Source organism: Culex pipiens, chromosome 2 (assembly GCF_016801865.2).
Source record: "Culex pipiens pallens isolate TS chromosome 2, TS_CPP_V2, whole genome shotgun sequence".
Taxonomy (NCBI): Eukaryota; Metazoa; Arthropoda; class Insecta; order Diptera; family Culicidae; genus Culex; species Culex pipiens.
The window spans coordinates 179,615,273-179,746,186 of NC_068938.1; the positions used below are offsets into that span (position 1 = coordinate 179,615,273).

The 130,914-nt window shown below is 35.2% G+C and overlaps 3 protein-coding genes across 3 annotated transcripts; 2 read left to right on the forward strand and 1 right to left on the reverse strand.

Moving 5' to 3' along the window:
* Nucleotides 1–5,849: 5,849 nt before the first annotated feature.
* Nucleotides 5,850–8,398, reverse strand: LOC120426514 (cysteine--tRNA ligase, cytoplasmic). The gene is made up of 2 exons (XM_039591284.2): nucleotides 6,531–8,398; nucleotides 5,850–6,477 (listed from the first exon to the last, which is right to left on the reverse strand). The coding sequence occupies exons 1-2, from the start codon at nucleotides 8,232–8,234 to the stop codon at nucleotides 5,980–5,982; spliced, it is 2,202 nt and encodes a 733-aa protein (XP_039447218.1). The 5' UTR covers nucleotides 8,235–8,398; the 3' UTR covers nucleotides 5,850–5,979.
* A 2,082-nt stretch (nucleotides 8,399–10,480) lies between these two features.
* On the forward strand, nucleotides 10,481–12,461 carry LOC120426517 (eukaryotic translation initiation factor 3 subunit M). The gene is made up of 3 exons (XM_039591286.1): nucleotides 10,481–10,641; nucleotides 10,755–11,038; nucleotides 11,095–12,461. The coding sequence occupies exons 1-3, from the start codon at nucleotides 10,597–10,599 to the stop codon at nucleotides 11,924–11,926; spliced, it is 1,161 nt and encodes a 386-aa protein (XP_039447220.1). The 5' UTR covers nucleotides 10,481–10,596; the 3' UTR covers nucleotides 11,927–12,461.
* Nucleotides 12,462–22,779: 10,318 nt separating this feature from the next.
* LOC120426513 (serine protease inhibitor dipetalogastin-like) lies at nucleotides 22,780–93,784 on the forward strand. Its single transcript, XM_039591283.2, has 2 exons — nucleotides 22,780–22,844; nucleotides 92,905–93,784. The coding sequence occupies exons 1-2, from the start codon at nucleotides 22,780–22,782 to the stop codon at nucleotides 93,707–93,709; spliced, it is 870 nt and encodes a 289-aa protein (XP_039447217.2). The 3' UTR covers nucleotides 93,710–93,784.
* The last annotated feature ends 37,130 nt before the right edge of the window (nucleotides 93,785–130,914 follow it).

A 130,914-nucleotide genomic window follows, 5' to 3' on the forward strand; every position in this document is an offset into this window, starting at 1 on the left:
CTACACATGCTGATACTTTTTGGTAACGATTGTCCCATTCCTTGTAAAGTTATGGAAATCGTCATTAATCAATGGTTGCCAATTATTGTACCACACAATTGATTTAGATCAAAAATTCCTTCAGTGGCTTCAAAAAGGCAACAACCGGCACATGCTGATTCATTTTGGAATTCTGTACATAGTATTTTAGAGTGATGATCTTTTTTTCGAAAATGATCAACGGCTTCACCTTAAGAAAAATAATCACGAATAAATAATTCTGGAGTTTTTTTTAAAGGTCCAATAAACCAAATTTTCCTTGAAATTTTCAGTTTTTGCTTTTTGGGTGTTTTTTAATACCCCTGACTCAAGGCGGAACTGGAAATTTGGTTTATTGGACCTTTTTTAAAAAAAACTCCAGAATTTGCCTGTTTTATTTCCAACTTAAAAAAGCGTTTTAACCTAAAATGACAACAACTTTACGTGTTGATTATTACACTCGATCGTTACACTGAAAATATGCCACACTTTTTATTCAAGTGCCCAAACACTTGATCTGGCCACATCGTAGATCTAATTGGTTTGTGTTTCAACATCAATCCAAACCACTATCAAATGCAAGTGTGTGGGCGGTTGACTTTTTGGTATTTTTTAACATGTTATTTTCATTCGGGTGACTCAAGCTTTTCAATTTTTTTGCTCATGAATTTGTCCCACCGTCTTGAACTATTCAAAGTGATGATCAAAACACTTGAAAATGATCTTAAGATCTACCCAAAACAGGCACTATTCAAAGTCAACGTGATTATCCACATGAATTTAATGTGTTTCACTGATTGATTTTTGCGCGACTTTCATCGAAGGCTAGAAGCGAGGCAAGAACCAATAGCACAAAAAACTCTCCCGTCTTCAACTGGCTGGCCGGCGCAGTGGTAGCGTGCACGACTAGCAAGCGAGAACCTGTAAATCGCTTGTACGTACTTTTATTTTTCAACACCATTTAAAATTCAAGTGTTTGGTTATTGACATTATTTCATGGCCAATCACCGAAATTTCAAGTGTTTTGCGATTGATATTTGAGTGCTCTGTACAGCAGGGCCAGATCACGTGTAGAACACTTCGTTGAGCTGTGTAAGTTTTGCTCAGTGTATAGTTCGATATACACTCAACCCCCGGTGGTTGGTCACTTTTTCGTTTGACACTTTTTTAGTTTGTACCCCGTTGGTTGGTCAAAGTCAAACTAAAAAGTGACGAACTGTCACTTTTTACACAGCGCTCACGCACACTATCACAACAATCGTTTGGTAGTGTGTGTGAACTCCGTGTGAAAGGGGTGTCAAACTAAAAAGTGACCCCGTTCGTTTGACAACAGTTGGTGTCAAACCATCGGGGTTTGAGTGCTAGACTCACGATCGAGATTTCTCAAATCCAGATCTAGCTGTCATTGACAAATTACGACTTACGCTCGAAATTTTACTATCGAGAAATCTCGACCTTGGATCCAGAAATTGCAAACGAAATTAATAATAGCAATTTCTAAAACATCAAATGTATCAAAATATTAAAAACATGAAAAAATTTAAAAACTTCAAAATTAAAACAAAAATTCAAAGAAATTGAAAACTACAAAGACTGTTAAAAATTTTAAAAGTATAAAAAATTTCAAAGGAGCAGAAATTTTAAGATATCAAAGAATTTTTTTTTATTTTTAAATAAGGCTGAAATATTTTTCAAAGTTCATGTCCCTCAAAAATAATAATAAAAAAATAATAAATGAAAAATTTCAAAAGTTTTAAAAATTTCAAAACTTTTAATAGATTCAAAAATAAAAAATAAACAGAAATAAAAAAAAATTAAAATTGAGGAAATTATTTAAAAATAAAATTAAAAAATCTCCATTAGTTTCCAACACTAAAAAAATATTATTTTTAACTTAAAAAAATTATAAAATTAAAGATTTAAAAAAATATAATTAAAGTCATCTAAATTTTCTAATTTTTGAACCTAGAGTTTATAAATTTTAAAATACTTTAATTTTTAATTTTGAAATTTTCGAATTTTTATTTTTTGAATTTTTAAATTTATGTATTTGAATTAAAATTTTCGTTGTGTTTTGAAATTTTGTCAACAAATCGAGGCAAAAAAATATACCAAATCGAAATATTCATAGAAAAGCTTGTAAAATCGATGGTATTTAAACTATTCAGAATAGATTGTATAGCGCTTATAAATGCATATTCAATCAAAAAAGACTTTTAAATGTTGTAACCCTCTACAACCCAACCGCCTCTAGGCGGGCTTCGATCTAAAAATTCGCCATAAATCCATTTTCAATCAATTTTTGATCTTTAAAAATCATTGGAAAGAAGAACTTTTAAAATTTAGGAAAATTCTAAGGTTGGACTTATTTTATGTGACTGCCAATGTTTAAAAAATGACATTTTTTCAACTTTGACTGTGTTTCTTACAAACATTTCCTCTATATTATGTGAAAATAAGTAAATTTTGTAGTGCACCAGACTATGCATCTACGCATTTTTTTTTGCAATTTAAATGATTATGGAATCGTTCTATGTTAGAAAATGTGAAAAACAAGCGAAATTTTTTAAAAAGTGACTGTAAAAACATGAAAAAAAATACTAGATAGGCAAAAGGTAATGAGAGGAAATGGTAGAGCAAGAAGAATACTAACAGAAACAAACATGATTTAAACAATATAAATGCAAATTAAAATACTAAAATTAAAACAAGAAAAATATAAAACAAGAGAAGTAAAGTTTTTCATAGAACAAAAGTTGCTCAAAATAACCTCCTAAAAACGGGCAAAATAACATTTTTTTGGAAAAAATTGGGCAGAAGAGGGTTAACAAATTTTGAAATGTGGGACCTCAGATCAGAAGATAAAATCTATGGACATTTTTTAGTTTTGAAATTTCGAAAATGTGACCTAAATTTTTTTGACTGCTTGTGTTTTAAAAATTGTGTAGCATCTTTCATAAAAAGGCTTTTTCAACTGTAATCATGTAATTAATAGCTTGATGTAGAAAGTGAGCAAGCAAGTTACCATTAAAATGTCTGTAAAATGTATTGTTCATAGTGAAAACCCGTAAATTTTATTGGTCGACTTCTTAAACTGGCAGACATTTGAGAATTTTCCCAACCTTGAATTTTAGTTATTTTTTTCCGAAATTGACAACGACTTCAAAATGAATAGAATCAAACTATTTAGGACAACATAAATTTTTATTTTGGTTTAATTTAAAGGCTGATACGCAGATGGGAAGGAACGCAAAACTCCATACAAAAAAACGCCCAAGAAACGGTCAAGGAAAGGGTCACGAAAAGATTTTTCTTAAGCGGTACGCAGCTGAAAAGTAACAGAAACGGAAAGATTGCGTTTGACGTTTCTTCGCGCGGTGCTTGTTTGTAATATGTTTTGATGAAAAAATCAAAGAATTGTAATTTTTCTTTTTGAATGCGACTGATAATTACAAACGTTTTAATAATTTTGTATTGGAGATAATAATATTATTAATAATTCCCGCCGAATCTCAAAAAGCAGAATATTGAAACTAAAAGGACAGATTTAGTTTTTCGGTCGAAATGGAGTAAAAAAGAAGTTGTCTTTATAGATGTCGGCCATCGTGTCACCAACAATGTATTGCTAGTACCAACCAGCTACCTCTGGATTATAAGTCCCCTGCACTGTCCGATTTATCCACACTCGCGAAACCAAAATGAAGTAAATCAGAGTGAAATTAAACTTGACAATAATCATACAAATATCTATGTTCTTACTGAAAATACAATAATTATCTGAAATTTTGAAATCCAACCAAACAACAAATTCAAAAATGTGAAAAAATAAACATTTCAGAAATTTCAAATAACTTTTTTTTAATAATAAAGAAAATTTTAACAAAAATCTGAAATTTGGAAAATCAATATTAAAACTATGCAGAATTGAATAATAATTTTAATTTTTAACGTTTTTATAAGTTCCATAGATCAAAAATGTTAAAATTCGAAACGAATGTACAAGTCGAAATTCCAAAAAATTTAAAAATCGGAAATATAGAAATTCGTAAATAAAAATTTACGAAAACCTCGAAATTATAACAATCAAAAACTCTATTTCTTCCAAAATTAAAAAATCTAGAATGAAAATTTAAGAATAAAGAAATTAAAAAAATGAGGAAATTTAAAAATTTAAGAATTTAAGAATTTAAGAATCTAAGAATTTAAGAATTTAAGAATTTAAGAATTTAAGAATTTAAGAATTTAAGAATTTAAGAATTTAAGAATTTAAGAATTTAAGAATTTAAGAATTTAAGAATTTAAGAATTTAAGAATTTAAGAATTTAAGAATTTAAGAATTTAAGAATTTAAGAATTTAAGAATTTAAGAATTTAAGAATTTTAGAATTTTAGAATTTTAGAATTTTAGAATTTTAGAATTTTAGAATTTTAGAATTTTAGAATTTTAGAATTTTAGAATTTTAGAATTTTAGAATTTTAGAATTTTAGAATTTTAGAATTTTAGAATTTTAGAATTTTAGAATTTTAGAATTTAAGAATTTAAGAATTTAGGAATTCCAGAAAAAAATTAAACATTTGCAACAGCCTTATTTTATAATTTCAAAATTTCCTAACTTCTTAATTTCCTAGTTTCCGAATATCCCAATTTCCTTATTTCCTAATTTCCATGCTTCCAAATTTCCTGATTTCTTAACTTCCTAACTTCCTGAACTCCTAATTTCCTAGTTTCCTAATTTCCTAACTTCCTACTTTCCTGATTTCCTAATTTCCTAACTTCCTACTTTCCTGATTTCCTAATTTCCTAACTTCTTAATTTCCTAACTTCTAAATTTCCTAACTTCTTAATTTCCTAATTTCCTAGTTTCCTGATATCCTAATTTCCCAATTTCCTAACTTCCACACTTTCTAATATTCTAATTTCTTAACTTCCTAATTTCCAAATTTCCTAACTTCCTAATTTCCTAATGTACTAACATATTATTTTCCTAATTTCACGATTTTCTAATTTCTGAATTTCCTATTTTCCTTATTTCATATTTTCCTAATTTCCTAGCTTCCTAATTTCCTAACATATTAATTTCATAATTTCTTAACTTCCTAAACTCCTAATTTCCTAGTTTCCTAATTTCCTAACATATTAATTTCCTAATTTCCTAACTTCCTAATTTCCTAACCTCATATTTTCCTAACTTCCTAATTTCCTAGTTTCCTAATATCCTAATTTAATTTCCTAACTTCCTGATTTCCCAGTCTCCTAATTTTAAAAATTTCCTTATTTCCCAACTTCCTAATTTCCTAATTTCCTCATTTCCTAATTGCCTAACTTCCTAACATCCTAATTTCCTTACATATTAATTTTCTAATTTCTTACTTTCCTTGTTTCATAATTTCCTAATTTTCTTATTTTCTTTATTTTACTTATTTGCTAATATCATAATTTCCAAATTTCCTCATTCCCTTGTTTCTTAATATCCTAATTTTTTAATTTCCTTATTTCATAACTACATATTTTTTTAATTTCAGTTTTTCTTGTTTTAGAATTTTTTTTTTGTTTCTAAATTTGCTTTTATTTATTGATTTCTTAATTTTGTTTATAATTGTTGTTAAAAGTTTTTGAATAAACATTTTTAATCTATTCAATTTTAAGTTTTGAATATTTTTAATCTTTTTATTTTTTCCTCGAAGAAACCTCAAGCGCGCACACCGTCAATCGCGCTCATACCGAACTGTCAACTTTTCTTGGGGGGGGTCACGAAAAGAACACGCAACATTTCTTGACCGCGTTCCTTCCGATCAGCATACCGTACTTAAGGAAACATTTCGATAGCGTAATGATTATTTTAAGGATGTTAATTACTTTAATTTGTTCGACTCATCCAAATTAAATATTTGTTAATAAAAAGGCAATGCAAACGCGCGTTCATAACTTTCAAATGCAGCAACCAACTCCTCCATCCTTCCTTCAACCCTTCACCGACTCCAGATACTCCTGGTAGCGCTTCTCCTGCGCCTGTTGCAGCTTCTGCAGCTTCTTCTGCTGTCCCTTGCTAATCTCCTTCCCCTCGGCATCGTGCGTCGGCAGTCCACGCTCGTCCCAGGCCGAGTACTTGTCCGTTTCCGCGCGGAACATGTCCACCGGGTTGATCTTCCGCTGGGCATCCTTTGCCGCTGCGGCCGCCGCCGCTTCCGCCTTTTTGCGTTCCTTTTCCGCGGCCTTGCGTGCCTCTTCGGCGCGTTTCGCTTCGCGTTCTTTGAGGAGCAGCTCGCGATCTACGAGTTTGAGGGCGGACGGCGCTCCGTCGCGGTCTTCGAGGCGAACGCCCAGGTTGGGGAGGGTGTCGTCGCGGATTTGATCGCATAGGGCGAGGATCTCGGACGCCTTGAGGGTGCGAGCCTGCTCGCGGACTGCCGTGCGGAATTCTGAGAGGGCGGATAGGTAGGGCATGACGGTTTCCTCGAGCTGGAAAGAGAAAGGGTTATTTTGGTGGTTAACGAAGAACAATTCAAACTTACATCCGCCGTTCCGGCGCTTCCACCAACGGGGAATCCAATTCCTCCGCGCGGTCCCACGATCGCACCGAAGATGTGCAGCAGCTCCGTAATGTAGGTGGCAATGTTGCGCAGCAACAGCGCGTTCAACGCCGACTTGTGGTCCCGGATGTAAACGTTGCTGTACGAAATCAGGTCACGGATCACGTCCAGCGCGGTTCGGGTGTCAATGTTGTCGCAGAGGGCCTCGTGGACGGCGGCTTTCGAGGAGTTTAGCTTCTGCTGCAGGTCGGATTCGACCGGGGTCCACGGGTTGAAGCGGTCGCGAGGTTTCCCCGAGACAACGTGCCGAGTGAGGTCCTTCACGTTGAGGAAGAACTCGTTCAGCTGGCGCTCGTACTGGACGGCCATTTCCATGGTGTTTTCCGAGTAGTCGAGGGTGTCCTTCCAGGAGTGGAGCAGGAAGGCGAGACGGAGTTGAGTCGCGGTGTGCTTCTGCAGCGCTTGTTGGATCGTGACGAAGTTCTTGAGCGATTTGGACATTTTGCAGCCGGCGATGGTGAGATGACCGGTGTGCAGGAAGTACTTGACCCACTCGGAACTGTTGTCGTGAGCCTCACTCTGCGCGAGTTCGTTGTCGTGATGCGGGAATTTCAAATCCACGCCCCCCGTGTGAATGTCCAGAAAATCTCCGCAAATGTCCGAAGCCATGGCCGAGCACTCGATGTGCCAACCGGGACGTCCCCGACCCCAAGGACTATCCCACCAGGGTTCCCCCGCCTTGCTGCACTTCCACAGCGCAAAATCGTTCGCCGAACGCTTCTCCGACGACTGATCTCCGCTCAGATCTCCCTCGCCCTCCTGCAACGACTTGGCATCTCCGTAAGCTTCCGGAACCAGCTTCGCGTAGTGATGCTTCTCCCTCGCATCAAACCCGGCCACGTCAAAGTAAACCGACCCGTTCGCCTCGTAAGCCAACCCATTCTCGATGATCTTCTGGATGTACTCCACGATCTGCGGCACGTACTCGCTCACCCGCGTCAACACATCCGGCGGCAGCACGTTCAGCGCGTCCATATCCTTGTGGAACTCGTCCTCCCAGTACCGAGGCAACGTCTCAAAGATCGAGTTCTCACTAACCGAAGAACCCTCCTTCCGGTCCAGCAAATCCGCCAACGGATCTCTCGAATCCTCCAAGAACTGCTTCTGCGCCTCCTTCACCTTCTCCTCCGCCCCACTCTTCACCGCAATCGTCAAATTGTCCACCGACGCCGTCAACCGCTCCAACATCCGCTCCATCATCGCCTTCTTGTCCGGATCCGTCGTCCGCCCCAAATTCCCCCGGAACGACTCCATCACCTCCACATTGTCCTCCAGCAGCTTCTCCAGCGAACTCGTCCTCTCCACATACCGCTCGTACAAATAGTTCTGCCGCGCCCGCTTGATAATCTTATCGTCAATGTCCGTAATGTTCATCACGTACAGCACGTTGAACCCGAAGTAATCCGTCAACACCCGGCGCAAAATATCAAAACTGATATAAGACCGCGCATGGCCCATATGCGACGCATCGTACACCGTCGGCCCGCAGCTGTACCAGCGCACGTTCCGACCGTCCCGCGGCACAAACAGCTCCTTCTGCCGGGTCAAACTGTTGTACAGCCGCAGCCGGGGTTCGTCCCGCGCCGGAACCGGAACCTGCCACGTCGGTTGAACGCGTTTCGTCATCGTCGCGCAAACTGCTGATGCAACACTACCCGGGTTTAGAGTAACGCAAGGTGCGAATTAACTGGAAACACACGGCTTAAAAAAACTGTTTCAGCGGAATTTTATGGAACCCGGCAGCATGCAGATTAGTCACGAATTCGAACCGCAGCGCGATTTGCGTGGATTTGACAACAAAGCAAGTTATCAGGGACCGGGAACGCGACAGCGATTTGACAGAGTCGGTAAAGAAGATCTGAAATGAAAACAAAATTTGTTAGAATTTATGGGTTTCCCCAAATGACGTCAGGGAAGTAAATAGGAATTTATCAAAAATCAAATCAAATTTTCATTAAAAGACATGATTAAATTCTGATATATTTTTTTAAAAGGTCCAATAAAACAAATTTACAGTTTTTGCTTTTTGGGTGTTTTTGAAACCGCCTTGAGTCAGGGCTATTAAAAACACCCAAAAAGCAAAAACTGGAAATTTGGTTTATGGGACCTTTAAAAAAACTACAGAATTTTAGAACGAGCAAGAAAGACTGTTTTCTTATACAATAAAATCTTACAATATTTGCTTAATTACATTATTTTGTTTAATTTTAATGATTCGGTTTTTGATTTGGATTGGATTTTTTATACAAACAAACTTGTAGATTTTTAAGATTTTGAGATATTTAAACTTTTAGGCAACTTTTTGGTGTCAAGCGAAAGAAGTGAACAAAGTTTGGTGGGCGAAGTAAGCAGCCAATACAAATTAAATGTTTTCTCCAAAGATGGCTCATAACCGTGCTCATAACCCTGAATACCAGGGCTATCGGAAAGTTTCCCAACAGTCTTAAAATATTTATGGTGGGTTTCCTTTGCCGTATGTGCGCTGAACGGACACTGGGTTGACTACCGTTGTCCGGACCGTGTTTCACTGCTTGCTAGATAGAATTGTGGACCTTCAGCAAATTACGTCCAGGTGTTTTTGATATCGTCCGATTGACCCGGACACCGCAATTCACCGGACTCTTCTCCTCTTGATGGGTCTTCGCGCCAGTTTGCGCTTGTCCCCTGTCTCGGTCACCGGTTTTCCGCTCCGGAGTCAGCCTTCATTCAACTACCATTTTCAACCACCTGCATGTCTAGACCCTGAACCCTCCTAGACTGCGCGCCGTTCGGGGTAACTTTTTGGAAACCTGTTTTCTCGCATTAATATGTGACCACACCGGAGAGTAATTTGCTAGCAGAAAATGTAAACAAAGTTTCGTAAGCAGGCCTGCAAAAAGTTTCCAACCCAGCGTACACATGAAGCAAAATGTCAGTTCACTGCTAGCATGTGACTGTAAGCCTACTGTGTCGGTTCAACCACTGCCGCCTAACTCGTGCCGGTCAGCTGCTGGAGAATGAGAGACGTTAAAAAATGAGCTACACTCACTCAATTCGTGTCATATAACTGACTCGTAAAATCCTCTTTAAACACTATTTTGACTATTTTTAAACAATTGAATGGTTCTGGACGATTTACAACAAAATTTGCAATTTTTTTAAATTAGATTGTTGCAGGATTGGGTCCGTAAGTTTGTCAATTTTAGAATAAGAAGACAACAACTTCCTTGGTTGCTGTGCACCCTTAAAGTTTAAAATTTAAGCTTTTTGATTTTTAAAATATAAGATTTTTAGATCTAAGAATTACAGAAGTTTAAAATTTCGAAAAAATATAAATAGTATTATTTTTAGATTATCATATTTATAGAATTTTAGATATATTTTTTTATTTCAGATTTTTTATTTTTTCTAAATATGTATTTTTAAATTCTATTGTTTCAAGATTTTTAGATCATAAATTTCAGTATTTTTGATTTTTAGAGTAGAGATGATTAGATTCAACAGTTTTGATTTTCTAATTCTGCTGCAATTGAAATATTTTTCTTTATATTTGTAGAATTTTACTATTTTGAAATTTATTATTTAAAAAGTTTAGAATTTTATGAATTTTAAGATTTTTAAGGAATTTTAAGAATTTTAAAATTTAAGACTCTTGAACTTGGAATTTTAAAAGATAAGAAGTTTAGAGGTTTAGAATTTAGAAATTGAGAATTTTATAATTTATGAAGCTGATATCTTTAAGATTTCAGAATTTAGCATTATAACTCATAACAAATTGTGTTCTTACAACTTCTCTGCGTCATCTCCGAACAACCCCCTTCAAAGTCTACTTTACCATCTCGTTTGCTTCGATGGTGTGCGTGCGTTGCTGTCAAACTGCCGAAAACTGCCAACGCCAAACGTCAGTGCGCCTTCACCCCGACTCGATCCTTTCCAGCCAGTGGCTTTCATTTTTCGCGACGTGTTGCGGTTTTTGTGATCCAAATTCCACCGAAAAACCGGCCCCAAAATGCAAGTTGCTGCAATCTTCATCGACGCCGAGATCGAGGATCAGGTGGGTGCTTGGAATTGGGTTGAATTAGGGTTTAGGGCGGGTTCTTGTGGGCGGTTTTTGTTTACAAAGTTTGGGTGGATTTTGAGGTTATTTTTGTGGTTTTCCTCCGGCAGGCGCAAGAGCTGCGAAAGTTCTTCAAGAAGCTGGGCGCCGAAATCAGCGAGGACAAGTCGTCGAAGGGTATTGAGGATGACCTGCACAAGATCATCGGCGTGTGCGACGTGTGCTTCAAGGATCCGAGCCTGCACACGGTGGAGGAGATTGACGCGGTGCTGAACAGTGTCGTGTCGATTATCGTGTCCATTCCGCTGGAGCGCGGCGAGAACCTGATTCTGGCGTTCTGCGAGAAGATGACCAAGGCGCCGGACCAGAAGCTGGCTCAGGTGTGCCTGCAGAGGTGAGAGATTTTGTTTATTTGGGAAAAAGATTTGTCTTAAATTGTTTTCGTTTTAGTTTGTGGCGGTTGTTCAGCAACCTGGAGTTGACCTCTCCGCTGCGGTACCACGTCTACTACCATCTGGTCCAGGTGGCCAAGCAGGTTGACCAGGTTAAGGAGGTGTTCACCGGTGTGGAGCAGCTGAAGAACCAGTTTACGCAGTGTCCGCCGTCGAACGAGCAGATGCAGAAGCTGTACCGGCTGTTGCATGACGTGCTGAAGGACACCAACAGCGAGCTGGCCTCGAAGGTCATGATCGAGCTGCTGGGAACGTACACTGCGGAGAACGCTTCGTACGCCCGCGAAGACGCCATGAAGTGCATCGTGACGGCGCTGGCCGATCCGAACACCTTCCTGCTGGATCCTCTGCTGTCGCTGAAGCCGGTCCGATTCCTCGAGGGCGAGCTGATCCACGACTTGCTGTCGGTGTTCGTGTCGGAGAAGCTCCCGGCGTACCTCCAGTTCTACCAGAACCACAAGGAATTCGTCAACTCGCAAGGTCTGAACCACGAACAAAACATCAAAAAGATGCGCCTCCTCTCGTTCATGCAGCTGGCCGAAAGCAACCCGGAAATGACCTTCGCCCAGCTCCAGGACGAGCTCCAGATCGGCGAGAACGACGTCGAACCGTTCATCATCGAAGTCCTGAAGACGAAGCTGGTGCGCGCCCGCATGGACCAGAAGGCCCGCAAGGTGCACATCTCCAGCACGATGCACCGCACCTTCGGACGGCCCCAGTGGCAACAGCTGCGTGACCTGCTGCACGCGTGGAAGGCCAACCTGACGTTGGTCCAGGAGAACATGAAATCCGTCGCCGAAGCGCAAATCGAACTGACCCGCAAGCAGTAAACCCTTCTCAGGACGTTAGTTTTTCATTTTGCAAAGTGCAAGAAGAAGATAAAAGTGAATCAGAGACAACACAAAAAAACAGCAGCAAATAGACTACTAAATCAAGAAGATAAATTCAAAAGAGTGTATTCGTGACTGAATCCGAATACCGATATTCCTCCCGCCCGTGGTTGCGCCCAACTCCCCGAAAAAGTAAAGTGGTGCACCACGCAAGTGTTTAAAGTAGTGTGGGGCGGGAGCGTGTGTGCGCAAGTGACAAAAAGGACTTTTAGCTTAACAAAAACTTCCAAGAAAAAAGAAGCAGCCGCCAGAAAGGGCGCGCGCGCGGTGTTGGACTTCGGAGCGAGAGCTCCTTGGGCGTCGCTGCCCGGGGGACGAGCGCGAAGGAGTTCACACCGGAGAGAAGGAGGAGCAGGAGTGGGTTTCGTTCATTGTATCCGTAAGCGTAGGGACATTACTGATAAGCTTGTATTAAGTTACACACTTTTCATAATTAATATAATATACAAATTTTAGTACATGAACGGAACGGAAATGATGAGAGTTTGGTGTGTGGATAGGAAGTGAAAGAAACAAAATCCTTGGTTCAGAAGATTTGAGTTCATTTGGCAAGTTGATCAAAAATGACAAAATTGACCAACATTACCAAATTGACTAAAATGGCCAAAACTAACCAAATGATCAAAATTGTCAAAAAGACCAAGTTGACCAAAATAACCAAAACTAGCAAAATGACCAAATCGACTAAAATGGCCAAAATGGCAAAAACTAGCCAAATTACCAAATCGACCAAAATTACCAAATTGACCTAAACTACAAAATTTGACAAAATGTCCAAAACATCAAAAATGACCAAATCGCCCAAAATGGCCAAAACTATAAAAATAACAAAATCGGCCAAAATGGCAAAAATGACCAAAATGATTAAAATGGCCAAAACTAGCAAATTGGCCAAATGTCCAAAACTTCTAAAATTACCAAATAGACCAAAATGACCAAAACAACTAATATGATCAAAATGGCCAGAACTAGCAAAATGTTCAATTCGGCCAAAAGGCCAAAACGCCCAAATTAACCAGTATGGCCAAAACTAGCAAAGTGATCAAATCGCTCAAAATGACCAAATTAGCATATTGACCAAAAAGACCAAATCGCGTAAAATGACCCAAATTTCCAAAACTAGTATAATTACTAAAATGGCCAAAATCATTAAAATAACAAAATCGACCAAAATGAAAAAAAAAAAAATTACAAAAATTACAAAAACTATTTTTTACAAAATTTATATTTTGAGCTTCTGTATTTCGACGACAAAATTTCAAAAGGCATCAAGTACATTTTGACACTTTCTGGGTTATTGACTATTGTGGATGTGCGACAAATTGTTGAAAGACATATGGTCCAATGGACAAAAGGTCGAAAGTGGACAAAAGGTCGAATGGGTGGTCCAAAAAATTGCGTTTTTCGTCGATTTTCGCAAAAACCACATTTTTCAAAAAATCATATTTCCGGAACGGCTGAACCAATTTTGGAGCGCCACAATTGAAAAGAAAGGTTATTAGTTGGGCTTTTAAGGAAAATACGTTGAGGTTAAAAAAAACAGCTGAACATTTGAAAAGGTCCTATGAAAATTTCATTTGCCGATTTCAAGGTCTCGGGACCAAAGAGCACATGTCTGAAAATATTTTTCCCTAATCCCTTGTAATATTTTCCATAACATATAAAAAATTGCGAATATCCACTAACACGTTTCGGAGATATGATTTTTTTAACATAAAAACTGGATTTTTCGACGCGCCGCGCGCAAAAACGAGAAACTGACGAAAACGGGTAAAAATCAACTTTTTTCACTAAAACTGCCATAACTTGAAAATGTCAGCGATGACCTATACACACACTAAATCAGGGACGCAATACTCGGTAAAAAATTTACCGAAATTACCCTGTAAAAATCAAATTTTACTGAGCTGTCAGTTGAATTTAGGAAATATACTGAACTACGGTAAAAAAATCGCTGAAAGTACCGTACTTCAGTACTTATTTCACTGAGCTACTCAGTAAACCCTAGTTTCCGGTAAATTATAGGTACTCGGTAATTTAATTACCGAGTACTCAGCTAAAAACCTTGTGTTTTACTGAACGCTCAGTAAAGTTTTACCGAGTCTCTCAGTTGAAACTTATGTCATTTTGTAGCTGTCAGTTTTTTTTATTTGGTCGCTGTTGTCGGACATTTCTCTGAGTACATTCAGAAAAAAGTAGTTAAAACTATAAATTGTGACAAAATAACAGGTATGTGTCTTTTTATTTGAGAAAATTAAATTATTTACTATTTAGAATAATTTTTCTTTTAATCCGTTTTAGAAGGAGCTGGTTTATGTCGTCATTTTTGCTATTGTTTAATAATCAAGAAAAAAAAAGTTGTGATGTTATTGTGAATGTACATAGGTATTGTTAGTGAATAAATTTGGTCATCTTTTTGAATAAATAAAAGGAAAATAAATTCAATCCATAAAAAAGCATTACCGTAAGCACCGTAATAATTCAGAATATGTACCGAGCAACCGGTAATTTTTTACCGAGGTCCTCTGTAAAAGTTCAAACCAGCTGTCAGATTAGCGTTTACTGAGCTCTCGGTAGTTTAAACTTTTACCGAGCTGAGTACCGAGCACCCGGCTGTTGAGATTTCGGTAAAAATTTTACCGAGTACGGTAGAAAAATCTAAGTGTGCATGTTTGGGTACCAAAATTTTCGCAATTGAAAGACGCAACTTTTGGTGGAAACGACTCGTAAACCTTTGACCAGCGAGGGTACGAGTCGAGACGGCTAGAAGAAAGAGGCGCGTCAATGTGGGAAAGGGAAGTCATTTGTGTTTGTAGACGGTATTGTTTCGATTCGCAGTATGTTGAGACAATTGCTGTGGATGTACCTGAAACATCGCAGAACGGGGTTTCTCTTCTTTCTATTTTCAGCTACCATCTATCTCCTGTTTTTATTTTGCTCTACTGATTCGCACTTCTTCACTGATTATTCTGTTTACCATTTGATTTTGATTTCATTAACTCTTGATTCTCGTATCTTTCTATGCTTGACCGCTCATTTTTACCAATTCCCTTAATGTACTAGTAATATCAAATCTATTTATCATTGGTATATTCTTTGTTGATTTACTTCTTTATTTATTTATTTGAATAATTTTTTTATCTGCCCTATAAGTTATCATAACTAAAATCTAAGCTTGTTTGTTATCTCTATTTATGAACTATTGTCTATTTTTAAATTTACTACATCAAGCTTCTACTTTTTATTCTTTAACATACAATAATTATACTTTATACAGAATCAATAGTATAATCATTATACTATTGATTATTTATAAAGTATATACTACTTTACTGTCTATTGTTTTCAATCTTCACCATTTTCTTCAAACTAGTGAGGTTCAAGCTCTTACTCCAATTTATGGAATAATTAAATCATGAACAAAAATATAACTTTTGTACTTTTGAAAAGCTTTTATAAAAGGCTTAGGACCGAGCTCAGGACCAAATAGGGGAAATTCTCGTATGTTTGGTAGGTTTAGCACTCGCTCCTAACTCCATCCAATTTGCTGATTTTCACTAATTTTGCAAAACTTTTGATAAAAACTTGCTTGCTCACTTCTTATTGAGCTATTTATCACTTGGTTTCAGTTGAAATCGCTTTAAATTAGCTTTAATTGAATGTCAAAGTTCTGACCTGCCAACATAAGAGGCACGCTGGAATTAGATGCTGTTCCCCTATTCTAACAAAACACAGCGACAGAAGAAATAACAACAGATAAAGACGATCCAACACTAGGAAAAATTTCAGGAGAAAACAATACCCAGTAAATGATAGTTACATTTTGAATTCAAACTATAAATAACTATTTTTCGCTTAAATAAATGTTAATAGGCACACTACAAATGGTTAGGTGCTTTCACTTACATGAAGCCCAAAACACTGTACCACTCCCGGTCGAGTTTAAACCGGAAAAGAAGGTGCGAATGCCTGGCACGGACACTCAAAGAGTGTTCTAGCGTGTTGCTCGTACTGACTCAGAGCAAGGGTGAGATGTAGGTGTAAGGGCAGTGCGTGTTCATCGGGAACCTGGTGCATAAGACCGGTCAAGGCCCGTTCTTACACTGAAAATTGCGAATTGCGAATATTTTTGTATAAAATCTTTCTTCAAAATGGTTTTCAATTACAATTCAAACTGATATTTTTATGAAAAATCTTTATGTTGTGATTGTTTATCAAAGTGAAAACAAGAATTGTAGATTTTCAAATAAAATATTAAACATATTTTACTAATGATCCACTTGACTTGATATAAAATTAATTGGGCACTCTTTTAATCTAAAATTTTGTATGAAACACAGTGGAATCCAGTACAAGCCTTAGGGAGCGTTCTTTTATTACGTAACGCAGTTGGGGGGGGGGGAGGTCGGAGGCCGTGTTACGCTCCATACAAAATTTTAAAAATTTGTATGGGATTTTGTTACGAGAGGGGGGGAGGGGGTCTAAAAATCCGATTTTTGCGTTACGTAATAAAAGAACGCTCCCTTACTGGTTCAACAATATTTGAAAAATATTTTTTTTTCAGCGTCGCCCTGGTTGTTGGTTGTTGAAACATAAATTGTCTGTTTTTAAATCATACCTTTTTTCGAATTTGAAACAAAATATGCTCAAAAAGTGCCTTCATCCTGCCGAACTTTTATCTCAACAATGAACAAACAAAATCACACCCAGGAGCACTCGTCCGGATGGATTTTAAAATTTAAATTTTCATTTAAAACACCCAACACTCAAGCTCAAATCGTCCGGCAGTCATCAAACAGCGCAAACACGTGGACTTCCTCGCATCGACCTCTGTTCGAGAGTACCGTTTGATGGATTTTACTGTTCAGCGCGCACCTCAAAACTGTCCTAAATGGTTATGGAACCACCACCGTCGTCCGGGGGTTTTAAGGTGAGATTTGTTTCAAGAGGGTGGACAAGACACTCCCTTAGGCTTCGTCGTCGTCGTCGAGCGGAATGGCAAATAGACCATTACCTTCCAATCACGTCTCATTTGGATGAGCAGGAGGGAAAAAACACACACACTTTTTGATGGAAATTTTCATGGATATGGGAAAGGCACGGGAAAATTTCTTTAAATCATAATTAAAAAATTCTAAATTCTGATTTTTTTTCGACAAAAATATTTTTTGTGGTTTTATGGGTTCTATACATCATGCTTTTCAAATTTAAGCAGTTCTCTGGGACTTTGGTAAATTACGAATATTTGTATTTGTTTTATTTGCCTCAAACTGTTAATATATGTTTGGCGCTCCAAAGAACCAAATTTTCATCATCCATACAAGTTTCCAAACAACCTCATCTCATCTCCTCAGACCAACCAAACAACCGAAAGATGAAACGTTAAAAAGCAACAATTAATATCGTTAAATTTCTTAAATTACATGCACATTTCAGGTGAGTGCAGATGAGGCGAGTGCTGTTTGCCATTCCGGGCCAGGGGAAGTCGATGGTCCTCTTAAGTTGGGGTGGAGGAAGGGAAATTGTTTTCATTTTTATGGATTTTAATATCACTCTGCCTCTCTAACACGAGCGCGACTGTGTGTTTTCGGGTCCTTTATGAATACTTATTAAATTACACTCATTAATTATGTTGTTTTCCCGCGTGCTTTGCGATTGAATGGCGGCCATTTTGGTTTGTGCCTGGGGGTGGGGGCGAAGTGGCCAAAGCGTTTTGTTTCACTTTGTTTGTTTCGTTTCGGGGGGAGACCTTAATCAGTGAGTTCCTATCTTAATTCGGCTTTTTAAAAGTTTAATTTTTCATAATTTTCTTGTACTGGACTGTGAGGAGTGAAGCCGAAATGACGGTTTTTATCTCAATTCGGTTTACGAGTCCGCGGTAAATGGACCACAATGGCTGCTATTTTGTTTGAGTTGCGAATATGGTTTTGTGGGCCATTTTTAAGGTGCGTTTTATAGTGCCATTTGCAATTTTAAACAGGTTGGTCATGCAGATTAAACGAAACATTGTCTGAGTACGTGCTATAGAGCTTGTTTTAGATTAAAAAGGCGAAAAAAACTTAATATAGGCACAGAGAACAGATGGGTGTATCCCATTTGTCATAAAGCCATTTGGCATAATGCCGTTTGGCATAACGCCGTTTGGCATAATGCCGTTTGGCATAATGGACGTTTGGCATAACGGTCATTTGGCATAATGATGTTAAAATTTCAAAACAAGGTTAATATTGGAATTGCTTTAAGAAGACCATATAAGGTTGTGATAACTGCCGGCGAAAGCTGATTTTTTGTTTCTTTAAAAAAATGTTTTTTCTTGTTATGAAAACTGCTGGCTATGGGTACCCAGAACTTAAAACTTTTGTTCAAAACGTTGCTCCACTTGTTGAATATTGTTCCCAGGGCTGTTTTAAGCCATTGAGCCAAATATGTTCGACATTTTCCCATCGATATTCCAGGTTAAAGATTGTATGGAAAAATAGGGGAAAAAATATGCTAGATTTGAAAACAAGTTTTTCTACGATTTTATCAATATACTCAAAAGTTAGATTCTCATTTGAATTCTCGAGTAAATATCCGAACCAACCTACTGCTATGGGTTTCCTATGTAGTAATGACCTTTTGAAAATTTAATCTGGAATTGTAAGGCTCTTCAACATTGTCATACAAGTAGAATTTTCTTTTTTATGTTGTATTTTCCTTTCTTTAAAGAAGCAAGGGCTTGGGATCTAACCCAAAAAAGCTGCGGGTCATGCAAAACTGATGAATATTCACCAATTTATGATGTAAAATTAATATTTTTTTCTGTGTGCTGAAAAAAGTTGAATTTTTCTTCTAAAGTTGATTTTTTTTTTCATTAAACAGGGGAAAATGCGCTTCAGCTGTGGTCACAACTCAAGCGAGTTTTCCCTTCTTTTAAAAAGTATTCACCAGTCAAAGAGTTTTCCCTTCTTTAAAGAAAGGTAAATTCAACTTATGTCAGCAGTTATCACAAGTAAAGAGAATTTTCCAAGAAGGATAAAAAACCAAGAAAAAAACTCACTGACAGAAGACCTATCTTGATTGGTTGAGTTGTGCCTGAGAACCATTGAGTTGAAGTTACCGTTCCAACTTTTTTGGAGCCTTGGGCGTTGGAATGTTAAATAATGGAAAATTATCTTTACTTGTGATTACTACTAAGACGAGTTGAATTATCCCTATATGTTTGAATTTTCTCTCTAATCAAGAAGGGAAAATTCTCTGGACTTGTGATAATTGCTGACACAAGTTGAATTTACCTTTCTTTAAAGAAGTGAAAACTTTCTTTGAGTTGAGATAACTACCCAAGTAACCAAACAGCACTAAAACAAGTTAGTGTTCAGCACTACAAGCGCTTTACCAGCTGCGGATTATTGCTAACAAGTTTAGACATCTGCACTAAAAGCGCTTTTACAGCTGATTTGCGATCGGTTTTGGACTTTATATTTCTGATTTCCAGCTAGCCTCTACTGTTGTTGATCCAACCCTGTACAAAACGTCAAAAAAAAAAAAAAAATGAGAGATGCAAAAATGTGGCTCTCTCGGCTCTCTATTTCCTCTCCCCATCTTCTGATCTATTTTTGGTTTGTTTACTACCACGTTACCGACTCAGCTGTCCGTGTGGGGAAGAGCCGATTTTTTTGCGTGAAAGGTAGATGTTGGAGATGAGATGCCTTGATGCTTGAGTTGTCCGCCGATGTGTTGAATTTTCTGCGCCTTTATCCATTCGCCCAATTTGGAGTTGGCTTACCGCAGCTGTTTTTAAACCTACCAATGCTTGTACTTTGCATGATACCTAAAATAACTCTGTGGTATATGCTCCGTCAGACTCTGCTGGGGCAGGTTCCTCCATTATGACCAGTACCCCAGTACCCACGGCGAATTCTGAAGATTCTTTAGGCACCGAAGAGGCCCGAAAAATGTCAACCTTTAGGCCAACCTACATTTTTCAAAAGAAGCGATTCTCTTTCATAATAATCGCAACATTAGTCCTCATTTTGTTTATTCAGCTCTTACGAAAAATTTCGATAAGGACTGAAAAAATCGACAGCACCTGCTAAAGCATGAAATCACGGTGAATCTCAGCCACCAACTGACAGCGGAAATTTTCTCCGCAGGTTTGTGATGGTTGTTCTAGTTGAAGGGATGAGCGAGTAAGAAATGTGTTTATTTTCGTTTGCTTCATTCTCTCTCTTTCACACCTCTACTGTGTTGCCAGTTAATGGGAAAAAAATCCAGTAGTGTTGCTAGGAGCTGCATTAATTCAGCTGCATTTCAGCAAAGCCTAAAGCAATTGTTTTAGAGCTGATTTGTTTTGATCTTAGCTGTTTTATGACTAACTAGCTGGCGAATGCTGATGAACAGCTAATTTATGATTTATATTAATGCTGGATGGTTACTTGGGTATCGCTCATCCCTTCAACTAGAACAACCATCACAAACCTGCGGAGAAAATTTCCGCTGTCAGTTGGTGGCTGAGATTCACCGTGATTTTATGCTTTAGCAGGTGCTGTCGATTTTTTCAGTCCTTATCGAAATTTTTCGTAAGAGCTGAATAAACAAAATGAGGACTAATGTTGCGATTATTATGAAAGAGAATCGCTTCTTTTGAAAAATGTAGGTTGGCCTAAAGGTTGACATTTTTCGGGCCTCTTCGGTGCCTAAAGAATCTTCAGAATTCGCCGTGGGTACTGGGGTACTGGTCATAATGGAGGAACCTGCCCCAGCAGAGTCTGACGGAGCATATACCACAGAGTTATTTTAGGTATCATGCAAAGTACAAGCATTGGTAGGTTTAAAAACAGCTGCGGTAAGCCAACTCCAAATTGGGCGAATGGATAAAGGCGCAGAAAATTCAACACATCGGCGGACAACTCAAGCATCAAGGCATCACATCTCCAACATCTACCTTTCACGCAAAAAAATCGGCTCTTCCCCACACGGACAGCTGAGTCGGTAACGTGGTAGTAAACAAACCAAAAATAGATCAGAAGATGGGGAGAGGAAATAGAGAGCCGAGAGAGCCACATTTTTGCATCTCTCATTTTTTTTTTTTGACGTTTTGTACAGGGTTGGATCAACAACAGTAGAGGCTAGCTGGAAATCAGAAATATAAAGTCCAAAACCGATCGCAAATCAGCTGTAAAAGCGCTTTTAGTGCAGATGTCTAAACTTGTTAGCAATAATCCGCAGCTGGTAAAGCGCTTGTAGTGCTGAACACTAACTTGTTTTAGTGCTGTTTGGTTACTTGGGTACTAACATGAGTTGAATTTTCCCTTCTTTAAAGAAGGGAAAACTCTCTTGACTGCTGATACAAGTAGAATTTTTCCTTCTTTAAAGAAGGGAAAACTGTTTGACTGCTGATATATAGGTGAATATTTTTTTAAGAAGGGAAAACTCGCTTTAGGGACCATCCATAAACCACGTGGACACTTTAGGGGGGGGGGGGGGTTTGACGATTGTCTACGCTCCATACAAAAAAGTTTTTTTTTTGTATGGACAATTGTCCACGAAGGGGGTGGGGGGGGTTGAGATCTCCAAAAAAGTGTCCACGTGGTTTATGGATGGTCCCTTAGTTGTGACCACAGCTGAAGCGCATCATCCCCTTTTTAATGAAGAAAAATTAACTTCAGAAGGAAAATTCACCTTTTTTCAGCAGCTGTCACAAGTCTAGAAAGTTTCCCTTTCTTTAAAGGAAATATAAACCTTGAGTCAGCAGTTGAGAGTTTAGAAAAAATGGCCCGCAGCTTTTTTGGGTTAGATCCAAAGCTGAAGACGGTGAATTAATATGTTCCTACCTATGTCTTCGGTGGAATGCTCACTTTTGTGTATATTTGAATGGAAGTAGCGCCACTTACTGATAAAATCGTAGATAAACTAGTTTCTAAATCTATTATTATTTAAATTTTACCAATTAATATTCACCCTGTAATATGAAGGAGTATATGTTGGTAGGATGTAACAAAATGAGTGAATTTTGCGTACATTTCAGGGCATGATCCCCTGGATGCACTAAGCCCGAATCCCAAATATGAGCTTGATTGGTTGGCACTTTGTCTTTGAAATTTAAATGGGTTTTCTGCAGTAGCAGCAAGTGCTGCCAGAAGAGCTTAAAGAAAAAGCTGAAGTTTGTATTAAAAACTGCTGTCCACATTCAAACTGCACACAAAAAAATATTACTGTAATGACAAAAGTAACTTACTTTTGAATTAAAAAGTTGTTAAAATTTGCTACATTAAAAGTTTTTTTCTTGTTTTGAAAATGAAAACTTTTACTGCTACAGTTTTTGAAAATTTCATTGCTCACTGATTTAAAAGTTTTTACCTTTAATTCGACTGTAAAATTTCTTTCATTTTGACGTTCTCGTGTAACCGTGTACGCCTAAGTCGCAAATGTAAACAAACACTTTGGTGGGTCCGGTGGTGCTGGTGAGTTTAGGACGCAAAGCAAAGCCGGCCGCGGCAGCAGCCAGGACTCGGACGCGGAAACCTTTGTGAGCCAAACAGCAGCAGCGGAACGCCTTCGAAGGAGGGTGGTGCAGGAGCGGGACGAGGTCGAGTGCTCGAAAAGTACAAGGCCAGCTTCCTGCAGGAACTGCAGCTGTTCCACGGCCGGAATGCTTAAGAAGGAAGCTTGGGTGTTTTGTGATTGATTTTGTTTGTTTTTGTAGGATGAGAGGTAGGAATGTGGATTCGCACCGGTTGTATTGGGTGGTGGTGGCCCGGGATTGGTGGTTGAAGGCCAATTCGCGTGAGGACTGGGGCGAGATCATCGAGGAGATGGCGCTGCCGAAGCGTTGCGTGAACTACGAGATGGCGTTGAAGAAGATTAACTTCCGTATACCGTATGAAGCAGAAGCTAGTGGAGAAGCGTTAAATACAAAAAAAAGTGTTTTTCTAACATACTGTTAAATTTTTTTTAAATAAATGTATAAAACCAAGCACATTTTTCTGAAATTATCCCTGTAGTGCTAAATGTTGTGTATTCTTACCATAAAAGATTTCTTTTCCAATTAAAAGTAAAATACTTTTGCCAATACAACGATTTTGTTCCATAAATGCATGGTAGTATCAAAAACATTCCAACTTTTAAATTGAAAAGTTTGAACTTTCTACGAATATTCACCAACGCAAACTTTTAATCCAACGAACGATCTTTTTAAATTTAGAGTAATTTTTCTTTGTGTGTGTAGTCCCGATTGATCCCAAATTGAGATAATTTTGAAAATTTAATATCATTCCCAAGTAACCGCGAAGCACTAAATAGCAGCATTAAATCAGCATTATATTGGCATTTAATACCAGCAAATAATGCTTCAAAACATTTAATCAGCACTTTTCCCTTGAGAAATATTTCAAGTGGCGCACAGTGATGCCGATTTAATGCTTCGCCGAAAGCTCGAACAAAAACAAACTGCTTTATCGACGTCAAGGCTGGAGGAAAAAAAAGAACAGCTGCTCCACTCACACTTGGTGGTGGGCCTCCTTTGTTTTTTTTTCTCCTGTTGTGTTTCATGTGTGAGTGTGACACTTTGATGTTATTCTTACATTTTTCGCGCTAGCCAATTGATGTATTCGGAATTGAGTGTTTGTTTTGAAAGTTTTAATCGATGGACGGAAATTATCGATTATCACTCAGCAAATTGCGGCCAGCCAGTCAAGTGCAGTACAATTAATTACGGGTTAAAAGGGACAAGCACTGGCTAACGGCTAACGGGAACTGCTTTTTTGAGGAGTGCTTGGTCCACGGTTGGCAAAATTTCACAAAGTGTATCAGACTTCCGGAAAGCAGCTTTTTGCTTGTGAGAAAAGTCATTCAATTCACCAGAGAACTTTTGATAATGTACTTTGTGCTATGGGAATATGTTTTGAAAAATTTGACTTTATTACAGGCTGCGGTTTTGTACAAAAAAAAACAAGAAAAAACACTTTAATCAGCGGGAATTGAACCCAGTTCACACAAAAATAAAACTGATGCACACTGTGGGAACTGCGCCTTAGCCCGCACGCTTACTAGAATGGTATGACGGGAGTAGGATTAAAGTCAATAAGAGCGTGCCTGGTTGAAATGTTTCCCGTATCGATGGGTTACTTTGTTGATAAACATCAAATGCTTTGAAGCACATTTTCAAGGTCGTAAATGGTGATTTAATGCCAGTTGTAATGCTGTAAAGTTTTGGTACTTTGAAGCATTTGAAAAGCTTATTTACTACTTCAAAACATTCCAGTGCTGATTCAGAACTGAATTAATACTTCAATTTAGTGCTTGTGGTTACTTGGGTTATGCCAAATGACCATTATGCCAAATGGCCATTATGCCAAATGACCTTTATGCCAAACGTCCATTATGCCAGATGGCATTATGCCAAACGGCGTTATGCCAAACGGCATTATGCCAAATGGCTTTATGCCAAATGGGGTACACCCGAACAGATGTATATCATTGAACAAACAGCATTGAAAAACGTGTGTAAAAATTCAAACCAAAATACGTTGGAAAGAGCTAGGGTGTGTACCATCCGCCTAGATAGCGCCACTTCCAAAATCATGATGGCCTACAGTAGCAGAACGTTGGACCATCTAATCACTACATAAAACATTCCGTACGAATGACATCAGACCAATGTCTGACTGTCCTTCATCAGAGGGTTGCAATTTTACGCACCAAAGAAGGTAAACAAAACGAAATCGGACATAACATGTGTAAAGGGACTATATTAAGTTGTCGCCTGAAAAATCATTTTTGAATGAAATTTCTGTTAGGTTATCGTTAATCTTTATGCATTTTTGCATTATTTTTAGTCAACTGGAATTATACAGAAGGGAATTTTCTATTTAAACGAGGTTAACATTTATTTTCTTTCGGAATTATTGAGCCTTTTTCATTGTTAAGTCAAGTATTCTCAGCCGCGACGGTGGCGCCGCCAAGCGTATCCTGCACACTCTAATTTCTTTGATGCAAGATTGTATGCAACGCATTTTTTAGTGCAACAGTGTTTACACACAAGTTAGAGCCTAGATGTACATCTGTTCTCTGTGATATATGGGTAATTCTTCGCCAACTCACACAGCAGGTGCCCCGATCCCTCTTCGATTTGCGTGAAACTTTGTCCTGAGGGGCAACTTTTGTCCCTGATCATGAATCCGAGGTCCGTTTTTTGATTCCTCGTGACGGAGGGGTTGTACGAACCCTTCAATTTTTGAACATGCGAAAAAAGAGGTGTTTTTCAATAATTTGCAGTCTAAAACGGTGATAAAAATTTGGTGTCAAAGGGACTTTTATGTAAAATTAGACGCCCGATTTGATGACGTACTCAGAATTCCTAAAAAAAGTATTTTTCATCGAACAAAAAAAAAAAAAAAACACTAAAAAAGTTTTAAAAACTCTGCCATTTTTCGTTACTCGACTGTAATTTTTTTTAGAACATGACATTTTATGGGAAATTTAATGTTCTTTTCGAATCTACATTGACCCAGACGGGTCATTTTTTCATTTAGAACAAAATTTCTCATTTTAAAATTTCGTGTTTTTTCTAACTTTGCAGGGTTTTTTTTAGAGTGTAATAATGTTCTACAAAGTTGTAGAGTAGACAATTACAAAGATATTGATATCTAAACATTAGGGGTTTGCTTATAAACATCACGAGTTATCGCGATTTTACGAAAAAAAGTTTTGAAAAAGTTGATCGTCGTTATTTATGCCCTTTCATCGCGGGTGACGACAGACAAGGACGACGAAACAAAGAGAAACGCAAAATGTAATTTTTAAAAACTTCTTTTTCGTAGAATCGCGATAACTTGTGATGGCAAACCCCGTATGTTTGGATATCAAAATTTTTGTAATTGTCTACTCTACAACTTTGTAGAAAATTGTTACACTCTAAAAAATAACCCTAAAAAGTTAGAAAAAACACGAAATTTTAAAATGGAAAATTTTGTTCTAAATGAAAAAAATACCCTTCAGGGTCAATGTAGATTCAAAAAGTACATTAAATTTCCCATAAAATGACATGTTCCACATTTTTTTACAGTTAAGTAACGGAAAATGGCAGAGTTTGTAAAACTTTTTTAGTGTTTTTTTCGATGAAAAATACTTTTTTTTCGGAATTCTGAGTACGCCATCAAATCGGGTGTCTAATTTTACATAAAAGTCCCTTTGACACCAAATTTCTATCTCATTACCGTTTCAGGCTGCAAATTATTGAAAAACTCCTCTTTTTTCGCATGTTCAAAAATGGAAGAGGTTGTACCGCCCCTCCGTCACGAGATTTCAAAAAACGGACCTCGGATTCGTGATCAGGGACAAAGTTTCACGCAAATCAAAGAGGGGTCGGGGCAACCCATATTCTGAAAGTACTCCTAATAAGCTACCTCTCCACCAAAAATGAGCGAAAGCATCAGCAGTGCCTGTTTATATAGCCCTGTCAACCTGTCAAATAAAAGACTACATGAACCTCGTGATGAAAAAAAGCATCATGAAAAAGGCGCCATGTACATTTGCCGACGAAAAGCGAATCATATAATATTTTTAAACATTTTTTATTGTAAATTTCTGCCTATAACTTTTTCCTAATAAATTGTAAGGAACATACAACTTTTGATAAACATAAATTTTCTAGACGAAAAATTATAATAATTATAAACTTTGTTCAAATTCAAAACAAAACGGACAGTTCACATCACTTAGTTCACGATCGTCATTACTAAAACCCACTGAGAATAAAACCAGAAGGCTCGAGCCTCGAGTCGATCTGGCTTGAGATCGAGCCTGAATCGAGTCGAGGCTCGAGCCAAAATTCTCAGTGGGAAGAATGGAAGATCGTCAGTAAACGCACGCAGAAAAATGTTTTGTAGAATCAGCCTGTACGAGGTTTGAATCAACAAATTTTGTTTTGAATATAATCAACAAAAAAATTGCGTTGAAACAAACCTTGATTTTCTCAATTCTAAAAAAGTATTTTGTCGTTTTGAAAAAGCTGCTTTGAAGTATAGCGTTGATTCAACAAAAATCATGATTTTCAAATCAACAAAACGGTTTGTTGATTCAAATATGCCTTATTTTTCATGAACAATATTCACCTTGTGGAGCGAGGTTTTGAGAAAAAGTTCCATATTCTGGGCACCCTAGTGTACACCCAAAACTGGGCAAAGCTCGTCCGAGAGAATAATGGCAACGAGTCGAGAGAACTGCTATTTACTGTACTCTCCAGTAAATTTCAATGCATGACCGCCAGTATTTTTTTTTTAATACCAATCATACCCAAGTAACCATCCAGCATTAATATAAATCATAAATTAGCTGTTCATCAGCATTCGCCAGCTAGTTAGTCATAAAACAGCTAAGATCAAAACAAATCAGCTCTAAAACAATTGCTTTAGGCTTTGCTGAAATGCAGCTGAATTAATGCAGCTCCTAGCAACACTACTGGATTTTTTTCCCATTAACTGGCAACACAGTAGAGGTGTGAAAGAGAGAGAATGAAGCAAACGAAAATAAACACATTTCTTACTCGCTCATCCCTTCAACTAGAACAACCATCACAAACCTGCGGAGAAAATTTCCGCTGTCAGTTGGTGGCTGAGATTCACCGTGATTTTATGCTTTAGCAGGTGCTGTCGATTTTTTCAGTCCTTATCGAAATTTTTCGTAAGAGCTGAATAAACAAAATGAGGACTAATGTTGCGATTATTATGAAAGAGAATCGCTTCTTTTGAAAAATGTAGGTTGGCCTAAAGGTTGACATTTTTCGGGCCTCTTCGGTGCCTAAAGAATCTTCAGAATTCGCCGTGGGTACTGGGGTACTGGTCATAATGGAGGAACCTGCCCCAGCAGAGTCTGACGGAGCATATACCACAGAGTTATTTTAGGTATCATGCAAAGTACAAGCATTGGTAGGTTTAAAAACAGCTGCGGTAAGCCAACTCCAAATTGGGCGAATGGATAAAGGCGCAGAAAATTCAACACATCGGCGGACAACTCAAGCATCAAGGCATCACATCTCCAACATCTACCTTTCACGCAAAAAAATCGGCTCTTCCCCACACGGACAGCTGAGTCGGTAACGTGGTAGTAAACAAACCAAAAATAGATCAGAAGATGGGGAGAGGAAATAGAGAGCCGAGAGAGCCACATTTTTGCATCTCTCATTTTTTTTTTTTTTTTGACGTTTTGTACAGGGTTGGATCAACAACAGTAGAGGCTAGCTGGAAATCAGAAATATAAAGTCCAAAACCGATCGCAAATCAGCTGTAAAAGCGCTTTTAGTGCAGATGTCTAAACTTGTTAGCAATAATCCGCAGCTGGTAAAGCGCTTGTAGTGCTGAACACTAACTTGTTTTAGTGCTGTTTGGTTACTTGGGTAAGACAAAAAAAGTCCTGATTTCCCTGCAAAATAAAACTCTGCAGAGATTTCCTCTTTCCTTCATCCACCAAGGTAAATTTTTTTGCGATTTTTTTTATTAACGTGCAATCGTTTCTCATCCTCACTCACTTTTCAGGTGTTTGATTTACGAGCCTACGATAGGGCCATTTCGCGGTTTATCTGTCATATTTCCTCCTCCGCTGAGATCTGATTGCTTATTGATAGACCGTCAAATCTCGGCTTCTCGCCGCCCCATCACCCCAGATACGGCATTGATGTCTCTCTCTCATTCTGTTCTTTTTTTACAATTTATTCACACACGTGTGCATGGCATACTAGGGGAGGGGGTATGACATTCAAATTTGCACGTTTTCGCGCCAAATCGAGAGTGGCAGTTTGATTCCGCGCTGACATAAAAATTGGATATAACGTCATGATTCGAAATCCGGACACTTAGTAGCATATCATTTTTGTTATAGTTGGCAAAAAATCATGTAATAAGTTGAAAATATAGAAATATATTCAGGACGTAGTATAAACAGTCAGTTTCAAGAAAATGCATGCAAATTATGTCTTTTCTAACAAATTTTCATCAGAATTTTAAAATTTAAATTACTTGTTGTGCTTCGAATCCCGGACACTGATAAAAGCTGATTCGAAATCCGGACACTTTTGCTTCTAATTCCGGACACTCGATTTTTTCTTATGAATCGCACAAATTTGGACTGAAATGTTAGTGAATGGCATTCTTTGTGTCTCAAATAAGCTGTTAACATCAAAACAATCGATAGTTTATATAAAAATTTGCTAGAATTTAAGGAAATCGAAACCATAAATTTCTGCTTCGCCTTCCCGGTGCTTCGAACGCCTATGAAATATTTCAAGTGAAATGTTTCGCATTTTTGGTACACTTGTAATTTTATTGTATTTAATTGTTTTGGCATTAACTACAGCGTTCAAACAAACTTAAAAGGAAAGTTAATGTTGGAATTCATCAAATAACACAGTTTTGACATTCATAATGCGAACTTATATCCAAATAATTGTTAAAACAAGATGAAGTGTCCGGGTTTCGAAGCGTCCGGGAATTCGAATCATGACGTTATGCAAAGAAATAAGAATGTTGTTTCAAAACTTTCAGGTCAATAAAGCAACGTTGTCCGTTGGGAGCGGGAAGCAATTTTTCCCACTCTCGCAAAACCAACATAATTGCCTTTCGATGTCGGCCACGCCGCGAACATTTCCCATATCAAACTGTCACCTAATAACTAAACTGAAAAATTCACGTGAGTTGGCGCCAAAATAAAGTTGATCAGTATCGGAGCTCGCATGATTTCCCTAAAGATCCATGACGGTGGCCACAAGAAGCCCGTAAAGCATTTGCAGAAAAGAAATTGAAAGAAAGGAAAAGTTCGTTACCGAGAAACCACATTCGGCCACCCTCCTCCCCTTCCTCAGCATAATATGTATGTTGCTTTCAGCACAGAAAAGCTGTCACACACGAAGGTACGATTATGATGATGGTGTCAATAAGTCAAAATTAACGCCTCTTTATATGCGCGTATACATTTTCAAATTTCCGCTCCCCTGACGGCGATTGTTCCTGCCAAAAAAATCGGGAAATAAAATATTGAATTACAATTTGGTGACGAAACGATTCGGTTGAACTTTGCAACTGTAAAGTGGGGTCCACGGGAGCAATAATGAGCCTACCTGGTGGAATGAGCTGTCAATCAAAGTTTGCCTACAATGAACTGAATCGCAATTGTTTCAAAATCAAATCTGCTTTTTACCACTGCTGGACGTTTCTTTTGTTAGGGAAATTATTTTGACTTGGGCTGTCAGAAGCTGTACTTGTTAAAAAATGCTGAACTGACGTTTTCAAGTATGGCATTAAAATAAATTGAACACATTGCATGTAAAGTTTCCTATATACAAGTCTGAATAGGTACAGGAGATTTTAGAGCAACACATTTGGAAATCGGAGTACTGATTTTGTTGTTCTGTTCCTGTTTTAAGCGAAATCAATAAAAAAAATCTAAACTTCATGCAAAAAATTTGGCTTGAACAGCTGTCTTAATTCGTTACATTTGTCCATCACTTTATTTCATTTCGGGAATTCCCGGGACAAAATATAAAAATCCCGGAATTCGAGAATTCTCGGTTTTAGAAAAATCCCGGGAACTTTGTCCCGGGAATTCTTGGGATGGACGCACTAGAAATAAGAACTCACAGGGTGGCCACTCAAGTCGGGAAATCGGAAAAGTCGGGAAAAAGTCGGGAATTTGTGATTTTTTGTCAATAAGTCGGGAATCTGAAGTATACTTGTTTAAAAATTATTTTCTAACTCTTAAGTAATTTTCAAATTAAATTCACTCAGTTCTTCTTTAGTAACTTACTTAAAATTCAAGGATCCCTTTGCAATTTCAATCTATTTGAGAATTGAGAAAGCAATTTGAGACATTAAAAATTCTAATATATATTGGATGCATTTAACACAGATTCATATTTCTGGAGCAACATTTGAAAGGGGCGGTACGACATTGCTCTTACGGCCTTTCATTACACGCGTTTAAATGGGACGAAAGGCCGTAAGAGCAATGTCGTACCGCCCCTTTCAAATGTTGCTCTGGATTTTTTTCTTATGAATCAATAGATTGTTATTAATTTGTGTTAAACAATCAAGAGGTAAGATCTAACTTAAATCAACACAAAGTGAATGAAAAACTAATGTAAATAGAGCCTAAATTTATGATTTTGATTCATTATGTCACAATGCATTTATTGAATATTTTATGAAAGCTTTTAAAGTTTGGCAATGTGTTGTTTCGTGATAAAGAATTTTTAATTTTTTAACTAAATTTACTAAGTCATTACAAAGATTTTATTCCCAAATGTTTCCCTTGAACTTTTTGCCTTCCTCACCTCAATGAGGAAAGGCTATAAAATCACTCGAAAAATGAACTTCTTTATTCGACCTCGTAGACCCACCTTCACGTATACCTATCGACTCAGAATCAAATTCTGAACAAATGTCTGTGCGTGTGTATGTCTGTAAGTCCGTGCAATGAAAAATATGCACACGATTATCTCCGGAATGGCTGAACCGATTTCAAACGTTTTGGTCTCGTTCGATCCGTCTTGGAGTCCCACAAAACCCTAGTTAATATTATGAAGTTTTGATAAGAACTTCAAAAGTTATCCTTAAAAAACGATTTTAGCTAAGTTTCGGAAGATTGTAAAAAAGGTGGTTTTTGTAAGAAAACCCGTCATGCTATATATTGTTAGAAAAGTATTTGAAAGACCTTTCCAACGCATTCAAAAGATTGAAGATCTGACAACCCCATCAAAAGTTATGAGCACTTAAGTGTTATTTATACACTTTTTTGAGGCCGGATCTCAAATATTTTGATGAAAAAGTTGTCCGAATCTATCATTGTTGGATCAAAAAACCTTCCCAACAAGCCCAAAAGATTGAAAATCTGACAATCCTATCAAAAGTTATAAGTACTTAAGTGTTTTTAATACACTTTTTTTTTAGGCCGGATCTCAGATATTTTGATAAAAAATAAGTGTTATTTTTACATTTTTTTTGAGGCTGTGTAGTGTATTCACTTTATGAATGCGAGCAAGGCACCAACCACCTAAAGGTGGATTAAGTAACGTTTTTGTGAATATCTAGATTTTTTTTTAGATGAGCAACTCTCTACGAAATCGGCCGATTTCGACCATTTTTATTTTTTGTATTTTTTGATTTGACTTAAACTTTGTGGGGGCCTTCCCTATGACCAAATAAGCTATTTTGCGTCATTGGTTCACCCATACAAGTCTCCATACAATTTTGGCTGCTGTCCATACAAAAATGTTATGTAAATATTCAAACAGCTGTAACTTTTGAATGAATTTTCTGATCAATTTGGTGTCTTGAGGACTTTTGAAAAAAATAGGTACACGGAAAAAAAAAAATTGCAGATTTTTTTATCAACTTTTTTTTCACAAAAACTCAATTTCCCAATCCCCCCCCCCCTTTTGATGAAGGGCTCCGTTTTCAAGATATAGCCACCGAAAGTTTGATTTTAGCGAAATATTTACAGTTTTTCAATTTTTAAAAATAGTGACCATGAGTGACCATTTCTAAAAATATTTTTTTCTGAAGAGTTCAGAAAATTTGCTATAAAATTGTCTAAGAGACATTGAAGATTGGACCTCGGGTTGCTGAGATAGAGCCGCTTTAAGAAAAAGAAACACAAAAATTGAAGTTTTCTTAATCTCACCAAAATAACCCACCATTTTCTAAGACGATATCTCAGCAACTGATGGTCCGATTATGAATGTTAATTAGGGTGCCCAGAAAAAATGACCCCCTGCTCCACAAGCGGAAAACGGTTTATTGGGTTATTTTAAGCATCTGTGCAAATTTTGAGCGAAATTGGTTGAGATTAACCCATTGATACCTGAGCCTAAAGTTGGTGAAAAAAATGTTTTTCATACAAAAATGACTTTTTTAAATCGCTAATAACTTATCAGGATTAAGTTTTACAGCTTTGGTATGTTCTACAAAGTTGTAGAGCATTAAATTTCCAATGAGAATCTCACTTTTGGGAATATTTGGATGTAAGTAGCGCACCGTGTAGACCAAACCGTAAGAAAATTGGGTTTTCCATACATTTTTTCGATTTTTCCCATACAAACTTCACCCCCGAGTATCAATGGGTAAATGTTAACCGATTTTGCTCATATCTGGCCCAGAGTCCTAAAATAGCTCAAAGATCAATATTCAGCTTGTGGAGCGAGGTTTTGAGAAAAAGTCCCGTATTCTGGGCACCCTAATGTTAATACATGAAACATTCGTGAGGGCCAAACATTGAATATTACGCCCATTTAAAATGTTAGTCTTGATTTAAAAAATTTCAAAATATTCAAAATTTCTCGAATGTTTCATGTATTAACATTGATAATCGGACCATCAGTTGCTGAGATGTCGTCATTAGAAAATGGTGGGTTATTTACAACTTTGCCGAAGACACCAAATTGATCAGAAAATTCACTCAAAAGTCACAGCTGTTTGAATATTTACATACCATTTTTGTATGGACAGCAGCCAAAATTGTATGGAGACTTGTATGGATGAACCGATCACACAAAATAGCTTATTTGGTCATAGGGAAGGCCCCCACAAAGTTTGAGCCAAATAAAAAAATACAAATAAAATCCATTTTCGGTTTTGGTAGAGAATTGCTCAGATATGGGTTTATCGGATGAGTTATCGAAAAACTTGAATATCGAAAGAAAATCCAATCGTTGATTGTCTTGAATGAAAAAAAAAACTTGTTTTGCGTTTTGAAAACATGAAAAAATATTGAAATTGCAAAAAAAAAAAAATTGCAATTACAAGCCTAGGTTTCATCATTTTGATGAAAAAAGTGTTTTAAAATGCATTTTACAGGCGTACTGTTGCTTTCCAATCATTAGTTTTGAAAATATCGAGGTATTGACGGAATTTATTTATCGCAAAAAAAAAACTTTTCGTGGGACTGTGCATAGGTGTTTCATGAAAATTTAAAATGTTTTCAAAGGAGTTCAAACATGCTAAATATGATTATAAATGCGGGAAAATGCATTTTAACTGGTTTTCAGTTGATTAAACTTAAATTTTCATTAAAATTTTGAAGTTTTTTGAAATTTTTTTTTTGCACCCATAAACTTTGAAAAATATTTGCAACGGCCTTACTAGATATTGTTCTAAATTCATTGAAAGATTTTATTATCAGTAATCATTAGAGTGTAACAAAAATGACTTTTTGACGGGCATTCAAGGGTTTGTTCCGGTAGGCATACTAAGCCCAAATCCAAAATATGAGCTTGATTGAACGTAACAGGAGCTGGCGCTCCGCCCTTCAATTTTAAATGGGATTTAACCCGTAAAAAAAGATTTTTTCAAAAATGTCACTTTTTGAGGCATTTTGGCCACTGAAGCGTTTATTTTCAACATCATTGGCGTGTAGGCCAGATCCTTGCGCATCATTTGGTATACATAACATTGAAATTTGGAGCATCCTGGAGCTCGGTACAGGCCTTCAAAGTTTGGCATTTTTTCGAAAAATCGGTTCCGGCAAAAAAGATATGCGTCGCACCTCGCGACGCCCTAGACGCCATTTGATTTTGCCGGGCCGATTTTTCGAAAAAATGCCAAACTTTGAAGGCCTGTACCGAGCTCCAGGGTGCTCCAAATTTCAATGTTATATATACTAAAAGATGCGCAAAGATCTTGCCTACACGCCAATGATGTTGAAAATAAACGCTTCAGTGGCCAAAATGCCTCAAAAAGTGACATTTTTGAAAAAATCTTTTTTTACGAGTTAAATCCCATTTAAAATTGAAGGGCGGAGCGCCAGCTCCTGTTACGTCCAATCAAGCTCATATTTTAGAATTGGGCTTAGTATGCCTACCAGAACAAACCCTTGAATGCCCGCCAAAAAGTCATTTTTGTTACATCCTAGTAATCATGCTCTAATCGTTCGTTCGTTTGATTGAAAATAGAATAAATTAAGAAAAACATTTTAAATTCAGTTCTCTAAAACTTTCTGCTATTTCCAAACGATGTATCAAAAACTATACGTTTGAAAATGTTATAAATAAACATTGAAATTATATGTCTTATTGTTTATTTTTCTGTTCTGAATCATTCATTTTTAATTTGATGTAATGTTTCTTTTTCATTTGTTGATATTGACTTTTTCATAAAGAGTTTATTGTTTGAAAATTGTTTGAGACAAGAAATGCCTATTATTTGATTTTTTGGAAAAGTCGGGAAATTGAAAATGGGATTTAAGTGGTCACCCTGGAAGTTCTGAACTCTTATTTTTTTTGGGAAATCTGGGATTTGATTGTTTTACACAATAAATTCTGTGTCAATTTTTGTCGTGTTAGGCCATTGCAAATTTTTATTTAAATTTTCTGTCTCCTTCAATTCCCCTCCATAAAAAATTTCCCAACAAATTAAAGGGCAATTTTAGAAATTTTGAATTTCGGGACCACAGATCGGTAAAAAACGTAATATCCTTGTTTTATTTTTAAATGAGTTGATTGGTATTTTCTAAATTTTTGATAGAAGCATTTTGTGTTACTTTTTGTTTTATAATTTGAAAAATCGGGTTTGAAATTACCTCATTAAAAGGGGGGAAAATACAAATTCTCGATTTTTTTATAGCGATAACAAGTTGATTGATTTTGAATATATTTAATACAGGTATGAGTTTGAACATAAACCACGTGGCCTCCAAATTGTTAATTTGTAACTCATCCCATCTTTGATCGATATTATTTTATGTAAAATATATAGATTTAAATTATTTTTTTAGACCTGGGGATCCTTTTTTTTAAGCTGGATCCTGATAACAAATTAGAAATTTGATATTTCAGCTCAAAACTTCTTGAAACTCTTGAAACTGAGAGAAAGAACTTTTGCCGAGCACTTTCTTCCTACCAAACCCATAAAAAGGATGCTGACGATGCTGGAAGAAGCATCAAAACAGAAGAGGAAAAAGAAAACAACCCAACCGAAAGTAAGAGTGAAAGTCCCGACCGGAACACGCGCAGGAATCTAATTACAATTAAATTATTCAAATTTTCATAGCGTGTTATTTTTTCCAGGCTCGCCTCTTTCCCTTAAACTTTTTTTCGTTCCCCGGAAAAACGACGCACCACTTTCGCGAACCCATTTTTAGATGAAAATGGACCCCGGGAAACTCCTCCGCGGGTCGTCGGTTGAAGGAGGGAGATAGAAAAAAGAAAAGCCCGTAGAATGAGTCTCCAAGGTCCGACGACGGAAAAGGAGAGCGGGTGGGTGGTGGTGGGGGTAATAAGAAAAACTGCCCCTTTTTCCTGCCTTCAAGCCGGCTTTGGGAGGAAAAACGCGCGAAAAACAGAAAGAGTCGAAAATGGGAGGCCTAAAATACATTAAGGATTCGTTTGGCTTCGCGAGGAAATGTCGGGGAAAAGGGTCCAACCCGGTGAGGGGAAGGGAAATATGGAAAGGGGGGGGGAGAGAAAAAATTACAAAGATAAAATTAAAACGCAAAGTACATACAGCTTGGACGCTTTTGGTCGCGTCGTCGTGCTCGAAAATGAAGCCCTTTCGGAGGAGAGAAAGGAGATTTTTCTTTTCTGGGAAAAGCGCCACTCTATGTGCCACTATAATAAATGGCAGAGAAGCATCAGATGGTGGATTTTGTCCATCCACCAGTGGAACATTTAGAGTTGTTTTGGCTTGGGGATGATTCGATATACTTTTGCATTGAATTTTGTAAATAGCATTTTAGTAATTTGAAGATATCAACAAACATTTTTTTATAATCAATCAGTCACACAGAAAAGTGACGAATTTTAAATTGAACTTGATTTTGGACTTTCAAGTCATAAAGAATATTTAAGGGTGCACAGCAACCAAGGAAGTTGTTATCTTCTTATTCCAAAATGGATAAACTTACGGACCCAATCCTGCAACAATCTGAATGTAAAAATAGGCAAATTTTGTTGTAAATCGCTTAGTAGACTGTACTTTAGGGGATGAATAAAAAATTTTATCGATAGTTTACGTAGTTTCGAAAATACTAAAATATCTGTATCAAAAATCTTGGTGCAAAAGCTCTGGTTGATGTGCACCGTTAAGGATAATATTTTTATAAGACATCAGATATAATTGAAAATTCAAATTCAAAATTCAAAAATATAGACTTTAAAACTTTTTGAACATCCCTCTTTATCAAACCATCAGCAACAGCGCTAGTACATAAGGAGGCAATCTCTTCCATCGTGGTCGTTCGTCTGTGTGTCACGAATTTTAACCCTCTAAGCAAAATTTAAATAAGCCAACCACTGTTGCCTGCCATCATCAAATCGCGCGCGGTTCACGACGGAAAGCCCTTGCGGCCGGCAGCATTCCCCTCGTTGGTAAATGAGTGGAAAACGAAGAAGAGCAAAAGGACATCGCGAGGAAAAGGCTCGAGTTTCGCGCGGAAAAATTATAACCTTTTTGCTTTGTACACTTTCTTCTCGTTCATCTTTTTGGTGTTGTGTTTCTCTGCTATGTTGTTGTTTTGGTTTTCCTTTTCAACGAAGGGTGGTTGTGGGTGGTGCCGGATGAAAAGTGCTTCGCGCTAATAACGGTGGATGCTAGCGGAAAAGTGCTATGCTGCTTTTGCAAGATTTGTCTTGGAAATGTTTGATTTTCTTTCCTTTTTTCTAACTGGAAAGGGTGAATAAAGTAAAAAGGTATGTGATTCATTAAATGAAACTTTTGCCAAAAATGCATAGCACTCCATTTGTAGCTCATTTGATTGTTCAGTTTTTTCTGTATTTTTATATTTTTAATAAAGATAATTGTTTTTAAATTCTTTGAAACAGAGATTGTTTCAGAGTGAAAATCAATTTTCCTTAAAAAAAATGGGCTGCTTCGTCATAAAGCCTTCTTCCAAAGATAATATTTTGTAGCCGTGCAAAAATATATATTTTAAATTCCTTTTAGACTGTCAACTATTCCTCTGACATTTTTTTTTCGCAATTTCGCAAAGCTTTATTGGATACATTTTCGGTCTGTTTCAAAATTTCGAGAATTGTACTGCCAATTTATATGTAAATCATATTTCTGGACCTTTTTATGATATCGTCCAATACGCTAAAAGTAAAAATTTAGTCTATTTTTTTTATACTTAATGTCAACCTCGATCTAGAAGTTTTTTAATGGTTAATATATGTTTCGGATTTTCAACATGTCTTTGCAACAATTGGGTCTTAAAATCGAGTTTAAATAGCTAATTTTATTGTTCCATTCCATAAACCATTTTTTTCTAAGCGTAATGACACTTTCATCAACCGTAATTAGGGTATTTGTCTCTATTTTGGGCCTAATACTTATATTGAGCCTACCAAACTTAATTTGACGAAATTGGGCATTCCACCGTCAATTTGCAGGAAACTGCCACTTGGGAATGATACTTGCTGCCATTAGCTTCAGTTTGGTGGGCAAAAATAATTCACTATTTCCTTTTGAATAGGGAAAAACGGAATAAACGCAAAAACTTTTTTGCTGGGGCCGATTTTTCGAAAAAATGCCAAACTTTGAAGGTCTGTACCGAGCTCCTGAGTGCTACAAATTTAAATGTTATATTTGGATTTGGGCTTAGTATGCCCACCGGAACAAACCCTTGAATGCCTGCCAAAAAGTTATATTTGTTACATCCTAATATACAGTCCATTGGACACTTCTACAAACTGTGACAGTGTGTGCGCGCCTTTCACAGCTCAAAGTCCTTACTCGCGTAGTACGGGTTAATTAATTGGCTGCACAACAAATATTTAATTTTGTTTAAAGCTCATACATTAATGAAATAAATTATGGTCATTCAATTTATGCACGTAATGTAACTGTTACTGGTTAAATCCATCATTCTAACGATGATTTGTGGCTTGAAACCGCACAACGATTTAGCCTGTTTGGTGACCGTACTTTTTCGGCCCAAAATAGGGACAAATACCCTAGTTACAATCATTTTTTAATCATTAAAAAACATCGCGGTCTTTTTTGATAGCAACTTTATCCTTTAAAAGCATGTTTCAAGAAGACCATAGTTGATGCATTATTAAATTTCGTCTTGTGTGTGAAATCAACTTTTTTGTATCTAATTTAAAAAAAGAGTACATAAATAGTTTGTTAAATTTGTTGATCGTTCAAAAATTCAGAATAGAAGGCGTTATTTTTTTTAGAATGTAGCACAACATTCTTATTTGCAGAAATAATTCGATTCAATTTGAACAATATTTCGGTTAATTCACGATCTCTTCCATCAATCATTTGAATTTGAATGATGTGCATTTTTGATGAATTATCAATGGCTTTATTCATATGCTTGTCGAAAGTGAAACTTACCCATTTTTGAGTTATTTGTATCGAAATTCTTCATTTACCAATCAATCAACATGAATAAAAAGCGGAGTATTAGAATATTAACTTTTCACCTAATTTTATGTTGAGAGAGTATTAAACAAGAGTTTTGAGCTCAGAAAATGTTGTTTTTGTTTTTTAATTACTAACAAATATCAGAATTAAGAAAATGCGTCCAATCAATGTTGGAAAACAATTATATTTTATCCCTATTCATTTTCCTATTTTTATAATTTTTAGTTTTATTTCAATAAAATGAAAAGTCTACGTAAATTTCATCGAAAAAAATTAAAATAAAATTTAACCTCTGCCATTTTCCATTACTTTAAAAAATGTGGAACATGTTTCGTATTTTTCTTACTTTGTAGGGTTATTTTTTAGAGTGTAATATTCTACAAAGTTGTAGAGCAGACAGTTACAAAATTTTTGATATTCAAACATAAGGGGTTTGCTTCACGAGTTATCGCGATTTTACGAAAAAAAAGTTTTGAAAAAGTTGGTCGTCGTTGATCATGGCCGTTCGTGGTCACCCGCGACAGACACGGACGACGAAACAAAGAGCAACGCACAAAGTATTTTTTTCAAAACTATTTTTCGTAAAATAATCGCGATAACTCGTGATGTTTACAAGCAAACCCTTATGTTTGAGCATCAACATTTTTGTAATTGTCTGTTCTACAAGTTGGTAAAATATTGTTACACAAAAAATATCCCTGCAAACTTAGAAAAAAAATAAACTTTAAAATGTTCGAAAATTACAATTGTGGGTTAATGTAGATTCGAAAAGTACATTTTTAAATTTCCCTTGAAATGACATGTTCCAATTTATTTTACAGTTGAGTAACGGAAAATGGAAGAGTTTTTGAAACTTTTTTAGTGTTTATTTCGATGAAAAATACGTTTTTTCCCTTTGACACCAAACTTCTATCTCATCACTGCAAATTATTGAAAAACACGTCTTTTTTCGCATGTTCAAAAATGAAAGGGGCCACTTTTCCCGATTTCGTGTGAGTTGGTAAAGAATTACCCAGGTTTGAATTGCTGATTTTACTGTTCCCATCAATAAAGCTTATTTTTCTAAGCGCAATGACAATTAGGACGACCACATGGAGTTTAAAATGAATTTTTGCATCAATTTAAAAAAATTAACATCGTAATTGAATAACGCAACTGCGGAACTCAAAAAAGGTCATCGCTTAAATTTTAAAGTTATTACAGTTTTATTAAAAAAGAAAAATTTTCACAGTTTTCTTAATTTTCCGTTTTTATTTTCAAAAAAATCATATCTTATGGAAAAAAGTCAATTCTCTAAATCGTGAATTGTGTTCATAAATTTGTAAACAACGAAGGAATATATTCACGTTTAGTGCTAATGCTCCACAGTCGTGATTTAATTGCTTCGTTGTTCACAAATTCATGAACACAATTCACGATTACGGGAATTGATTTATTTTTCTGTGCTCGGGAACGTACGGGTTACATCTCCAATTTTATTGTGTTATGATGTTGTGTGAAAAATTCCAAGGAATCCGATAAAAATATTTTCAGCCATAGGATCGTTGGTCCTGGCATGGTCAAAACGCCAATTTAACTTATACTAAAAAAAAATTCAAAAAGTCAAATTCCACACCTGTCGCAAGAAACGTGTCGAGCTCAAATCGGTTGTAAGGACTCGGTGTTATGATTTTTAGAATTTTTTTTATTTTTTTTCGAAAATTGACTAAAATTTAAATTTTTGGGATAACCCTAGCACGACGTAGGTCTCCCTAATGGCCAAATAAAAAAAGCGGTTCTAATTATTTTGGCCGAGGAACCCCGGGAAAATTTGAAGCACGATCGGAGAACTTTTTCTCAGGTTTATCCTCTTTTTAAAAGGAATTGCTGTACTATAATAACAATTTGAAGTCTCCAGTCATTTTAAGCCTTAAAGGTTAAATCGATTCGATTGATTTTTCGAGGATTTACTTTAATGATTTTCAATAGCTTTTTATAGAATTATTATTCATAAATTTATAACGTCATGATTCGAAATCCGGACACTTAGTACCATATTATTTTTGTTATAGCTGGCAAAAAATCATGTAATAAGTTGGAAATGTAGAAATATCATCAGGATTTAGTATAGACAGTCAGTTTTAAGAGAATGCATGCAAAATATGTCTTTTCTAACAATTTTTCATCAGAATTTGAAAATTAAAATGACTTGTTGTGCTTCGAATTCCGGACACTGTTAAAAGCTGATTCGAAATCCGGACACTTTTGCTTCGAATTCCGGACACTCGATTTTGCTTATGAATCGCACAAATTTGGACTGAAATGTTAGTGAATGGCATTCTTTAGGTCTCAAATAAGCTGTTAACATCAAAACAATCGATAGTTTATGTAAAAAATTGCTAAAATTTAAGGAAATCAAAAACAAAAATTTCTGCTTTGCCGTCCCGGTTGCTCGGACTCCTATGAAATATTTCCGTTGAAATGTTTCGCATTTTTGGTAAACTTATAATTTTATTTTATTTAATTGTTTTGGCATTAACTACAGCGTTCAAACAAACTTTAAATGAAAGTTGATGTTAGAATTCACCAAATAACACAGTTTTGACATTCATAATGCGAACTTATATCCAAATAATTGATAAAACAAGTTGAAGTGTCCGGGTTTCGAAGCGTCCGGGAATTCGAATCATGACGTTAACATTTTATCAATAAAAATCATATCTGCTAGTAAACAATCTGCTGATAAACAAAATTCATTATTTTACCTTTAATAAGCACTTTTACTGCTAAAATCAAAGAGAACAAAAATTTCAAAATCGTGAAAATTAAGATTGCTGTTCTACTCCACCATACAAAAGAAGTCAACTCACTCGCTCTGTACAGTCAGATGTAGTTGAAAGCAAGAGTGAAGGAAAGAAAAAAAGTATAAAATGTAAAAGGAGTTCGTGCAGCAAGTAACTTGTGCTCCTTACTTGTGCACTGCTGCCTACGCTATCAAATTTATCTTAATTTGGATATTCTTTATTGCTGGAAGGCTTTTGAATTAGTGCTGACTTTTTTTCTGCTGCTTCACTTTTGAGAGCTGTGGAAAAAAATGAGGAGGGTGACGATTACTTCGGGAGGGGTGAGTTTTTCCAGTCATTTTCATTAGGAGGAAAATTCAACTTGCAGTTTTTTGAAACAAAACAAAAATGACAAGTTAAATCAACGCTGTCAGCTGTCAAACGTCCTTATCGGTGAATGTCTGTCTTCTAATTTAAATATCGTTCCGAAATAAAAACAACCCACGCAACTTTCGCACGTGGTTGAGCAATTTTCACATCATTCACCCGGCCGGAACAAATTGCTTGGCCAGGGGCCATCCCAGCAAGAGGAAAAGTTGACCAGCTTTCGAAAATTATATGATGCCCGATGTTCCACCTCAGTAGGCGGCTGTAAACAAATTTGTTGTTTGCTGAGATCAATCCAAACAGAAAATTCCCGGTAAAAGTTTGCTTCCTCTTTTTCTGGCAGTGGCGGCGGCGACGGTTGCTGCGATCAAGTTGTTTTTCTTTTCATTTTCCCGGACGCGATTTTTCTCATTGCAGCCAGAGGAGATTTCCAGAAAAAAATATCCAAAGTAGCTTAAAAAACATTACTCCGAATGTTGGAACTTTCCCACCACCAAAGGCTCTGATCTCCCCGCCCAAAGCAACGCAACTTCCGCTATTTTCGTCCAAAAGTCCGAAATGAGTGAGTGGAAATTTTGAGGCGCGCGCGCTCTTTGCCTTGTTTCGCATAAATCAAATATTTTGATAAGAACTCATTAAATTTCTGCTTGCGCAAACTTTTCATTTTCATTTCGCGATACGAACGGTGGAACTGGAAAAGAATGGTGCTAAAGGGGGAGGATTGATTTTTGTTTTTCAAGGATTGATTAAAATTTTGGCTAAGAATATTGATTATTTAAAAAACCTATTTTCTGTCTTTTACTAGAACAGTAAAGCGTGAAATAGTTCTTCAAACCTTATTTATTTAAAACATATGGTGGATATTTAGGACGTTGCAAATCCAACGTCCATGAACAAGCTCTTGAATCTATTTACGAATATCATTTTCTCCACAAAAGTGTCCCCTTCAAGTATGTGCGTAACGGTCTTGCAAAAATTGCTTTCGATTAACCTCAAGGACGTTGTCAGCAAACATTCGCATTCCTTTTGGCAATTTTGGGTCACCATCAACTTGAAGCAAGCAAGAAAAAAAACCGTTCTGTCCCCTAAATCCACCGAAAATCTGTTCAAAATCATCTCGACCGACTTTCCAAACGCCCCTTTTCACCTCTAAATTACACCGAATTTGCATGCACAAGGCGACAAAAAATCGTAAATATTTTCCCATACACATCACTTTCACACACATCTTTTCAAAATCAGCGGCCTAAAAAGGAATTGTGTCGAAGGACGTCCGGAGCGCGCAGTCAGACATCCAAAGGACGACCCCCGGGAGAGGTGGTACTTATCCGTAAGCAAAGGATGACCAAATAATTCGCCACTTGATTCCTATCGTTAGCGTTCGATCTTGGTGGCATCTTTTTTTGCTGGTTGGGAGGAATAAAAATCTTGGGAAAAGACCGTTGAATCTTCATCCCCATCGATTGTCATCCAATCAAAAGCAAATCAAATTCAAATTTTGCACAACAAAACGACCATGTCTAGCCTTCGTCAGGAGAGTTGAGTGGTTTGAGTTAAAATGTTGTAAGATTTTTTTTAAGCAGATGGAGATGCTTTATTGAAGCCTTACCAGGTGAGGTAAGTTAATGCTTAGGTCTTTTTAATGGAAACTGAATTTTTAAGGCAACGAAGAATTGTCAGTTGATTAGCGAATCAACGTTTTTTACCTCAAACTGCTAAAACACTTCATAAATAGTTAGCAAAAGGCTTGAGATAAATGGATGCATTTAAATAGTAAATTCCTCAATTCATTTAGAAGGTTTATTTAAAACTAAAACCTCTTAAATTTTACTTCACTTTTGTGTAATTTTATGCAGCTGTAAACTTAATTGAAATGTGTGATTTTCAATAGAACAGTTTTTCGCATAAAAAACATAAAATATGAATGAAACAAAAGTCGCACATATCCAAATTTCGTATGAGTTTGCCTTAAGCGGCTCTCAATTACATATTTAGCCAATATTTGACCTCCAATAAAAAGTTTCCAAACCAAACGTATATTTCTAGCCCCAAAATCTTTTTTTTTCCATGAAAATATAGCAACAGATTGCCCGGCTTGAAATTTGAGCATAACACAATGCTAAACTAAACTATTTGTTACCCAAAAGTTTCCCATAATTATTTTTCAAATCCTGACATGAGAAGTTAGATTTTCTGAAATCTCTTATTTGTGTACTATCCTATTTTAAACCAAGCCACATGTTGACCCATTGCGTTTGCAAAAACTCTTCCGAAGATTTTAAAACTCCAAAACTGTAATACTTTTCGAAAAATCCAATATCCCCTTTATTCTATGCTTTATAAACAAAATAGTAAGCAGTGCAGGATAAATTTAACCATACTACAGTCTAGACTCGATTATCCGAAGTTTCGATAATCCGAAAATTTGTATGGGACTTCGGCTAATCGAATCATGAGCAAAAAAAATGTTTCCCGTTTTTTTATTTTCTTGTTTTTAACATCAAATTCGAGTTCTCATCGTCGCCATTTTGGCCGCCATCTTGGATTTGAAAGTTCTAAATCACTTTAGAGTAGTTAAGGGGCCATACTTTAGCTCGACAATCAAAAATAAGACAACGAATTAATTTTTGTGATTCGATTATTCGAACTTTCGATTATCCGAATTGAAATTTTGCCAAGGCCTTTGGATAATCGAGTCTAGACTGTGTTATGAAAAAAACAAAGCTTTTTTGTTGTAAGGTTTTTATCAAATCTGGAGAATTTTTTTTTTCGTTATCCAATCAATATGATGTAAAATATAAACTTTTGAACAGACAAGATTTGTTTTCCAATATCTTATATCAAGCAAAACAATGTATACGGGCCAATGTCGAAATGTAAACACAGAGTCTATCCTGCTCACGTCAGTTGAGAAAGACTCTTTGTTTACACTTAGGCTTTGACCCTATTACATTGTTTTGCTAGATATAGTATGTAACATTTTGTCAAAGAAATACTAAATATATTGTTCATTTATTATTTAATTTTAAAAACCGATTTAATCCCACCTGGGGTGAGATAGAGCCTTTCTTACTAAAGAATATAACGATGGTAGAACTTCTTTCAATTCATAACATTGACTTTGTTTAGAAGAAGAAGAAAGTCTTATGATGAAAGCAAAGTATTATAAATGATATGATTTCCAAAAGAAACAAAAAACGCCATTTTCACCAAAAGAATATTTTTAATCGTACATATTCTTAATCAAACAAGCGTTTATGACAAACGCGAGCATAGCAAGCTTCACATGCGCCAGTGACAACGCACACCGCGGTAGGCGCAAAGAAAAACCGAGGTATAAGTCAACCGCGTGTGCCGCACGGTGCAGGGAAGATAGCCATTCAGCTTCTACGAATGTGACAGAGTCAGAGATAGCTATTTTTACAACCGCACCACTACACACTCAATCGCGAGAACCTTCGGTAGAAAGCAGCCCCCTGTCACGACGGCCATGTTTATGAAACCTAAATGTTCGACGCGAACATGAAGACGACAAAGAAGATGAAGAACCAACCTCCTGTGGCCGAATGGTTACGGGTTTCGCCTCATAAGCGGAAAGTCATGGGTTCTTCTCAGGGTGGCAGCCTTAGGTTTAAGTTCAGAGGTAGCAGCAACCGTATGAGTATAAAACGGTTGCTTCACGTGCTCTTCAAGCATGTGATCGATCTTGGGATATTCCTTTGCGCCTCTTTCCCAAAATACTTTCCTCGTGTCTTCGCATGTAAATAATGCCCAGCCGATCGGTATTGCACTGCAGTCCAGTCGCATTGTCCAGATCAGAGCAAAGGGAACAGCGCAAAAGTAGCGCCGCAAAAAGACAATTGTCTTTACAAGACCCCGCGCGGCAAATAATAGCTGCTGGGAAGAGCTTGAAAAATGACACGAAAAAATTGTCACCGCGGTTCTAGCGATACATAGCGCACAAGGCACAAGGAATGGAGTTTACAGCATCTGGATGGAACAGCACTTTTCCTCTCAATAGGGACTGTGTTATAGATCTGGAAATGCTTAATAACAGTAAAAATGGGTAACACGATACAATAGTCCTCGTAATCAGGATTCCGTGTCTTAATACTCAAACAGAAAAAAAAGATGAAGAACGCATTTGTTGTCAAAATTTGAAAATAAACAAACCGCGTGGTAGAAAAAGGCATAATTTCATAATGTTGAAATGATTTCCATGAAAAAATAACGGCACGGGACACGGGACGGATTTCCAAACGCAAGTTCCCGAAGGACCCTATCCGCCAGAGACTATGGATAAATGCCCCGCGAAGTGGCGATGAAAACGGTTTTGCAAGTTCAAAGTTCAGATTTGTTCGGACCACTTCGCGATGAACTTCTTGTGAGTCCACGAAAGGTCGGATTCTACACAAGCACGCGATTCCTTCGATTCTCTGTGCGAGTCGACAGCGGGAGTTGGCCAGGATGTTTCTGCACATGGTCGGTTACTCCCTGCCGGAGATTGCAGCGAGTTGTTCGGAAGGATCAACAGCGCGACTTGGCCAATCCCCGGTCCAGTACTACCCGGCAAATCTTCCCGGTCAATCGGAAGCAACAGTTCTCATCTTTTTTCGTAACAGATTTGCACACACAAAAATAAATGGTTCTTGAAAATTTGGTGTAAACAAACAGACAACACCAATACTGCTACACTCACAGAGCCCACGCAGTAGTATTAGTGAAGAGCCCACGATAAACAACGTGGGCTCTTCACTAATACTACTACGTGGGCTCTTCGAGGTTTTGGTGACTGTCAAACGTTCTAGCCATTTACAGTGGTGCCAGGGGGTTGGTAGAAAGCCATTGGCGTCGCCAGCATTGAAAACTTTGAAAACGATATAAACGATGAAAAGCTTAGAAAGCTTCTATTGGAATCCAATGAACCCTGTTAAATAAACTTACGAAATCACGAAAAAATTATATCTACTTTTAGGCGATTTTCGGAGCACACGGAAAACAAATAGATTGTAGCCGGATGAATGTCCTATGTCACAAAAGTTTTTAAATAAACATTGGACAGTGATGCAAAAACAAACAGGGCAAAAGAAACCGAAAAGCTACGATATCTTACATGTTGTAGGAAACATCGGTAGACAAGCTACTACAAACGAGTATAAGTCGAGCCAGCAAATATATGCGCCAGCATTCTCGCGCCAGTATTCGAAGCTCAACTTGACAACTTGTCGACTTGGCGACGAAGCGTCGAAAATCGATGCAGTGTGATTTTTTGACGATTTTTCCGATTAAAATTCATGCTAAATCGACATATTTACGAAGATGGAAATGACGTCCTGGCTTAAAGTAAAACCTATACCTTTCTTTAGTAAGAAAGGCAAAAAGTAAATCGTTCTAAAAATTGATCGGGATTGCCGATCGATGTCGAATTTGTTTCAGATGCTCACTCATGGTCTGTACTATGAATGTAGCAAGAAATTTTGAATAAAATCAGAAATGAAAAATGTTGGCGAAGGTCACCAGGTGGGCTTTTACCTTTTTTTAGGGATTTTTTTTCTTATGGTAGGTCAATCAAACGGCTCTAACTCCAGAACCATATTATGAATCTGGATGAAAATTTGGGAGGTTGTAGGGCTCGAAAAATGCAATTTTTGAGATATATAAAAGATATGAAAATGAAAAAAATTGACCATATTTTCATTTGAAAACTGTGTATTTTGTTGAAAAGTCTGGCCGCATCCGAAAACAGATGGATATTTCGAAATTTGCGTGGCAACTCGCCCAGGTTCAGCACACTAGCTTTCGTCTGCATTTAGAAGAATCGAAATCGGATATATGGGAGCTGAGAACGGCGCGACACAAAATTTAGCAAAATTTTACCACATACGAACATCACTCGACCTCCACGGAATTTATTTTCTCAAAATTCGAGGGTTGGAGATAGACGAGTTCTGTCAAGGTGAATCGATAGAGCGTCGAAAATCGATGCAGTGTGATTTTTTGACGATTTTTCCGATTAAAATTCATGCTAAATCGACATATTTACGAAGATGGAAATGACGTCCTGGCTTAAAGTAAAACCTATACCTTTCTTTAGTAAGAAAGGCAAAAAGTAAATCGTTCTAAAAATTGATCGGGATTGCCGATCGATGTCGAATTTGTTTCAGATGCTCACTCATGGTCTGTACTATGAATGTAGCAAGAAATTTTGAATAAAATCAGAAATGAAAAATGTTGGCGAAGGTCACCAGGTGGGCTTTTACCTTTTTTTAGGGATTTTTTTTCTTATGGTAGGTCAATCAAACGGCTCTAACTCCAGAACCATATTATGAATCTGGATGAAAATTTGGGAGGTTGTAGGGCTCGAAAAATGCAATTTTTGAGATAAATAAAAGATATGAAAATGAAAAAAATTGACCATATTTTCATTTGAAAACTGTGTATTTTGTTGAAAAGTCTGGCCGCATCCGAAAACAGATGGATATTTCGAAATTTGCGCGGCAACTCGCCCAGGTTTAGCACACTAGCTTTCGTCTGCATTTAGAAGAATCGAAATCGGATATATGGGAGCTGAGAACGGCGCGACACAAAATTTAGCAAAATTTTACCACATACGAACATCACTCGACCTCCACGGAATTTATTTTCTCAAAATTCGAGGGTTGGAGATAGACGAGTTCTGTCAAGGTGAATCGATAGAGCGTCGAAAATCGATGCAGTGTGATTTTTTGACGATTTTTCCGATTAAAATTCATGCTAAATCGACATATTTACGAAGATGGAAATGACGTCCTGGCTTAAAGTAAAACCTATACCTTTCTTTAGTAAGAAAGGCAAAAAGTCATTTTTTTAATTTATTATTGTTTAATCAAAAACATTTTTTTATTTTTCGCTTAGTTTTTGTAATTTTGGCATGATGGAGCACATAGTTCAATATCACCGGTTTTTTAATGGAATTTTATGAAATAAAACCCCTTAATTTATAGAGAAAACACATCCCATTTCTGCAGTTAGCATTTCCGAATGTAACCTGCAAAAATATTTGGAAAAACGAGACTTTTTCATTTTAAAATTGTTTAAATTTTAATTTGAAAGAATGTAAATGTCTGTAAAATATTCCAACAATTTTTATAACTAAAAAAAAACTTATATTTTTTTAAAAGAAAAGCTAATATTTGGAAGAATGGAAAAAATCACAAATTACGACATTACGACAGTCAAGAATAAGTTTTTTTTTAACAAATTAAATAAAAACTTACAAAATGTTTTAGAAGCTGAAATTTTTTTTGGAAGAACTGCTCATGTTTGAAAGAATGGGAAAAACTCACAAAAACATTACGGCAGTCAAGAATATGTTGCTTTATTAAAAAAAAAAAAATGGAAAATATTTGATAAGTCGAACCATTATTGTTTTTGAAGAACAGCTCATGTTTGAAAAATGGAAAAATTCACAAATTTATTTTGACAATCAAGAAAAGGTTGTTTTTTTAAAATAAAATTAAAGCTAAAAAAATATTTCAGAAGTCGAACTTTTTTTGGAAGAACAGCTCATGTTTGAAAGAATGAAAAAACTCACACAAAGATTTTGACAATCAAGAATAGGTTGTTTTTAAAAATAAAATAAAAAATTAAAAAATATTTTAGTGGTTGAACAGCTCATGTTTGAAAGAATGGAAAAACTTACAAAAATATTACGACAAACAAGAAAATCAGACTTGTACGTAAGAAAATATTTTTTTTCAAGAATTTTTTTGAAGTTTATAATTATAATTATTTATTCTATTTTTTACATTCGACCTTTTGTCCTTTCGACGTTTTGTTCATTCGACCTTTTGTCCACTTTCGACCTTCTGTCCATTCGACCTTATGTCTTTCGACCTTTTGGCATTCGACCTTTTGTCCATTCGACCTTATGTCTTTCGACCTTTTGTCGCACATCCAGCATTTCCAACTAGACTCAATATCGCAAAAGTTTATATTTCATAAGTACATTACTGAGTAGTTCTTTAGATCATTTTAATAATTTTATTATTTATTAAAAAATGATTCTTTTGTTATTTTTTTATCTTTTCAATTTGGTTTAAATAAAATAAAATAGGAAATAGTAGTTTATGCAACAAGTTGCAAAATGTGGATTTCTTCAACACGAGTCGTAGTGAAGTGAAATTATAAATCAAACCTTCATTATTTTGTCAATTAACCGTTTCTAATCTAATCTCTAATCTAATCGAACACAAGCGCAGTCAGTCCGAAGAAAGCATCCGGGAAGAACTTATGGTTAGATTACTCCTCAAGTTCTTTCTTGTCATTATTAATGATTGCAGTACTTTCGAGAACCCCCGAAATGTATTACACTCACTAAAGCGGCCCGGCCTACTGCGTTGCATTAACCGCAAGAGACAGATTCTATGAACGGAACCCACATTTCATGGAATCATCAGGGGAAGAAGAAGAAGTGAGGACATACCGTACCAACTACTTCGAGTTATTTATAGAATATGGTGTGTAGTGTGTGTAGGGGAATCGTTGGGGAAGGGATTGTTGTATTATATAGTAAATGACCTTGTGACATTATTTCACCACTACGGATTAACTCACTCAAGGGGTGTCAACCCCTCGGTGGCCGAGTGGCTAGAGCATCTGACTACCAATCCAAAGGTGTGAGAGTTCGAATCCCACCTGATTCCATGCGTTTTTTGTTCATATTCAAAGTTCAATTATAGTCGAATAATTTCAAGGAGACCGGTCGGGAATCGAATCCGGAACCTTCCGCTTATGAGGCGGGAGCCGTAGCCATTAACCTTCGGGAAGTCGCGTGTTTTCGCCTTTCTTACAAGTGCCCTTACAAACTGTGTACAAAGTACACGTACGCGACCTCCGGTGGGTTAAGCCACGGGCCGGTCCCATCATTATTTTGTCAATTAACCGTTTAGATAAAAAAATTTAAAAAGCTCTACTTTTCGAAACAAGTGCTGAAAAGTTTCAAGAATGACAGTAAAAATAAGTAGTATTTTGTCGGAATTGCAAAAAACTATGTTTTTCAAAAGTAATGCTCGATTAAAAAAATTGAAATTATTTTTACTGAAAAGATCAGACAATTTCACAAAAGTTTTTTTTTACTATGAAAATCGAAGAAATAATTTCCGAGATATCAGTTGAAAATTACAGGCTACTCAGGAGACACGATAAAAAACTTATGTTCGTCGATTCGTATTATTTGTGAGGCTGTATCTTAGAAACCAATTGTCCAATTATCAAAGTCTAAGAGAGAAATTCGCAGTATTTTTTTTAAGCCTTTCAATCTTTTTTTAGGGTGGCTTTTCTTCATATAGTATTTAAAACAAATAAAAATGGTAAAGCTTTCGAAAATTATAGCCTAGAAGAGATTATAACTTTATAGTGGTGCAATTTTTAAAAAAATCGGCAAAATACTTTTTAATTTGATAAAGCTTTTTGAAAAAAGTTCGACCACTTTTTTGATATTTTTCAAAAACTACATTTATTTTCAAAAATTCATGTTTCTGTAACCAGATTTTGCACCACTGTGCACTATAACTCAAAATATTTCTTTTTGAGTCACAAAAACATATCTTTTTTATGAAATAACTATAAAAAACATATTTTGTTAATCCAAATATAAGTGAAAAATTGTGAAATAAAGAAGTGGGTAATATTTGTTAGAATGCAACCGTTTTTTTCTGAATGGGTTTCAATAATAATCTACAACTTTGCCAAAGACACCAAATCGAACAGAAAATCCCATCTCATATATTTAAGTATCCATTTTGTATGAAACGAAGTTGACTTTACAGCTGTCGGACACCATTGCTAGTACCAACCACTAGTGTCTTGTCTTTATCTACAAGGACTTCGCCGCCCTGGGCTCCTAAGTATATGAAAGTATGGCACGGAGCGACGGCGCCGAATACCCATATTTACACAAAGAATTTTAGAGCGCCCGCCGCGGGATTCGAACCGGCGACCTCTGGATTGTGAGTCCAGTGCGCGGTCCAATTGATCCACACGGGCGGGACCATTTGGTATGAACAGCCCGCAAAACCGTAAAAAAAAACAAAAAAAAAATCGATGAACGAAATTGTAGGGAACTACTCAACTGAAAACTATGGCTTTTTGGAGTAGTATACTGAAAAACTCAGTTTTTATTACTTTAAAATTTTCAACTTTTTAAGTGCACCAAAAAATGTTAATGAAAAATCTTATTGATTTGCATTCGATCTTTTTAATTTGTTTATTTCTTAATTATCTTCAGTTTCATAATATTCGTCACACAGAAAAAAATTGTGTAAATTTGGAAGCTTTAATTTTGGAAGGTTGAATATTACTCCTTTTATGATGTAATTTTACCTCAATTAAGACTGAAAAAGTGACATTACACCAGAAAAGTGGTAAAAATACACATTTTCAGAGGTAAAATTACACATTTTTTCTGACATAAAAGATGTACCCCTTCCCAGATGTAATATTACCATGATTTTTTTTTCTGTGCAGTTCGAACCCTGGGGTGGAAGGTTCCCTCCCCATTTAAGCCTTCGGACTCCAAGGTTCGAGCACAAACTTGCAATAGAGACCACAAAAGACCTGGGGGTCGTGAATGTGGATGGTTTGATTTGATTGATAATTATATAGACACAACTCTGATAAGCTACCCAATTAACGTAGGAAGCAAGAAAAAAAATCCATTTCGCCGAACAACGATTGTCCACCCCCGAGTGGATCCTCATTGTTTTCCCGAAGAGTTGGGGGACGGTTAAGTTTACCCACGTTGATTGCTGTTGCTGATTGTGCACTCAGAGTGAAAAAAAAACAAAACATTTTCTTTTAGATTGAAAAATTTTAATTTTTGATTGTTACCACCGAGTTTGATGGATTCTTCTTCTGTTTGAACGGGATTCGCGAGATAAGTCAACGAATTGGCCACAAATCAAATTATTCAAATTTCATCAGCGACCTCACGATTAGCGGTTTTCTCATTTCGGTGGACTTTTGGTTTGGAAAACAAAATGAAGCAAAGATAAACAGAAATCAGGGCGAAAGTTTGTTGATTGTTTGGAAAAGGAAATACACCCTCGGTCATGCCCTTTTAGTTGCTGTTATTCAAGATAATATTCATGTTTTTGATTCCGGTTGGAAGTCTCTTTTTCTGTCTCTAGCACTTTTGGTTAAATTGATTCTTATAAAATAAAAATCAAAATTCATTACGCTTGTCTTGTCGATTTGTCCCAAAAAATAAGCCAAAAGAATCAACCAAAGAATTTGCATTCATAATTATTCACAACTTAATTACGATCAATTTAATCAAGTGGCAATGAAAATTCTACACTAATTAAATGCCTCTCCACAATGGTCCTTGGAGATCCGAGCAGATTTCCCGTAATTATACGTTTCATCCCACAATCACTTGAAAATATTGTCCAAACAAAAAGATTTCGCTTTAAAATGTTAATTTAACCACCACTTCCTCACGATGAAAAACCGAAACGCGCGAAAAATCAACCCCCATCAAGTGGAAATTATTTTTCACTTCACCCCTCAGCAGTTTTTTTTGCTTCCTCATTTTATTTTTTTCCATTTTAATTTTTCCAAACTTTAGCGAAACAAAAAAAAACAGTGCTTCTCGCTTGGTCAGGCTGGCCCCACAAATTCCGGCGTCACCCTCCTCGAGGCAATAATGTGCGCGACGATTGAAATCTGCGAGGAAAATGTGAAAATTTTAATGTTTTTTGTTTCAAGTCGGGGTAATTTAAGGGTGCACCCCCTCTCTTCTCGTGTATCCCTTAATTTATCACCACCTCCTTCCCTGCTGAAGGTTGGAAGGTGAAAACCAGCTTTCGTTTCGAGAGTGGGATGGACAGTTGAATTTTTTCTCCGAAGAAGGGTCCCTCGGAATGGAAAATGGCAGATAAGCAGACCACCCTCAGGGCGTACTTACTCTTGGTGACGCAAGAAAAGTTACTTTTCCACCGAGAGAGAGAGAGAGAGAGGTGAAAAGGTTGCCTTTTCCGGTGGAGCGGAAAATCCCCTTTTTGGTGCGCTTCAAAAGGATTCTTAATTATTTAGAGTTTTGAGCTTCGGAGAAAGGAGGTTCGAATGACGACAGAAAGATACCTTTCAAAAATTAAAATATAAAATTTAGAACTTTCATTAACCGTTGTATCTTAACAAGGATTGGTCATACGACAATGGTCAATATGAAGACTTTATGTAAACTTGTCTGGGGAATCGATTACCACCACCGGGTTTTGAAATTTTTGATGTTTAGACCACTTTAAAAAAACCAGTAAATAACAGTAGTGTTAGTAAATGATTTTTTATTTTTTTAGGAGAGACATAACATTCTGCATTTTTCGTCTTTTTGTCTTTCTGTAACATCTTAGGCTATTTCCTCAAAAATTCTGGACCTTAAAATTTAACTTTTAAACTTAAAAATCAGAAAATCTCATAGAAGTAAAATACAAAAATATTTATATAACTTACACCCTTTTCAAATGTCATTTTCGAGTACAATTGGCTTCATATACACAAAAATGGCTTATGAGCAATTTCATCTCAAATCTAGATTAAATTTTCAAAACAACCTATCCCTCATGGGTTTCCTATGCAGATAGGACCTTTTGAAAATTTAATCTAGAAATCAGGAATTTTTCTGATACTTTTGTACCCGACCCTCTCCGATTTCAATACAACTTTTTAGACATGTTATCCTAGGCCTATGTAAGCATTTTTTGAGTATATGGAGCCAATTGCACTCAAAAATTATATTTGAGAAGGGCGTAAGTTATTTTAATATTTTTGTATTTTGTAATTACTGTATCTCGAAGCCGTTGCATCGTATCAAAAAGTGGTCAAAGACAAACTTGTAGGAAATTTGACGAGCTTTCTGAAAAAATACACTGAAAGAAAAATACACGCCACTTCTATAAGATTTTACAATTTTTAAGTTTAAACGTTATATTTCAAGGTGATGTCACGATTTTTTTTCGTTCAAAATTTTTGAGGAAATAGCCTGAGATGTTACAAAATGACTGACGAAAAATGCAGGATGGTATGTCTATCTTAAAAAAATTACAAAAATCATTTACTAAAACTGTTTTTTAAGTGGTCTAAACGTCAAAATTTCCAAAAACCGACAGTGGGATTCGATTTCCCAGCCAATTTTACATAAAAGTTTCCATATTGACCATTGTCATATGTCCAACCCTTGTGAAGATACAGCGGTTTTAAAAATAAAAATATTGAAAAAATAGGTTTTTTGGTGGTTTTTGGCAATTTCTTTATGACAGACTTGTTTTTTTAGTTTCGCAAATATTTTAACGGGAAAGCTCGTCCAATTTTCCATAAGTTTTTATTTGACATTGCCAAAAACCACCAAAAAATCATATAGGACAATAGTCAATATGGAGACTTTTATATAAAATTGACTGGGAAATCGATTCCCACTATCGGGTTTTGAAAATTTTGACGCTTAGACCACTTTTTAAAAAAAGAGTTTTAGTAAATGATTTTTGTAATTGCTCCTTTTTCAAATTCTTAAAAATACATTTTCAGATAAATATTTTTCTAAATGTTTTTCAAGAACTGCTCAGTTTTTTAGAAAGCAAGAACCTTAAAAAAAAATTTGTTTCATCACAAATAATCACTTTACTTTTTTATCTTGTGGCATGTCCTATTTTTTTGTAGTAGACTTTTTAAAAGATAGCACACAAACTACGAATTTTTGAATGCTTTAACAATCTTGCAAGCTGCTTGTTACTGATCTCCGCTTCTATTAAATTAAATTCAAAGCACTACTTTATTTTGCCTTCACTGCTCATTAAAGTTATTGATTAAATTTTCCCAAAAAGAGTCAGAATCATCCCCCTTTTTAAGGTTCTCTCTCTCTCGTTTGCATTCCCATTTCCCGTCCCGGCGTTCTCCAGGGTAATTTAATCCTCGCCGTCGCCGTCGAAAAATGTGTCTTATCATTAAACGGCCGTTTCGTCCGCGCGTGTTCACCCACACACCGTTAACAAAAAAGTGTTCCGACTTCCAGCCTCACTAAAACATTTAAATTCTCTAAAAGTACCGATGAAAAACGAAAAAGAGTACACAGCATCCTCTCGAAGGACCTCGACTCTCTGTTTAGCGAAAGAAATTAAAAAACCCCATCTGCAAAAGCCGACCCTTGAGCAACGAGAACGAAAAAAAAAGAGGAAAATTTGTGGGGAAATCGGGGTAAGGTGAGGTCGCTGGAGGAGGTGGGAAAAAGGGAGAAGACTCATTGCTATCTCCGGTGAAAAATCACAAAACAAGCTATAAATTTGAAATGAAATCATATTAGAGGGCAGCAGCAGCGGCGACGCAGCATCCTTGGTCCCTGACTGTCGTCGTTCTGGGCTGAGGGGGTGACTTGAGCAAGGGAGAAAAAAATTTGCATAATGTAACCCCCTCACTTTTTTTTGTGCCTCGTCGGCTCGACCCAGTTCGGTTGGACTTTCCAGTCGGTGCTTCATTGGAATACTTGCACGGAAAGTTGGAACTTCTGTTTCTGAAAGATTTTTGTTTTTTAAATTAAATATGTCTTTATTGAACTTTCTTATAATATTTTTTTTACATGCTTAATGCTCTTCATCTTTGTTTTATTTTTTGTATTATTATTAACTGTTCACATTCATTTATTACTTCAAACTGTTTAACTTTTTGCATTGAATAGAAAACATTTGGGTAAAAAAGAAAAAGTCACTTTAACAACTAATCCTAACATAAAACTAAAAACCTTACTTAATCCACCCTTAGGTGGTTGGTGCCTTCCTCACATTTAAAGGGTGCTATCCAAAATAGACACAAAATGGCGGTGTTTTTCAGAGTTTTATCAATTTTGACTCATTATTCATACCACTAGATTGGGTAGTCAGATCTTCATATTGCAGGGCACTTATGTGGTTACAACTTATGATAGGGTAGTCAGAGTTTCAATTCAAATCGTGCTCGTTGAAAAGGTCTTTTAATTACCTATCCAAAGATAGGTCGCATGAATATCATGAGATAAGATGAGATGATCATGAGATCCGGCCTCCAAAATGTGCATAAATAACACTTAGGTGTTTATAAATTTTGATAGGGTTGTCAGATCTTCAATGTTTTGGACGCGTTGGAAAGGTCTTTTGATTACCTATGCAACGATAGGTCGCATGATAGATTCGGACAACGTTTTCATCAAAATATCTTTGAACCGGCCTCCAGAAGGTGCGTAAATAACACTTAAGTGCTTATAACTTTTGATAGGGTTGTCATATCTTCAATATCTTGGACGCGTTGAAAAGGTCTTTTAAATACCTTTCTGAAAATGTATAGCATGACGGGTTTTCTTACAAAAACCACCCTTTTTACAATCTTCCGAACTTTTGTTAAAATCGTTTTTTTAGCATAACTTTTAAAGTACTTAACTAAACTCCATAATTTTTAATAGCGACTTATGGGACCCCAGGACGGATCGAATGAGGCCAAAACGGACAAAATCGGTTTAGCCAGTCTTGAGATAATCGAGTGACAATTTTTTGATCAACATCCCACCACACACACAGACATTTGCTCAGAATTTGATTCTGAGTCGATAGGTATACAATGTATACTATACATGAAGGTGGGTCTAGGAGGTCAAATTAAGAATTTCGTTTTTCGAGTGATTTTATAGCCTTTCCTCAGTTAGGTTAGGAAGGCAAAAAGTAAATTCATTGAAATATTCAAAATCATTAGAACGAATAAACTACGAACTGTATTTTAAGATAAATCCTCCAAGCGTTCTTACTTGTTCCGCACGAGTTTTGCAACCACGCAGTGTTGTTGTCATCTCGATGAAAATGTTCAGAAGTTCATGTGGTGAAAACAGGTCACTACTGCCTTCATCCGTTGATGCTGGTTGGTTTTCCCTCGGTTGCTGACTGAAGCCAGGAGGTGTTGAATTCTCTGCAACTTTTTGCCGCTGATTCAACGGCAATGGCTGCAGATTTGGAACCACTCGAACAGATCCTGCTCCTGGTGACGCCGAAGCAGGAAAATCCACGTCCGTGTATGCTGGTGGTGTTTTGCGACGATTTGGTTGGTGCCTCGTCGTCGCTTGCTGCCGAATTTTTACAAACTCAGCTCGTTTTGGGCTGTTCCTATTCTTGGTCGAATGGTCGCCACCGCAATTGAAGCATTTGGCTTCGATGTTCTCGTTGATTGTTTCGCAAGCTTGAGTTTTGTGCTCACCTCCGCAGGTTGCACAACGACTCTTTATGAAACAGTTCCTTCCACCATGTCCAAACTGCAAACAGTTCGAACACTGTGTCATGTCAAGGTGCACTGGACGATAACGTTCCCAAGTCACGATGATGTTGAAAATTGCCCGAACTGCTTTCAGCTCAGACGGCGTTGTCGATCCTTTCTCGAGATGAACCAGGTACAGTTGATCACGTTACTTGATGTCCTTGTTGTGTCTCGTCATCTTGAAGACTTCGATCACGTTCAACTTAAGAGTTTTGAGCTCTTCTTCCATGTCGTCACATCCATGTCGTACAGACCACGGAGTACCTGTTTCATGGGGCGTTTACCTGGATCGTCATGGCTGTAGTATTCAATCTTTGTGTTGTTCAGGAAATCCCGAACGTAGTTGTAATCCTTTCTGCTAGGTAGTAGAATTTTGAGTCCATCAGCACACAAGCGAATGGAAGCTCGTAAAGCGCCAGATTTGATAAACCCGGTCAGCCACTTGCGCACCGAATCCGATGACGATGTTTTCACAAAAATGGGTGCAACTTGTCCCGTCATTCAAATTTTTCCTTCTCGCTCACGTCCACAAAGAGGGTAGTGAACTGGTTTCCAGACGAATTTTGAGCGTCCTTGCTCAAACTGCCTGGCTTTGCAGGTAGCGCTTCGGCATTCTTTAGCTTCTTCAAATCTGCCGATCCTGCTGGTGAGGACCGCCTCTTTTTCTTGCCGTGAGGCATTTTTGCACTATTTAGCACTTTTCAGGAGCTAATATCGAGGAGTACCTCAATGATTGGTGGTCCACAAAGGAAATAGATTTTTGTTTTAATTGTGACGTTTTAAGAAGAGATAATTAAAGGGCCAAACATCAATATTATGCCCTTTTAAAAATTAAGTCTTGATTTTGAAGTTTTTGAATGTTTATTTTACGTGATCTGAATTCTTCATCGGTATTATGAGATATCGGTATTCGAAAATTGAGTGCTGATCATTGACTTTGGGTTACACTCAGAAAACTATAATTTTATTGTTTCTTTCTATTTAAGGGGCTATATAAAACGGAAAATTTATGTTTTTTTTCCAAAATTGAACATAAAGCGTTCTACTTTTTTTTAATGTTAAGTACTTTTGGATTTCAAATATCGATTTCACATTAAAACATTTTTTTTTTCAAATTCATTTTTTAAACAAATATTTTCTCCAAAATTGATTGCCCGTCATTTTCTGAGGCTCAAAAATTGCCTTTTCTGGTCCCCTGAAAAATACAAAAAATTGAGTCTCAAAATTCAGATTTTGGTTATTTGGTTATTTTTTTCAGAGTGTAACTACACTCTTAACCAAAATCTACAATTTCGCCGAAGATACCAAATTGATCAGAAAATGTTTTCCCTTGATACTGATTTTCGAATGTTTACATATGATGTATGATTTCTCGAATCGAATATTTACCCTTTAATGTATGATTTCTTTGTCGAAGAGTGCAAAGTGATCCGAGTTAATCCTGAAAAGTTGTAAGAGGATTAAGGCTCTGAAAGGCATCATTCCCGATCGGCCATTTGGTGCCATGTTTGTTTTAGAAAAACATTCAAATCTTGATGCAGAATGTTTCAATCAAAAAATTGTTTTCTTTGTGTTGTTTGCAGAATCATTTTACATATAGTGATTATTTTTCATTTCAATTTACTATTTCTGGACCCTGAATGCAGAACCATCATTGACAGCCATTGCCTCAAAAGTGAAAGACACCATCCTTAAAGTCGACATTTTTGTAAAAAAAGATTTTTTGTTAGCAAAATTAACATTCTTCAACGACCCCTAAACCTTAACCGATTCGGCTTAAAATTGGCACAGATGCTTTATTTTGCCTTTGAGAATTGTATGAGTAAACCAATGATTCAAAATGGCTTCTTTGTCCAAAGGATCCACCAAAAAACGTTTAGTCAGATAAAAACATTCAAATGGATTCCGTTTCGGGCTTTCGTTAAGAATTTAGTTTATATTTTTTAGATCAGATAAATACTGACCTTTTCCTTTACATAATTTTACGTGATTGAAACATAAGAATTTTGCCTAAATATTTTTTTCCGTTGATTTTAAGCATTCCTCACTGGCCGGAAAAACCGTGCCGCGGGACCTTTCCCTCTCATTTACGGTCCCGAGCACCGCGGTCGGTTGTTTTTCTTTCGGTCCCTCCAGGATGGTTTTCCGGAAAAGGTTAGACATCCGAGGGTAAAGGGGATGTGAGGGATGTGAGGGAGGGGGGGGGGGGGTTTGGAATGAGTTGCAAATAAATTTTGAATTTTCTCTGCTTAAAATTTTCATGGAGGCAACCGGTTCCGCTTTTCGTTTCGTTAATTTCGCTTTACTGAGTTTTGACTTCCGAGTAACCTAAGGCATTAATTTTAATTTCGAAGCTTTTAAAATTTAGAGACTTTCAGATATGGAAATCGCAATTTCAATAACAAATCCTTAAATATCTCTTACAAAACAATATTCTTTTTTGTCACCAGATGTCATTGCAATACAATAAGCTACTTGCATGCAAGTTGCTCAACGAATGTTGCATGCAATGTTACGAATAACCTGCTCGCTCTTTTGCCCTGATTAACTAGAAAATTAATGCAATTACTAACGGAACCATCTTGCAGTTCTACCAACTGTTCATTTCCATAAACTGTGATTAAAACGGTGCTCCGACGACAACTCCCTCCGACAAGGAAGATGTGTCCGTAACCAACCAAGAACCGCTTAGAAGGGAATTTGGGATTTAACCAACTTTTTTTTTGAATTTCGCCCTCCTCCTGACCACGGGGAAAGTCGTTCCACGTTTTTTTTCGGCTTGTATTAAGCACTCTTCTTTATTAACCACTCGGATTTCGGCATCTTCTTGTTTCTCTGTCAGCTGAAAGTGGCCAAATGGGTGGTGGTTGTGGCTTGCTTAAAGTGGGCAACAACTCTACAACGCACAAGAAGCTTTTAAGCCGGGGCTTCACTGGTTCCGGTAAACCAAAAACTCCATCTTCGCCCCCCGGCAAGGAGTGTGTCTCATGTGACCAAGCGCGGAGGAAAATTAGCAAAATTAGTCAGCGAGCCAAGCTGCACCTGGCGGCGGGTAATTTGGTTTCCATTATCATTTCCACCCCAAGGGAGGGGTTTGCTGGTTATTGAAGGGAAACTTTGGATGGAATCGGTTAATGGCAGGTGGTTCTTGGGGGGAAGATAATTTTTGAACCAGAAGCTGATTGGCAATTATTTAAAAAAAGAAGATTCGACAAAAAAACTTTTGGCAAACGAATAGAGAAAACAACAGCGCAAATGTACAGAAAAAAATACACAGTAAAAAATAATGTAAATTTGGAAGGTGTAATTTTGGAAGGTTGAATATTACCTCTTTAATGTTGTAATTTTACCTCAATTTAGACTGACAAAGTGGCGTTACAACAGAAAAATGGTAAAATTACACATTTTCAGAGGTAAAATTACACATTTTTTCTGACATCAAAAATGTACCCCTTCCCAGATGTAATATTACCATGATTTTTTTTATAGTGTAGTAATAAACTTGCATGTGAAAGGCTTGGGTGTAAAATAAATCTGCAATTTATTCAGAAATTTTATGTAATTTTACATGCTGTAATATGTAGTCATCATATAAGAAACATAATTAAAGAAAAAGAACAAACTCTTCGACAAATTTTGTTGTTTGATCTAATTGAGCTTTTTGATCAGTAGCTTTTTTTTATAAGAAACTTTTTTAGTTTGTATGAACAATAATAAACAAATTTATATTTTCAAAATGAGTAATTAAAATTAAATAAAAAAAAAACTAATTATGCAAACCCATTACAGAAAACATGTGTTCGCCAACTGCTCGCAACCCATAACTGTATATTTCCAAGATTGATGCTGCCTATCTGGTACTTATTATTGCAATTAAAACTGAACCATGAATTTTAATACGTTCTTTGCTCGCACAAGAAGAGAAAAGCCTTCCAGCGAAAAATAACGTACAAAAAACTGGGGGCCGGAAGGTCATTCCAAAGTAGGTCCGTCCATCCCCTTCTTTGCTTCCATGGGCGGAGGGGGTGGGCCTTTTGGCCATTAAGAAGTAAAAGTACAAAATATCGGCTATATATTTTAAACACGACTTTCCTTTCTCGAAAGCGCGCTTCTCCCCTTTTCTTTCACTTCCTTTAGAGCAATGAAAGCAAAATGAAAAAAAGAAAAAAAACGCGGGAGGAAAAATTACCGTGGCAGCAAACACTTCCACCCCCTCCTCCAAGTCTTGAAAGAAAAAGGGATCCTTTCTTCAAGCAGCGCGACTCTAAAAAAAGGAAATAAGCGCAAAGAAAAATAACGGCGAAATCGCGAACGGGGGGATCTGTTTTAATAGCCTCAGCTAAAAAGAAGCGATTTTAGCGAGTCTGTTGGCAGCCCAAGGGTTTTCCACCTCCTCTCACCCCCTTCCCCATGGTTTTTCCTCATTTCCCTGCAAGGAAAAGTTGCTGGTAGTGGTAGTTGCTCGTGTACATACAGCCGGAGATGAGTGGGTGGTGAAAATTTTACTTTTCTTTACGCGCTTGATGATGCTGTTGCGCGAAAGGGGTTGGGGGAGGCTATTTTACATAAAAAGGGTGGTTCGTGAAGGGTGGTTTTTGAGCTGAAAGAAACGGCGAAGAAAGGCCTTGTCTTTTTTTAAGTAGCTATTTTCTAGTATTATTATAATTTGAAAATTAAGCTTTAAGTTGTAATTTTTTAACATGTTTTTAGTTATCTTAAAATCAATACAAATTTAAGCTCAAAATGCATGCAAAATTATTAAGTAAAGTCAAAGTAATTTGTAAATTTCATCAAATTTTAAACAAAATTATGTTCATGGCCACTTTGGAGTCCTCATGTCAAATTTTCTAATTAGGTTCAAATCAAATAAACCAATCCTGGCTAAATTTGAACTTCACAGTTCAAGGGAAAGTTTGATTAAATAAAAGTCAAAGATAAAAGCTCTGACATTGGATTAATTATTGAAATTACGAGAGATTCTAAATTAATTTTAATGAAATTAATTTCATAAAGTAAAAATAGTAAAAAATGCGACATTTTTTATTTGGAATTAAGCAGGAGATAAAAAATTAAATCATAATCACCAAAAATCTTAAACTACAATTTATTTTGTCTTGAAAACGAGCAATTATTTTTTTGTATATATTTGAATTTTTCTCTTAACATATTTGAAACTGACAGGAATAAAAAACCATTAAATTTCACAACTTTATATTTTATTCGTACAATTTGATCAAAACGTTGTTGAAATTACTTTAGAAATTAAATACTAAGTCGGTAACAATCTGGAGAAGGAATAGCAATTCTTTATTTTGGCATTCACTTAAAAAAATCCGTCATTTCCAGACTTATCTGGAAAACTGGCAACCCTGCTCATAGATGTAATTAACATGTGTAATTTATACATGTTATAAATGCAAATCTAGAGTTTTTTTTCAAAAGGTTCTATAACTATTGTGTTTCATATGTTTATAGGACCTATTCAAGAAAAAAAGCTCTGGAAATACTCAAAAAGGTACAACACTACTGAATATAATTTAAAATAAATATTATTCCACAATAAATTGATATTCGTTTAAAAGTCGTTTAATTTTTTTTTAGCTAAACTAAACCTGAAATTGCTTATTATTTTCAAAATGACAGTAAAAATAATTTAAGATAAGCATTGTTAAGAAATTTTGCAGGAAAATCTGAAGCGGTTAAAAAAAATGTACCACATGTTTGAAATTGATGTTTTTTTTATTTGCTTGATTCAAAATATCACAGCTTCATTGATTTCATAACGAATGAGATATATATGGACTTTAAAGCAACATTTTCAAGTTTAATTCTATTATCTAAGCAAAAACATAGTAGATTTTTATAATCATATGATGATTATAAAATAATAATTCATTTAAATTTTATTCTTGTTCATTGATTAAATATTAGTAAAAGATAAATCCTGGGACATTTTTTTTAAATCGATTGCAATTTGTTTAGTTGTCAGCCAAATTTTCGCTGTTGAAATATTTAACGCAAAGGAAAACTTCTTTTATTAATAAAATCTTTATAATTTTTAAATTTTATTAATGTTTTGACAATATTAAATCTGTCATCTTTTGAATTTCTTCTGGCCAAGTCGTATTTATAAAACACTCTTTTCCGAAAAGTTGGTATTCTTAAAATGTTTGTTTTAAAATTTATTCAAATTATAAAAAAAATGTTGAAAAGAGCAGCAAAACATTTCAACTTTAAAATATATTTGTAAAACTAAAAAAAGGAAAACTTTTCCAAAATTTGGCGAAATGTAAATTTGAACGGATTAAAATATCGCATCGAATGAAAATTTGAGTTTTGCTCGGGAAATTTTATTAGAAAGATGTTCATTGGAAATTTAATTATGTGAAATAAATTTTGTGACAATTGGAAAACGTTTGATAGCACCTGAAAATCATATGAAAAAGTTGTGCAAAGAAAAGTTCAGCAAAGTTCAACTTTCAAACTATTCAAATTTTACAAGTTTCTTTTATTTTTGTTGTTTTTCAACTCAATGTCACTTTAACTTATGGTATTAGGTTTAAACGTCATCATAATTACATCACATTTGCTTGCAATGCTTGCCCAAAATACTGTGATTTTTAAGAATGTGAGACAAAAAGTCGAAAGATAATTCTTAATAGATCGAAAAACTTAAGGTCGAATGGACAAAAGCTCGAATGCCAAAAAGTACGAAAATGAGAAAAAGTCCTAATACAAATTGAAACCTTATTATACAGTAATTCATTAGCATTCATTACATTTATTCTAGCCAAGTTGTATTTATTTATATTAAATAGTTCAATTTTGGTTAACAATAATACACACATTTTTCATAACATAGTACAACTTTCTAAAATATTTCTTTTTATTTTAAATTTTCGCTTCATAAAAGATCATGTTCTGGAAATGCTTGTTTAAAAATGTTTTCAAATTATTAAAAAATCATTGAAAAGGGTAGCGTAATGTTTCATGCGAAAAAGATAAGTCAATCTTAATATATTAGTAAAAACTTAAAAAGGAAAACTTTGCCGCAATTATAAAATTTGGCAAAGTGTTAATTTGAAGGGATTATAGTATCGCATTGAATAAAAGTTCTTTAAATAAATAGATTTCTGAGATTTTTGTTAAATTTCACACATAATTTTGTTTCTGGGATATAACTGTTTTTTTTCCAAGTCTTTAAAATTAAAAAGAAATCATGTAGAATTATATTTTTGTACGTTTTTTTTTATTCTTTCAAACATGATAAAGAGAATTTAAAATCATTTTAAAAATAAAATTGGAATCAGTATTTTTGTGATTTTTTTCATTCATTCAACAATTATTTTAACAGTTTCATGTTGTTTGTTATATTCCGGTGACTTTTTTAATGCTTTTTTCATCAATAAGGTCATAGCAATCTTCATTTTAAACTTTTAGTCCCCCCCCCCCCTTCAAAGCTACCCATAAAAACAACTGGGTAAAAAATGCTGAAAATTCAAATTTTTATTGAAAAAAACTTGTAAAATCGATTGTAATCTGTTCAGAATAATATTTGTTTATGTTTTTAAATTAAATAAAGACTTTTAAATCTTTTTCAAATTTTAAGTTTTTGAAAAAAAGTTTAAGGGAAAAAATATTTTATTGAATTCATTGATATTTTGCAAATTTTTGATACTTGCATTACTGAATTGATGTGCCGTCATCAGGGGTGACATTGGGTCAGGGGGTGAGATTGGGTCATATAAAAATGCAGATATTTGTATGACCCGATCTCATCCCCAGACCGAATGTCACCCCTATTGACGGTATAAAGCATTTTGTAATACTTTTCGCCTAATTGTTGGCTTGATAGCTGTAACTTTGTTTTTTTTTTATTTTTTTTTTTGCCCCCTATTTCGAATTTTTGTCTGAATTTGAAAAAGTTTCGAAGGAACTTAAATTCATTAATTTGTTTTTGTAATTTGATCAATTTTTCTTCTCCAACTCTATTTTTTTGAATGTTTAATTCTAACAAGAACGTTATTTTTTCGTATTCTTATGAGTTTTTTTAAGTTCAGGAATATTGCTTTATTTTTTCAAATAAATTTAATTTGTAGTATTCTTTTTGTTTATATTTCCATTCATTCAAATATGAGAAATTGTCTGAACTCAAGCTTATTGTAAAGAATTAAAAAAAACCTTTGTAACATTTTTTTAGCTATTGTAGAGTTTTTCCACTTATTCCACTTATTTACACTTATTATTGGAAGCGAAAACTATTCAATTCAGACATAATTTTTATTATTTAAAAAAATCCTGTAATATGCATAGGATTGATTCGTTGATCGGTAAAAAAGCATTTTTATCGTTTGAAACTTAAAAGAGACATCATGCTCAATTTGAATAAAAAACACATTTCGCACATCTATCAACATTTATGCTTTCGACCAGTTGTCCTTCGACCTTTTGTCCATTCGATCTTATGAAGGTATATTAATGGAAATGGGACAACAAGGGCATAACAAATAGGTAGAAGCATTTTTCAGTACTTTTCTACTTCAACCAAACTTATGGTTGATAGTATTGATAGAAGAAAGCTTGTTTAAATAAAATTATGTTTTATAAAAAAAAAAACATTCTCCTAACTAAACCAACCCAGCAACTGCTTTTCACCAACTTCAAAAACTTCGCTACCATTGGCCTAAAATTCCACCCATCATGATTCCAGCTTGACCAATCCCATCTCTTCAAACATTTGGCTATAAAAAAACTGGCCAAACCTGTTTCTCACCGAACCATAACGCAAAAGGGTTAACCTCTCGCCATACAACGAAGAGTGTTCATAAAAAACAAACTTTCGGGATCCGCCATTTGGAGCTCTCTCTCTCGAGACTCTCCCCCTAACCCTTTTTCTCGCGCAAAGTTCCACGGAAGGCGTGTGTAATCAAGAGATATAAAAGACAAAAAAAACTTCGTCCAACTCTTAATGAGAGTCTCTTTGCTGGTATTTGTGTTTCGCGAAAGGGTTAAACCTAAAGGGTTGTATGTGAGACAGCTGTCCCGGTTTGTGTGTGCGTCACCGTTCGTTGTTGGTATGCAAATGAGACTGAAAAATGTAAATTAGGGCGCATGCCTATCCGAGGGATCTGTTCAAAAGAAGGGTGAAGAAAATAGCTCACCCCACTCGGTTAGATATCTCTGAAAAAGAGGGTTTCATTAATGGGTTGTAAAGAGAGCGAAAATGCTGACGAAGTGGAACTTTAAGGGACTGAAAAGTCTGAAATTTATTTTAAAAAAGCAGAAATGTCAAAACTGAAAACAAAACTCGTAAACAACACCTTCACTCTCACACACTCGTAAATCTGTCAAACTTTTCACCGAAAGCTTCATACCTTTCAACGGGTCCCATCATCATAATTTTCCTGAGTGACGTCACCGTTTTCCACGTGTCATAAAAGAACCCCCACGTGCTGGTATCCATCAGTCAGACCCCAAGACGACAAACGCAGCAGCAAACCCACCCTTAACCGTCTAAATCTCATTTCTCCATTAACTCAACACTTCTTTACACTCTTACTTAAAAACATACATCGTTGATAAAGTTCGACTTTATTGCGTTATAATATCTTCACCGAGAGCAGGAGCTGTCTGCCATGTCGGGTGAGGAATCTCTTCTTCTCCTTCCGAGGGAAAAGTTTTCACTTTCCTTTGGGTGAAAGTAAGAACGGAGGAACGAACGCGGGCGCCTGCAAGGTATGCAGCCCGCCTGTCACGTCGCACACGAGCACACTCCTCGAGTGTCACTTTATTAGCATGGAAATGTGGAAAAATTGTACCGGTGAGGAGCACTATCTGTGGCAAGAGCTAGACAATACTTTTCATAAGGTTACGAAGACTTAGACTTGGTAGCCAACTCTATTCGAAACCCGAAAGAAGAGACAAGTTTGCACACGCTAAAATGAAAAAAGGTCGCGCGCGCTGCGGTGGAACTCGTCAAAAAGCTAAAACCATGTTAACGTGTGTAAAGGAGATCATAAAATATTTACTGCGCCGGAATCTGGAATTACAATGTTTTTACCTTACAGCGCTAATGTAATAATAAAGTTGACTTGGGCTTGGGTTGTCCGAGGCAGGGGAGAGAGCAGGACGGGATTCTTTTTTTTTTTCTCGAGCGGTCCTTGCTCCAAAGTAAAGACTCTTTGCTAAAGAAAGAGAGATCATTGTCAATTCTTTTGGCGTTTTGTCTTATGGCGAAACTCACTTGCGGGTGAAGTCATTAAATTTTTAAAACCTCCGAAAGAGGAGTCCTGTTGTGCCTTCACTTATCAAAATCGGTTGGGCTTTACTTTGGGTGGTGGTTTGATATGGAAAATTTTGAGGTTATAGTGGCTTCGCGGGACGTGATGATTACCTCGCGGAAAACGGAGACAGATTCGGTTCCGATATGGACAAATTGAAGAGTGGAGTGTGTGTGTGTGGATTTAAAAGTAAAGCATGGAATCACCGCAAATGGGGGACGTGACTGCAATTTTAAACACGTTTGAAAATTTATTAAGATAACATCAAAGAAAGTATGTCACTGGGAGTATATTAACGACTTCATCGCTGAACTGTCGAGATCATTCAATATTACGGAATAAAATATCAATTATTTTAGGAGTTAATCCAGTAAAATAAAACTTTAGAAAGTAATGCTCAAGAAAAATAAATGTAACATTACAACAGCTATTAAATGTAGCCTAAGTGACCCTTGCATGTTAAATTTAACGACAAATATTTTTGTCAATTCACTCTTTTGACTGTACTTTGGTTATAGTATTGCTATTATTTTTTCATCAATATGTTTCATGATGTGAGCAAGCTAAATAAGGCTAAATTTAAAACAAAATACATGTGCAAAGCGGACTGTCATACTTGTAATGCATTTATGGTTTCTCCATACAAGTAAAATTAAGAATATACTAGCAAAACTGTTTTAAAAATACAGTCCAGACTTGATTATCCGCAGGCCTCGGAGAAATTTCACTTCGAGTTATCGAAAAAATTGATTTAGAATTTCCAAATCATGTTAAAAAGTTGCTTTTTTTTATTTAAAGGGCAATGAAATATCAAATGTGATTCCATTATCCAAAGTTTTATACAAACCTTCGGATAATCATAATGATCCGACATGATTAGAAAAGCTTTGAAAATTCTTTGACAATGTACCAAAAACAAGAAACGACAACAAATAAAATGATACCAGTCAAAGTAAAATTTAAGATAAGTTTAGAATTTCATGTTTTATATAAAACATATTTTACAAATTATTTTTTACAACCGCCAATTTGGGAAAATCGGGAGTACAGTACAAACAAATTGCTTCAACAGCTGTCTCAATTCGTTAAATTTGGCCTGATTAGCCAAAGATAATGGAGTCAGATGAAAAATTATAAAACTTTTTTTTTAATTTATAGGTATATAAAATACCCAGTCTTTTAAAAATATATAAAACAAGCCTTACCCGGCAAACTTCGTCCTGCCCTTTTTTGGTTTCCTGACGTTTCTTGCTTGTTTGCTAATTCAGCCTCCTGTGATCAAAATTTGATTTTACGCAGCTTTTCCCATACAATTTGCAGATTTCCGGAATCGGTTCCAAAGTGGCCAAAGTTGCCACTTTTTGGCGTAAGAACCTTCCTTGGACTTTTACAAACCCAACGCAACAAAAAGCACCTCGATACGACGCTCCGTATTGAACTGATTCGCGTTCGAACAAAACCGTCGACATTTTTTATATATATAGATTTAATAGAAAATATTGTATAGACCAAAATTTGTTTTTTTTTTTTATCAATTTCGGGAATTCCCGGGACAAAATATAAATAATCCCGGGATTCAGGATTTCCCAGTTTTGGAAAAATCTCGGGAATTCCCCGGATGGACGCAATAACCACAATTTATCATAAACATTAAATTGTCCCACCAATCCCAGTGTATATACTTGCATGGAATTGAAAATTTGCGATTATTTTATTCATATGGAACGATTTGGCTTAACAATCTCAAATTTATTTAAAATTCCAAAGACTCAAATATGATGTAATTTCATATGGGACAACTATGCATGAATATAACAAAATGGTAATTTCCGAACAACAGAGAATTAAAAATATATCCATTAACATTAAAAAAACAGATTTTACACTCGAAAACTACCAAAAATTAACATTAAATAGGTAGCGATGATTTATGTGTTATATTTTACTTTTAAGGCGATTGCAAATTTTATTTCAGGTTTTTGTTTCCCCCCCTCTCTTAAAATTTTTCGCAAAAAAAAGAACCACAATTGAAATTTTCATTGATAATTCTTGTAAATCGATTCTAAACTAATCAGAATACATTGTATAACGCTTATTCATGCATTTTAATTCACATAAATAAAAACATTTCAATCTTTTCACCAAATTTGATATTTGATAATACAAAACGTAAAAGCTAATGATTTTTTTTTTAAATTAATTCATTGATCTTTTGCAAATTTATGAATTTACCATAACTGTCATGATTTAGAAAGCATTTTGTGATATTTTTTGTTTTGAAAGTTCGAAAATTTGGCTTGAAATTTGAAATTTAGTTTTTTTTTTTTCTAAATTCCTCCTTCCCCTGCTTGACCTTGGCCAGAGCCGAGAGACAAGTACTATTTAAAAAAAAAAAAAAATAAAGTGTCCAGGTGTCTACGTGGTTTATGGAATGTCCCGTTATAGGCTCAGGAAATTCTCCAGAGTTTGCATTATTATTGCATTAAGTCGATACACTGCCCATGTTCGCATAAATGTCCCATATGCAAAAACAGCAAGCTGAGAAAAACGCATTTGAAGTTTGTCCCACACATAAGGCTACGTGTTAAGTTTTCGCGAAAAAGAAACTGGATTTCCTCCTGATTTCTAGGACAAAGTACTGGATGTTATTGGCTTTTCTGTAAGATCACACGATTTTCCACCAAACTGCATCAATAACCCAAAAGCGATGAAAATGCATATGGGGCATTTATGTGATCAGGGGCAGTACACAAATTTTAATTTTTTTGATACACATTTTTTTTATAATTTATGTTTTTTTTTTAAATAAAAAAAAAACATAAAAAGACTAAAATTACTTTCTATTGTCAACTTTTAAATTAAAAAATGAAAAGTTGTAAAAAGGGAAAATGTATATGATTTTTTAAGGTTGATTGCAAGAAGTTTTTTTTGAAAAAAAAAAATGACCCCTGCAGGTGAGGAATGGGAACGTCATTCCCGAGCAGACGGAAATAACTTGGGAAGGTCAGTTTTTGATATTGTGAGAAGATCGAAATATGTTATTGGGATGATCGGATTAGTTGTTAAAATAACAAAAATCAATAACAAAGATTTGTTCGAAGAATAACTTAAACTGTTATTATGTTGTTATTACAATAACAAACCAATAACACAGAAGGAATCATGAAAGAATAACAAGATTTGTTATTTTGTGCGGAGAGGTGGAGCAGCATAATAACAAAAAATGTTATTGAACTGGTATGTATCCATAACAAAAAAAGTTATTGTTTTGGTTTATTTGTAATTTGCAAATAAACCTGCAGTTGCCATAACTCCTCTGTACTAGTCAGGGCTGCAGAGTCGGGTACCTCCAAGCGATTTTGAATCCATACTTTGAAGACAACTCCGACTCTGGATGCAGGATATGACGTCAACGACGACTTCAGCTCTCCAAAAATACCCGACTTCACAGATTCCGACTCCGAGTAAAAGTTGCTGAAAATTCGCTGAATCCGATGCAGTCTCCGAGGTCTCACTCCAGCTCGAACTTCAACGTCAGCTCCGACTTCCTCGCTCTGTGAAAATAATAACAGTTTTTGTTATTCACACTTCAAAAATTCTCATTAAATAAATCAATTCCGTTAGGGAATATAACAAAATTAAAAAAAAATGAACTCCATAAAGTTAATTTTATCGGATTAATTTTAGCTTGAAACCCCATTTCATGGTGAAATAAATGACCCCGATGAAATAGGTCAAAATTATTTTAATAGTTCTAGCCAATTATAGTAAAATCCCTTAGGGGGTATATCAAATAATTAAAAAATCAACTTTCAAAATTTCAACTTTTTAGAATAATTTTAGCTTAAGGACCCCATTTCATGGCCAAAATAATGACCCTGACGAAATTGGTCAAAATTATCCCATAGTTCTAGCCAATTTTAGCAAAGTCCCTTAGGGGGTATATCAAATAATTAAAAAAATCAACTTTAAAAATTTCAACTTTTTAGAATAATTTTAGCTTAAGGACCCCATTTCATGGCCAAAATAATGACCCTGGCGAAATTGGTCAAAATTATCCCATAGTTCTAACCATTTTAAACAAAGTCCTTTAGGGGGTATATCAAATAATTAAAAAAATCAACTTTCAAAATTTCAACTTTTTAGAATAATTTTAGCTTAAGGACCCCATTTCATGGCCAAAATAATGACCCTGATGAAATTGGTCAAAATTATCCCATAGTTCTAGCCAATTTTAGCAAAGTCCCTTAGGGGGTATATCAAATAATTAAAAAAAATCAACTTTCAAAATTTCAACTTTTTAGAATAATTTTAGCTTAAGGACCCCATTTCATGGCCAAAATAATGACCCTGACGAAATTGGTCAAAATTATCCCATAGTTCTAGCCAATTTTAGCAAAGTCCTTTAGGGGGTATATCAAATAATTTAAAAAATCAACTTTCAAAATTTCAACTTTTTAGAATAATTTTAGCATAAGGACTCCATTTCATGGCCAAAATAATGACCCTGATGAAATTGGTCAAAATTATCCCATAGTTCTAGCCAATTTTAGCAAAGTCCCTTAGGGGGTATATCAAATAATTAAAAAAATCAACTTTCAAAATTTCAACTTTTTAGAATAATTTTAGCTTAAGGACCCCATTTCATGGCCAAAATAATGACCCCGACGAAATTGGTCAAAATTATCCCATAGCTCTAGCCATATCAAATAATTAAAAAAATCAACTTCCAAAATTTCAACTTTTTAGAATAATTTTTGCTTAAGGACCCCATTTCATGACCAAAATAATGACCCCGACGAAATTAGACAAAATTATCCCAAAGATCTAAACATATTTAACAAAAGAAAAAATAATAACAGATTGTGTTATGGACACTTAGAAACTTTTCCATTTGTGCGATTTATGGTAATTTTATTTCTAAGTCAGTGTACCGAACGAATAACAAATTTTGTTATCAGGAGAGTTTTTGAAATGTATAACATTTCCTCTTATTAGCGTGTTATTAAACATTTTCAATATAATATCACTTCAATACCAAATTTTGTTATTTTATCAGAAACTGTTATTATTTTTTCTTCTTGAAGTTGATCTTCAGGATAAAATAATAACACTTTTTGTTATTTTAACAGGATTTGTTATTGAATTATTATTAATTTTGTTATTACCGTCTGCCCGGGTTAACTATAAAAAAGATTTACAATGGCCTCAACGGTGTACATCATCAAAAATCTAGCGCTCCCAGATTATTGCTATTGCTATTGCTTTGAAATCCACAGCAATTTTTATTCATATTTGTCTACCAAATAACTCGTTTCAGATATGGGCGATTAAAATTGGATTAAGAAGAAAACAACTTTCTTGGTAACTGCTCAGTGTGCACCCATAATTAAATAAAAAAAAATCGAAAGAGGGCATTGTTTTTAAAAATCGAGTTTTGAATGTGAACGTTAATTGCAAGTAAAACCATATCTTTCTGAACTGTCATTTTTTCAACTTTTCCGAGAACACCAAAACAAAAAAATATTTCTTCCCATGATAAGTTTTTTTCAAAATATTTTACTTTTGTAAGCACTTTTAAACAAACAATTTTTATATAAAAAAAAGTACAATAAAATGGTATTCTGAAGTAGTAATTTTCTTGGAGAATTTGTATAAATTAACTATGAAAAAAAAAAAAAACATCTTAGCAGGTGATTTTTTTAAGTGATCGTTGATCTTTTAACCAATCTCCAGTCCAAACTTCAGCATCGCAACCAAAATCGAAAAAAAACTCCGAAAAACAGCAGCCATCAACCTCCCGACATACCCAAGACAAAAAAAACTGTAAGTTAAAGTAAAAGCTCACGTGCACAAGACAAGAATCTTGACCGCCCGAAGCGCAGTTTGTGAAAAATACTTTTACTTTTTAGACAAAACACACACACCGTCCTCCGTCCAAGCTATTCGCACCGACTTGTGCGCTAAGAGAAAAAAAGGAAAATAATTTCCAAAAGGTTATTCAAGGATACTTTCGCTCTCTCACGCGCGAGCGTCCATCTCGTCCTTCCAACGCTGTAGAATCTGGTGAAAGGGGGGGGGGGGGGACTTGAAACCTACCCTTGCCTTGACAGAATGCCAACCCAACTGTTTCATAGACAAATTTTTAGATGTTTTCAGTTCAATTTACTTTGGCAAAAGAGAGAGGTGAAAAATCACTCTCCAACTCTCAAAAAACAATCAAAGAGTAAATGATTTTTTTAAAAGATTTATATCAATTATTTGTTTACACATAAAAAATGCAGTTTTTTACTTTTGCTCTCTAAAATTTAGAAAATTATTTATTGATCGTTCAATAATGATAACTCGCTCCTCATTGATTTTTCCATTGCTGATTTGAAAGATTTTTTTTAAACAAACTGTTGTCTGCTTGTCTATGTCATCCCTTTTCTTCTCAAGGAGATTTTTCGGCAACATTTTTAACGGTTTCTTCCTGGACTTTCTCCAAGTTTACAAGAAATAAGAGGAAAAACAAGCAACAGCCAAGTGCTTAGGAAAATTTCTTCTTTTTGCCCCTCTTGACGCGCGAAATTAAGACAGAGAGAGGGGGGGGGGAAAGAGAGAAAGAGTGAGTAGGATGGCGCTATACGCATTATCCAAAATTTTAATCAGTGCGGGGGCAGTTGGAGTGGGCATCATTTTTCCGGTTCTGGCCCTCGTGGGTGTGTAGGTGTAGGTAGGTTAGGTGGGTGAGTCGAGGAGCCGAGAGTCACCAATCAACCCAACCACTTTATATACCAAAGGATCGCGAAAAGGATGCGACGGTGGATAAAAAGAAGTATTTTTCATATATTTAAAAATAATAATTGAATTTATTTTTTTCATATGGAATTTTGAAAGATAGGAAAATTAACTTGAAATTACAATCAGACTTGGATAAATTTATTGAACAATATTGAACTATAAAAATAACCACCTTAGAGTCCTAATTTTGCAAGACTTCTGAGATTGTAACTTACAACAGAAAACGACTTTTTCCCAAAAATGCAACATTATTTCCGAAATTGACCTCGTTTATCATGATAAATGTAGATTTTTTTTGTATTCATTTTCTGATTTCTGAGTGTGAAATTACTCGTTACTATTTACAAGAAAAGACAAAAAACATCTTGAGATATTGTTACCGTTATGATCCCTTCTTCGTCATCAACCTTTCTCTCAGTCAAAATTGTCCCAACCTCAGATATGTAAATCTCAACGATTTTTAAGGAAATAGAAACCAGCATCCAGTGGAAGAAACGACCCGAAAAATATATTTAATCCCGCAATTTTTCTTCCAGCAATCATAAATTTCTAATTCATTTCGAATTTTGTTATCTTTCGTCCAGAGGCACCGAAACTTTCTTCCTTCCGAGGTTGGTTTTACAACATCCTTTCCCTTCACGTTCCACACATTTTCCCTGCCGTCCTTGCCGGAACGAATTTCGCGTGGAAAACTAGGCAGCCGCCACGATCTCCGCAAGAAAAACGGGCATCTTGATTTTATTTTTATCGTCCTAACTTGATTCTCGGATCTCGCTGTCGTTGTCGTCACACAGAACTGCTTAAAATTCAAATGAGTCAAATTAAAATTTTAAAAACATTACAAAACACAAACTAACTGTGGGAGGGAAGAGAAAAAAAGAAAGGAGATGCCAGATTAAGTGAGATGATGCTGAAGCGAAAGAGACACTAAGTTGGAAAATGTTGCCGCAGGGCGATTTGTCACAGTTTGCCACACACACACAAACAGTGATGGTGAGCAGTTTTGAGGCCGTGTGATGGGCTCCATTCACGGTCGACGTTGTCGTTGGAATTCGCGATAAGAGACAATGTCGATTCACCATTGGAGGAGCATAAAAAGGTTGTTATGTTGAACAGAGTGGTGGAATATGTGATAGCTTTTGAGAAGGTTTTTAAGAAATGCATATTTGATCAGATGTTTTAAATATCATTTTCAAAAAATTGATCTATTTCCTCATTTAATTTATTTTTCACTATGACCTGTTTGTATGACCGTCGTTTAACCTTGTAATTAATAATTTTTACAACTTGTTCGAGAAAATTACTTAGGAGCCATCCAAAAATGACATGGCATTTTGGAGGGACCTCATGGTGCAGTTATTGAACCTCCTTAATTTATATATATATTTTTTCAGTTTGTGGGTTTTCATTTAGTTGTCCCGGATTATGATTTGACCGGGAAACGGGAAAATCAATTTGAAAACTCTAATTATTCCGATGATTTATTAAAAAATTGCATAAAATTATACCCACAATATTTTATTTTTCTATTTAGGTTGTTTGAATTCTACAATAATTTTCAAATTGTTAAAATGTCTTTAAATTATGAAACTTCTCAATAGTTGTCTTTTAGATAAAAAAAAACAAATCATTCCAGCATAAGCTAAAGGTTACATCCTTGGATTACTAGTGATTAAATTACAATACAAAATTAAGTTAGTCCAATACAAATAGGGCTTGTGATTTTTCATGGCCAAAAAATTGGAAATTTCGCGGCATACCAATAACAAAACATTTGAATTTCTCGGCACCCTAAAAACTGTTTTTTTTTAATTAAAAATGGGTTATTTTAACACTTTAATATTATAACAATATGGACAGATTATTTTGTACACAAAATATTCAATAAATACTGCTATCTAGGCTTAAGATAAGAAGACAATTAATGTTAACATTTTATTAGTGGAAATATTCGTTACCAGTAATGTCAAGCAAAATTTCCAAAATGTTGAAATAAAAAAAGATTACAACATGCATTGTAAATTGTAACAGTTTTGTTACTACAGTCAAGACTCGATTAACCGAAGGCCTTGGCGAGATTTCACTTCGGATAATCGAAACACAAAAAAAAATTCGTTGTCTAATTTTTTATTGTTGAGATTAGGTATGACCCTTAAAAACTGCTCTAAAGTGATGAAATATTGAAAAAATGCATTATGCATACCTAATTGGAACGAAAAATTCATATGCTTAAATTTAGGCAAAATTGAAGCATCCAAAAAATAAACATTGTTGAAGTGAAAGCAAAACAAATCGGTTTGTTTTACTTATTTGTATCATAAAAGAAAATATTAATTTTGGCATCTAGGTAAAATTCCATTTATAAACTAAACATTAAAATCTTAAAAAGGAAACCAATTTGAATGAAATAATTAATTAATATACTAAAATATACAATTTATAAGGATTAAGCTTGAGACTATTATTAGAATTATACAATTATTGAGGAAAAATTTATTTGAAAATTCAAAATTTCATGGCACAGAGCCAATTTTACGGATTACGCGGCTCTGTGAAATCGAGAAAAATCACTAGCCCTTAATATAAAGAATCAATCAAAATACATAGTTCAAAAGTTTTAAAATAAAAATAGTTATCTTGATTCTTCAATTTAGAAATATATCACGAACACGATGATAATTTCTTTGAAACAAAATATTGAATAAATATTCAAAATTAGAAATTCATAGTTTGGCTTTTATCGAACTAGGAAATTTCTAATTTTAAATATTTTTTCAATATTTTGTTTAAAACATCCATGTAACATTCAATTTCGTCTTTTTTATTTTTTTTATTCCTTATTATAGAGTTTTTTCTGCCGAAGGCTCTTTGGGAACTTTCAATTAATTTTTTTAATGCTTTTCTAGGTACAAAATAGTAGTTTATGCAACAAGTTGCAAAAAGAGGATTTTTTCAGCACGAGTCGTACATTTATCCAACGAGGTTCACCGAGTTGGATAAATACGAAGAGTGCTAAAAAATCAAGTTTTGCAACGAGTTCCATACAACATTTTTTGCAATTCCGAAAAATACCCATTGAGTGAAATTTTAAGTCAAATTTGCATGTATTTTGTCAATAAATCGTTTAAATAAAAAAAAATGTTGAAAAGTGTTACTTTTCGAAAGGCTCTTTGGGAACTTTCAATTAATTTTTTTAATGCTTTTCTAGGTACAAAATAGTAGTTTATGCAACAAGTTGCAAAAAGAGGATTTTTTCAGCACGAGTCGTACATTTATCCAACGAGGTTCACCGAGTTGGATAAATACGAAGAGTGCTAAAAAATCAAGTTTTGCAACGAGTTCCATACAACATTTTTTGCAATTCCGAAAAACACCCATTGAGTGAAATTTTAAGTCAAATTTGCATGTATTTTGTCAATAAATCGTTTAAATAAAAAAAATGTTGAAAAGTGTTACTTTTCGAAACAAGTGCTGAAAAGTTCAACTTTTCAGCACCCATTTCAGTGCTGAAAAGTAGAACTTTTCAGCATTTATTTTGAAAAGTGTTGCTATTCGATTCTGTTAATTTTGGTACAGAAAAGTAGGCTATTTCGTCGTTCAAGAATGACAGGAAAAGTACGTAGTTTCACGACGGAATTGCAAAAAATATAATGGAAACCTACGTTTTTTATCAAAAGAAACGTTATCAGGGGTAAATCGGGACAACAGTCTGAATAGGGACATAAGTTTTTAAAGCACTGCAAAGCTTTTTTTTCAAATCGATGTACAAATCTTGTGTCAGTTTGACCGAAATCATTCAACATATTATGCAAAAACATGGCAAAAAACAGAAATAAACATAAAAAAGCATACTAAATCTGAAAAATAACAAAAACATATTTGAATTTTCAACTATCAACTAACCTTTCTCCGTCTGTTTTCAATGGTTTCCCTTGTGATTTCTTTAACATTTAGATTTTTCATTAATATTTATGTTTATTTGAATTACTTGAATTCAATCAATCAAAAATGAGCATGAGCATGAGCATGAGAGACCACCCATGGTTGTCCTTCTCCGTTGCTGAACAGGACCGTAATATCCTATCAACATAACCGGTCATACTCTTCAACGATCAAATAATGTTTCCCTTATCAACAGCATGCATGAATGCACTGAAAAGATAAAACATCACAATCATCAAAACTAGAGCCATTGCTAATAGGAAACAGTCGTTGGCCACCAATGGCGCCCGCCATGTCAGTTTGTAGATCTCGAGGGGATGGGACAAGAATGTTAGTTAGCACAGGCTGCTACCAAGGGTGGGTTCTATACGATATCCACCGGAAAAACTACTTCTACTTGGGATTTTGTTAGTGGAAAAGGGTAATGGCCAGGATTCATCATAGAGGATGATGATGTGACCCAATAATCAATGAATTTCGTTGAGTGATAGGGTGATGTATTATGTATTCTCAAAGCAATCAATCGGATGATGCGGATGAGACCATTTCCGGTTATTTGGTGTTGAGTTTAGCACAAATGATTCAATCTTAGACAGCCGGCTGGGGAAAGATAGAATCAAAATTATGTGTAATTAAAAGGTGAAATATTATACTCAGCTTAACACATTTACGTAGAGTTGACCTGAGACTATTTATACTTTTAAGTTTTTATAAGATGATCGACCGATTAATTACTGATGAGTTATGAGTTATCTGAAGGACTTGAACAATCGCGTTGAAACAATATTTGTCACCGTGCTTTACGAGCTATAATGCTAAAAGGTGCTTTCGCGGGAAACGAATGGTCAAATATAATTTATTGACTAACGAGAAAGACGATCGTGATATTTGAACTTTACAATCTAACTAAGAAGAAAAAAACCACGTCAATAGAAAGGAATAGACAAACATACAGGTCACCACAAAACGGACTCTTGAGTTCAATCAATAAAAAATGTTTAAAAATGCTAAAAAGTCATAAAACACAGCTTTTTTAAATTGCAGATTATTCCATTTTCTCATTAATAAAGCTTTTGTAGCTTTAATCATTTGCTAACATAATATTCTTTAAATTGTGGTTCAATTCTCAAAACTATCTCTATTTTTATTTTTTTTTTCATCGGGTCTGAAACTGTTTTTTTTTTGTTTTAATTGTTGAATTTAAAGAAGTGTTTTTTCCTATTGCAAGTGCGTGAACCTTGAATGAAAAAATAAATAAAATTAGTATAAGTAATTAGTAAAATTAAGTAATCAATTGTACATTATGAAATAGAATGTTAACATTTAATATAAAAAAAATAATGATAGAAAATTGCAGATTGTGAATAAATACGATCCTGAACTTTTCAGATACAATTTATGAAAATATTAAATTCCAATTTAAAATGTGTCACCAACAGTTGCCATCATCCTAATACGAATTCAATTACCCAATCATGAAAAAAGAGTGGACATCAGCACCCCTTCGGGTTATTAAAGGCTATTACGAGTACAAAAGAAGAAGGAAAAAAGACTCGATTTAACAACCACTCAAAGCAACAGCAGCAGCAGCAGATATGAGTTGAAATTATATTTTCGCAAATTTTTCGCAACCATTTCCCATCCCCCACCGAAGCAAGGCTTGAGCTCCCGCCGCCGCTGCCGCCCACCCATAACTCGATGGCGAATCGAATTCGCCAGCATTGCCTTTGAAGTGGTTAATGCGTTTAGCTGCAAGGTGATATCATATTTGTTCTATACCCCGACAACATGTGGTGAAAGTCTTTGATTAATGTTTGAAAAAGTTTCATGGTATTTAGAAAATAAAATTACCTTTTTTTGTTTTTACGTTTTAAATTTTTCAATAAGGTTGAAAATCAGTCATTTAAGATCTTTTCAAAAGTTCATCAAGAAAACCTTTCACTTGGAAAACCGATGTTGGCGGGAAAAAAATCACACACACACGATGCCGTTCTACACAATTTGGTTTTCCTCCCTCACAACCCATTGCAAATGGCATGCGGACTGCTTGAGTGTCTGAGACGGAGCGGGATATGTTGTGGGAGGGTTTCTTTTTTATGGCAAACGAATACCCCGAGACCAGATATCTCGGCTTGTTGCTGCTGCCCTCCGCCACCCGTTACGCGTTTATGTTTGCCAAAGGATGCTCACACGTCGTGTTCAACACATGTTTTTATGCTTCGCGGAAATTTTGTGGCTTTTCGTTAGGGTGGTTTTCCTAAAAATAGCTTAAATTTTAGATTAAATATTTTGTTTTTTTGTGTACGATAATTTTTGAAAGAGGCTTTTTGAAATATGACATAACTTAAAACAGAACCACCCCAGGCTCCTTGAACTGATTTCTGGCATAAATCAGTCGGGTTGATTTGGTTTCGCACACAGAGTCACTTTCTCCACAAAGCTGTCTTTGGATCTGAGGGGTTAGCTCAAGCTCATCCTTTCCGAGAGTTCAGCATAACTTGAGCAACACAAAAAAGAACGCAAAACCCCAAAGTGGTGTTTCAAAGCATTGTACACAGAAGCCATCTAGACAGTTGGTGGCAAATCAATTCAATAAATTTTGGGGGTTTTTATCCTATGGCTCTTACAAAGAGACATTCAAAAGTGACAACGGTGCCACTTTCGCCGCAAAAGTGTCGAACTGGAAAACATGAAAGGGAAGAGTTTAAAGAGGTCAAAGTGTGACATAAAAGGGTAAATTGGAGGGTTAATTTGTTGGAAATGGGGTTATTTTGATGTTGTTCCTTGGTGAAGTTATGATTTTTTAAATATTAGGTCTGAGATACTTGTTTTAGCATAAAATTTTGAGAAATTAAATTTGACATTATAATAAAATTATACCGTAAATATGCACTTAAATCACAAACTATTCTTTTATAATTAACATTATTCGTTACATTGCTCAAACCCTCTGTCATTTTCCGTTTAAATGCCATTTCCCTGTCAAAATCAGATACCGATCCCGTTTGCACGCGCTTTTGTTTCATTCACCTTCACCCTTAGCAGCTTCCTTTTCTTGCTATGTAAGAGGGGTTGATTCGCTACCCCATTTTCCATTAATTAAAATTAATCAATAAAAGACGCGCGCATTCTGTTTCCAGTCACAGTATACTCCCACCCCCAAATCAAAATGGCCTTTTTCCCAATCAGCTTGTGTCCACTTTGTGACAAATGTTCAATTGGAGCAAAAAAAAAGGAACAAAAACTTTTCGAGACGAGCCAAATCTGCTTCTGAAATTGTGAAGAAAAAAAAGGGAATTAATTTCCTTTTCTCTCCTTTTTTCTCGCGCTGCTTCTTCCTCTGATTCGAACTCCGTTACCAGAAAATAGAATTATCTTATTATAATTAATTATCTCTCGCTGGCAGTCGCGACTCGGGCTGTTGCTGAAAAGCTGGCCAGTGCTTTTGATGTCAGTTGCAGAGATTGTTGGAATCTTTGCAAAAAAAAAAACGTCCGAAACCTGGCAGGCATGAGCCTCAGGGGGGCAGCGAAACGGACGTCAGAACCTTCCTCCTTCTCCTCTCACGTTGAGGGATAATTAAAAATTCATAACATAATTAATCATGGTAATTTTTGCTCTTAAAGTGGATGTTGAATTTGTTGGCAAAACAATTTAAAGGAATCAAATATGAACGATTTAAGAAATGCTGTTATTTAAATTTGGCAACAAATTTGCTTAAGTTTATTTAAAAAGTTATTATTTTATTTTTTTTTAAATTTTGTCAATAAATACCTTGAAATATAGAGAAATGCAAATTTCAAAATAATTTTTACTATTTTTCCAATACAATATTTTACTAAATAAACAGATAAACAAGTATTCATTTAAAAAAATCTATGATTGTTTTAAGTCGTGTTTTTAAGAGTATTTTGTTGAGGTTAACAAAAATGTGAACGAATTTTATTCAAAATGTCAATTAACGGGAAATTTAAAACAGCAGAAACTTTCATTCTCAATTTTCTGGGAAATTTAGTTCAGTAAGGATGAACAATTTGCCTAAACATCAGAAAATAGAGTGTTTTTGCAATAAATAAAAAAAGATACAAAATAAATTGCAAAAAAAAAGATTGGATTAAATTATAATAGGTACTTAGTGGTTTTTCACGCTCAGAAAAATCTAATTTCTCGGGAACCATAATTCCAAAGCACCAAATTTCACGCAAATTAATATTTTTTCTCAACATATTCGATTTATGAAGCTTAAAAGTATTTTCAGATTCGTTTCTATTTCTATTATAATCTAAAACAAAGTCTCAAAAACTAAAAAAAAATACTTTGAAATAACCAATGTCCACAGGGATCATTACCGAATCATTAAATTTGGTGAAAATAATACTAAACACGAAAAAAAACTTAAATATAATATAAAGGCCTGATTTTTAAAATCAAAATCAATATTATGAGGTAAAATTAAACGTCAAATTGTTTGTTTGCAGGGAATGAAAACATGATTTACTTATATAAGTATTTTAAGAAAAGTTTCACATGGAATTTTCAGTCAAATAAAATTTACATAAAAATGGTTTGTAGGTAAAATGTTTGTTAAATTTTGATATTTTTAAGTTTCGGTATAAAAAATTATCAAATTCACGGGTTTCCATTGAAAATTCTAAATTTCATGAATTTTACGCTGTCCGTGAAATTTTAAAAATTCAGTAACCTTATTAGAACCTTATTTCCAAAACAAATCAAGTTTAACTCTGAACCATCAAAACAGAAAAGAAATATTATTCAAATTCCGCATTAAAAATACCCTTTTTACAATTCCGCAGTGAAACTGTCAACTTTTTCTGTCTTTCTGGAGAAACAAAACGGCCTACTTTTCCCTACCAAAAATAACAGAATGGAAAATTCAATACCAGTGCTGACAAGTTAAACTTTTCTACACTAGTATCGAACAGTAACAGTTTTCAATATTTTTGCGTTTTGAAAGGTGAATTTACTAAATACATGAATGTTTGACATAAAATTCCATTAAGAAACGTTTTCGGAATTGCAAAAAATGTTGTAAGCAACTTGTTGCAAACTTGATTTTTTCAGCACTCGTCGTATTTATCCAACTCGGTAAACCTCGTTGGATAAATGTACAACTCGTGCTGAAAAAATCTTCTATTTGCAACTTGTTGCATAAACTACTGTTATTCATCAATTAGCTAAAAGATCATTTTTTAGGCATTTTTCGTTAAGTACGATTTAAAGGCAATAATTTTTTTTATTCCGGAAACACTCTTTAAACTGTTTTTTTTTCAGCTAACCATATATGCTTATTGCCGTCACTGTTTTGGAGTTTGACACTCATCGTGACGGAAAATTACATTCCAGTTGGTAAACAAACCCCGAGCAGACGGAAATAACTCGAAAATATTTTTTTTTATATTTGAAAATATTAGGCTAATAACATTCTATGTTATTTATAGCAAGATTTGTTATTCGTCGTTTGTTTTTGTTATTGGATTGTTATTATAATAACAGACTAATAACATTTTTAAGTTATTCTCGAACAACTCTTAGTTATTATTTTTTGTTATTTTAACAACTAATCCGATCGTACCAATAACAGTTGGAGGTATTCTTCCTTAACAAAAAATGTTATTCTCAAGTTGTTCTGGCTTTCAACCAATATCAGACCAATAACCAATTTTGTTATGATAACATAAACGGTTACTAAACCTTTATGCAAAAATTGATTTTTCAAGAAGATTCCATAACAATTTTTGTTATTTTAACAGCATTTGTTATTAAAATGGCATGAAGTTTTTTATTACCGTCTGCCCGGGACGTTTCACTTAAAAAAACATTTCAAAGGGTATTTCCGGAATTTTATAAAAATGTTGTATTTAAATCGTTGCAAAACTTGATTTTTTCAGCACCTGATTTAATCCAATAAGATTATCGTCTTTTGCTGAAAAGTCTTCTTTTTGCAAACTTCCTGCACAAACTACTGATTTATTATAACTTTATCAAATTACAATTTCTACTCCCAACATCACATTGAAGTTCTGAATTCTTCAATCCAGATTGAAAACATATGCGTGACCCTTTTTTTCTCATAATTTCTCTTTTTAGGGGTGAGAAAAAAAAAGAAAAGCACTTTTCCGCGGTGGGATGCTGCGTGTAACTCGTTCTCTACAATTTTATTCTTAACAAGGAAACCCTTTACCCAGGAATGCATGTTTATGATTTTTTTATTCTATATTCTAACCCAGATCGAGCACGTGCCACAGCTGAGCGGTTTTTTATAATTCTTGTTTCGTTGGTGAGCCCTGAAAATTCTGAGGGTGAAGGTTTTTTTTTCGTCCTCTCTCTTATTATTCAGCAGTCAGATTATAAAAAAATGATTGTCGGTGTCCTGGCGGGAGAGAGCGAGTTGAAAAAAAGGGGTTGGAATTTTAAATCATTGAAAAGATTCTTTTCAGGGTATGTGACGACGACGGGAGGCCAATGTTTCGGCTGAGCACGTACCAAAAATTGGTTCAGCTGAGATATGCTCGACGGATAACGGTTAAGAACGGTATTTCACATTCGGAGCAATTTGGTATGTGCATAAATTTGAATAGGCAATTAGAGATTGCATTCGCGTGCGGCAATTAATTGTAATATAATAGTTTACGGGAAAGGTGCAACTCTGTCGGGAATAAATCATTGGGACAACGAGCTTACAAAATGAAGATCGAAATTTTCCCGGTTACTTTGAAGTAAATTTAATAGAACTGTAACGATTGAGTGTTAGTACATATGACGATTCAATTTGAATAAGAATTCTTTCAAGCTGTTCATTTGCATTGGAAATTTTAAAATAATAATTTCATGTTCTTTTTCTTTTCATTAACTTCGATCATAAGTATGTTACAAAAAAATGTAGAAATATCTTATTTCATTTTCAGCTTAGCCTCAGGAATCGTCAACCGGAAATGCAACCTGAGTCGTTCAACTTCCACCAAACTGTTTCAATCCTTCACCTGACATTGATACATGCGCTTTCAAGTTGCTTCTCTTTCGTTGGAGTCGTTGGCTCCACCGAAAAAATCCACATTATATACTTTCCCCCTTTTCCCAATTTTTGAACACCAAGTAACTAAACCCGTCCCTGGCTTAGCCCAGACTTATAAGAAGGTAATAAACGCACTTTGCATCGCACAGCAAGCGCGAGCCCGAAAGTTGCCATAGAAACTCATTATCCTCGGGGATGGCAGCACGGTTAACTGAAACCAACCAAGTTGGTTCTGCTGCTTTTCCGTACTTCTTCCCGAGTTCTAGGGTTTCAGAAGGCACGAGGCACACTCACATTTTTTTTTCTTTTTTTCACCCCCCTCAGTGAAGTCGGAAAAGAAAAGGAGGAAAAAAACGCAGGCTGTAGGCAAATATATTCCTGGATCAATATTAACTCTTTCCTCACTTTACAGTTTTTTGTTCGGAGCTCAAGTCGGTGGAATGGTATCGGAAGTGAGGAGATTCTCGATTAGACAGGGTTGAACTTCATCAGAATTTTGCATCATTAAGTAAAGATTGATGAATAAAGAGTAAAGAGTAAAAATTGAAAGTTTAAAGTGAAGAGTAGAAAATTAAAAATTTAAAGTGAAAAGTGAAAAAAGAAAAGCGAATGAAAAGTGAATAGTGAAAAGTGAAAAGTGAAAAGTATAGTGAAAAGTGAATAGTGAAAAGTGAATAGTGAAAAATAAAGAGTGAAAAGTGAATAGTGAAAAGTGAATAGTGAAAAGTGAATAGTGAAAGGTGAAAAGTGAAAAGTTAATAGTGAAAAGAGAAAAACCCGAGCATGGGTAAATAACAAGGGAAATGCGTAATAATACCTTTCTCTGGTATCAATACCAAATTTTGGTATTCCTGGACCCTTAAAAATTTGTCTTAAGGATTATGCAAGAGCAAAATGTGGTATCATACCAATTTAAGGTATTGTTTTGATATTGCAAAATTGCAGAATTTGTCAATGGTCGAACACCACATTTTGGTATTATTTTGGTATTAAAGTGTTTTACCAAATTCCTCTGAAACTATGGGAAAATTTTGACCAATTTTGACAAAATAATTAATTTTGCGCTAAAATGATGTCTCAAAGCGAATGCTTTCATTGAAAACCGGAAATTTCAAACTTGATTTTAAACATTTTTGATATACCCCCTACAGAAATGACTTGACATTGTGGAAAATTTTCTAAGTCAGGATGGCACATTTTGGTATTATTTTGGTATTAAGGTGTTTTATCAATTTCTTCTGAAACTATGGGAAAATGTTGACCAATTTTGACAAAATAATTAATTTTGCGCTAAAATGATGTCTCAAAGCGAATGCTTTCATTGAAAACCGGAAATTTCAAACTTGATTTTAAACATTTTTGATATACCCCCTACAGAAATGACTTGAAATTGTGGAAAATTTTCTATGTCAGGATGGCACATTTTGGTATTATTTTGGTATTAAGGTGTTTTATCAATTTCCTCTGAAACTATGGGAAAATTTTGACCAATTTTGACAAAATAATTAATTTTGCGCTAAAATGATGTCTCAAAGCGAATGCTTTCATTGAAAACCGGAAATTTCAAACTTGATTTTAAACATTTTTGATATACCCCCTACAGAAATGACTTGACATTGTGGAAAAATTTCTAAGTCAGGATGCCACATTTTGGTATTATTTTGGTATTGAAAGGTTTCATCAATTTTCTCTGAAACTATGGATTTTTTTTAATTTTTGACGAGATAATTAATTTTGCGCTAAAATGACTTGAAACCCAAAAATGTTAAAGCTGATTTAAATTTTTTTTGTGATATACCCACTAATATTTTTTTCAAAAACGCTGAAATTTTTCTAAGTTGGAATAACCAAATACTTTGAAAAACGAGTCAATCAACAGATTATTGAATTTTGGTGAATTTCAATCCAGTTTCATTTTAATAATACTTATTTTTCAATCTTGTTATTTTTCAGAAGCTTCAAGAACTTCAAGTACAGCCGTTCATCAATGACAAATGCATTCGGTGTGGTGAAGAATATCACTAAAAACAACATGGAATCATCAGGTGAGTAGATTTGGTTGTTGCATAAGGATCATTTACGTTTTTTTCACTAACTGCAACTGCTGCACTAAAAATGGTATGAAAATAGCAAATTTTGGTATTACTTGTGCAAATACCAGCGACCAAAATGTGCTCTTGGTTGCCCAGTAATAGATGGTAAAATACCATGAAATCAAACCAATATCATGTTTGTGGAAGACCACAGGAATACCAAAATATGATTTTCCAAGGGCGCGGGAATACCTAAAATTAAAACCATGACAATACCAAGTTTTGGTATTCAAGCAATGTTCAAAAATCCAGAAGACCTCAACTTGGTATTGAAATGATTTTATTTTGTGGTATTATTTTACCTTTGGAATAACATGGTATGGTATTGTTGTGCCCTTCCACATACAAGCTTTTGGTATGATTTCATGGTATTTTACCATCTATTACTGGGCAACCAAGGGCACATTTTGGTCGCTGTTATTTGCCCAAGTAATACCAAAATTTGGTATTCCCGTGTTATTTACCCCTGCTCGGGAAAGAAAAGTAAATAGTGAAAAGTTAATAGTGAAAAGTGAAAAGTTAATAGTGAAAAGTGAATAGTGAACAGTGAATGGTGAATAGTGAAAAGTGAATAGTGAATAGTGAATAGTGAACAGTGAATAATGATTAGAGAATAGTGATTAGTGATTAGTGAATAGTGAATAGTGAATAGTGAATAAAAAAGCAAAAAAAAAGCAAATTAATCCACTTTAACGAACCTTGGGTCTTTTGTGGTCTCTGTTGCAAGTTTCTGCTCATTTCTAGGCGTCCGAAGGTTATGTATGGTGAGTCACCCAAAACCTCTTTTACGCAAATGGACCGACGTTTTACTTCCCCATCCGATAGAAGGCCAGGAGGATAAGACGGGAATCGAACCCGCGCCCCATAGCAACTTAGGGATCGGCAGCCGATTTTTTGATTAGGTCCTATAAAAAAATGTAAACATTGAGTATATCCCTTTCACACCTTCTGTGAATGTCCATCGGAGTAAGCGGGATTGGGTAGGGTAGTCATCAATGAGACACTTTTGGTTTTTAACTTTCAACGATTTTTGTATTTTTTTCCTCAGCATGTTTTAATGAGCTTTTTGTTGCAATTTCTTTCTTTTAATGTGTTCTAACATTGACCAAAATATGAGATCGATCCGACCTCTACAGTCAGAGCTATCCAACTGTCTCATTGTAGACGCACTTGGCAGGAACAATGAGACAGGTGGGGAACAATGAGACACTCTACGAAAATCAATACTTTTCTTGTAAAACATCATGTTTTGGTATTGTTCCATTGCAGGTGACTAACCTTGAACATTTTAAAGCAATGTTGCCAACTTGAAACTTCAAGTAACAAAAGTTATACTAAAAAGTATTTAAATTTAGTAAAAACCATTTATTTATACCAAATAACTTTATATTTTTGGCTAAATGATGTCAAAACTCAATAAATATGCCAAAAATCACTTCCAATTCATGTTTTGAAGGGTTTCTCTAGATTTTGAAAAGTTTAATGAAGAAAAATCAAAGTGTCTCATTTTTACCCATGGGCTGAAAAGAGTGGGGAACAATGAGACAGCCCTGGATTCTGGGTATATTCTTAATTTTGGTCAAATCTAATGAAAGGCCATTGTAGCCCAACTCATGCCCTATGAAATGACGAAAGAAATTTGGAGAAATATTAGGTTTTGTTTTATTGGCAGCCTATGAGCGAAAATGTAATTTTCAGTCATAATTTACTTTTACACCCCAAAATCAAACATTTATGAATAACTTTGCAAGGGAGCGTCCATAACCAAAGCCACTATTATGGCAGACGTGTATCCAGTAGATACACCTTTCCCCAAAATATGAGCCTGATTGGTTGAAACTACGACTTGTGAGAGCCATTTTATCATTGTTCCCCGTGTCTCATTGATGACTACTCTACCCTACACTCAATGTTTACCTTTGTTTATAGAACCTGATAAACAAAAGGTCTGAAATGAATAGTAAAGAGTAAAGAGTAAAGAGTAAAGAGTAAAGAGTAAAGAGTAAAGAGTAAAGAGTAAAGAGTAAAGAGTAAAGAGTAAAGAGTAAAGAGTAAAGAGTAAAGAGTAAAGAGTAAAGAGTAAAGAGTAAAGAGTAAAGAGTAAAGAGTAAAGAGTAAAGAGTAAAGAGTAAAGAGTAAAGAGTAAAGAGTAAAGAGTAAAGAGTAAAGAGTAAAGAGTAAAGAGTAAAGAGTAAAGAGTAAAGAGTAAAGAGTAAAGAGTAAAGAGTAAAGAGTAAAGAGTAAAGAGTAAAGAGTAAAGAGTAAAGAGTAAAGAGTAAAGAGTAAAGAGTAAAGAGTAAAGAGTAAAGAGTAAAGAGTAAAGAGTAAAGAGTAAAGAGTAAAGAGTAAAGAGTAAAGAGTAAAGAGTAAAGAGTAAAGAGTAAAGAGTAAAGAGTAAAGAGTAAAGAGTAAAGAGTAAAGAGTAAAGAGTAAAGAGTAAAGAGTAAAGAGTAAAGAGTAAAGAGTAAAGAGTAAAGAGTAAAGAGTAAAGAGTAAAGAGTAAAGAGTAAAGAGTAAAGAGTAAAGAGTAAAGAGTAAAGAGTAAAGAGTAAAGAGTAAAGAGTAAAGAGTAAAGAGTAAAGAGTGAAGAGTAAGGAGGAGCATGTTGAGTGTTGAGTTTTGCGTGTTGAGTGTTGAGTGTTGAGTGTTTAGTGTTGAGTGTTGAGTGTTGAGTGTTGAGTGTTGAGTGTTGAGTGTTGAGTGTTGAGTGTTGAGTGTTGAGTGTCGAGTGTTGAGTGTTGAGAGATGAGTGATGAGTTATGAACTATGATTGATGAGTATTGTGAACATATGTTTAAAGAAACTTCATCCCTGCCTCGCTAGGCGTCTCGATTGAGGTTCATTCCACTCCAGCACTGAAAGCTGATCCTAGCCAAAAGTCTACAGACAAACTCAAACCGAGATGCAGCTTAGAATCCCAACCAAAAACTTGAAAGCAAAAATTTCATGAGGGGTGACTATTCAACCCTTTGATCTGCACGATCTAGATTTTTTCTTCCCTAACTCTTCTAGGGTGAGTGAAAAAAAAACGCGAGGGTAACGGTATGCAAATGACAGGGTGAGGGTTTTTTTCGCCCTCATTCGCCAGGGGGTAGCACAGTTAGTGTCTAGTGACGATTGAAAAAAATAAATTATAAAACAGGAATTGCCTCGAGGTTTATTTGCATCCGTTCTGATTCTCTGTCTCGGGGGAAGTGAGTGGCGTTTTCCGGCACGGATTTTGAAGGAACTCGAAATGGGCTCGTGTTTTTCGGTTTCAACCTTCAGAATCAACTCTAAACAACTAGTTAAGGAACCGGTTGCAACTCTTTGAGTTGGCTCGAGCACGACTTTAGTCCGTAATGCAATAAATTACTTCTAAATAATTGCAATTAAATTCTTCATGCTGATGAATGTGCTTCGAGGGATTTGATTAGAGTGTAGAGAAGGAAAAAATAGGAGTAGAGAAAAAAACGTCAGGACTCTGGAGACTGACACGGAGAACGGTTCTGGGTGGCGTTGATATTTTTTTCTTTTCAGAATATTTAAGGGTTGAGGGATGCTGGTGAGTTCCTAGAAAAAAAGGGTGAACGGACGAGTTTTTTTCATTAAACTGGCTCGGTGACAGGAAAGAGTTGCATCTGTCTGGGTTAAGGTTTTTTTTTCATTATTTACCTCGTGCGTGACGTTGGTGAAATCGAATAAATGAGGGTATCATTTTTTATGCACTTGTTATGGTAATGAAGGTAACGGGTTTAGGTTAGTATTTTAAGAATGATTTGAATAAAGCTTCACGAGTTGTTTAGTTAGAAATTAACTGCATATTGTTTGGGGTATGATTCAATGAAAACTACAAAAACTTTATAATGTAACATTAAATTTACTAGCTAAAAAGTTCCATATATTATATTTTACTTCATTACTCAAGCACCATTTGTTTTCGGATCATAAAATTAGCAAAACAACTGTTCATTAGTTACTTGAAAAGTTCATAAAACAACCATCGCTGATGATAAGTGACCCAGTATAGCTTCACACCTTGTACGACTAATATCAAACAGCACGAATAGTAAGATGTTATCGCTTCCAGCACTTGTACTGCTGGTCTGCATCGTCAACCTCAGTTCCGCAAACTACATGATCATGCCGCCAATGTACGAGGTCACCAACGAGCAGTTCAACTCGTTCAGCACCTGCATCGCCGCGACGTACAACCCAAAGGCCCTACACAGCAAGTACGACCCGGTGTGCGGCACCGATGGATTCAGCTACTTCAACCGGCACAGCATGGACTGCATGGCGGTCTCCGTCCCGAACCTGCAGTTTGCCAGCTACGGCCGCTGTCCGCACGAGCCGATCTTCCTGCCGATGGCCTCGGTCCGCGATCCGTGGATCTTCCCGGCGAATCTGCGCGGCGAGCTGGAACAGTGCATCGGCAGCTGCGAGAACCTGTTCCATCCGGTGTGCGGTTCCGACGAGAAGACGTACCAAAATCCGTGCACCCTGCTCTGCGTGGGATCGGTCAACAAGGCCACCCTGGCGTACGAGGGCTTCTGCAAGCGGGACCAGATCGCCGAGGGCAAGTGTCCACCGATTCTGCAGCCGTTCTGTGGGTCGGACGGAGTGACCTACCTGAACTATTGCCACCTGAGATTTGCGATGCTAACGATCGAGGGGCTCAAGCCGGGCCACATTGGGGATTGTGTGCAGCGGCTGGAGGCCATCGGAAAGGACAAGGACGGAGGTTACGGCGCGATGGAGGGAAAGAAGGAACGCAAGCGCGGGTGCTGCTGCTGTGAGTGCCGAGAGGCGCCGGATTGTGGAAACTAAAAGTGGCTAAATTGCATTATAATTTGCTTTGATTCAATAAAATGATATTTCAGAAAACAAGTATTTACACACTGAGTTACTGGTGAGCATTAAATTAATATTATCCTGCAAAATCCATTAAGAAATCAAAAAAAGTTTTGTTTCAGTTGAAATTTTGAAGATAATACGCCTAATTTGAACAAAAAACGCTATTGCAAAGTTTATTTCAAGTTTAGCCTCAAGAAACACTTGTGTAATTTTCTGATTAAAAAAACGATTTTTTTTAATCAAGACTAAAATTATAAATGGGTGTAATATTGAGTATTTAGCCGTTTTGAAATGTTATTCTTAATTTCCAAATTTTCAAAATATTTATTTCGAATCGAATAGAAAATAATTTAGAAATCAGTAGTTCTCTACACAACAAAAAATCCGATGGTAAAATCGCATGCAAAAGCATGCACATCACCTTTTTTTTTTTTGAATTAAATATACTTTATTGAATTTTTCTTATAATAATTACATTTGGTTTACATAATAAGTGGTCAGCTGTGGCTCTTCAGCTTTAGTTTGCTTTTCGTGATTTAAACACTGTTCATTTTCATAACTTTAACGGTGCACATCAACCACAGCTTTTGCACCCAGATTTTTGTTACAGACATTTTAGTATCTTCAAAACTACGGGTGGGTCATTCCAGGTCAACTGAGTACACTTTTGGACTCGACCTTCACCGACTTGGACCAAACTTGGAGGGAACGTTCATCTATCGATAGATAACAGAAATCCCAAGTTTGGTGCTGATTGGACCATCCCTCTATTTTTGGCACAGCCCTCTTTTTTGGTGATTTTCTAAAAAAAAATTTTTTCTTTTAATCATAACTTTGCAACTGGGTATTTCTCTACCAACTCACACGAAATCGGGAAAAGTTGTCCCGACCCCTTTTCGATTTGCGTGAAACTTTGTCCTAAGTGGTAACTTTTGTCCCTGATCATGAATCCGAGGTCCGTTTTTTTAATATCTCGCGACGGAGGGGCGGTTCGACCCCTTCCATTTTTGAACATGCGAAAAAAGAGGTGTTTTTCAATAATTTGCAGCCTGAAACGGTGATGAGATAGAAATTTGGTGTCAAAGGGACTTTTATGTAAAATTAGACGCCCGATTTGATGGCGTACTCAGAATTCCGAAAAAACGTATTTTTCATTGAAAAAAACACTAAAAAAGTTTTAAAAATTCTCCCATTTTCCGTTACTCGACTGTAAAAAATTTTGGAACATGTCATTTTATGGGAAATTTAATGTACTTTTCGAATCTACATTGACCCAGAAGGGTCATTTTCTCATTTAGAACAAAATTTTTCATTTTAAAATTTCGTGTTTTTTCTAACATTGCAGGGTTATTTTTTAGAGTGAAAGAATGTTCTACAAAGTTGTAGAGCAGACAATTACAAAAATTTTGATATATAGACATAAGGGGTTTGCATAGAAACATCACGAGTTATCGCGATTTTACGAAAAAAAGTTTTGAAAAAGTTGGTCGTCATCGATCATGGCCGTTCATGGTCACCCGCGACAGACACGGACGACGAAACAAAGAGAAACGCAAAAAGTCACTTTTTCAAAACTTTTTTTCGTAAAATCGCGATAACTCGTGATGTTTATAAGCAAACCCCTTTAATCTATATATCAAAATTTTTGTAATTGTATGCTCTACAACTTTGTAGAACATTGTTACACTCTAAAAAATAACCCTGCAAAGTTAGAAAAAACACAAAATCTTAAAATGAAAAATTTTGTTCTAAATGAAAAAATGACCCTTCTGGGTCAATGTAGATTCGAAAAGTACATTAAATTTCCCATAATATGACATGTTCCAAAAAAATTTACAGTCGAGTAACGGAAAATGGGAGAATTTTTAAAACTTTTTTAGTGTTTTTTACGATGAAAAATAGGTTTTTTTTCGGAATTTTGAGTACGCCATCAAATTGAGCGTCTAATTTTACATAAAAGTCGCTTTGACACCAAATTTCTATCTCATCACCATTTCAGGCTGCAAATTATTGAAAAACACCTCTTTTTTCGCATGTTCAAACATTGAAGGGGTCGTACCGCCCCTCCGTCACGTGATATCAAAAAAACGGACCTCGGATTCGTGATCAGGGACAAAATTTACCCCTTAGGACAAAGTTTCACGCAAATCAAAGAGGGGTCGGGGCAACTGCTGTGTGAGTTGGCGGAGAATTACCCAACTATATGAGCAAAAGACTTTCTATAGGTTGCATTTTATAGAAAATTGTCCAAGGAATTCGATAAAAATAAATTTTTAACCCTTAAATGCCCACTAATATTATATTTTAACGTTTTAAGTATAAAAATTCAGTTTTGACCAATTGCTTATATTTTTATTTGTTCTATTTTATCACCACCGTGTTCCCCGGACAATTTTACATAATAATCTATGTAGACTTCAAAATAAAATGAAGTATTGGCGAGATACAGCGATTTTTCTGAAAAAAGTTTGATTTTGCACTGCACTCTGTCCTATAAATTCAAATCCGAAATAAGTTTCTCACATATAAAAACCGAATTATGCGAGATTCATCCTTTTTTGTTGAAAAGTACACCATGAACTTCCGAGTGCTGCGCAAAATCGAACTTTTTTCAGTAAAATCGCTGTATCTCGTCAATTGTTCGTTTTAGTTTGAAGTCTACATAGATTATTATGTAAAATTGTCCGGGGAACACGATGGTGATAAAATAGAACAAATAAAAATGTAAGCAATTGGTCAAAACTGAATTTTTATACTTAAAACGTTAAAATATAATATTAGTGGGCATTTAAGGGTTAAAATTTTATTTTTATCGAATTCCATGGACAATTTTCTATAAAATGCAACCTGTAGAAAGTCTTTTGCTCAAATAGTTGCAAAGTTATGATTAAAAGAAAAAAAAGTTTTTTAGAAAATCGCTAAAAAAGAGGGCGGTGCCAAAAATAGAGGGATGGTCCAATCAGCACCAAACTTGGGATTTCTGTTAACTATCGATAGATAAACGTTCCCTCCAAGTTTGGTCCAAATCGGTGAAGGTCGAGTCCAAATTGTACTCAGTTGACCTGGAATGACCCGGGTACTATCGAAATATTTTTTTATCCATCCCCTAAAGTACTGTAAAGTAAATCTAAAGTACTGTCCACAAAGTAATTTACAACAAAGTTTGATTAATTTTACATTCGCGTTATTGCAGGATTGGGTCCGTAAGTTTGACCATTTTGAAATAAGAAGACAAAAACTTCCTTGGTTGCTGTGCACCCTTAAAAGTATATGATTTATCATATTTGTAACACTAGGTACAATGAGGAAAAAAAATGTTAAGTGCACATCACCTTCGTCAAAATAAACACTTAATACAGTCGACTCTCTGGTTGTCAATATCCAAGGGACCGTCGAGGAAGAGAATCATCAGTTTACAGAACGATGCAAAATGAAGACTCGAGTGAAATTATTTTTTTCTTGATACTCAGCTATAGAGAGAATCATGGCAACGTCCATCAAACAAAAATAAACTAATGTCAAACACCCTTCAAAGCTTCGTTTCGCCAAGAAAAATGTCTATGCAAGCCATGAGAAACTGAAATTATTGACAACCGAAAGAGATTTTTAAAGCAAACGGAATCCAAGGGACCGTCGAGGAAGAGATCCTTCAAGCAAGGGAAAATATCGAGGAATGAAGATAATTGAAGTATGCAGATTGAAGGGACTGAAGAATTCATCGATAGATGGAGAATTATTGATATCGAGAAGATCGACAGCCAGAGAGTCGACTGTATTACACACTGCATGTACAATTTTTGAAAACACAAACACAATCACAAACAAGTTGCAACCGACGGGATTCAAACCCAGCACCAACCGTAAGGACTGGCGCCTTAGCCCACTCGGCCTTTAGACCGATGATAGGATAAACGCATATATGAGTTTGACATTTCGGTCAAGTAGGTTTCCCATACTGATGGGCTACATATTTCAAAATTCATAAAATTGCATAAAATAATGCAATATTAATTTTACACCCAGTACTTCTACACGCTGCTGGATTACTACTTATTTAGGTGTGTACGATTTTGCATTTTTTTTTGCGATTTTTTAATTTTCATTTTTTTATTTGGATGAAATTGTCCATGCATTCCCTATGTCAATAGAAGTCATTTTGGATCATTAGTTTTTTCCATGAAAGTCTCCATACAATTTTGGGGGCATTTCAGATTTATCCATATAACTTATTACCGAAAAAAAAAACTTATTACCACTAAATTTTATATTCCCAAAATACTTTTTTTTTAATTTTTGAAATTTTTTGATATGCTTTAGGGGACTAAACAGGCATCTTCTGAGCCAAAGTACACAGTAAAAAAATCATGGTAATATTACATCTGGGTAGGGATACATCATTTATGTCACGAAAAATGTGTAATTTTATTGATCCTTGCACTGCAACTTGGATTTGGCCCACACTTTTCTCTCGCACTTTTGACAACCAAATTTCCAAAAACTTGGCAACCAGCAGTTGTTTATTTACATTTCCAGTCGCAGTTTCCACCAAACTGAACATTCGCACTTTAAAATTGCGATTGACAGGTGAGCAACATCGGCTCGCTTTGATTATTTTTTGAGAAAATTAAAATTTCCAAAGCCGCAAGTCGCAATAGTGCGATCGATAGCAATAATTTAGTGCGAAAACCAAATTAGTGAGGATTGCGCAATACCTCTGAAAATGTGTAATTTCACAACTTTTCTGGTGTAATGTCACATTTTCAGTCTGAATTGAGGTAAAATTCATCATGAAGGAGATAATATTCAACCTTCCAAAATTACACCTTTCAAATTTACACATTTTTTTACTGTATACGTGAAGGCGTTAAATCTGGTTTAGGAGATATGATTTTTTGAAAAAATGTGTTTTATGGAAAAAATCCTGGGCCTGGACAAACAATTATCAAAAATCATGTTTTAAGCTGATTAGAAATTTTGATCGAAAAGTACCTTACAACTTTTTTTTTTTAAAACGAGCCGTTTGCAAGTTATAACTATTTCAATTTCATTGCGTTTTTTTTGCATTTTAAAAATACTTCTTGAAAGAAAAACACCCCAGAAAAAAATATTTTCGTGAAAACTGAGAATATTTCCTACAATGTTCTGGGACTTTCAAAGAATTTGAATCGATGAAAATGATTTTTTTAAGTGTCACCTTAAAAGCCTGTAATTTTCAACTGCCCATATCTCGGAAACTATTGGTCCGATTTTCAATATTTAAAAAAAATGTTAAATTTTCTGATCTTTTCTACATAAAATTTTTCTAAATTTTAAAATCAAGGTTTGTTTTTGAAAAGATCTTTTAATAGGTAGTTTTCTTAATTTCATAGCTTAGACTAAATTATACAATTTTTGAAATAGAAAGAAAAATGATCAGAAATGGTCATTTGTGGACACTTTTTAAAAACTGCTAATTTTTAGTTAAAATCAAACTTTAAGTGGTCATATTTCAAAAATGGTGCACTTTATCAGTATTTCTATAAAATACCTTAAAAAAATACACATTTCCAAACACTTACATACCATTTTATATGGGCAGCCAATAAGAATCAGAAATTGCGTTTTTAATCATTTGAAGACTAACGAAATAAGTTTTGGTTGATATTTTCACAAAATATTAATTTAATGAAGTTTTTCAAAAGTCTGTGTACCTCAAAAAATTTCCGGCTCAAGCTCAAATGTCTGTGAAACACAGACAAATCTGTGAATCTGGCATCCTTGGGGAGGGCCAATGTTTTAGCCAAATCAATAAATACAAAAAATAAAAATGCATAAAATGACCGAGCAATGTTCATATATTTTGTAATTTTAAACGTTATAATGATTTTTTTTTTCGAAAAATGAAATAAAAAAAATATATATATATATTTTAGAGTTTATGGCACCCTCTTATTTGATAATGGCCCGAAAAATAATAGTGTAATTCTTTTTAACTATAAAATATCAATGAAAACAGCAGTTCAATCAACTCAAATTTTCCTGCATTGATCTTCATTTCTGATATTTTTTCGCAAAAACTATCACAATATGTTAAAAAAAATATTTCAGATAAGCTAATGTCAAAAAATTGCAAAATATTACTGAATTTATGAAAATGTCTATAAAATGTCTTACATCTTTGGTAGATTTATGGTCCAAAAATTATATTTTGTAAAAAATAAACGTCCCCTATTTGATTTAGAATACATAAATGTTTTACAACCAATTCAAAACAGTTTACAACCAATTTTTTTTTTGCAGATAAATTGAATTTTGTAACAATCTTTGAATTTTTTGCCCTCCTGATGTTTTGATTTTTTCTTAAAAGATTCAAATTTGAATTAAAATTAGCATTGGCCTAAGATAATTAAAGTAAATACTTGTGGAATCAGCTTTTTGTTGAACATTTGTTCAATCCTCCCAAGTAATTGTATTCCTCTGAAATGCAAAATTTTCGCCCAATCGGCTCTGCCCGCACTCCAAAATCTCCACTCAATTAATCCAATTGCAATCCTTGAGCAATTGAAGCAAATTTGTGTTGGGGCCCGCGCTGCAAGAAGTGGCTCCAAACGAGAAACATCTCTCAACTAATTGAAAGCTTTTCCTTCCTTCCTCCTGCTTCATTTTTTTCTGTTGGTTCTTCAAACTTCCTCTAGGCTAGTCCCGCGCTTTTTGCTGCAGTCTGGTCCACCACCACCACCACCATAGTGACCGTTTCCATGGGGCCAAAGCCTCCTCCGCTCATCAAGTGCCACCCCCCCTCTCCCACCCACTCAGAAGAGCTCATTATCAAATGTTTTGCACTTTGATCGCTTGTTTTTTAATTCTTTCGCTCGAGAGCCTTTTCTGATTTTTTTTTTCGCTTCTTCGTTTCTCAATTTATTTGCTTCCAGCAAATTGAGAAAAGCTCTTCTTTCTTATTTCCAGATTTTTTTTTCTTTCTTTCACTTTGAATTTCAAAGTGGTTCGCTTTGCTCAACCTCTGAGGGGAAAAGGGGTGGTGGCGAGGGACAGGGTACTTTTCGGACCCCGCGGACGAATCAAGTTGGTGGGGAGGGGCGGAGGATGTCCGCGTGGCCAGTTGGTTGTACCAAAGTTGCTGCCGCCGAGTGAAAGGAAAACAAATCTCGGAAAAGTAGAAAAAAATTAAAAATAAGCGCTCAAGCGCGCAAAAGAAGAAAAAAAAGTCTTGGAAGAAAGCGAGCAAGTTGGTGTGAGTGCTGTAAGAACATTCAAACAACTACGACGAAAGTGAGAAGAGATGAAGGAAAAAAAATCATCATAAAAGAAAGGGAAAAATTTTCCTTTTAATTTTCTGCGATTTCATTTCAACTTATATTAAATGACTAGAGCAGACAGTTTGAGCCGAACGCGCGAGCGTGGCAGGAGGCTTGGCTCTCTGGAAATACTTTGATGTAAAGTTGGGCGCAAAAGTGCTTTCGTGATTACAATTTTTAAAACACTTCAGGGTTATGCAAAAAATTAAATCTCTTCAACTATTTCCGAATTTCATTGTGAATTTTATTGTGAATCAAGCAAAAGATAACTTCTCTTGTTACCAGTTTTTTTTCGCGTTTTGACATACACAGCAAAAAATCCGATAGTAAAATCGCATGCAAAAGCATGCACATCACCTTTGTCAAAATAAACAGTTAATATTACACACTGCATGTAATTTTTTTTCGAAGGCTAAAAAAAGTTGCAACCGACGGGATTCAAACCCAGCACCAACAGTAGGGACTGGTGCCTTAGCCCACACGGCCATCAGACCGATGAAAAGCTGTGAGGATAAACGCATATATGAGCTTGACATTTCGGTCAAGTAGGTTTCCCATACTGACGGGCTACATATTTCAGGGTGTAAAATTACATAAAATTGCATAAAATAATGCAATATTTATTTTACACCCAGGCCTTTTACACGCAGCTGGATTACTACTTTTTTAGCTGTGTACCTTTCTTGGATCCTATTTGTTTTGTATGCTTTTTTGACTCTCATCTTTCCTTATTTTGTATTTTTTAGGCAAACTGTGTACTATTCCGAGAATATCAAGGTAAAAATTCGGCAAGTCTGATTGTTGGCACCACGTCCAATATTACGTCGGGAGTCTAAAGCAACTGATTTTTTTTAAGCTTTTTATTCGATTTTATAAAATTATTCTTAAGAAAACCCACTGAAAATAGATGGATTCATGTATATATCATGTATATATCTTATATATGTATATATGTTTATATCTTATAAATAAGCCTTAAGAGACTCTAACGTCGCTGTCGTGCCAACTTGTCGCACATGCATTCTGGATCAAATTGAGTTAAGAACGCCATTTTGTGCAGCTCACAATGCCTCACCTTGTGACCTTCACAGATCCACAAAATATCAATCCTCAATAAAAACCGAAAAAACCCGTGCATTTTTGTCACTTTTCATATGAAAGAAGTTTCAATCTTGATGTGCTATCTTGACACACCCTGAAAATTGAAGTAGGTGCGACAACTGGTCAAAGGGATTTTAGTCAGAACGCGTTTGACACAAGTACGAGATCGACTACCGTAAACATTTGTAATTATAACTCGGGACACCAGCAATCAAATTCAACCAAACTTCAGGACAATGCACAGAATGATCAACCAAACAAATCGTGCTCTCGTTTTTGTTTATTCAAGGTCAAACATTAAAACGCGTTTTTCTCGGAACGTAAAAAAAACGTGCGACAAGTTAGCACGACAGCGTCGATATGTGACCAATATTTTAGCATTAATAAAAAGTTTCTGAAATCAGACTTGCTGATTTTTTTATTTTAAGTTTGCTCTAGGAAACACACCGTGTTTAGATTGTTTTAAAATTTGAATGTGAATTAACAAAAATGCGTTTTCCAGCACTTTATAATTCTTATCTATTTTATATTTTGACAATATCAGAAAATCTACCACAAAATATGAAAACACGTTTTCTAAACTTATTTCTAAAAATGTAATATTAAGCAAAATCTGTTTTTTTAATTAACACAATGTGAAAAGAATTGTTTCATGTGTTTAAAATAGTTGAATTAATCTATCCATCAGAAAAACGCTTTTTTCAACTGTTTTCAGTTGATTAAACTACTTTTTTCGTTTTGATTTTTTACATTTTTAAATTTGTTGAAAACATATGTTTTGCCTGAATTTCCGGGCCGATTTTGAAGGTGCGTTACGAACTTTGAAAAATATTTGAATTATATGCATGAATTGTTTAATAAACTTGTGAACTACAAAACTCTTACGCTCATGATGTTAAATTAATCGTCTTACTATTTTTACAATCAATTGTTGAAAATAGTGCATTTAAAGGGATTTTATTTCTGCATTTTTTGACAATCCTTTAAACCAGTTGATTATTCGTTAATTTATAATTAAAAAAAATATAAATTAAAAAAACTTGCGTTTGTTTCTTTGTATTTTCCTCTAATGGGATAGCTCTTGATATTTTTTCGAAAATTCACTAATTTCTTCGAATTACGTTTTTCATGACTGAAAAAAACAGAATTATCTCTTCTTTTGCTGCAAAACATATGTTTATAAATAAAATTATTTTATTTCCTTCAAAATGAGGCTGGTACAAGTTTTATTTAAGGTTTAATCCCTCCACTAGTTTCTCATTTCAAAGTTCAATTATAAATCAAAATGTATCATTATTTATGCTACTTATAAAAAATTGCAAAAATATTAATGAATTCGTAAAAATGCCAAAATTTAAAAAGTTTTTTATTTGATAAAAAAACAAAAAATCCGTTATTTCTAATTCTAAAGCCCTGGGATGTCCAGGAATGGACAAACTTTATGAAACACCGCATAATTAAAAAAAAAATTGCGCTTGAAACATATCAATGAAAGTGTTGCTAGCTGAAAAGGTAACATATTTGGAATCCTAAACAACTCCCAAAAGTTTGTGAACGATTGGTCTTACTTTGCGCAAAGCAAAGCAAAAAAAAAAATGAAATGCTAAGCCACAGTCTCAACATTTGAATGCAAAACGTGTTTTAAAATGTATTTTACACTAGTTCAGATGTTTTGCAATCATTAGTGAAAAAAACTATTAGCGATACTAAACATCGAAAATTTTCAAAAATTCAAAAGATTTTTAAATCAACCCAAACATGCTAAAAAGGATTTTTTACGCAGGGAAATGCATTTTAAATTAATCAGGTCTATTGAAATTCTATCGATTATTCTATTGAAATATTGAAGTTTTTTTTGAAAAAATATTGTTTGCCCCCTGATTTTTCGGGCCAATTTTGAAGGTGATAAAAACTTTAAATAACATTTGTACCAGCCTAAAGTTAAAATAATAAATAAATTGCAATGGGTTTTTTAAATATTCACAAATTTATCCATCGTGATCCCCAAAGGCAACCAACAGTTTGCTCTTTGGTCAGCTTGAACAAGCTCCGTGTTTTTTTTCGAATTCTCCCCAATAAACTCGACGCCACCACACTGGTTTTGAGGATTGAGTGAAAAATAAGTTCAATGAGAATCTTAAAAATTGAAAAGATAAAAAAGTACACGCGTAGGTACTTCTAGGAGGCCATTCTCGTTGGCAAAAGAAAGGAGGAAAGTTTCCGACGCCGGCTTCGGATGGGTTGCTTGCCTACCCCGCAATTTACCCCCACACAACCTGTGGACCATTTTGTGGGGGAGAATTTGAAGCTTGGAGAAGTGGGTGGTCTTCCGCTTCACCCCTGCCTCTTTACAGCAGACCAGACATTTAAAGACAAAGTTAAATTACAAAACTTTTTTAATAGCCAATCAAAGCGAGTTCGATTTCCTTTGAAATATTTTTATTTTTTTTCTCGGGCGCTCTCTGTTTGACTCTTGCCTTTGCTGCTGGCGGCGACCAATCGGAAAATGAAAGGAAAAACCGGGTGGAAAATCCCTGCGCTTGGAGTGTCCCGTCCACTTGGTGGGGGGCGAAAAGGATCCCCTGAATACTTGTCTCATTTCCACCTTATTTCGGAATGCTCCACCACCAAGTGACGACTTTGGATGCTAATTTACGATATTAAAATTTTATGTTAAGTAGATTGAAGTTTTTACGTCGAAACTTGCCCCCATGCCTGGTCAGGTAAGAAATGGACCATTTGAAAGACGATTGATAAGTTCTTTTGGCGATTTCATTGCTGCGAACTGTTAATCGATTTTATTGCCCTTTTCGAATAAACACGTAATTCAACATTGAATGAATGAATAAAAATTGAGAAATACAAATAAACACAACATCATAATTAATTCTTAATCTTTAAAAAACAACCTCAATTCAGACAAATTTATTTCACCTGGCTCAATGAGCCAGTGGCTCATCACCGTCTGCCGTCTTGTAGCCAGGGGATGGTACAAATCCCGTCTATCTGCACTATCTTCCTAATTGCCACACACCGGGGTGACATCGACGTGATGCCAAACCAGTTGCCCCGGGGTCGATTCGATTGGAAATCTCAATTCGAGAACCGGTGTTCGAGCGTACAGCTTGTTTTCACTCTGTTTTTTGTTGTTTTTGCGTCTTCGAGCAAAGAAAAGATAGGAGGGAGCTTAAAAACATCAACCTTTAATGTATTACAGTTATAAGATGCAACAGAGGTACAGTTGAGTGTCCTAAATTGTGATTTTAGAGGTAAGAAAAAAGTAAGTTTCTACAGTTAGAATCTGCAGCGTTAAGGTTAAGGTGACCAAAAATTCAATTTGCTGAGAATTATCTGACTTAAATATTAATTGTTATTTTTCAATACTTCTGGAGATATTTTATGTTTGTTACTAATAACACAATGATTTGGAGGACCATCCGAAAAATATAGGCTACTCTTGAAAATTTAGATTTTTGGATCAAGCCAGAAGGGGTTAACCAATCTCGAGATTCGTGGCACCCGTAAGTGAACTTCTTGTTGCATAAACTACGTGGCCTTCAAAAAATCACTCACTCAAATCGGATCTGGTTCATTTCACCGATTGAACGTTTCTCCGAATTACATCAAAAATAAACTTTTTTGTATTATGTTTGGTATTTCCCGCTGCAATGCTATCTTGGCACTTAAGTATGCAAACTTGTAGAAGGAGTATCAAGATAATAATGTAATAATATTAAATGTAAATTACTTCTCGCATTCGAAAGAATGCAAAAACTCACAGAAAGAATTCAAATAATTTTCTTAAAAACAACAATTTGCTGCAATAACTATAAGAAATTAACCAAAATTATATGCTAAAAATTAAAAGAACTGCTCACATTTTAAACAATGCAAAAACTCACAGAATGTTTTTTTTTTCTTTGGAAAAATGATCATTTTCCAAAAAAATCCTTGGTTTCAAAAATCCCAAAACTCACAGAATTGATTCAAAATTATGTTTGAAAGAATGCAAAAACTCACTGAAATAATTCTATCAATTTGCTTATAAAAACAAAAAATGCTGAAACTTACAAAAACATTTAAAATTTAAACAATTGCTTTGAATAAAAAATTGTACCTGCATTATAAACAGACCCTATGAATTTTTTGATGGTTGTGGTAGAGTGATATAAAACATTTACAAAATATCTGGGATGTACATGTTTTCTTTTTGTTTGCCGTGTATTTCCAAAAAAATTTGTACTTTTTACGATTTTTTGTCCATTCGGCGAAATGACCTTCGATGAAACAACCGGCGTCGAAACGATATTCGGCGAAATGTCTCGCACCCACAGTAATATTGTCATAAAAAATTCAGGCCTGAAAGGGTTCAACCGTTTAAGCAAAAATATAAAGTGAAGACTCTCAAGATAAATCCAATGTTCATGAAAAATGTGAACTTTCAACTTGTGGTTTATTTTTTTTATAACAAAAAATTCATAAATGAATGTGAAAAAACGTCATTCAAAACTTAAATGAAATATAACGCAAAACAAAGCTGCCGGAGCAATTTTTTTCAAATCTCTGTAAATAATCATTTTGAAAACTTTTAAAACGATAAACAAGTTGCACGAGAGAAATTCAAGAAAAAATGGTCATTTTGATTATTTTTTAGTTCACAATTAAATAATTTTCTGGATAAATCAATGTCAAAAGATACAAAAAAAACTGCTACAAATGTAATTTTGCCTAAAGTTTTCTGAACACTCAAACTCCTGTTTATCTTTAATTTATTCTAATTATTTACTTTTGGTAGTTATGCCGCTCAGGATGTGCTGAGTTTTGGAGGTATTGTCCGTTTCTCTCGAAGGTACACGCCGCGCGGCATTTCAGAATGTGCCGCAGACATTGTTGACAGCGATTTTCTACACTTTTGGTGCAATAAAAAAACATACCCGGCAACAATGCCATGCAATTCGAAGAAGAAGACCAACAAAAACAAATCGCGCAGTATGGGATTTGACAGCGCGCATTTGCCGAAAGTGCGGCGCGTCGTTTCGAGGCTGGTATGCCGCGTGTCTTTTTGGGGAATACGCGCAATATTTTTGCATGTTAATTTGATGTATAAATTATTTAAATCTCAATTAAACTAGGATAACTGAAAGAATCGTTAAGGCTATGAAAGGTATCATTCTCGGTTGGCCATTGGGCGATCATGTTTGTTCATGAAAAAAAAAAAAAAACATTTAAATCTTTATTCAAGATGAATCAACCAAAAAAAAAAAATGGTTTTCTACAAGTTGTTCATAGAAGAGATTGATTATGTTTCATTTAAATTTAGTATTCTGGGCTCTATGTCCAGAACCATCATAGATACACGGATGCAAATTCTGTAAGCAAATCTTGTAAATCTATGATGTCGAATTTGTAACAAAATCGACAACATTGTTGTTAAAAATCGAAAAAATCAATTTGTTTGTCGTGAAAAAACATTAGTCCTACTATGTATCCCCTCAATTCACTTCCAAAAAGTTTGATCTTTTGTCTCAATTTTCTACCTAATTTAATGTTTTTCTATGTATCTTTTTAGTGTTGACACATTTAGTTTCAGAAAATATGTGTAACCTATAAAAATGTATAAATTTACGTCTTTCTATGTGTAGATTCACATTTCACATAAAATTCGATCATACCATTTTCAACCTTCCAAAATTAAACCTTTTGTATACTGTGTAGGATAGGAAGAAATGTTTCAAAACCTACCTCATCGAACATCGTAAAATATTTCATTTTTCTTTTTATTTCATACTGAATAGAAGAATTTTTTAAACTTTAATTTTACAAATTAAGAAAAAAGTCACCACCTTTTAAGAGTTACACCAAGAAAGTGGTCTCTTCACCAGCAAACTTACACTACACCTAAACAAGGATCTCCGAAGAAAAGGTGAAATGCAAGAGACTTACATCTCAGCAGAAGAAGGAAACTCGGCGGCGGCGAAGAGAGATAAATAACGGCACACGTCGCGCCGGATCATGTTTTGATAGAAAGAGAGCGAGAGGAGTCTGGCGTGTGCTCAAAGGAAACACACACGTGTTCATATGCGGTTTCGAGGAGTTTTTTTTTTATCTTAGGGGATGCGACGGTGATTAATCCAGGTAGAAAGAACGGAATTATGCTTTTTTTGTCCGGATGCATTTTCCTCGAGGAGAAAATAAGATTAACACCTGCCGTTATTTATACACGTGTTGCGAGACAATTAGAGCTTAATCTAAAAGGAAGAGAAAGAAAGCGATTTTTGAGCATAATGGAGGCTGCTATAAAATTGTCTATTTGGAAATATTTTTATTGGATTTGTGCCATTCTTCAAAAACCTTGATTGCCTAATTCAACCGCCAAATAAGCTCACTTAATTCATGGCAAAAAAGTCCCCAACATCTGCTCTCGTTAAAATCCTCTGTCAACGTTGCCAAACCCTGAGTTGCCCTGAATGCATGTGTTCGATATGTATATAATCTTTCAAGATATGATAGTGTTACAAACTACCAAAGTAATCTCTTAGGATGTCCGTTTTCCCAATTCATAAAATTTCGCTCTTCAGTTACACTTTTCAGAATAATTCATAGTAAAAAACCCAACTATCTTTTTACCAAACTAGTTCCTTTTCGTAATCAGAGAACGAATAATTTTATTATACCTAATCATTCCTCTGCTTATTATAATGGTTCACTGTTTGCAAGAGGCGTATCTACCTGGAATTCTCTACCTACAAACTTAAAATCATGTAGAAATATTCCTTGCTTCAAGAGACAATTGCTAAACTTACTCAACGATTAGGATTAACAAAACGCATTCGAGATAAAATAGTAATTATAAATAGTATTAGTGTTAAGGTTACGAAGCTGTGAATTTATCATACTGAATCAAGATGTAATATTTTATAAGACTGTGTCTTACATTACATGAATAAACAATAATAATAATAATAATAATAATAATAAACCTCTAATTCTCCTTCAAGAAACAATAGAAGCCTGAGCAGAGAAAAAAATGTCACCCCTTCTTGTTAGTCCAAGAAGGGCAGTCAGTTTGCTCCGGAAACCTCAAGCTTCTCGTATTAACAAACATTTTTTGCTCCAACGTGAAGAAACAAAAAAAAAACACCACCCTGGCATACCCTTTTGCCTTAATTAAGGACTCTCTCACTCTGGGTACACTTCTTTTCCGAAGGGAAATCAAAAGCCAACCTGAGGTGAAAAAAGAAGTAGAAAAAAAGCCAAGTGACAAACATTTGCAGCACGCGAGCGCACACACAATTAAAACACATTTTCTAATCTAATAATTCCATTTCCCTAAGAGAGAAGGAGAAAAAAACTGTGCTACTCACAGATTCAGCTTTAAATTTTTTTTATCCTCAACTGCCAGGACCTGAACAGCAACAAAAAAAACTTGCTACCCTCATGAAACGGAACACTGACTAAACAACATTAGGCGCACATGCTACCCACGAAGATTGAACGTCGAACAAGAGAAAAAAGACTTGAATAAAATAAAAAACAACGCGCCCGAATAAAAAATAACGGGTTAAATCGCTTCTAAATGCGTTTGGCATACAGAAAAACGTCGGAGAAAAAAAATTTGAATAGAAAAAAGTCACCCCTTTCGTGAGGGTAGAGGCTGAAGGAACGGGTGAAAAAACTCACCCCTCACAGTTTTTTTACTCGACGATTTTAAATTACGAATGAACGAAATCCGAGCAAGCTGTGAGCGAAAGGATTTTTACTTTGTTCATTGTTATGCTGATTTGCGAAAGGATTGAAAGCTGGACCCGGGATCCGAGCAGGCGGTGGAAAAGACGGAAATTGGTTTTTATTCAATGTTTTAGTTGATTTTTTAAAAATCGTCGCAATCGTGCTATTTAATCGCACGTCGATTTTGGTACAAATTTCCGTTTTTGTGCACCTTTCAGTAAACACCTTTTGACCTTCCCAGCTCCCCAAAATTGAATATCTGTCCTGAGATATTCAACAAAAACAATTAAAATCCTGTGCCTTGCTGTCACGCTTCATATGAAAGAAGTTTCAATCTGACTGTGTTTTTTTTACACACCCTGGGAATTGCTGCAAGTGCGACAACTGGTCAAAGAGATTTTAGTCGGAACGCGTTTGACACACGTATACATGCCCGACTGATATAAACATTATTTCTCGGGACTCCGGCAACCAAATTCAATCAAATTTCGGGACAAAGCACAGAATGGCCAGCCAAGCAAAACGTGTTTTTATTGTTTATTCAAGGTCAAACACGTTTTTCTCAAAACTTCAAAAAGCGACGAGCACAAAAATTGATTTTTTTAATATAAAAAATGAAATTATTTTATCTTAAAAAAAAATAGCTGAAAATGAAAACTTACGAGTTTGTTTTACCCATACAAACATGGTACGAAAATTTTCGAAAATCTGTATCTTTTGAAGGAATTTTCTGATCGGATTGGTGTCTTCGGCAAGGTTGTAGGTATTGATGAGGACTACACTGCCCGTGTTCACATAAATGTCCCATATGCAAAAACAGCAAGCTGAAAAAAACGCATTTGAAGTTTGTCCCACGTAGCCTTATACGTGTAAAGTTTTCGTGAAAAAACTGGATTTCCTCCTGATTTCTTGAACAAACTATTGGATGTTGTAGGCTTTTCAGAAAGAGCACAAGATTTTGAACCAAACTGCATCATCAACTCAAAAGCGATGAAAATGCATATGGGACATTTATGCGATCAGGGGCAGTACAGTACTTTTCTTGTCATATTGTAAAGATTTTTAAAGAGTATAGTCTGGATTTTTTTGAGTTAATTTCATTTTATTTTTTATTAAAAAAATATAATGCATTGTCGTTCCCCTCGCCATTTTTCGATCAGCCCAATAAGCGAGCAGTATTTAACGGTACTTTGGTAACCGCGATTTTTTTAATTAACTTTATTTTTTACAAAAAAAATCTATTTCACAAATCAATGTTATTTTTGTAAATTATCTTGTGTTAGGGGGAAAACTGCATCATTTGAGCCACAGAAAAACATAGACAAAAATATAGAAAAACCATGCCCAATCCACCTTAAGGTGGTTGGTGACTTCCTCATATTCAGGCCTGCAAAAAGTTTCCAACCCAGCGTACACATGAAGCAAACCAAAACGTCAGTTCACTGCTAGCATGTGACTGTAAGCTTACTGTGTCCGTTCAACCACTGCCTTCTGACTCGTGCCGGTCGGCTGCTGGAGAATGCGAGACGTGAAAAAATGAGCCACACTCACTCAATTCGTGTCATATGACTGACTCGTAAAATCCTCTTTAAACACTATTTTGACTATTTTTAAACAATTGAATGGTTCAAGACTGTGCAAAACACTTCAAACAACCATAACTTATATTCAAAAATACATTTCCAAGTATAAATACAAACTTTTTGTGTAAAAACTTGTTTCTTTATGTGTGTGCGTGCAACGTCGAATGAGCGTTGGTCGACTACTGCCTCGCATTGCAGCTGCTCAATGAACTAGGGCACTCACGACTGCGCCGGGTTTGTTTATGTCACGGTTTTGCGATTCAGTGACTGGATCTGAAAAATTCGTGTCAGCGTCGCCGATTTTCGCGTCAAGACCCCTGACATTTTCAGCACTGCTCATATTAATAAACTTTTGATAGGGTTGTCAGATTTTCATCCTATTGCACTCATTGGAAAGGTTTTTTGATTACACATCTAACGATGGATTGCATGATTGAAAAGGACATCATTTTCATCAAAAAGTGTAATAAATAACACTTAAGTGCTTATAACTTTTGATAGGGTTGTCAGATCTTCAATGTTTTAGACTCGTTAGACAGGTCTTTTCAATACCATGACAGGTTTTCTCACAAAAACTACTCTTTTTACAATCTTCCGAACTTAAGTCAATATGTTTTTCTAGCATAACTTTTGAGGTACTTACCTAAACTTTATATTATTCAATAGCGACTTATGGGACCCCAAGACGGATCGAATAAGACCAAAACGGACAAAATCGGTTCAGCCATTGGCATTGCCGCGATAATCCAGTGTATTTTTTTATCAATATCCCACCACACACACAGACATTTGCTCAGAATTTGATCCTGAGTCGATATGTATACGTGAAGGTTGGTCAAGGAAGTCTAATTAAGAAGTTCATTTTTCGAGTGATTTTATAGCCTTTCCTAATTGTGGAGCCACGTAGCCCAGTGGTAACGCTTCCGCCTTCTAAGCGGTAGATCGGGGTTCAAATCCCGGCTCGGACCAACACAACTGGTGATCCTTTCCCTTCTGGATTCGATTGCTTAGTAAAGGGAAGGTAGTGTACCGTCACAAACTGGACCTTATCACGACACCTTAGGGAGGCGACCTATGGAATGTTAACATTAACCTTAACATGTTAACATTAAGTTGAGAATGAAACTGCCACTGAATCCGCTTTGTAAATGCCGGCCCCGATACTCTTCAAGGGTGTTCCCCTCAGGAACTGGGAAAGATTTACTTTTTACTAATTGTGGTGAGAAAGGCAAAAATGTTATTTTTAATTTTGGAATCAAGAGTTAGAATAACTTTAATTTCCTGTTTTTTTTTCTTTTTTGCTGTGTTTCGGCAACTAGAGGTACAATCTTCAATGTATCTTAGGCAATTTTATTGGAAATTTTCTCAACTTTCCTAAAAACTATTTTCATAAATGGGTAATTTTAATTCGAAAAATGGGAATTTTTCTGTTAACATAAAACTTTAAATGGCTATATCTTATCTATGTATCTATCTGAAGTAAAAAAATCGAGTAAAATTTCTGTTTTCCAAAAAACATCTTTTTTTTTAAAACCATAACCCGGCGCAAAATATTTGTCCTTTTTTTATGGCTTAAAAGTTGCAATTTTTGTCCCATTAAACCTATCAAAAAGTTTCAAATGTTAATAAAAATATGTTTTTTTTTTTTGCAAAATTGATGTATTGTGCAATCGGCAACTTTGCCGAAGAAGTCGAACCGATTAGAAAATTCCTTGAAAAAAAAATCCTCTTATGGATGAAACAATTACACAAAATGGCTTCTTTAGTCATAGGAAAGGCCTCCAAAAAGTTTGAGTCGATTAAAAAAATAAAAATGCACGAAATCGGCCGATTTCGTAGAGAATTGCTATGTTTTCAAGTATACAGATTCTGATTCAGGACGATAAGTCACAACTTTTTACGTATAAATCTCCGATGGAGTCTCGGTTTACAATAATTTGCTCCAGCCACGCCGTGACCTACTCTGAATTTTGAACGTTTCTGATGATGTGAGTTGTACATACTTGTTCTTTTCAACTCACCCACTGAGGATCAGTTTTATCAGATCGTTCAAACCGAATGCATCTGTCCTAGTTGTTGCAATCCTTGCAGGCTTCCTCAGGCTGAATATCCTTTCCTGTTCGGAGACACTTTCTAAGCGAGGAACAATAAACTTCCAATCTTCTCTCCGATAATTGGAAAGCAAACACATCGTCGTCGTCGGAGTTTACCGTTTTGGTATTATGCTTTCCCTAACATAACACATGATGCAAAAAGAAGCAAAAAAACGTGTTTCATCAAGATTGAAGATTGATCTGGCGATGCTTTGTTTGTCGTCATTTGTCGCTAAAGTAAAATAGCCTCAATTGAGCATTGCATAGCGAAACGCACATGCTCATCCTAAGGGATATGAGCACGAGCTACATAAGTCTATGTTGGTTCTTTGGAACTGGAAGATTGTTATCTCGTTACGTCCTCAGGATCAATTGGCGGGCAATTGGCTGCCGGTTGCTGGTGTGGTGAAAGAACCTTTTTTTTGTTGGTTCAGATGACATTTTTACCTGGTGCAGAACTTTTCGTCGTTCTTTACATGAATTCTGTTTAAAATGCCAAATTAGCAATACACAAGTTCTAAACCAAAAATTAGCTCAGTTAGGCTAATTCAACTTACCTTCCCCTTCGAAAAAAAAAACCGCGAGTCAGGTTGGACGTCCTTCCTGACTCAATTCCAGACACCCAAACTCCTCCGAGGACATCCACCGATGCTGAAGGAAGAGCATATGTGGCAGAGCATATTCTCGAGGAATGTGGTAGGAAAATGATGAAATTATATAACAATATCGTAAAATTTGATGTTTATGCCTAGTGTGGCTTCTCGGTTCGTTCTCGACTACGTAGACGGCGAGGACGTTTCGTCTTTTACGTCCTCTCGTTGAGCATCCCGGCGCGATTCTTCCCTTCTTTTTTTCTGCTTCGCCACCAGTTTGAGTTGTGCTGCCAATTCGTTCGATGTGCGGTGTGCGGAAGGATCATAGCATAATTTCGGGGGCTGCTTCCATACGACTGAGGTCGAGTGAGGCAAAGAGGTGGCGATTTGAGTTCGTATGTGACTTGTATGACTCTTTTGCTGCTAGATCTTGGAGGGAGCGTGGGGTTGAATGATTTTTGTCTTTTATAATAGTTGTAAATTAGAATCACCATGAAAAACTAAAGTACAAATCTTGTGTCAATTTGCAATACGTCGTAACAGCCATTACGACCTCTTACAATTTTAATTTTATCCCCAAATCAAATCGAAATTACAATGTTTTTCAGTAATTACATTTGAAGAATACGTATTTTAAATTAAGAACATTCTAAAGCATTGAGGAAGTTATACAATCGTAAATTGATCGAAAATCGATTCGTAATTCTGTACCTTTTCACCAACCTACTTGTATTTTGTTCGTTGTGAACAGATTTTCTGATCGAATTTAAGTCTTCTGCAAAGTTAAAGGTATTACGATTTTTTAGAAAAAATGTAAACGGAAAAATAATCCCGATTTTGTTTTGACTATTTATCATCAAAAATTTCATTTCAGAAATTTTTTGATGCGTTTTAGGGGACTAAAAAGGCATCTTTGAGCTATAGTTTACGGTTGCAAATGGTGCAAAATCTGGTACCGAAATTATGAAATTTAGAAAAAAATAAATATTGCCAAACCAAATTGCAAAATTATTTTTATGATGCAAAATCTATATTGACTTTATACATGATAAAGTATACCGATTTCAAGTTAAAGGCATTTTTAGGCAAATTTTTTCGAAAATTCTTTGAATGCAATTTGACAAATTCAGCATGAAGAAAAACAACCCCCAAGCAACGTTCGCTGAGAAAATTTGTTACAATTTTCCTTTTTTGACTGCTGGTTGCTGAGATGTAATCGCTTAAAGTTTGAGCAAAATGAGTTTTTTCCAGCATCATCGAATTAGCTCTCATTTTCAACTAGCGGTACTCAGCTCGGAAACTATTGATTTGATTTTCAGAGTTTAAAAGTTAAACTTTTGTGAGATTTTCCAATATTTTCTATGAGAAAAAAAATTAAATTAAAAAATCTATCCTATTTGAAAATGTCAAAAAACATTTTTTGCAATTCCGTCGTGAAACTACTTACTTTTTCTGTCATTCTTGAACGACGAAACAGCCTACTTTTCTGTACCTATCATAACAGAATCGAATAGCAACACTTTTCAAAATAAATGCTGAAAAGTTCTACTTTTCAGCACTGAAATGGGTGCTGAAAAGTTGAATTTTTCAGCACTTGTTTCGAAATGTAACACTTTTGAATTTTTTTTTTGACTTAAACGATTTATTGACGAAATACATGGAAATTTGACATAAAATTTCACTCAATGGGTGTTTTTCGGAATTGCAAAAAATGTTGTATGGAACTCGTTGCAAAACTTGATTTTTTCAGCACTCGTCGTATTTATCCAACTCGGTGAACCTCGTTGGATAAATGTACGAATCGTGCTGAAAAAAATCCTCTTTTTGCAACTTGTTGCATAAACTACTATTTTGCAATTCCGCTGTGAAACTGTCAACTTTTCCTGTCCTTCTGGAGGAACGAAACGGCCTACTTTTCCCTGACCCGAGCAGACGGTAATAACAAAATTCATGCCATTTCAATAACAAATCGTCAGCTGTGTGCTATCTTGTGACAACGATTATTTAGTACTTTTCGAGAAAATCGATTTTTAAAGTTCGATGATAAATATTTTCAAAACTATGAATGATAGAGCCAAATTTTTTGAAGCAATCGGTTCGTATACTATCGCTAAACAATCACTCCAAGTTTCAACTAATTTGGTTACACCAGTTAAAAGATACAGTAAATTATGTAATCAAAAATCTGAAAAGCACGTGTCACAAGTGTGTTTCGAAAGTAAAATTGTACTACGTGTCACAAGTGTGCACAGAATTCCCATACAAACTAAAATAGACTTAAATGAATAGTTTAACCGACATTATCAGTATATTTTCAAAAACAAAAGATTGCATTGCCTTCAGAAAGTGTGTATCAACATAAATTTGTGAAAAACAAGACAAAATTTCCACATTTTCCAACAACATGTATGACGTGTCACAAGTGTGCACGATCACTTTGAGGATAAATTGGTCTATGTCACAAGTGTGTATTGCGATATTCGGGAAACGGAAGCGAGTTTCCAAAATCGGGTTAAAGCATCTTGTAGTGCTTGTTAAGTATAGCAAAACGTCATCATTAACTCATTTTCGACCAAAATGGTCTATGTCACAAGATAGCACACAGCTGACGAAATACTGTTAAAATAACAGAAAATGTTATGGAATCTTCTTGAAAAATCCATTTTTGCATAAGAGTTTAATAACAGTTTATGTTATCATAACAAAATTTGTTATTGATCTGATATTGGTTGACAGCCAAAACAACTTTGGAATAACATTTTTTGTTATGGAAGAATAACTCCAACTGTTATTGGGATGATCGGATTAGTTGTTAAAATAACAAAAAATAATAACAAAGATTTGTTCGAAGAATGACTAAAAATGTTATTAGTCTGTTATTACAATAACAATCCAATAACAAAAAAATCATAACAACGAATATCAAATCTTGTTATAAACAACATAAAATGTTATTGGCCTTGTATTTTCAAATATCAAAAAATGTTATTCCCAAGTTATTTCCGTCTGCTCAGGAAATGAATGCTGAAAAGTTGAACTTTTCAGCACTAGTATCGAAAAGTAACATTTTTCAATTGTTTTAAACGGCGAGTTTACTTAACACATGAATAATTGACATAAAATTCCATTCAAAAAGCGTTTTTTGGAATTGCAAAAAATGTTGTAAGCAACTCGTTGCAAATTTTCGGTAAACCTCGTTGGATAAATGTACGACTTGTGCTGAAAAATACTTCTTTTTGCAACTTGTTACATAAACTACTATTTTATCTCTTTAAAAAAGTAACTCTTGATTCTAAAAAAATAAATATTTTTATGCAAAAAAAAAACTTCTTTCGAAAAATTACGCCTTCAAATGCCTGTTCACGGTGTGCTTTATTAAAAAAAATGTAAAGTCATTATCGATTGCAAATTGCAGCCAATTTGGTGAATCAAATCTCGAAATATCGTGGCACACCTTAAGTCAACTCTGTGTTTCGAGAAAAGCGCTTAGAAAGCATGACAACTTTAAAGAAATTAAAATATAAAAAATAAAATAACGAAATATGAGAGAATTACTCCGATTGAAAAATGGGTTAGTTTTTAGTTTTTAGTTTTTAGTTTTTAGTTTTTAGTTTTTAGTTTTTAGTTTTTAGTTTTTAGTTTTTAGTTTTTAGTTTTTAGTTTTTAGTTTTTAGTTTTTAGTTTTTAGTTTTTAGTTTTTAGTTTTTAGTTTTTAGTTTTTAGTTTTTAGTTTTTAGTTTTTAGTTTTTAGTTTTTAGTTTTTAGTTTTTAGTTTTTAGTTTTTAGTTTTTAGTTTTTAGTTTTTAGTTTTTAGTTTTTAGTTTTTAGTTTTTAGTTTTTAGTTTTTAGTTTTTAGTTTTTAGTTTTTAGTTTTTAGTTTTTAGTTTTTAGTTTTTAGTTTTTAGTTTTTAGTTTTTAGTTTTTAGTTTTTAGTTTTTAGTTTTTAGTTTTTAGTTTTTAGTTTTTAGTTTTTAGTTTTTAGTTTTTAGTTTTTAGTTTTTAGTTTTTAGTTTTTAGTTTTTAGTTTTTAGTTTTTAGTTTTTAGTTTTTAGTTTTTAGTTTTTAGTTTTTAGTTTTTAGTTTTTAGTTTTTAGTTTTTAGTTTTTAGTTTTTAGTTGAAGTTAGCAAACTCACTTTACCCCACACCACCCTGAGACAGCATCCCTCATACGGAGGAGGGTATGTGTGCGGGAGCTTGTATGTATATTTTGGCGAATTGATGTCGAGGGTGTTGCCGTAATGATGTGTTAAAGATGCTTGGTGGTGGTTTTATTTATGCGTGTGTTATGGTTATGAGAGGGCCCAGAAGCAGCAGCAGCGGGAGTACCGTGGGGGGACCACGTGGGCAAATGTAGCAATCGAGAGGCGATAAATTATTGATACCTTTGGTGGGTGAATGTATGTGTGTATGTTCGCGATAAAGATAAACTTTTTAGCGGGAAACTGGAAGAGGGGGGGGAGGGAAATTCCCCGGAAAAGGGTAATCAGGTGGGCTCAAATCGGTCGTCTAGAAGAGTTGGTGGAACAAATGTCGTAAAATGTAACGGTCGCTTCATTTTACACCGTAAGTCATCATAACGGAAATGGTCGATTGGCCAACGATTATCGTTTTGACAACTTGGAGGGGATAACGCGAAAAAGACCCCACAGCAAAGAGAGAGGGGTTGAAGGTTCACCATCGTAAAGTATGATAGACGTGAGTACGGTGATCTTAAGTAAAACAATGTCGCGCAGTACTGGGCAGTAAAAATGTTTCAACAAGACCACCAGGAATAAGAGGCTGCCGTAATGTCAGACGGAATCAGAATTTACGACAGGCCGTTGGCGTGGTGACATGCTCCACCACCGGAACACGGAAATCTGCTTGAGAAAATTTGGATGGATGATATGAAATCTCCTAGCAGACTTTGTTCGAAAGTGCCACGGTTTTCCATTGTTTAATTTTTTTTGATTGATTTTTTTCTAATTTTATGTTTTATTTTTTAGCAAACATTATTCTTAAATAGCTCAAGAATTATATCAGTTATGATACTAATTAAAAATTGCAAAGTATCTGAGAATTCATGAAATCATACTTATTGTTACGCTTTTTTCCGATCCCACAATGTGTGTATCTCTAAGCAAGACTAGAAGGATTCTACTTGATAAAAAATTTAAAATATAAATATATTAAAAATTAATCTGAAATCAACAATAACGTTTTTTCATTATGATTTTAATAACATCGAAAGTCCAATTTCAAAATTTGGTGCACAGATGAGAAAAAAAAATATTTTCATGAGTTCTTTGATAAATTGATATTTTTCCTCCCGATTTTAAGGAGCTTTTTGTTTTTGTTAATTTTTTTTCAAGAAAGAAAAGTATTAAAATAATTAGATAGTTTTAAAAACCAAAAATTTCTTTAGATCCTTTGCTTCAACTGAAGTGAAATGTTCCTATACCACCCACGCAGTGCTTAAAAAAACCCTACCAGAAAATCCCATAGCAAAAGGATTAAATTACCTCCCCTCAACCAGGAAGAAAAAAACAACAATCCTTTCCAAATCCCGATACCTGTATCGCCGAACGAGCGTGCGTACAATCGATCATTTACCCGTTTCAGGAAGAAAGTTCTTGCACAATAGGCTCAAATCTAACCCAAAGTTGAAGCAGCAGAAAAAAAACCTACTTTCTCGCAGGTTACTTTTTTACCCTTCCTTGTTGGCTCAAGTTGTTATTTTTTGCTCCCCGAACCTCTCTCTCGGCACACGGGTCGCTCTAAAAGGATTAACGTGAAATGTAATTATTACCTTTGCTTTGCCGTTTGTCGGCCGTTTTTTTCTCTGGGACTTCTTGAAGGATCGAAAGAAAAAAAAAGTTTCGAATTTGGAAAGGGTAGGATTGGCCCGTAAATTACTGTCGTGTGTGTGGTTTAGCCTTTTAACCGTAAAAGACGCGCGGTGAACCCTTAATTTAGAAAAAGCAAGGAGGTCTTTTAAGGTGCAGTTCACTTTGTTTGGAGAAAAGGGAAAAAGGAAACAACCAAATAAATCAACAAAATGTAACATGTGATATCAATTGTTGTTATTTTTTTTCGGAGCGTCAGAGGGTGAATGGCATCCCTTCCCTTGAAAATGGCTCCCCACTCGAGAATAAAAGAGAAGCCACACCACTAATGAAGAAACATAATGCGGGGAAATTTGAATATCAAACGCGAAGATGAGTGCATTAAACAACGTGGGCACGTGCTTAAGTGCTTCCAGTTCCAGTCACTTAAGCGACCTGCGCGACCTTCCCCCTCGCTTTTGGAACACATCCTTGACAAATTACAACATGCCCGAGAGTAGCGGCACTGACGGTAATTAGATGCACTCCCCTGTCAGAGTGTGTACCTTCTTTGCTGACAGACCTTCTCGCAACTGTCATCTTTGCATCGCTCACGAACGCTGAGTACGTCCATTTGTCTTAATCGTGTTCGGATGAGTTCTGCAACTCTGATGGCGCATTCGTGTGAAGGTGCTTGATTTCAATGAAATTCGAAAAATTCAGGTTAGAATACGCATGTTTTGAAGTCTGTCCAAGCAGAGTTTCAAACCAGTGAATTTCCAGCGACTGCACCTTGCGATTTGACGCCATGCGACGAACAAAGTTGGTCATCCCTCTTCCCCCTGGATGGACCCCGTCGGAAAGGTAATTCACTCGTAAAAAAAGCGTTGGTCCTGGACGAACCACCGAAAACCGCTAATGGACTTCTAATGGTTGCGGTCGTAAAATTCAGCATAAGTCAGCATCAAGAAGTCACCCCGAGTAAACTTGGTGGAGCGTGGTAAAGTGAGGTTATGGGATGGGAGGAACTTGCTGGAGCTGGACAAAAATCTTGGACAAGTAGCATAAGCTTGATGGTGCATGCTGGATGAAGAGATTTGTCGGGAGGATTTAAAATTTGGATTGTGGAATAGTATTGTATTCTACTTAATTCAGAAGTAATCTTTATTATTACAAAGTTCACGCTTATTTCTTCAAAACAATTCTAAACATTTAACATTCTTGGATTTACAACAGAAAAAAAAACGAAAACAAATATATTTTCAGTTTTTCATGTTGTTTCTGGCTAAATTTAACCGTTTTTTTATTTATTTCAGATCTATACTAGGGTGTTTCAGCCAAACAAAAAAGTTCTCAGATTACGGCAAACCGAGGTTCCCCTTGTAGAGGATACCCATAGGGACTCTCATGCCAAATATCAGCCCATTTGGTTGAGAATTGGCCTGTCCCCAGCGGTTTAAAGTTTACATGGAAATTACTATGGGATTTTTGTGCTTTTCGTTCAATCGTTCCTACAGGTCAGGGGACAACATGGATTCACTCGGATTAAAGACAGGAGTATAGGGGATGGTCCAATGAACACATTCCAGAAGGAATTAGGGTTGTCCATTCTGTCCCCAAGGTGCGCATTGGATCGACGTCCGGTGTCTCCAAAACCAACGATTCATCCTTCAAAAGCATCGCATTTCCTTAGTATGCTATGACGGCTAGGTGAAAACCACGACGCCCCATATCAGACGGTGAACACGTGGAGAGGCATCGATTGCATTATTATTACAAAATCATCATGCTACGTTATTTAGTAGAGTTGAAATCCTTACAGGAACATCAATAATTATAATTTTATTACTTTAAAGAATGTTTCTGAGCCAAAACTTTAGTGTATGCTCTGCCACGTGTTCACCGTCTGATATGGGGCGTCGTGGTTTTCACCTAGCCGTCATAGCATACTAAGGAAATGCGATGCTTTTGAAGGATGAATCGTTGGTTTTGGAGACACCGGACGTCGATCCAATGCGCACCTTGGGGACAGAATGGACAACCCTAATTCCTTCTGGAATGTGTTCATTGGACCATCCCCTATACTCCTGTCTTTAATCCGAGTGAATCCATGTTGTCCCCTGACCTGTAGGAACGATTGAACGAAAAGCACAAAAATCCCATAGTAATTTCCATGTAAACTTTAAACCGCTTGGGACAGGCCAATTCTCAACCAAATGGGCTGATATTTGGCATGAGAGTCCCTATGGGTATCCTCAACAAGGGGAACCAGGGTTTGCCGTAATCTGAGAACTTTTTTGTTTGGCTGAAACACCCTAATCTATACACAAGAAATCAATTTGCACAAAAAACATCATTATTGAAAAAAAAAAATATGTCATTTTAGAGCTTTGAAAGACAGCTGAGCAATTTTCTGAGATTTCGGTCATCGATTTTTTTTTGTATTTTATAATCCGGCTGAAACTTGTTTGGTGCCTTTGGTATGCCCAAAGAAGCCATTTTGCATCATTAGTTTATCCATATAATTTTTCATACAAATTTGGCAGCTGTCCATACAAAAATTATATGTGAATATTCAAGAATCTGTATCTTTTGAAGGATTTTTTTTATCGATATGGTGTATTGGGCAAAGTTGTAGGTATAAATAAGGACTACACTAAAAAAAAATTATACACGGTAAAATTTTTTTTGGTGATTTTTGTCACTAAAACTTGATTTGCAAAAAAATACATTTTTTTTATTTTCTGATATAGGATATCAGATGCCAATTTTTCAGAAATTTCCAGAATGGGCAAAAAATCTTTGACCGAGTTATGATTTTTTGAATCAATCCAATCTTTTTCAAAAAATCGAAATATTGGTCGCAACAAATTTTCAACTTCATTTTTCGATGCAAAATCGAATTTGCAATTAAAAAGTACTCATGTAAAATTTTGATAAAGTGCACTGTTTTCAAGTTATAGTCATTTTTAGGTAACTTTTTTCAAAATAGTCGCAGTTATTCATTTTTTTTATAAGTGCCCATGTTTGTCCACTTTTGAAAAACTTATTTTTGAAACGCTGAGAAAATTCTCAATATTTTGCTTTTTTGAACTTTGTTGATACGACCCTTAGTTGCTGAGATATTGCCATACAAAGGTTTAAAAACAGGAAAATTGATGTTTTCTTAGTCTCACCCAAATAACCCACCATTTTCTAATGCCAATATCTCAGCAACTAACGGTCCGATTTACAATGTTAAAATATGAAACATTTGTGAAATTTTCCGATCTTTTCGAAAGCAATATTTTCAAAAAAATTAAATTAATTAACATTCCAAAAGGTCCAAACATTTAATATAACGCCCTTTTGAAATGTTAGTTTAGGTTTAAATTTTTTGAAAATATTGTTTTCATAAAGGATCGGAGAAAAAACAAATTTAAAAAAAAATCACCGCTTCAGAAATTTTCTGAACTTTTTGTAAAACATATTTTTTAGCTTTTAAAAACAACCTTGAGCACTATTGATAAAAAATACAAAAAAAGCTAAGTCTTCTCAAAAATTCAAACTTGAGGTAGGTATTCCTCGAAAATTGTGCAATTCAATGAAATTTATGAAAGTTTCTGTAATGTTTTGTTTCGTTTATTATGATTTATTCAAGGATTTATTTGTATCGTTTTGTCAAGCTATAAAAATAAGATTATTTCAACAGCTTTTCAGCACTTCTAAATATTATTTTTTTCCATTTCTTTTCATTTAAAATAAAAAATTTCAAAAATAATGTTTTTGCGCAAACGATACGTGTGAAATAAAAAAATGTGTAAAATTGTTTAGAGTTTTCGAGTTATCCTTACCTTTGCCTACAACATTAACGAAAACCTCAATTTCTTCTAAAATTACGTGCTAGTAAACTTACAGGTAACATGATGGTTCTGAAAACCCTCATAGATCCTAAATATACGGAGAAAAATGAGTTCTGAAAAACGTTAAAAACCTATTATTTAATTTTAGATTAAAAATACGTAAGCATATCCAAGTAAAACTTAAGCAGCATTATTCCATAAAACAACTTGAAGAAATAAATCTACAAATGACCAGACACCCAAAACTACTTCCCAAAGTCCATTATTCATCCCAAAATTCCTGGAAACCCCTTCAATTGACAAACCATTGCGCATTTTTGGGTGCCTTTCACGCAAACAACCGAGAAATATTTTCCTATCCCGAAACCCATTGAGCTTAAGAAAAACCCCTCAAAAGAATGTCTACAATTCGCTACCATTCGACAGTCAGTCAGAGCGACGAACCGGTAATCCTTCCCGGGACTTTCAACTGTGCTCGGGAGGAAGTTTCCAGGTGCATAATCATTGCGCGTTCCGAACCTTTTGCGAAGGAGTCTCATTTTTCTTACAATTTTTCGGCTGTATTTTTGAGATTCCTTCTCTCTTCTGCTTCAATTATTTGATCGACCAAGAGACAACCGAAACCTTTTTTTTCTTGAAAGAATATGAAGAGGAAGATTTGAAGGAATGTAACATTACTCAAAACACACAGACTTTGAGGCCCTTGCCCAACTGCTGCAAACTTCAGAGATTTATACTATTTTATAACGCATTATCCTTTCTTTGTGCAAACGTATCCTTTTTCGTCCTCCTCCTCCTCCTCTAGGTGCAGCATCCCTTTCTATTCTTCTTCCCTGTTTTTCTTTTCATTTTTTTCCAGTACTCAAAAGATTGCATCCTCATCGATAATAGTGTTTGTTGATGATCTATTGAATGCTGCTTTTTTGCTCTCCAGCTCTGTTTGTCGAATGTCATGTTGGTTCAGTTTATGCTTTTTTGGGCGAAGGCAAAAAAAAGTGTCCCGTTTATCCTTTGATTTGCACTGTAAACTTTCGGTTTGATGTTTGCTGTTGGTTAATGTATAACTTTAACCTTTTTGGGAGGTGGTTTTTGTAAAAAGTGTTTAGTGTGGGGTTGAAAACTGGCAACTCACATCCTCGATTGAGTTTGGCTTTTTTTAAATGAAAAAAATCTAAGATGCAAAAACAAAATTAAGCTTAATCTAGCATAAATTTAAAGCTACCATGGTTTTAAATCCTTTTAATACCTTCCTTCAAATTGAACTTTTTTATAAGCTCCCCGAAAGCATCTTGTTTCAAAATACGGCTTGAACACTTTGAACTCGCGATACCATGGCAACGACGTTTCATCTTCCCAAAGCGAAAAAAACGAAAGGAGTAACCACCCATCATCGGCACCCTTTGGCATCAACAGTAAGGATCCATTACCCCAAGAGGGAGCGTTGGATGGAAGCCACCCAAGCAGACGAACGACAAACGTTGCCATCAGCATCCTCCAAGTACATAAGACACGCGTCCCGTGTCTTCCCCAACTTTTTCTACTTAACAGGCAAAATTAATAACCATAAATCTTACTTTTGAAGCACGCGCACACACACCGATACGCACAGAAAGGATGTTTCCATCGGCTGGAAGAACAGCCAGGACTTCGTCATAGACTGAGAGCTGGTGTATGCAAAGTATCTCTTCAGCATCTCCCACGCAGCATCCCGGTTCAGTCGGTTGCAACTGGAGGCTACCCCTAAAGGATGGGAAATGATATATAAGACTGAGACGGAAAGTTGGTGGAATGAGTAAATCATCTCACTCCTTTCGCAATTGACGATGAGGCAAAGGCATTCTGGAGTTGATCATCAGCGCTCTTTGCGTGCATGACGAACAGTGGGTTATTCAAATGTGGTCAAAAACAGACTTCGACTTCGACTCCGGCTACTGGAAATTTAGCGATTCCGACTCTGACACCAGCTCTGAAAAAAGACTTGAATCCATCGAACTCTCATATAACTCCTTTAAAGCTGTTTAAAAATTATAAAAACGCCAGGTCATCAATAAGTACTCGAAACAATTAATAGCAATTAATAAATATTTGATAGCATCTTAAACATTATTTTCCATTACTCATTAGGAATATGTTTGGCATTGAAATTATATTTTTTTCTGTTTTTAACGGGGCACATCAACCACAGCCCGCTGCCAGATTATTTTATCAGACTTTTTATAAGAGTTTTGAGTGTAAAATCTATTGATAGAAAATAGCCAATTTTTTTAATATCCTGATTTTCAGACCTATCAAATAACTCGGCATTTTGTATGGATTCTCACTACATTACAGTTTTGAGTGTAAAATGTTCATTTTTTTGCTAAACAATATACCATAGTTTTTGAAAATACCCTTAAATTTATAAGTTGCAATATGGGTGTCAAACAACGCGAAATATTTCGTAGTGTAAAACTTTAAATTTTTACAGTAAACCATTTTTAAAAATTAAGTACAGCAAATATGAGTACTTTACACTATAATTTCAAGTACAGTTTAAAAAATCTAAATTTCGCGTTATTTGACGTCCAAACCGCAAAGTATGAAATTTTAGTTGTTACAAAAATATCATAGTCATAGTCATAATCGGCAATATGGGTATAAAATAACACAAAATTTTGTATTGATTCTCACTACATTGAAGTTTTGAGCGTAAAATACTCATTTTTTGCATAGGCTTCTTTGTATTAGAACCTTCAGTGCAAATTAATTTATTTTTAAAGAATACCGTATTTTTTAAAATAACGTCATGGTTATGGGAGACATTGGGTCTGGGGGTGAGATTGGGTCATACATAAATGCTGAAATTTGTATGACCCAATCTCACCTCCAGACCCAATGTCACCCCTGATAACGGTACTCAAATATGATATATTATGAAGAACTCTAGATTAAATTTTCAAAAGGTCTTATCTGCATAGGAAACCCATGACTCAAAGGTTGTTTTGAAAATTTAGAAATGAGTGTTTTGCACTAAAGTCCACAATGAAAAGCTTAATCAAATTTTAAGTTGTATGATATCAATATTGAAACAAGACTATTGCAATTTTTTAAAGTTATTGTTTATTACCCGCTTTCTAAAATATATATTTAAGGGGACATTTTTTTTTAAAGAAAAAACATTGTAAAATGGATTGTAGACGGTTTAGAATACATTTAGAGTACAGTTTTCTAGAATTTCGCAATAAAAAACTTATTTTAAATTGAATGAAACTATGTCAATCGATTCCTTATGTCCAAATGAACCATTTTGCATAAGTAGTTTCTTCATACAAGTCTCCACACAAATTTGATGAGCTATGTGCTATGAAAACATTCGAAAATCTGTATCTCGAGAAGGGATTTTCTGATTGATTTGTTGTCTTCGGCAAAGTTGAATGTTCTGATTAGGAATATTTAGAGCAAAATAGTTACTCTCTAAATTAATTTAAAAAAACGAAGTTGACTTGATAGCTGTCGGCCACCATTGCTAGTACCAACCACTAGTGTCTTCCTTTTTAACTACAAGGACTTCGCCGCCCTGGGCTCCTAAGTGTACTAGAGTATGGCACGGAGCGACGGCGCCGAATACCCATATTTACACAAAGAATTAATTTACCCATTTAAAAAATATTTTTTTATCCCATACATAAATTCAATTTTGGCAAAATTTAAATTCTTCGTTTTTTTCATTTTTTGAATATGTTTTAGTAGACAAAAAATGCCAACATTTAAGCTGTAGGGTATCACTGACGTTTTGGTTTTGGCCTAAAAATGTTTTTCCTGGAAAAATAGTGTTTTTTTTTAAGAATCGAAAGTGCAAACAAAAAAAATCAAGAAATCATTAGATGTAAAATTCAAAATCGAATTTAAATTCGTAATTTCCAAATCAAAATGTTTTTTTTTGTAAATTTTTGATATAGTGGACGATTTATGAGTTATAGTGATTTTCTGAGGTTAAATATTCAACAGAAGTGTTTTTTTCTGTATTTAAAAATGTTGTTCATCCTTATCCATCTATTATTGTCATATTGCTGATATATGACTTAGCAAAGAATGAAAATTTTGCATTAATAATGAAATGGGACACTATTAAGCTTTTTACAACAATGCTTTGTGTTCAGTTCAATTTTCAATGCACCAAAATTAATCAGCATATGACGGTTGTACCCTTCTTGTAGGCCCTGAAGGAATTTTCGATCTTAAGCAAATGTGTCTCAAAAATTAAATATTGTTTTAAAAATGTTGTAAATTACGCATAAAATTATATCGTCAAACGAAAATTAATGAAAATTATGCAAGTCGTAACCTTGAGGCATTAATATTAGTCCACTGTTCAAGACATTTCTGCCTGTGCACCGCTTCCGCGAGCGACTGATGTTGTCGTCGGCGTTTTTTTAAAATTTGATAGGGTTGAATTTGAGAGGAAAACGTTATGAGGAAAAAAAAGCGTGGGGTGATTCTTTCTACCCTCGCTTTTTTTTTTGTTCATCTACTCGTCTCGTGGGGTGTAAGTTTTTAATGCGTAACGAGGGGTCCATCACTTGATTTTTTTTGTATTAAATCATTTTCTTAATTTTTGATCTAAATTTTTAAATGATTTTTGAGGATATATAAAAAAAAATGAAGAAAATGCTCACGGGAAAGAAAACAAATTTACAAACCCCCCGTTTAAGTCTCATACATTGGAGTTGTTTTTCGCGGCTTATTCCTTGGGAATGCCAGGAATCGTTTCCCGGCTGGAATGACACTTTGTCGTTTCGGATGGTGATGTTGATGATGAAATATATCTACATGTACTAAGTACAAACACACACACTCACTCACAAAGGCACCCACTTGGGTACATGGGCCCGCGGCAAAGGGGTTCGAGAAGGCAATCAATATGTAGATTTATGCAAAGAAGCCTCCCAAAATTCATCACAGAGAGGGTTTAACTCTTTTTCCGTGCTTTATTTCGCTGGCATCCCTCTTGATCTGTTTGAGGAGACTTTTGAGCAACTTGAGCACGTTCGAATGAGTTCAAATTTTTAAAATTTTAGAGGGAGACCATTTTTGCTCGATGTTATCTTTAAGGATTTTGAAGAAATAAATTAATTAAAAAGCAACTGTACATTTTTTCCCCTTTTTCGTTTCCTCAAATTTCAAAATCCAAAAAGGGATTACTTTCTTTTAACTGTATCTTCCACCGTAAGACCTTCTGGAAGCTGTTCATTTTTGTGTGTTAAAATGTTTTCACTTCAGCTGATCGGTTTTCAAACATTTTTTACGACCTGAACCATTTTTTCATCCCGCTGTAACCGATTTCTCTCGGCCGGTCGTGAAGGGTGTGTTGTTCATTCATAATTTGCGCTCATAACAGAACTTTTTTTTCTTTTCCCAGATGAATGGGCAAGGTGATCCGTTTGATTTGCGGTTGATTGATTACTGTCTGCGATGCGTTTGTATCCTTTTTCTCTTGCGACGAAGGATGCGAGCGCGCTGCTGTCTTGCTGGGATGCATCCTTCTTTAGGCTGTGTGCAGGAAGGATCAGAAAAGGATTTCTTTTGATAGTTTTTTTGTTGCTTTCTTTGCGTACAAGATCTACGCCGAAGGAACTTTTTGCTTAAGTTTCGGATTAACGGGATAGGTGTTTTTTTTATGTTCAGAATACAAATTTGAAAATTTAAGGTAAAAGATTTTGATTCAAAATTGAAAACAATTGAAATAATTATGCATTTTAAAATCATTTCAACTTGAATAATTTTCTATTATTAACCTTATGTTGCCCATTTTTGAATATTTTTATTTTTTAAACTATTTTTCAACAGATATTTTTATGTTTTTCGGGTTAAGGATTTTGAGCAACTTTTGTTCTAAACAACACATTGTTTCTCTTGTTTCTATGAATTGCTGGAAGCTGACATCTTTAAATGAGAATATTTATTTATTTAACATCGGGACGATAACGATAATCTATCGTTATCGTTATCGTTATTCCGATAATTCTATCGGTGATCATTTTATCGACGATAACGGACGATAACTTATATTTATTATATTTCTCAAATTGGCTAAAATCAACCAAATTATGTTGAATTTTAAAGCTTCCTCATAGAGAATATTATTTAGGTAATATGGTAAGTTTAAAAGTATAAATACTTTAAAAAACCACAAAATACAGTATTTTTTTTTAAGTTTTTTATAATTTGCAATATGGGTATCAAATGATTCAAAATTTTGCATGTATTTTTACTGTTTTAGAGATTTTGAATGAAATACTTAAATTTTCACTAAATGCCGTATTTTCTCGAAAATAATCAAATTTTTATAATTCTTAATATGGGTGTCAAACGATTCGAAATTTTGCATGTTTTTTAACTGTTTTAGAGTTTTTCAATGAAATACTCAAATTATCACAAAATACCGTATTTTCTCGAAAATTGTCAAATTTTAATACGGTATTTTGTGAAAATTTGAGTATTTCATTCAAAAAACTCTAAAACAGTAAAAATGCATGCAAAATTTTGGATCGTTTAATAACCATATTGTGAATTATAAAAGGGTAATTCTCTACCAACTCACACGAAATCGGGAAAAGTTGCCCCGACCCCTCTTCGATTTGCGTGAAACTTTGTCCTAAGGGGTAACTTTTGTCCCTGATCACGAATCCGAGGTTCGTTTTTTGATATCTCGTGACGGAGGGGCGGTACGACCCCTTCCATTTTTGAACATGCGAAACAAGAGGTGTTTTTCAATAATTTGCAGCCTGAAACGGTGATGAGATAGAAATTTGATGTCAAAGGGACTTTTATGTAAAATTAGACGCCCGATTTGATGGCGTACTCAGAATTCCGAAAAGACGTATTTTTCATCGAAAAAAACACTAAAAAAGTTTTAAAAATTCTCCCATTTTCCGTTACTCGACTGTAAAAATTTTTGGAACATGTCATTTTATGGGAAATTTAATGTACTTTTCGAATCTACATTGACCCACAAGGGTCAATGTAGAAGAAATGTATTAATGACCATATTTTTCATAAAAAAAACATTCCTCCAATTTCGGAAAACCCCTAGACGTCACATATGTCACCTTGCCACGTGACCACTGCGCGCCAGTGGCGTTCGCGTGCCCCGCTGAAA

Excerpts from the sequence above, each read along its gene's own strand:
- LOC120426514 (XM_039591284.2), bottom strand. The coding sequence starts at position 8,234 with ATGACGAAACGCGTTCAACCGACGTGGCAGGTTCCGGTTCCGGCGCGG. Across the intron at positions 6,478-6,530 it reads GAAGCGCCGGAACGGCGGAT|CTCGAGGAAACCGTCATGCC; the intron begins GTAAGTTTGAAT and ends TTCTCTTTCCAG.
- LOC120426517 (XM_039591286.1), top strand. The coding sequence starts at position 10,597 with ATGCAAGTTGCTGCAATCTTCATCGACGCCGAGATCGAGGATCAG. Across the intron at positions 10,642-10,754 it reads ACGCCGAGATCGAGGATCAG|GCGCAAGAGCTGCGAAAGTT; the intron begins GTGGGTGCTTGG and ends TTCCTCCGGCAG. Across the intron at positions 11,039-11,094 it reads GCTCAGGTGTGCCTGCAGAG|TTTGTGGCGGTTGTTCAGCA; the intron begins GTGAGAGATTTT and ends TTTTCGTTTTAG.
- LOC120426513 (XM_039591283.2), top strand. The coding sequence starts at position 22,780 with ATGGCGCTGCCGAAGCGTTGCGTGAACTACGAGATGGCGTTGAAGAAG. Across the intron at positions 22,845-92,904 it reads AAGATTAACTTCCGTATACC|TATAGCTTCACACCTTGTAC; the intron begins GTATGAAGCAGA and ends TAAGTGACCCAG.